Below are 144,179 nucleotides of genomic sequence, written 5' to 3'. Positions count from 1 at the left end.
GGTATTAGAAACAATTGTAATATGATTGGAAAAAGATTGTGATTTCCATCAGTGACAAAGTCATGGTTATTGCTTATCTTACTGTGGTTTGTTGTCAACAAAGAAATGCTGCATTTCAGTTAAAATTTGGTGAACATGGCAAGGGCATTTGGGCCCGGCCAAATTCACAGGCACTGAATTTTCACCATGAACTTGCAGAGGTGTGGACCTCAGATTAAATCCCCTGTTTAGACGCAGACAGAAATAAAGCTGGGACCAGAGACCCTTGCAGTCATTGACCCACATGGACATAAAGTACGACCCACTTCCCTCTACTGAAATATTTACTTCAGGGAATGAAAAAAGACAAAGAACATGTATTAGGCCCCTCTGGTTGCCGCAACAGACTAGCACAGACTGAGTGGCTTAAGCAACCAAATGTACTTTTCTCATAATTCTGGAGACTGGAAATCCCACGTGAAGGTGCCAGCAGCCTTGATTTTGGGGAGACCCTCTCTTCCTGGCCTGCAGACACTCAATTTCTTGCTGGGTCCTCAAATGGCCTTTCCTCTGCACTCCTGCACCTCTGGTAGCTCTTCCACTTCTTAAACGGCCACCACTGAGGCCCCACCACTGAGACCTCATTTAGTCATGATCACCTCCTTAAAGGATTCATGCATAAACGTGCATATGCTCACCTGTTGCCCACAGCATCTCGGTTCTCTGTGACCTCACTGCTCCACTGCTCCTGGCATTACTTAAGTTTGCAATCCTGATGTTCAGAACTTCCCCAAGAGACAGTCTAGTAAATGTAGATTTTTATTTTTTCCATGCCTTTACTTTTCCAGTGATAGTTTATCACTTCCTTGAAACTGACACCTCAGTCAAGTGCCCAGATTGGCTATTAATTGTGGTTTGGTTAAACCTAGCAAATTCTCTAAAACATACAGATTGTAAAGATGTGTATTCACAGCACAACAGTGGTTAGGGCAGAGGGACAGGGGGAGTAGACAGAGATTGGGACATCATGGGTGGCCTTTACAACCTTGTCAAAATTATGCCAGAGGCAGGCTGTACAAATGTAGCCTAGTGATTATGCAGGCTAGTTAAATAAAACTTAGCATGCTAATTTCTCTCCTTTTCTAGATCATCACAGGGGTATCTTTGTATTCATAATATACCTCCTGTTAGAGCAATTCAAACAATTGATGGGGGAGGCAGCCATAAGAATCAGTCTAAATTCTAGGGTCCTGTCAAAAATACAACTCTCTATTTTTGTCACTTGATCAGATAATTTTTAACTAAGCAGGAATCTGTCAACTGACCCTCAATTTTATGTCCCATAGACCTGGTGGAAAGAGTTTTTTCCCCCTTTCCCATTGCTTCCTACTGTGTTAAATTGGCAATTTTCAGAGAAGCATCTCCTGTCAGTTAATGAGAATCAGCCTTGACTTTTGGGGACTGAATTTTGTAAATTGGTTTTATTGAAAGTGAGAAATGGCGTAAAGAACTACAGAAGGGAGAAAAATTAAGAATATGCCCAAAGAACAGAGGCCTTGTCATAATCTTGCTTTAGAAAAGTGATCATGAGCTTTGGGGGCTTCCCACCAGGGAATCCACCTGCAATACTGGACACCCAAGTTCGATCCCTGGGTCGAGAAGATCCCTTGGAGAAGTCAATGGCAACCCACTCCAGTATTCTTGCCTGGGAAATCCCATGGGCAAGGAGCCTGAAGGGCTACAGTCCATGGATCACAAAGAGTCGGACATAAATGACTTAGTGACTAAATGACCACAAGCTTCGGATCTGGCACCATATGAGATAGCTTAGGGGTCTCTTCCAGGTTCAGATGCTGACCTTTTCCCTACTGATCTGTGCACATGGAGCAGTAAATTATAGTCACTCTCCACCTCTGAGGTATTGCAAGGGTTAATGACTTTACAGTGCATCTTCCGCACTAGGATTTGAAAGGTCTCTTTGCAGAGGAAATTATTGCTGTAGTCCTTTGACATTGTACTGTTCATCCAAAGAGATGATGTTGAATGGTCTCCCTGAATTTGAAATCTGACAGTTTTCAGACTGTGAGTTTCTCTCTGTGCTCTCCAGAATTGTCTCAAATGCCTTAATATACACTTGATTTCATAGAAAGGGTTTTTTTTTTTTTTTCATCTTTCATTGTTTACTGTTGTGATTATGTTGAAGTATATTTTTTAAACATTTTGTAATATTTAAAAAATTTTCTCTGGGTAAACAGGTTGAATGTGGGGGGAGGGGGAGCTGATACACTGCAGTTTTCATTGGTCTGTCATATCTGATATGTAGCTAGCGTTGCCTGTTTCTCTTCAAAGAAGAAAGAATGATTTATGGTGCAGAATTTGATACAGAGTATCAAACCCCAGTGATCTACTTTGATGAGAATAGTTCATCTCATCCAGATCTATAAATCTACTTTCTTTAAGTATTTTGTTATTTCAGGATAATGTGAAATGAAAAAGAATGACAAATATTTATTGAATACTTTAGTGCACTATGAACTGTGCCAAGCAGGCACTTTAACTGCATTAACTAACTTCATACATAAAACCCAGTAAAGATTAATACTATCCTTTTTCTATAAGAAAGAGCTCAGTGAACTTTATATCTTTTGTGTTATCCTGCTTGGGAATATGTTATCATATTCACAAGGTTCTTCAGGTTAGAAGCCTGTCCAATTTCTTTTGCCTGGTATTTCCCAAAGTTACCAAACCATGGAAATTATTCTTTCATGGAACACTGATTAATACTAAAATTCCCCATAATATAGTTGGGAAAGCCCTGCCTTGTACGTTCTCAAGTATGCACAGTTCCTGAGCACCTCTGGTCACACCGCATACATATTCTTGCTTATACAGTGCTTTTTGCCTGAAGTGCCCTATCTCAGTCTACTCAAATACCACTCACCATTTAAAGCTTAGAATATTTTTTATCTCCGTTGGGAAATCTCTCCCACTGACCCATGTTATCTCCCTTTGCTTAATAAAAACCAAATGAAATCAGTTTTCTAGCACTTGGACAGTCTCTTGCTACTGCTTATTTCCAAGTCTCCCCTCTGCATTTGACTATGAACTCCTTAAGGATCCACTTTAATTACTGTATACCTAACTGCTACCTTAGAACTTGACACAAAGTAGATATTCAGTGAACACTGAAGGAATAAGTTGTTGATCCTTTTGTATTCGAAGAAATAAAAGTAAGTAAAAATGTTTAATGGCTTCCCTCGTGGCTCAGATGGTAAAGAATCTGCCTCCAATGCAGGAAACCCAGGTTCGATCCCTGGGTCAGGAAGATCCCCTTGAGAAGGGACTGGCAAGCCGCTCCAGTATTCTTGCCTGGAGAATTCCATGGACAGAGGAGCCTGGTGGGTTACAGTTCTTTGGGTCTCAAAGAGTTGGACATGACTGAGCAACTAACACACAGACAGCACACTGTTCAAGAAAACAGAAGTGATCCTAAATGGAGAGAAGTTAAGTAGGAGGACAGAGGCAAGAAAATGCAAGCTAACTGTGAAAAATACAAGTGTGGCCTTGGCTGTTGAGTTTGGTCACTTTATTTTTTGGGGGCTTTCCAGGTGGTGCTAGTGGTAAAGAACCCGCCTGCCAATGCTGGTGACTTTATTTTTGCCAGTGCCAAAATATGGATGTGCCGTAATTCATGGCAGGAACAGCAATCACAGTTTTTGGAGGTTTCTCATGTGCCTGTTACTATTCTCCTCTTTCCACATTAGCTTATGAAAGAACATCTTCACAAAGTAATTGCAGTTCTTACACACAGTCTCCACCAATAAGGTATTTTAAAAAAGTAGAAATTTAATCCCAGACTGTAGAATGTTCCAGTGACTTCCAAAACAGCAGGCAAAACAGATGTTGCCCTGACTTCCACTCACTGGGTTGTGACAGCCACCTTGATTGCCCTTTTCCAGCCATTTAATTTGGTTATTTAGGGAGGCAGTGACTTTGATGCATCGGTAAGAGGTAGCCTGACATAAATCAGATCCTCTTACATTTCTCTAAGAAAAAAACTCTCCACCCTTTTCATCCGAGAATTGCATTATTTCTACAGTGAGGCTGGAAAAGAAAAGAGATGAGTCGTGTCTCCCAGGATTCTAGAACAAATGAAAAATCTGCCAGCCTGGCAAGTAGGTAACGCTGCTATTCAGAAGACACGTGCATATGACCAAATCGCCAACAGATGCTCATAAAATGTTCTTTCCCTTCTTTTGTCACCTAAGAATGAATTTTACATCTTTTTTTTCCCCCCTTCAATTTCCGCAAATTTCCAGAGCTCCGAATTCTGCCTGACATTAGTGAGGCCTGGCATGCAAACACAAATAAGGAAAGGGCCCTGTGTCAGATGGTTCACTATTGGTTAGAAAAAGCAGATACATAAATAACTAACTGTCTTCCATACAGATAATGGCAAAACTTCAACTGGCTTCTACCCAACAGAGACCAGCATTTTTCCAGGCTCAATGATTAACAATCCTATAATGAGAACACCAGCTGTCAGCCATGAGAAATATTAAAACAGGGAACAGAACATTTTCAACAATTCAGTTAATGATTTCTAGCACGTGCTTGCCCATGTCCACTCAGCATCCTTGCATCTTCTTACGCGCGTGCTTTAAAACCTTCTGTGACTCCTCAGTGCCTCCTGGAGAAAACTGTGCTTCGTTTTCAGCATTGCATGGTGCTACGGTTGAGTAATTTAGAGTTTACTTCCTAGAATCATACATGCTGTAACTCAACAGCTCTGTGACCTTGAGTAAGTTCCTTAGACTCTGTTTCCTCTCCTGTTGGATGAAGTAATAATAGTGCCTAAGTCATAGGGTTTCAGTTCAGTTCAGTTGTTCAGTCGTATCCAACTCTTTGCAACCCCATGAATCGCAGCACGCCAGGCCTCTCTGTCCATCACCAACTCCTGGAGTTCACTCAGACTCACGTCCATCGAGTCAGTGATGCCATCCAGCCATCTCATCCTCTGTCGTCCCCTTCTTCTCCTGCCCCCCAATCCCTCCCAGCATCAGAGTCTTTTCCAGTGAGTCAACTCTTCACATGAGGTGGCCAAAGTACTGGAGTTTCAGCCTCAGCATCATTCCTTCCAAAGAACACCCAGGGCTGATCTCCTTCAGAATGGACTGGTTGGATCTCCTTGCAGTCCAAGGGACTCTCAAGAGTCTTCTCCAACACCACAGTTCAAAAGCATCAGTTCTTCACAGCTCAGCTTTCTTCACAGTCCAACTCTCACATCCATGACCACTGGAAAAACCATAGCCTTGACTAGACGGACCTTTGTTGGCAAAGTAATGTCTCTGCTTTTGAATATGCTACCTAGGTTGGTCATAACTTTCCTTCCAAGGAGTAAGCGTCTTTTAATTTCATGGCTGCAGTCACCATCTGCAGTGATTTTGGAGCCCCCAAAAATAAAGTCTGACACTGTTTCCATAAGTCATAGGGTTTAGAGACATTTAAATGATATAGTCTATGTCAAGTGTGTGCATATAATAAAAGTAGAAACAATGATGGTGGGAAAAGTTGTGGAGGTGATGAAGGTACAATAGGAAAGAGGTACAGATTCTAGATTTTGGTTTTCCACAACCAAACACGTTGTTACATTAATATATTTGTGTACATATATGTAAGTGTATAGATATGTGTGTATGTTTATATATATCTATTCATACGTGAATCCCAGGGACGGGGGAGTCTGGTGGGCTGCCGTCTATGGGGTCGCACAGAGTTGGACATGCCTGAAGTGACTCAGCAGCAGCAGCAGCATACGTATATGTGTGTGTGTAATTTTAATTAACCTATCTTAGTTTGAAATAACATTTATTCCATTTACTTGATATGGGACAGCTGACTTTAACTTGGCCTCAGTTTTCCATCTATAAAATGGGAATAGTGATAGTGCCTACTTCTAAGAAGTAGGTTTGTCATAAAGATGAAATGATATAAAGCATTTTTAAATATATTTATTTTAATTGGAGGCTAATTACTTTACAATAGTGTAGTGGTTTTGCCATATATTGACATGAATCAGCCATGGGTGTACACGAGTTCCCCATCCTGAACCCCCCTCCCACCTCCCTCCCTATCCCATCCCTCTGGGTCATCCCAGTGGACCAGCCCTGAGCACCCTGTCTCATGCATCAAACCTGGACTGGCGATCTGTTTCACATATGGTAACAGACTTGTTTCAGTGCTGTTCTCTCAAATCATCCCACCCTCGCCTTCTCCGACAGAGTTCAAAAGTCTGTACTTAACATCAGTATCTCCTTTGCTGTCTCGGATATATGGTCATCATTACCATCTTTCTAAATTCCATATCTATGCATTAATATACTGTATTGGTGTTTTTCTCTCTGACTTACTTCACTCTGTATAATAGGCTCCAGTTTCATTCAGCTTATTAGAACTGATTCAAACACATTCTTTTAAACAGCTGAGTAATATTCCATTGTGTATATGTACCACAGCTTTCTTATTCATTCATCTGCTGGTGGACATCTAGGTTGCTTCCATGTCCTGGCTATTGTAAACAGTGCTTCCATGAACATTAGGGTACATGTGTCTCTTTGAATTTTGGTTTCTCGATGTGCATGCCAGAAGTGTTATTGCTGGGTTTATGGCAGTTCTATTTCCAATTTTTTAAGGAATCTCCACACTATTCTCCATAGTGGCTGTACTAGTTTGCATTGCCACCAACAGCGTAAGAGAGTTCTCTTTTCTCCGCACCCTCTCCAGCATTTATTTTTTGTAGACTTTTTGATAGCAGCCATTCTGACCAGCATGAGATGGTAACTCATTGTGGTTTTGATTTGCATTTCTCTGATAATGAGTGATGTTGAGCATCTTTTCATGTGTTTGTTAGCCATCTGTATGTCTTCTTTGGAGAAATGTCTGTTTGGTTCTTTGGCCCATTTTTTGATTGGGTCGTTTATTTTTCTGGAATTGAGCTGCAGGAGCTGCTTGTATATTTTTGAGATTAATTCTTTGTAGTTGCTTCATTTGCTATTATTTTCTCCCATTCTGAAGGCTGTCTTTTCACCTTGCTTAGAGTATCCTTCGTGGTGCAAAAGCTTTTAAGTCTAATTAGGTCCCATTTGTTTATTTTTGTTTTTATTTCCATAACTCTGGGAGGTGGGTCATAGAGGATCCTGCTATGATTTATGTCAGAGAGTGTTTTGCCTATGTTCTCCTCTAGGAATTTTATAGTTTCTGGTCTTACATTTAGATCTTTAATCCATTTTGAGTTTATTTTTGTGTATGGTGTTAGAAAGTGTTCTAGTTTCATTCTTTTACAAGTGGTTGACCAGTTTTCCCAGCACCACTTGTTAAAGAGATTGTATTTTCTCCATTGTATATTCTTGCCTCCTTTGTCAAAGATAAGGTGTCCATAGGTGTGTAGATTTATCTCTGGGCTTTCTATTTTGTTCCATTGATCTATATTTCTGTCTTTGTGCCAGTACCATACTGTCTTGATGACTGTGGCTTTATAGTATAGTCTGAAGTCAGGCAGGTTGATTCCTCCAGTTCCATTCTTCTTTCTCAAAATTGGCTATTTGAGGTTTTTTGTATTTCCATACAAATTGTGAAATTATTTGTTCTAGTTCTCTGAAAAATACCGTTGGTAGCTTGATAGGGATTGCATTGAATCTATAGATTGCTTTGAGTAGTATACTCATTTTCACTATATCGATTCTTCTGATCCATGAACATGGTATATTTCTCCATCTATTTGTGTCATCTTTGATTTCTTTCATCAGTGTTTTATAGTTTTCTATATATATATATATATAGACATATATATATATATATATATATATGTCTTTTGTTTCTTTAGGTAGATTTATTCCTAAGTATTTTATTCTTTTCATTGCATGGTGAATGGAATTATTTCCTTAATTTCTCTTTCTGTTTTCTCATTATTAGTGTATAGGAATGCAAGGGATTTCTGTGTGTTAATTTTATATCCTGCAACTTTACTATATTCATTGATTAGCTCCAGTAATTTTCTGGTGGAGTCTTTAGGGTTTTCTATGTAGAGGATCATGTCATCTGCAAACAGTGAGAGGTTTCACTTCTTCTTTTCAAATCTGGATTCTTTTTATTTCTTTTTCTTCTCTGATTGCTGTGGCTAGAACTTCCAAAACCATGTTGAATAGTAGTGGTGAAAGTGGGCACCCTTGTCTTGTTCCTGACTTTAGGGGAAATGCTTTCAATTTTTCTGCATTGAAGATGATGTTTGCTGTGGGTTTATCATATATAGTTTTTAATTTGTTGAGGTATGTTCCTTCTATGCCTGCTTTCTGAAGGGTTTTTTTTTTTTTATCATAAATGATGTTGAATTTTGTCAAAGGCTTTCTCTGCATCTATTGTGATAATCATTTGGCTTTTATCTTTCAGTTTGTTAATGTGATATATCACATTGATTGATTTGCAGATATTGAAGAATCCTTGTATCCCTGGGATAAAGCCCACTTGGTCATGATGTATGATCTTTTTAATATGTTGTTGGATTCTGTTTGCTAGAATTTTGTTAAGAATTTTTGCATCTATGTTCATCAGTGATATTGGCCTGTAGTTTTCTTTTTTTGTGGCTTCTTTGTCAGGTTTTGGTATTAGGGTGATGGTGGCCTCATAGAATGAGTTTGGAAGTTTACCATCCTCTGCAATTTTATGGAGGAGTTTGAGTAGGATAGCTGTTAGCTCTTCTATAAATTTTTGGTAGAATTCAGTTGTGAAGCCATCTGGTCTTGGGCTTTTGTTTACTGGAAGATTTCTGATTACAGTTTCGATTTCTGTGCTTGTGATGGGTCTGTAAAGATTTTTCTATTTCTTCCTGGTTCAGTTTTGGAAAGTTATACTTTTCTAAGGATTTGTCCATTTCTTTCAAGTTGTCCACTTTTATGGGCATATAGTTGCTGATAGTAGTCTCTTATGATCCTTTGTATTTCTGTGTAGTCTGTTGTGATTTCTCCATTTTCATTTCTAATTTTGTTTACTTGGTTCTTCTCCTTTTTTTTATTGATGAGTCTGGCTAATGGTTTGTCTATTTTATTTATCTTCTCAAAGAACCAGCTTTTAGTTCTATTGACTTTTGCTATGGTCTCCTTTGTTTCTTTTTAATTTATTTCTGCTCTAATTTTTTATGATTTCTTTCCTTCTACTAATCCTAGGGTTCTTCATTTCCTCTTTTTCTAGTTGCTTTCGGTGTAGAGTTAGGTTATTTATTTGATTTTTCTCTTGTTTCTTGAGGTAAGCTTGTATTGCTATGAATCTCCCTCTTAGCACTGCTTTTACTGAACCCATAGGTTTCGGGTTGTTGTGTTTTCATGTTCATTCATTTCTATGCATTTTTTAAAATTTCTTTTTTGATTTCTTCTGTGATTTGTTGGTTATTCAGAAGTGTGTTGTTTAGCCTCCATATGTTTGTATTTTTAACAGTTTTTTCCTGTAGTTGGCATCTAATCTTACCACATTATAATCAGAAAAGATGCTTGAAATGATTTCAATTTTTTTGAATTTACCAAGGCTATATTTTTGGCCCAGGATGTGATCTATCCTGAAGAAGGTTCCATGTGCACTTGAGAAAAAGGTGAAATTCATTGTTTTGTGGTGAAATGTCCTATAGATATCAATTAGGTCTAACTGGTCCATTGCATCATTTAAAGTTTGTGTTTCCTTGCTAATTTTCTGTTTAGTTGATCTATCCATAGGTGTGAGTTGGGTATTAAAGTCCCCCACTATTATTGTGTTACTGTTAATTTCCCCTTTCGTATTTGTTAGCATTCCCTTACATATTGCAGTGCTCCTATGTTGAGTGCATATATATTTATAATTGGTGTATCTTCTTGGATTGATCCTTTGATCATTATGTAGTATCCTTCTTTGTCTCTTTTCATAGCCTTTATTTCAAAGTCTGTTTTATCTGATATGAGTATTTCTCCTCCTGCTTTATTTTGGTCTCGATTTGCATGAAATATCTTTTTCCAGCCTTTCACTTTCAGTCTGTACGTGTCCCTTGTTTTAAGGTGAGTCTCTTGTAGACAACATATATAGGGGTCTTGTTTTTGTATCCATTCAGCCCGTGTTTGTCTTTTGGTTGGGGCATTCAACCCATTTACATTTAAGGTAATTATTGAAGTATGATCCTGTTGCCATTTACTTTGTTGTCTTGAGTTCAAGTTTATAAATCTTTTCTGTGTTTCCTGTCTAGAGAAGATCCTTTAGCATTTGTTGGAGAGCTGGTTTGGTGGTGCTGAATTCCGTCAGCTTTTGCTTGTCTGTAAAGCTTTTGATTTCTCCTTCATATTTGAATGAGATCCTTGCTGGGTATCGTAATCTGGGTTGTAGGTTTTTCTCTTTCATCACTTTAAGTATGTCCTGCCATGCTGGGGACCAGCCCCAGCTGATCCAGGGTATTCGAAGGAGAGACGGCCTAGGCGACTATTTATATGCTAATTAGAGATATAAAGAATGATAGAATGAGGATAGGTCAGTAGGAAAATTCAGTGGAGAAAAGAGGCTGAGTAGCTTGGTTTACGCAGGAGACCAATAAAACTTCAAGACAAGAAGTTTGCACCACTTACGTAGGCCGCAGGCGCCCTCTCGAATAGCGGAAGGTGCCTCACCCTAGACACCTTCTCGAGTGGGTCTTAGAAGCCCAGGCATAATTAGTAAGCGTGGTCGGTTCTGCGCTCCAGATGGAGACTCAGCTGGAAGTTAAAGGGAAGAATGACATGGGGAGACCAAGCGTTGGTGAACAAGGCCCGTAGCTTTATTTTTAACAGGGGCTTTTATACCCTAAGTTACACATAGTGGATAATAGGGGATGCAAAGTCAGCAGTCTTTGATTCTTATCTAAAACCAGGGTTTCTTTCCTGCAAATTTATCGTATACAAATGGTTTAGGTGATTTACATCATCTTCTGGCCAGAAGGCCTACTAACATTTTATGACTCTTGACAAGGACTTATCAACAAAGACTTATTTTCTCTAAGAATAATTATTTTAAGGTTTGGCACCATCTTCCAAAGATAAAATTGCATTCCTATAGGGCGGATGTGTAATGGGCTTACAACAAAGAAAAGAATTTATTACCTTAAGGGTCTAAAGTTACTAACACCAAGGCCACTACTTATTTTTTCTATATACCAACTATTAATTAATACACATTCAAGGATACAATTCAGGGGATGTGAAAACTTGGCAACAAACATTGACTCATCAATGAAATCCTTTACTAGTCTTATTCTGACAGTTTCTAACTCTCTGAGAGGCTCTAAGCTATTTGAATATCTTAAGCTTCCCGTGCCTCTGGAGGCTGGGAAACTGTAAACAATCGTATGCATAGCTGCAGGAGTCCGGGTAAACTTGTCAGGCAAGTTAGAGAGCCATCTGAAGGGTTTGGATTTAAACACTCCTAATTGCCCAGGAACTTTATTAATTGGAGCTGTAAGTTAACTCTTTGACAGAGAGAGCAAGATAGTGGTAGGGGACAGCCCCCAGTAGAGTCAGAGGTGAGAGCACAAAGCAATAAAGTAGGCAGACTCTGGTTTTTTGGGGGAAAATGCTCGAGAATATCCGGGCGGACTCCTGAGGCTCAATCCCGCTTTTGCGTATGCCGAGCCTCCTTCCTCATGACCTTTGTCACGAGTGGAATGCCTCACCGGCTCCCGGCACTGCCATTCCTTTCTGGCCTGGAGAGTTTCTATTGAAAGATCAGCTGTTATCCTTATGGGAATCCCCTTGTGTGTTATTTGTTGTTTTTCCCTTGCTGCTTTTAATATTTGCTCTTTGTGTTTGATCTTTGTTAATTTGATTAATATGTGTCTTGGGGTGTTTTGCCTTGGGTTTATCCTGTTTGGGACTCTCTGGGTTTATTGGACTTGGGAGGCTATTTCCTTCCCCATTTTAGGGAAGTTTTCAACTATTATCTCTTCAAGTATTTTCTCATGGCCTTTCTTTTTGTCTTCATCTTCTGGGATTCCTATGATTCAAATGTTGGGGCGTTTAACAGTGTCCCAGAGGTATCTGAGGTTGTCCTTATTTCTTTTAATTCTTTTTTCTTTTATCCTCTCTGCTTCATATATTTCTACCATTCTATCTTCCATCTCACTTATCCTATCTTCTGCCTCAGTTATTCTACTGTTGGTTCCTTCCAGAGTGCTTTTGATCTCAGTTATTGCATTATTCATTATTGATTGACTCTTTTTATTTCTTCTAGGTCCTTGTTAAACATTTCTTGCATCTTCTCAATCCTTGTCTCCAGTCTATTTATCTGTAACTCCATTTTGTTTTCAAGATTTTGGATCATTTTTACTGTCATTATTCTGAATTCTTTTTCAGGTAGACTCCCTACCTCCTCCTCTTTTGCTTGGTGTGGTGTGCATTTATCATGTTCCTTTACCTGCTGAATATTTCTCTGCCTTTTCATTTTTTTTCGATTTCTCTGTTTAGGGTGGCCTTTCTGTACGCTGGAAGTTTGTGGTTCTTCTTTATTGTGGAGGTTCCTCCCTGTGGGTGGGATTCGATGAGTGTCTTGTCAAGGTTTCCTGGTTAGGGAAGCTTGCATCAGTGTTCTGGTGGCTGGAGCTGGATCTCTCCTCTCTGGAGTGCAATAAAGTGTCCAGTAGTGAGTTTTGATGTCTATAGTGTTTATGGATTTGGTGTGACTTTTGGCCACCTGTATTTTAATGCTCAGGGTTATGTTCCTGCATTGTTGGAGAATTAGCTTGGTATGTCTTACTTTGAAACTTGTTGGCTCTTGGGTGGAGCTTGGTTTCAGTGTAGGTATGGAGGCTTTTGGAAAAGGCAATAGCATGCCACTCCAGTATTCTTGCCTGGAAAATCCCATGGATAGAGGAGCCTGGTAGGCTGCAGTCCATGGGGTCGCTGAGGGTCGGACACGACTGAGCACTTCACTTTCACTTTTCACTTTCATGCATTGGAGAAGGAAATGGCAACCCACTCCAGTGTTCTTGCCTGGAGAATCCCAGGGACAGGGGAGCCTGGTGGGCTGCCGTCTATGGGGTCACACAGAGTCAGACACGACTGAAGTGACTCAGCAGCAGCAGCAGCATGGAGGCTTTTGGATGAGCTCTTATTGACTAATGTTTCCTGGAGTCAGGAGTTTTCTGGTGTTCTCAGGTTTTGGATTTAAGCCTCCTGCCTCTGGCTTTCAGTCTTATTTTGAAATAAGACTTCTCCATCCATATAGCACTGATGATAAAACATCTAGGTTAATGGTGCAAAGATTCTCCACAGTGAGGGACACCCAGAGAAGTTCACAGAGTTATATGGAGAGAAGAGGGAGGAGGGAGATAGAGGTGACCAGGAGGAGAAGAAGGGGGATCAAAAGGGGAGAGAGCAATCTAGCCAGTACTCAACTCCCTATATGTTCTCCACAGTCTGGAACACTCAGAGAGGTTCATGGATTTACATAGGGAAGAGAAGAGGGAGGAGGGAGATACAGATGATCAGGAGGAGAAAAGGGGGAGTAAAAAGGGGAGAGACCAATCTAGCCAGTAATCAGTTCCCTAAGTGTTCTCCACAGCCTGAAACACCCAGAGAGATTCACAGAGTTAAGTAGAGAAAAGAAGAGGGAGGGAGGAGATAGAGGTGACCTGGGGGAGAAAAGGGAGATTCAAAAGGCGAGAGAGAACAATCAAGCCAGTAATCAGACTCCTACATAAAAATGGGTACTGAAGATTAGATTCTTAAATTTTATAAATACTAAAAAAGCAAAGATTAAAAATCTGGAGTAGAGGTTAGACTCTCTCAAAAATACAATATTAAAAAAATCACAAAAATTATAAAAGATATATATATGAAATTTGCTTTAAAAATAGGAGTTTTTTTGCAAGGTAATGCTGCTGCTGCTAAGTCACTTCAGTTGTGTCCAACTCTGTGCGACCCCGTAGACAGCAGCCCACCAGGCTCCCCCATCCCTGGGATTCTCCAGGCAAGAACACTGGAGTGGGTTGCCATTTCCTTCTCCAATGCATGAAAGTGAAAAGTGAAAGTGAAAGTGAAGTCGTGTCTGACTCTTCGCAACCCCATGGTCTGCAGCCTACCAGGCTCCTCTATCCATGGGATTTTCCAGGCAAGAGTACTGGAGTGGAGTTCCATTGCCTTCTCTGAAGGTAATAGTAGATTATAAAAATGAAAATTAAAGGTAATAAAGAACTTAAAATTTTTTAAAAATTAATTAAAAAATGATAACAGTAAAATATATCTAGGAATTTCTCTGGAGCTGTTAAGGGCAGTGTGGGGTCAGTTCAGTTTCAGATAGTTCCTTGTTCCAGCTTATACTTCTTCTCAAGGTCTACAGGCCCCTTCCAATATAGTCAATGCTAATTACAGGGTTTTAATCTGTTGCACCTGTCACTTCCAAAGTGGTTCTCTCTGTTTATTTTGGCTTCCTCTGTTTGCAAGTCTCTTCAATGCCTAATTTCTGCCTTGACACAAGGGGGCAAAAGTTGTCACTTATTTAGGCTCCCTTGTTCAGGTGTGTTGTAGGGAGGGGGAAAACTGCAAACAAATATCACTGGCATGTGTGGGGAGTGCTCGCAGTGTCTGGACCACACTGGATTTGCCCCATCTCACGGAGGTGTGTGCTTTCCCAGTCTACACTGCTCAGGCTCCAGGTTGCTCCGCAGGGGACCTGTCCTAAAGCGGGCCCTGAGTGGCATGCGTTTCCCAGGTCTAAGCCGCTCAGGTTCAGGTTCTGGGGTACTCCACAAAGGCACAGACTCAGTTGGGCCTGAGTTTTGTGCCCTTTCCAGCTCTGAGCAACTCAGGCAATCAGGTGTTTGAGGAGTGCACTGTCCCAGGTGCGCGGTGCGGCTTATCACCTCCCTGGTCCCGGCCGCTAGGTTTCTGGGTGTGCCACGAGAGCACCGTCTCAGGTGTGCTGGTGTGTCTCCTCTGGGAAGCTCATCTCAGGCTGCGACTCTCCTGGCAGATGTCAACCGTCCAGGATCCCAGGAAGACTTGGTTAGCAGTGGGAGCCTGCTCACAGTTTGGTGGAGGATGCCGTCTCTGGGGCCAAGACTGCCCCTCGCCTTCTGGCTCTGGCTGTCGCCTGCCTGCCTCTCTGCCTCCAGGTGGGGATGGTCTGGTCTGCAGCCAGCTAGCTCTCCTCTGGTATTCTCTCAGTCCTTTGTTCTATGAGCAGGCCCAGCTGTGCCTTAGGTTAGAGCTTTTTGCGAGAAAGTTCTCTCTCTCTCTTTTTTTCTTTTTTTTTTTGCTCTCTCTGGCTATCTCACAGTTTGGGTTGCTATTTCACGTTAGCTCCCTCTGATTGTCCTCAGGGCATTCAGGCCCTGTCCTTACCCTAAGAATGCAGTGTGCACCTCCCTGTTCAGCCTCTGCTCGCTGGTGGCAGACATGAGCATCTGGGCTACTTCTCCGCTGGGAGTTGCAGTTAGGCGCGTATTCTATGGGTTTAGTTTCTTTTTTCCCTCCCAGTTATGTTGCCCTCTGAGATTCCAAAATTCACCACAGACCCACGGGTGAGAGGATTTCCTGGTGTTTGGAAACTTCTCCTCCTTCACAACTCCCTCCCTGGGACGGGTCTCTGGCCCTAACTCTTTTGTCTCTCTTTTTATCTTTTATATTTTGTCCAACCTCCTTTCAAAGAGAATGGGCTTCCTTTCTGGGTGCCTGGTGTCCTCTGGTAGCTGTCAGAAGTTGTTTTGTGGCAGTTGCTCAGCATTCAAATGATCTTTTGATGAATTTGTGGGGGAGAAAGTGGTCTACCTGTCCTATTCCTCTGCCATCTTAGCCGATATAAAACATTTTAAGTAGCTGTCGCATGGTAAGTTCCCAATAAACATTAATTTTCAAAAACACCTTTTGGAAAATAATACAGTATCGTGTTTTTTAAATCGGAATATACTTGATTTACAGTATCATGTTATTTTAAAGAATAACACAGTGTCTTTATGCCTATCAGTTCAGTTCAGTCACTCAGTCATGTTTGAGTCTTCGTGACCCCAGGGACTACAGCACACCAGGCTTCCCTGTCCATCACCAAATCCCAGAGCTTACCCAAACTCATGCCCATCAAGTCGGTGATGCCATCCAACCATCTCATCCTGTGTCATCCCCTTCTCCTCTTGTCTTCAGTCTTTCTTAGCATCAGGGTCTTTTCCGATGAGTCAGTTCTTCCCACCAGGTAGCCAAAGTATTTGAGCTTCAGCATCAGTTCTTCCAATGAATATTCAGGCCTGATTTCCTTGAGGATTGACTGGTTTGATCTCCTTGCAGTCCAAGGGACTCTCAAGAGTCTTCTCCAACACCACAGTTCAAAAGCATCAATTCTTCAGCACTCAGCTTTCTTTATGGTCCAACTCTCACATCTATACATGACTACTGGAAAAACCATAGCTTTGACTAGACACACCTTTGTTGGCAAAGTAATGTCTCTGCTTTTCAGTATGCTATCTAGGTTGGTCATATCTTTTCTTCTAAGGAGCAAGTGTCTTTTAGTTTCATGGCTGCAGTCACCATCTTCAGTGGTTTTGGAGCCCCCCAAAATACAGTCTGTCACTGTTTCCATAGTTTCCCCATCTATTTGCCATGAAGTGATGGGACTGGATGCCTATACAAGAAAAAATTATTATTATTATTACTCATTCTTATCCATAAAAAAAAATATTTGTTTCCTGTCCCCTGAAATTTGCTCAGTTCTACTGAATTTGAGAAGCAGAAATGAAAAGACACCCTGACTGTTCTACCCATAGGACTGATACACAATTTCTCTGGTGTGGGTACTTTCTGGTTTAAAGCCTGAAAACCCTGAGTTATTGTAATTGAATTTGAGAGTATAGAAATCTACTCTGTCACAGTCACTTTCGATGAAAACGACAATTTATGATGAGTTTCATAAAACCTGCTTAATTCAACATTTATGAGAGACACTGAAGATAAATGGAAGGTGTAGAAATGGAAAAATTTCTAATCAGTCATTTTGTCAAGAAAAAGGGACTAGAGTGATAGGCATAAAAAGGAGCTGGATGTGCATATAAATAATCTACTAGAGATAAATGATTAAATATTTTTATAAATTTTACCAAAATATTCTTAGTTCTATAATAAAAAGCTTAGTTTGTGTGCACCCTTGAAAGATTAAGTGCATTTGCCTACATCATGCACCTGAGCCAAGGCCCAGGTTAGGTTTGGGGAAACAAGTTCTACAAACGTATATTCCAACAAGCGTAAAAGAAGCTACAAGAAAGCTGATTTCACAAGCCTGGTGCAAATTGCCTGTCTCTCCCTTCCCTCTAATTGCTGTGATAAGGTGCAACATCTAATTAAACCCCTGGAGGAAGTTTATAGCTGTGTCATGTTGTTGGAAATGAGTGAATATAGAAGAACTAAAATAGCCCTCAAAAAGGAAGAGAACAGATGTATAGTGTGAGTGAAGAGGATGCCATGCATGGACCCCTTTTGGAACATCCCTGTCTCAACAGAAGAGGCAGAAACAGGAGGCTGGCCCATTTTCTGGCCTAGCCAGGTGGCTGGAGCTCAGGGAGGGATGGAAGTGTGGTCTACCCTCTACGGTGGCCCATAGTCCTGGCTAGGGAGCTTCAGCAAAGCACCAGGGACTGAGCTTTCTTTATATTGTATCCATTTCCCCAGGCCCTTGGTGAATAATAAATACGTTGAAGTGAATGAAGTCTCCCAAGTCAAATTATTTTCCTCCATAGAACTTCTGGTTTTTCACACCCTCCAGCCCTGGTTATGTCCAGTGAGTGCTGAGTGCTCTGTTTGATGGATTGCATGGAGTTACCCAGCTCTAACCAAGCAGATTTCTGCTAGCCTGGGGTGCTCGAGCACATAAGGATCTCTACACATGGGTCCTCATCCATATTTGTAAACCCCAGATGACTATAACTTATGTAACAAGTGGAGGAACACTGTCTAGCCCTTTCATGACTTAAGGCTTCAGTCTCATGCTGCTCAACTATCTCTTAGCTCCGTTCACCTAAGTAATAGTCCTTAAGAACTTTATCACTTCATGTGCCAGTAAGCCTAGAAAACCTTCCAACTGTTCTAGTCCTCTTGGCAAAAAATGAGCTTAACTTGCCTTGCCTGGGTTTAAGAACTCATTTTCCAGCTGTTGTAATTTAAAATTTTTAATTGCACTTTGGGGCTCCAGGATGAATATCACAGAAAGATTATATTTACTTTTAAATTGATCTAGGTTAGTGATTCTCAAAGTGTGATTCCCAGAGCAGCAGCATTAGTATCATCTCTGAACGCATGAGAAATGCAAATTATTTTGCCCCATCCATGTCCCAGTGAATCAGAAATATTGGGGAAAGAGTCAAGAAATCTATATTTTAACAGCCCAATTAGTTGTTGCTCATACTTAAATCAAACTTGAGAACCAATAGTCCATATGCAGTGTACCAGTAGTGCACCCCAGGGTGTATACTTCCTAAAGGTTCTTAGATGGTAGATCAGGAGGGCATAAGAAAATATGTATGTGCTGGCTTTTCTAAAGAATTTTAAAATGTCCATAAGAAACCTGGAAAAATCAGTTTTAATCACAGTCCCAAAGACGTGCAATGCCAAAGACTGTTCAAACTACCATGTAATTGCACTCATTTCACATGGCAGTGAAAGGTTGTTGCTCAACCACGAAAAGACGCAGGGATTCTTGGCCTCTGGAAGAGAAGAATTCAATCCGGGGCCAGAGACGAGGCTTGATCGCTCAGAGCTTCTGTACAATAGAGTTTTATTAAAGTATAAAAGGGGTAGAGAAAGCTTCTGACATAGACATCAGAGGGGGGCATAAAGCATACCCCCCTGCTAATGTTAGCAATGGAGTTATATACTCTCCAATTAGTTATTACAATGAATCAAAAGAATGCTTGGAGGTTGTACAGACCTCAGTAGACCTACTCCCATAATTTACAGTTTTAAGATAACAGGATTAGCCAGAAGGTTTTTTCCAGAGACTGTCCTCAAGCAGGGTACATTATTGTTATATAATCCTAAGGAATGTAGAAGGGAAAAAAAAGTTTGTCCTTTCTTCCTCCTTGAGAATTCCAGACTCCTCTCTCCTTGGGGACCCCTGGACTTCTTATCAACCTGCCTAGGAAACGACTCTCTCAGTAGCAAGATAATGCTCAAAATTCTTCAAGTTAAGCTTCAACAGTATGTGAACCAAGAACTTCCAGATATACAAGTTGAATTGAGAAGGCAGAGGAACCAGATATCAAATTGCCAACATCTGTTAGATCATAGAAAAAGCAAGCGGATTCCAGAAAAACATCTATTTCTGCTTCATTGACTACACTAAAGCCTTTGTGTAGAGCACAACAAACTCTGGAAAATTCTTCAAGAGATGGGAATACCAGACCACCTTACCTGCCTCCTGAGAAATCTATGTGTACATCAAGAAGCAACAGTTAGAACCAGACATGGAACAACAAACTGGTTCAAAATTGAGAAAGGAGTATGTCGAGGCTATACATTGTCACCCTGTTTATTTAACTTATATGCAAAGTACATCATGCCAAATGCTGGGCTGGATGAATCACAAGCTGGAATCAAGATTGCCAGGAGAAATAACAGCAACCTCAGCTATGCAGATGATACCATCCTGATGGCAGAAAGCAAAGAGGAACTAGAGCCCCTTGATGAATGTGAAAGAGGAGAGTGAAAAGGCTGGCTTAAGACTCACTGGGACGACCCAGAGGGATGGTATGGGGAGGGAGGAGGGAGGAGGGTTCAGGATGGGGAACACATGTATACCTGTGGCAGATTCATTTTGATATTTGGCAAAACTAATACAATTATGTAAAGTTTAAAAATAAAATAAAATTTAAAAAAAAAGAAGATAAACACATGGCCAATAAACATTAAAAAAAAAAAAAGACTCAGTGTTCAAAAAATGAAGATCATGGCATCCAGTCCCATCACTTTATTGCAAATAGATGGGGAAAAAATGGAAGCAGTGACAGATTTTATTTTCTTAGGCTCTAAAATCACTGTGGATGGTGACTGTAGCCATGAAATTAAAAGACACTTGCTTCTTAGAAGAAAACCTGTGACAAAACTAGACAGCATATTAGGAAGTAAAAACTTCACTTTCCCAACAAAGGTCTGAATAATCAAAGCTATCTTTTTTCCAGTAGTCATATATAGATGTTGAGAGTTGGACCACAAATAAAACTGAGCCAAAGAATTGATGCTTTCAAATTGTGGTGCTGGAGAAGACTCTTGAGAGTCCTTGGACAGCAAGGAGATTAAACCAATCATCCTAAAGGCAATCAACCCTGAATATTCACTGGAAGAACAGATGCTAAAGCTGAAGCTCCAATACTTTGGCCACCTGATGCAAAGAACTGACTCATTGGAACAGACCCTGATGTTGGGAAAGATTGAGCACAGGAGGAGAAGGGAATGACAGAGGATACGATGGGCGGATGGCATTATTGACTCAATTGACATGAATTTGAGCAAACTCTGGGAGATAGTGAAGGACAGGGAAGCCTATGCTGCAGTCCATGGGGTCGCAAACAGTTGGACACTACTTAGAGACTGAACAACAGAAGAAACCTGAACTTTAGCATGGTTTTTCCCTTATATTTATTTATTTTTAAAATTAGGGTGTAGTTGCTTTACAATATTTTCTTAGTTTCTGCTGTACAACAAAGTGAATCAGATACACACACACACACACACACACACATATATCCCCTGCCCCTTGAGCATGCCTCCGACTCCTCCTCATCCCACCCCTCTAGGTCACCACAGAGCACTCATCTCCCTGTGATGTACAGCAGGCTCCCACTATCTATTTTACACATGGTAGTGTTTATAGGTCAATCTCAATCTCTCAGTTCATCCCTCTCCTCCTAATCCCCCCACAGTGTCCATACATCTGTTCTCTACATCCATGTCTCTATTTCTGCCCTGCAAATAGGTTCGTTAGCACCATTAGCCTAGATTCCACATATATGTATTAATATACAGTACTTTTTTTTTCTCTTTCTAACTTGCTTCACTCTGTATGACAGACTCTAGCTCCATTCACATCTCTACAAGTGACCCAATTTTATTCCTGTTAATGGCTGGGTAACATTCCATTGTGTATACGTACCACATCCTCTTTACCTATTCATCTGTCAGTGGACACTTAGGTTGCTTTCATGTCCTGGCTATTGTAAATACTGCTTCAATGAACATTGGGGTGCTTGTGTCTTTTTGAATTATGATTTTCTCATGGTTTATGACCAGTAGCAAAACCACTGGTGATCACAAACTGAAATGCTTATAGAGACCAATAAAGTAAATAAAGAAGTAGGCCAAGCATGAGATTAAACCATAGGAATGTGGTGGAATCATGAAGAAGTATGGAATCTATATTCTACCTAAGATATTGAAAAAATCATTCAAAAACCATTGTGCAAATCCAGCAAAACATTTCTTTGGGGTCCCAATTTGTCCTTCAGGCAGACTAGTTGTGGTTTTGATTATATATCATCTCTCTGGCTGTAAAATAGGCAGTAAGCATGCCTGCCCTCTTGACTAAGTTTTCTGATTCATACAAAATGGATTGGTTATTTAAAAATGGGTTTACCACTAATACACTGAAGAATTTTGCCTCAATACTCACATGTTCTTACAACCAAGATGAATGCTACCTTTGACTTTAGATCTGAATTCTGATGGTGAATTCAGAGTGATGAATGAACGAATTCCTATAACACCTGAGAGGAGACTTATATTAGAAGGAATACTTCTTTTTCGGGAATAACGCATGTACTGGCTTCCCTGTTGTCTCAGCAGTAAAGAATCCACCTGCCAATACAGGAGACACAAGTTCAATCCTTAAGTCAGGAAGATTCCCTGGAGAAAGAGATGGCAACCCACTCCAGTATTCTTGCCTGGAAAATCCCATGGACAGAGAGAGGAGCCTAGAGGGCTACAGTCCATGGGGTTGCAAAGATTCAGACATGACTTGGCAACAAAACAACCACAAAACTTATCAATTACTTGGTAATCAAAAGATGTTTCATTTTTCTTTGCCTTTTTCTCAACAAAATCTGCTTCCAGTTTGTCAGCCTCCGAAGAAGTAACTACCTTCTGTGAAAGGGTTAAAATTTAGTGACACTTAATCTGTTATCCAGGCTTCCCTCATAGCCCAGTTAGTAAAGAATCTGCCTGCAATGCAGGAGCCCTGAGTTCGATTCCTGGGTTGGGAAGATCCCCAGGAGAAGGAGATGGCACTCTGCTAAGTATTCTTGCCTGGAAAATCCCATGGACAGAGTGGCCTGGCAGGCTACAGTCCAAAGGGTTGCAAGAGTCGGACATGACTTAGTGACTAAACCACCACCAATCTGTTATCCAGAGTAGGGCTACTTGTATTTTGACAGAATTGACTCCTGTGATGGAAATTAAGCATTCTCTAATCCTGGGTGTTGGCAACAGCTTATAGTGAAGGTATGATCAAGTCTGTTAATTCTGTAACCATGTAGTCAGAATTTCTGGTATTGCTAACCTTATTATTATTTTTTAACTTTTTTTTTTTTTGCGATCCCAGCCCTGACCCTGGGGGCGAGGGACCGGGAGGGGTCCCTCCACAGAGAGGGCCCCAGTTCTCAGAACCAACTAGGTGGGGCCGGACAGCCGAATGTATTCGCCGCGTTTTGTCTTAGGCTCTCTGAAGACATTTTTTCAAATAATGCATCGAATTTGGGCATTTAAAACCAAACTAACTTCCAGAACTGCCTTTATTGAGTGGTTCTGAAATCTGTTTCCAATAAGCTGCTTCGTTTGATGCTATAAAAACATTGACCTCGTCTCGTAAATAAAATGGGAGTTGATGACAGTTGATTTTATTTACCTATTCTGTCAAATTAGATTTAAAGTCATATAATGTAAACATATTATTTGAACCATATTTTTCTGTACATTTCAGTGGCATTCAGTACATTCACATCACTATGCAACTCTCACCATCATCTATCTCCCAAGTTTTTCACCTTCCTCAACTGAAACTGTTCCTGGCATCTAGCAATAAACTTTCTGACTCTGTGAATTTGAATCTTCTAGGTAGCTTGTATAAATGAAATCAAACAGCATTTTCTGTACCTAATGTATATTGGAATGAATTTTTAAGGTTAACTTAATATATGTCCTACAAACAAATTGTACCTTCTTTTTTTCACCTCTGCTACACACTAGTTCTCATCTGTTTTATACACAGGAGCATATGTATGTCAAGCCCATTTTTTTTAATGTACAGTGAAATGACTGAGTATATACACAGAGATGTGTAATGGACATCACAATCAATTTCAGAACATTTTAGTCATTTCAGAAAGAAACCACATACCCATTAGCTGTCATGCCTAAACACCCCCAGCCAACCATTCTTCCCAATAGATTGGGTTATTCTGGGCATATCATGTGGGTAGAATCACACTATATGAGGTCCTTTCTGACTGGCTCTTTTCACTGATGACTTCACTATACTTATTGCGATGTTTTTTGATGTTAATTCCTGTTGTAGCATGTACCACTATATTATTCCATTTCCATTGCTGAATAATACTCCATTGTCTAGCTATAAAATATATTATTTATCCATCCATCAGGTGATGCAAATTTGGGTTGTCCAGTTTCTTCATGTTATCTTTTAAATTAAAATCATCCTAATAGGTATGAAGTGATATTTGTGATTTTGATTTGCATTTTCTGGAGTCAAGATTGCCGGGAGAGATATCAATAACCTCAGATATGCAGATGACACCACCCTTATGGCAGAAAGTGAAGAGGAACTCAAAAGCCTCTTGATGAAAGTGAAAGTGGAGAGTGAAAAAGTTGGCTTAAAGCTCAACATTCAGAAAACGAAGATCATGGCATCCGGTCCCACCCCTTCATGGGAAATAGATGGGGAAACAGTGGAAACAGTGTCAGACTTTATTTTTCTGGGCTCCAAAATAACTACAGATGGTGACTGCAGCCATGAAATTAAAAGACGCTTACTCCTTGGAAGGAAAGTTATGTCCAACCTAGATAGCATATTCAAAAGCAGAGACATTACTTTGCCAACAAAGGTTCATCTAGTCAAGGCTATGGTTTTTCCTGTGGTCATGTATGGATGTGAGAGTTGGACTGTGAAGAAGGCTGAGCGCCGAAGAATTGATGCTTTTGAACTGTGGTGTTGGAGAAGACTCTTGAGAGTCCCTTGGACTGCAAGGAGATCCAACCAGTCCATTCTGAAGGAGATCAGCCCTGGGATTTCTTTGGAAGGACTGATGCCAAAGCTGAAACTCCAGTACTTTGGCCACCTCATGTGAAGAGTTGACTCATTGGAAAAGACTCTGATGCTGGGAGGGATTGGGGGCAGGAGGAGAAGGGGACGACAGAGGATGAGATGGCTGGATGGCATCACTGACTCGATGGACGTGAGTCTGAGTGAACTCCGGGAGTTGGTGATGGCCAGGGAGGCCTGGCGTGCTGCGATTCGTGGGGTCGCAAAGAGTCGGACACGATTGAGCGACTGATCTGATCTGATCTGATCTGTTGGAAATTCTGTGCAGAATTTACTCTAGATGAGACTGGTAATACCACAGTCACATCTATAGTGTTAAAAACTTGAATGCCTTGTGTACATGTCATATCCTATTGCTTTTTAACTAGGTATGTCTCAAAAAAAAAAGGCAACAATTTTGATGGTATAGTAGAGCAGCTAAAATTTATTGGTTACTTATTATTTGCTACAAACTATGCTTAATGTTTCATAGGCATGATCCCATTATCTCCCATAAAGTGTTATTTGTAGGTAGTGTTGTTATTCCCACTGTACAGATAAGGACTCTGAGGCATGGAAAGATCCTGAGATTGCTCCAGATCAATGACACAGATGTTGATATTGCCCAGAGAGAAACTTGAGTCAGCTTGCCTTCAAATTATATGCATTCACTTCTGAGAACTGTTCATTGTGTATTTTCAACTGAAATTTTTCAGGTGGAAAAAAATGAAAACAAGTATAATTTGCTGATTTCTTTGCATTTGGTCATTCATTTCATGAGAACAAAGCAGAGATTAAAGCCATGAGTTTGGTTACTTGGGGAAAAAGACCTGACCCCAAAATTCAAGAACGTCCCAGCCCCAGTTCTGGATCTAATTGAAAATGAGTAGATTTGCTTGTTTACCTCCCTCTACACACAGTTAGTTACAATGAATCCAAATTTCCAAGTCTGAAATATGAAGTATTCTGATATTATTTAATGGAAACTCTTTGGATTTTAAATGGGTTTTCTTGGGTTTGTTTGCTATAATTTGAATTTAAATGATTTCTGTGACAGTAACCAAAGCACCATGAAATTTCATTTCATATCAGTTTTATTCTTAAATTGACAATGTTACATATGTATTTACAGGCTCATCTTCTGACAGTTTTCACTTGTCCACCATTTGCAACCACTTTACTGACACAGAATGGATAATAGATTAATTCTAGTTACCAATATGAATACCCCTTTTTGAACTTCCCATGGATTTGTTTTTGTCAGCTAACATACTGTAAATGTCAATGCTCCTTTTGGTTCTTGCAAAAGTCTATGTGGATAAAAGGTGACAATTTACTAAAAATACTGATTATTCCCCACTGATCAATAAGACAGGAGGATTTATTATGTTAAAATAACTAAACTAATAAATAAAATAAAATGAAGAAAGTGCTGATGATAGTATATTTTCTCTCCATTTTCACATTGTTACTAGATTTAGCTCTCAGAATAATTCTCTTTTGTGCTTATTGCATTGATAATTTCTCCTTCTAATAGGAACAGACTTTTTGTTTATCATATTTTTCCAGCAGCTTTCATTGTGTGTGCCATTTAAATTCCCAGGTTCCCTCATCTAATTTCTTCTTGAGTGTCAATTCAGTATCTTTGCTTGTTCAGTGAATGCACTGCTTAGTTAGGCTTAATTCTCTCAGTCACTGTAAGAAAGATGATATATTGAAAACTTAAAAACCATTTTTAAGGCCAATTTTTAAAACAACCTGAAAACACCTTTCAGGAGGTCAAGCATATTTTGTGACTTAAAAAAAAACAACCTGGCATATAGAATATCTAGTAGTAACTGAGACTTGTATATTATTTCTGTATTTTCATTCAGCAGCTCTCTATTACTGTTTGTCATATTATTTTTATTTCCCTATATAAACTGATTTCCCAGCTCACTTCTATTGACAGAGAAATTCAAATTGGGTTAATAAAAATGTCAAAATTATACAAATGTTCCACAATAGTTTGTTGCCTTCAGCAACATATATTCTATTCCTTCTAGTTAAACCTATATTGCATGCTCTAGGATTCTATATGCTTGAAAAGCATACCTGAACTCTCCTCTGCTGTAACCATGACAGACGTTGTTAATCAATCATGGAACTCTTTCCCATGCATTTGAATCTTTCTCAGAAGTATATGTGAGGCAGACATTACAAAAGATTGGATTCCATTGCAGGTCAGCTGGAAATGTCCTTTTCAATTTTGGAGAAATATCTGTAATTAACATAAAGATGCAAGTAGAGGTGAATCTCAATAATTAAGTCTTTAAAGAGATTTAGAACTCCTCCTTGCAAACCTCTAGAGTGAGAATCTGAGCATGACTTCTCTCACTGGTCTGGAATTATAGATTAAGACCCAAAGCTGGGACAAAAAAAGGCATAATACTGAATCTTGCAGTCAGAAGTAAGAATGGATGCCACCTCCAGGGCTAATAAAACAGCAGCCACATAGTCTCTGGCAGCCCCTAAAAAATCCAGCCACCCTTCCCTCCAGTGGTCCATATAAGTATTCAATTTGACAAGGAATGGCGAAACTTTCACCAAATGGCAGATGCTGCCCATCAGCCCCTCCATATCTGTGGGAGAATGGGGCTGCAAGGGACCCATGCATAGACATCAAGAGGGCAGCAAGAAGAGGAAAAGCTCCCTTGAGCTTCTTCTTAGGCCAAGGATTTGCTAACCTGCCCGGGACTTTTGTAGACATGAAAGAACAGAATCAAAGGGAGATGACAAAATAGAGAAAAGGGATCCCAGTGCATGAGATGAACCAATGGAGGAGAAAGGAAGGGGATGGGGAAAGGGTTCTAGAAGGAATTTAGTCTTCTAAATCAGTGAGTTAAAACCTGAGCAAAATCTGCAGGGCCCCCAGCTGTCTGATACATGTGCTCCAGGGACAAGCCAGCACTGGGCAAGCCCCAATTCTGCTCAGTTCAGTTCATTTCAGTCATTTAGTCGTGTCTGACTCTTTGCGACCCCATGGACTGCAGCGTGCCAGGCTTCCCTGTCCCTCACCAACTCCTGGAGCCTGCTCAAACTCATGTCCATCGAGTCAGTGATGACCTCCAACCTTCTCATCCTCTGTCATCTTCTTCTGTTGCTTTAAATCTTTCCCAGTATCAGGGTCTTTCCCAGTGAGTCAGCTATTCACATCAGGTGGCCAAACTATTGGAGTTTCAGCTTCAGCATCAGTCCTTCCAATGAATATTCAGGACTGATTTCCTTTAGGATGGACTGATTGGATCTCCTTGCAATCCAAGGGACTCTCAAGAGTCTTCTCCAACACCACAGTTCAAAAGCATCCATTCTTTGGTGTTCAGCTTTCTTTATGGTCCAACTCTCACATCCATACATGACTACTGGCAAAACCATAGCCTTGACTAGACAGACCTTTGTTGACAAAGGTTATCTGGGTCATGAAGATATTTTTTGTATAGTTTTTCTGTGTATTCTCTCCACCTCTTCATATCTTCTGTTTCTGTTAGGTCCATACTGTTTCCATCCTTTATTGTGCTCATCTTTGCATGAAATGTTCCCTTGGTATCTCTTAATTTCCTTGAAGAGATCTCTAGTCTTTCCCATTCTATTGTTTTCCTCTATTTCTTTGCATTGATCACTTAGGAAGGCTTCCTTATCTCTCCTTGCTCTGCATTCACATGGGTATATCTTTCCTTTTCTCCTTTGCCTTTTGCTTCTCTTCTTTTCCCAGCTATTTCTAAGGCCTCATCAGACAACGTTTCTGCCTTTTTGCTTTTCTTTTTCTTGGAGATGGTTTTGATCACCACCTCCTGTACAGTGTTACAAACCTTCATCCATGGTTCTCCAGGCACTCTATCAGCTCTAATCCCTTGAATCTCTTTTTCACTTCCACTGTATAATCTTAAGGGATTTGGAGGTCCTTAAATGACACATCACACTTGAGCTCGAAAGGGAAGGAGATACATTGTACAGACTAGAGCTGATAGTAACTAAAGGAGATGGATGAGAAAGAGAGATACATTTGTTGACGGCCAAGAGCTGGCCTCATTTTACCAGCTAGGCTGGGTGCTACTAGGAGCTGCACTGTCCTCACAAACTGGGCTTGGCTTTCTCCTCATGCAGGTATACAATTTCATAGACCGCCGACATCTGACAAGGCCCTGCTACACTGTGAAGGCAGACAAAAAAACCACTTCATAATTTTGTCTAAGCAGAGACAAAGGCAAGGTCACTGTGCAAACCACAGAGTTCCAGACAACCTCTCTGCTGGCTGACAGGAGTGACCACTGCTACTCTAGCTGTGACAGCTTTCGCCCAGCCTGGGTCTGTACTCCCTCTAGAGAGACTCAGATTGCCTTCGTAGAATCACCCATCTCCTGATAAAATCCTGTCCAGAGAAAGCCCCACTTCTTGAAACCCTTCCCCAAACCTTAAACCCTTTTCAAATTGACCTAACACAAGCCCACGTCTTGTAAACAGTCCATTCTAACACTGTCCAGTGGAGATGCCTCACAGTTGCCCACAGCCCGGGGTTTTCCTCACTTAACCCAGTAATGACCCCCATTCATTGACCATAGGTATGTTCTGGTGGTACTTGGGCAGAAGTCATTGACAGGGAGGTGTTATATATTCTGTTGAAGATGTCCCTAAAGGACAGGAAATATTTAGCAGCATAGGGTAGAAGGCACTTACTGGAAAAAATTAGACAGTTTTATGATGCTGCTCTTTCTGGTTCAGTGTTCAATAAACCGATTCCACTTAGTATCCTCTTTCTTTGCCAAAACTGAAGATAAAAGAACAAAGTTCAGTCCAAATCCTGTATACACATTTCAGATCGGCCATGTACAAATTAATCGGATACAGCTCTGTGTTGCTCATGTATGTGCTTGAACGGCTACAGAATATTTTTGAAAATGAAATGTAGTCTTGGAACAGTTTAAAAGCACTGAACACATCTAATCCTCACAGGCAGGGATGATGACTTTTGTTTCTTCTGCTTCCAATCCAAATCAGCCTTAGTCCTCATTTTCCTAACATGTGCTTAGTAAATATTTCTTGACTTACTTTGAGATGCATAAACGTACAAGATTCCCTAAGTGTTAAGATTGCAATAGCGCTTGTGAGAAATGAAAAAAAATTAAAATGTAATGGTCATGCTGGCTTGAAACTGTGGCCAATTTGATCCAACTTAACCCTTATTTATGTCCAAGTAACCTTAAAATTTCTCACTCCACATTCCACTTAGCTTCGTTCCTTATTTCCTAATAAATGGATAAGTAAATTAAAATTAATTTAAGCTTCTCATTAAGTTAGAAGCTTTATCTTTTCTTAAAAATAATTTTTAAAAAGGTTTACAACAGTGCTCTCTGATACTCAGTTATGTTTTCTCCCCATTATCAGTTCCACCCCAAAGCTTCAATCTAAAATTGTCCTGAATTTCTATTTGAAAAACAACAAAAATCTTAGTACTGTCACCCCCAAGGAGGCCATTCCCACTTACTTTCATTTTGCATTGTCTTTAGAAATGTGCATGCATAATCCAGTCTCTAAACTATAAATAGACATAGCCAAGTTCTTCCTTCAGGTGGTTTTATCCTTAGTTTTTTAAGAATAGAGATGGTGAAATCTGCCAGACTTTAGTTTAACTTGATGGTTTCCATAATCATTTCTGTAAAGCAGGAGCTACTAAAGATATGATGAATTTCTGTTGAGAATGTCTTTTCTTTCAGTTGTCAGTATACTGTCCTCATTAACACTGCCAAGTCATTTGAAACCAATCTCAAATCTTTCTTGAAACAGCACTAGATATAAATGAAATAATAAAGATGTCGAATACTAAATGACAGAAATGGTATTCAAGAAGCAAACTTTCACTTCTCATCATCACTTCTTGACCTTAAAATTCAGTACAGTCTGAAATGTTGGGGTCCTTTATTGATAATATTATTTTCCTTTGTAGAGGACTGAAAAGTGTGTAAACAGTTAATCCTAGAGAGTCAGTATGCATTTAAATAAGTTATTTTTATCTACCCCAGAGTTGCAGAGTATTTCAAAACCTCAGAGAAAAGTAGACTATTGACAACTGAAACCCTTATAATCATACTGCTCTTTCATGTATCAAGGTCCACCTGAGTATGATATGGAAAGGCATAATGCTAATGGGCAAAATCATGATTGCTTTCCCTCAGTGGAGCTCACACTGTATTAGCATGAGTTGATAGAGATGTGAACATGCTGTCAAATGAACCTCCTCCTTCCTTTTGGCTGAGGCCTTGAAGCCAAGAATACCATAAGAAGTGCCCAGCCACCATAGCAGGCTGTGATAAAATGTTTGTGGAACTAGTTTTGTAAACTCTTAGCTTATCACCCACTATGAAGATATCAGAAAAGAAGGGCTTGCAGACACAAAAAGGATAAATATATTGTATGATTCCATCTATATTCAGAACTCAGAATAGGTAAATGTATAAAGACAGAAAAAAGAATAGAGATTACTACAGGCTGATGCAGAAAGGCGGGGAGGAGGCATAGGGAGTTATTGTTTAATGGGTGTAGAATTCTGTTTGGGATGATTAAAAAGTCTGGAAATGGATATTGGTGATGATTGTACAACATTAGGAATGTACTCAGTGCCACTAAATTGTATACCTAAAAATGGTTAGAATGGTGAATTTCATGTTATGCTTATTGTATCATAATATAAATACATAGGTACATGCATACATATGTATTGTACATACATATGAGATTTTAAAATAAAAAATAATTGGTAATAGAAGAAACAAATGGCTTCCTCCTCCCCTCCAGTTGAGCTGACCCAGCAAATTCCAAAGGCCAGTGTTCAGAACTTTACCTAAGGCCTTCTTTAGCCCCCTGAACTCACTAGGTCTGTGTACAAGTCAGGCAGAGAGTCAGGAACTCTAATATACCCTAGGAACAACCCTCAGTGAAAGGCCAAAAGAAATTGGTAGTTTATTGCCCCAGATCATCTTTGTGCAAAGGGGATGACTCTAAAGCGTGTTCAGCAATATCTCCCAGGGCTCCCAATGAGAATGAGGCCCAGTCGCCTGCCATGTTCTAAATGCTTGAGAATATCCCTGTTATTGGCTTCCCTCATCCCCTGTCTCAGTTCCCTATTGATGCTTTCTGGGATCACCTCTCTTACAAATTACTTGCCCTGAAATCTTGGTCTCAGAGTCTGCTCCTAAGGAAACTACTCTGCAAGCTTGCAGTGTGGAGCTGAGATTTGAGGATGGAGGGATGGTTCCTAACACACACCAGGGAGATCTGCTTACCAGGATAACAGAGCCTGGGTTGCCTGGAGAAAAGCTTGCTCTGCTGAAGCTTGGAGGGGATGAAGCACTCACCGATGTAGACTGGAGAGATGGGATTGTTTGAGAGCTATCCTTCTAAGAGAAGTTCCTGGAGGGGAGAGGTGAGCCCTAAAGAATGGTAGTCTTCCAGAAGTAGGTACTAAGGTGGTAGCCATATCTACAATTGATACTTTCTTGGGGGGAATTTGCATCTCTGAAGGACTCACAAACAGGAGATACAGAATGCATTTGGAACATCGGACATACCAAATGGACACCAAAACCAGATGGTAACGGTACCAGCCTGGTGAGAGATTTATAGACCCTTCCTTTTCTCTTCCTGTCTGCTCCTGTCCTGAGGTAACTAGGAAAAACATAGGAAATTTGAAGTTGGAAATAAAACATAAGGTGTACAAACTGTGATGGAACTGGCTGGGACTTCCCCCAAATCCCTGTTCCATCCCCATGTCAGGCTTGTAAGCCCAAAGCAGGTCTGAGCCAGAGGAGGAAAACAAGATTTAAGCTGCTGGAAATCTGGTCTATTTAGATGATACTGCCATCAAATCTGTGAGACTGGCCTGGTATCTTATCCAAGAGCCAGAAAGGCACACTCCTGTGAGAATGGGTTAGCTGAGATACTACCTTCTGCTCAGATTCTACAGATTATGGCTTGTTCAACAAACTGTTCAAATAGATATTTTCTCCATCTAAATTTTTAAACATAACAAAATAATGTCTATGAAGGATAATATCTAACAGAAATGATTAAAAAAGAATGATGTCAAAGTTGATTAACACAATCCCATCCATCGGGCACAGGAAACATCTGTGGTACTCTCAAGTCTCATAGTACCAACACGAGGCTTTTTGCCACAGTCGTATTGAAATAAAATGACCTCGTTTTCCTTGTGTGTTTTGAGCACTTACTCATTTTTCTACAGTATCTTCAATGAGCATATGTTGTTTGTATGATTAGAAAATAAATATTCTAAGAAGAAAGATGTCCTAAATCAACGAATAGGAGATTGAAAACATTGAATTAATAGAAGTATATCTGATTTTCATCCTGTTATTAACCAGAGCAATAATGACCAACAGATTGTGCTCCATTATTGGAAGGAATAATTCCTGTTTATAATGAAAACCCTAAGGTCAACAGAAGGTCTGAAAGCACATTTGTGTTGTTGAATATAGATTGATTCACAAAGCTAATTCTTAAATTAGTCCACTTCTCATACCCAAGATAGAAACAAGACTGATTCACTAGAGTTTCCATGCCCTTTGTAATCAAGTTTTTTACCATGTGTCTTCTTCTGGGGTCCTAGTATCCATAGTGAACATGCTACTGATCAGCAAACAAACTGGTATTATTCAAAGTGCTCAACAGCTTCTTTTCTCAGAAATCCCATTGATCTTTTTGGCCTGCCAGGTCTCCTTAGTCAGATATCCCTTTTGTCCAAAGACATCCATGAATGTCCAGCTGAGAATTTCTGCTAATTAATGTTCTTCTTCTGTAATAATTAAGGTCCTTTAAAAGTCATGATTTTTTTTCCTTTTAATTAGATGCAATGATTAGAAAGTATTTTATATTACACAGCACTGTAGCTCTAATTGATTCCATTCTTCACTTGCTTTAATTAATTTTTGTGAGATGATAAAGCATTTTTTGCCTTTGGGCATTTGTCAGAGTTGGTGTGTGAATGTGTGTGTATATATATACACAGCCATTGTGTATCTATAACTGCTACTATTCCACTGACTTTGCCTACAAACTGTCTTGAAAAGAGAAGTGAAGAAAATATATGTTGTACATGATATGAATATTTCCACCATGTGGTATTCATCTTCTGTTTTGAAGTATGTGTTTAGCCATTTTTTTTGGAAGAAGCACAAGCTGGAATCAAGATTGCCGGGAGAAATATCAATAACCTCAGATATGCAGATGACACCACGCTTATGGCAGAAAGTGAATAGGAACTAAAAAGCCTCTTGATGAAAGTGAAAGAGGAGAGTCAAAAAGTTGGCTTAAAGCTCAACATTCAGAAAACGAAGATCATGGCATCTGGTCCCATCACTTCATGGGAAATAGATGGGGAAACAGTGGAAACAGTGTCAGACTTTATTTTTTTGGGTTCAAAATCACTGCAGTTGGTGATTGCAGCCATGAAATTAAAAGACACTTACTCCTTGGAAGGAAAGTTATGTCCAACCTAGATAGCATATTCAAAAGCAGAGACATTACTTTGCCAACAAAGTTCCATCTAGTCAAGGCTATGGTTTTTCCAGTGATCATGTATAGATGTGAGAGTTGGACTGTGAAGAAAGCTGAGTGCCAAAGAATTGATGCTTTTGAACTGTGGTATTGGAGAAGACTGTTAAGAGTCCCTTGGACTGCAAGGAGATCCAACCGGTCTATCTCAAAGGAGATCAGTCCTAGGTGTTCTTTGGAAGGAATGATGCTAAAGCTCAAACTCCAGTACTTTGGCCACCTCATGAGAAGAGTTGACTTATTGGAAAAGACTCTGACGCTGGGAGGAATTGAGGGCAGGAGGAAAAGGGGACGACAGAGGATGAGATGGCTGGATGACATCACCAACTCAATGGACGTGAGTTTGAGTGAACTCCGGGAGTTGGTGATGGACAGGGAGGCCTGGTGTGCTGCAATTCATGGGGTCGCAAAGAGTCAGACACGACTGAGTGACTGAACTGAACTGAACTGAACTGATACTTGCTTTACAATGTTGCGTTCGATTCTGCTGTACAGCAATGTGAATCAGCCACATGTGTATATATATCTCCTCTTCCATGGACTTCCTTCCCATTTAGGTCACCACAGAGTATTGAGTAGAATTTCCTGTGCTATGACCAACCTAGACAGCATATTAAAAAGCAGAGACATAACTTTGCCAACAAAGGTCCTTCTAGTCAAAGCTATGATTTTTCCAACAGTCAGGTATGGATGTGAGAGTTGGACCATAAAGAAAGCTGAGCACCAAAGAATTGATGCTTTTGAACTGTGTGTTGGAGAAGACTCTTGAGAGTCCCTTGGACTGCAAGGAGATCCAACCAGTCCATCCTAAAGGAAATCAGTCCCGAATATTCATTGGAAGGACTGATGCTGAAGCTGAAATTCCAATACTTTGAGCAAAGAACTGACTCATTTGAAAAGACCCTGATGCTGGGAAAGATTGAAGGCGGGAGGAGAAGGGGGCGACAGAGGATGAGATGGTTGGATGGCATCACCGACTTGATGCACATGAGTTTGGGTGAACTCCGGGAGTTGGTGATGGACAGGGAGGCCTGGAGTACTGCAGTCCATGGGGTTGCAGACTTGGACACGACTGAGTTACTGAACTGAATTGAACTGACAGTCAGGTCTCATCATTCATTTTACACATAGGCTAATTTCAGTGTCCCAATCCATTCCATATTACATGCCACCTTCCCCGCCTTGGTGTCCATATATTTGTTCTTTACATATGTGTTTCTATTTTTGCTTTGCAAATAAGATCATCCATATCATTTTTATAGTTTCCACCTATATGTGTTAATACATGATATTTGTTTCTCTTTCTGACTTAATTCACTCTGTGTGATAGTCTCTAGTCCATCCATGTTTCCGCAGATGGCACAGTTTGTTCCTTTTTACAGGTGAATAATATTCCATTTTATATATGTACCATATCTTCTTTATCCATTACTCTGTTGATGGACATTTAGGTTGTTTCTATGTCCTGGCTATTGTAAACAGTGCTTCAATGAACATTGGGGTGCATGTGTCTTTTTGAATTATGGTTTTCTCCTGGTTAGCTGTTTTTGGTCTTAACTTTTCTTAAAACCCTAAGCATTTGAGGAGTTAGAATTTCCAAGACACTTTGTAACTTCTTCCACCATCAGATCATCCCCAAACTATGAAGAACAGTTCACTATTTGGGGTCTGGATAGACCTACAATTTTGAACTTTGAAATACCCTAGGATCCAGTTCATATTTTGATAACCACAGATAGCAGCTCTCCTACACTACAGAGAGATGCTGAGTGTGGGGTGCCTGTCTGTGAAAATATTTTTTAAAAACTCTTTGAAATGACCAGCACAGGGGACTGAAAGCAGCTTCTCCCCCGTTTCCTTCCTATGCTGCTGCTGCTGCTGCTAAGTCACTTGTCGTGTCCGACTCTGTGCGACCCCATAGACGGCAGCCCGCCAGGCTCCCCCGTCCCTGGGATTCTCCAGGCAAGAACACTGGAGTGGGTTGCCATTTCCTTCTCCAATGCATGAAAGTGAAAAGTGAAAGTGAAGTCGCTCAGTCGTGTCCGACTCTTAGCGACCCCATGGACTGCAGCCTACCAGGCTCCTCCATCCATGCGATTTTCCAGGCAAGAGTACAGGAGTGGGTTGCCATTGCCTTCCTATAGAAGCATCAATTTCTCATTCTGTGCATTTTTGTGCTTTATTTTATTCTTCTTTATATTTCCATCTAAATGTGGAACACATCTTATTCATGTGAGTCCTATCATTGCAGGTAAATTGTAAATTCCCCACAAGAAGGACCCACATCTGATTGCCTGTTCTCTACTGTGGAGGTCAGCAAGTAACTGCTCCAAAGACCTTACTGAACTAAATTTAGCAGCCTGATGGTCAAAGCATAAGACTGGAAAGCAAAAATCATTGTCAAAGAATATTATTACTACAGAAGTCCCTACCCTCTCTTTACTGCATGGGGGGAATGATCTTAATGGGATTTTCTATTATTTTTATAAGTATGATCTACATACAATGCCCGTGACCTAGACCTTTACTTCAGGTATGATCCTCAGACCAACAGTATCAGCATCACCTCAGAATGTGAGAGAAAATATCTAATTCAGTATTATCTGGCTCTACCTGTAGATATGGGGCTTCCCTGATGGCTCAGAGGTTAAAGCATCTGCCTGGAATGCAGGAGACCTGGGTTTGATCCCAGGGTCGGGAAGATCCCCTGGAGAAGGAAATGGCACCCCACTCCAGTACTCTTGCCTGGAGAATCCCATGGATGGGGGAGCCTGGTAGGCTACAGTCCATGGGGTCGCAGAGTTGGACATGACTGAGCAACTTCACTTCACTTCACCCGTAGATATACTGAATTAGAATCTGTATTTTAACAAAATCTCCAGGTGACTTGTAAACATATTACAGTTTGCAAAGGTCTCCTCTAAAAGGTGGCTTCCCTAGTGGCTCAGTGGTAAAGAATTCACCTGCCAATGCAGAAAACATGAGTTTGATCCCTGGGTTGGGAAGATCCACTGGAGAAGGAAATGGCAACCCACTCCAGTATTCTTGCCTGGGAAATCTCACGGACAGAGGAGCCTGGCGGGCTACAGTCCATGGGGCTGCAGAGTCAGACACGACTGAGTGACTAAACAACGATGCTAAAAGAGACATCTAGTGTTTTCCCTCAATACCATCCCTAACACTACCACCGTCTTTTATTGTTTTTGGAGTATTATCATATGCCAGAAACTGTGCCATGCACTTCATATGCCTTATCCTATTAAAAACTCACAATTACTCTATTTGGTAGATACGACTTTATTTCAGTTTTGAGTAACAAAATCCAATAGCTGGTAAGTGGTAGATCTGAGTCTCAAATACAGTTTTCTTTTGGTCCCCAAATATTTACTCTTCACATTTTACTGTGAATGCATTCTACTGCCTTTCATTCTGAGAGAGACATTATGCAGTTGTGGATTCTTTTCAGTAGAAATACTGTCCTACTGGGGGCTTCCCAGGTGGTGCTAGTGGTAAAGACCCAGCCTGCCAGTACAGCAGATATAAGAGTTGCAGGTTTGATATCTGGTCGGAAAGATCCCCTAGAGGAGATCGTGACAACCCGCTCCATTATTCTTACCTAGAGAATCCCATGGACAGAAGAGCCATCCTATTGACAAAAGTTACACCCGAAAATAAAGTTCTTTCTGCCATACAGAAGTCTGACTCACTTCTGTTAACGCATAACTTACTTTTTTAAATCTTTTTTTTTTAGTTTTTTTCCCAAGAAACCCTTTATAATTAGCCCCCTTAAATACCTATCATTTGTTATTTCTCCCCAGAGAGAAAAGGAAACACTAAAGAATTTAGAAATGATCATGATTTAGTCTTGTTGAACTCAGCTTTCAGTTTTTCCATTTACTTATGAAATTCACACACATAGAAAAAGTGTAGGTTAAAGAAAATCCAAGATTTCAACCAGCGCCACTTTCTGTAACTGAATATAAGGCAGTATTTCTGCATAGGGCAGAAAATTCTTCAGTCAAAATACATGTTTGTAGGGGGACTTCCATGCAGTCCAGTGGTTAAGACTCTGCTCTTTCAGGGCAAGGGGTGAAGTTTCAATTCCTGGTCAGGTAACTAAGATCCTACATGTTGCACAGTGCAGCTAAAAAAAAATTAAATACATGTTTTTATTCAAATGTTTTATTTCTGAATCTTAAGTAAATGCTGCAGAGATACTTGAGGGAAGAGGGAATATGGAGTAATGATGAAGAGCACTGGCCCTGAAGTTCAACTGAGAGGGTTTTCATTCTCTGTGCCACCACCTATTGGCTTTGTGGTCTTGGCCAACTTCTCTTTTATCACTGGTTTCTTCTCTATAGCATAGAGATGACAATCCTCACCTCTTGTGGGCACCATGAAGATTAAATAAGATAGTACATGTGAGAAATACAGTTCTCAGCAAAAAAGCAAAGCTAGCATTTAATAAATAGTAACAACCAGTAAAATTGTTTTCTTATAAAAGTTTACAATTTTCCTAAGAAAATATTAGGTTTCTCTTCTGCTTTCCTTCATCTTGCTTTAAAAGAATTTTCCTTTTTCCTTTAATCACCTCAGTAGGTAAAGGTTTTGAGGGAAGTAAGATGTTTTTGAGGGGCTGATTGATTTCAGGCCTTGCTTTTGAAGTCTCCTCTTTCTCTTTCAATTAGTCAAGCCCCCTCTCTTTGACCCAAGAGTAGCCAATACCCATAAAGTCATGAATACCAATCCAAACTTTATTGGATCTCAGACTGATTATTGCAATGCTAGCTTAATTGCATTGTACCTTGCTATGATCAAAGGTACAACCAAAGCAGGGTTGTTTCATAGTAACATGTGAAACTCGGTCCTGGCCCATGTGCTCTCATAACCCCCAGGTTTCATTCTTAGTTATTTTTACGTTCCATCACATCTAAGTTATTTATTAATTTAATCTATGCCTTTTTTAGGACACTAAAATATGCATACTGATAACCTTGAGTGGATAAAGCAATATTTTTAAATACAGGAAATAGCATGAAACCTGTTATTACAGCAGATGAAATTTTTCATTTAAAGAAACCCTGAATTTTACATAATGTTTTAATGGGAAAGTTTATATATTAGTAGACACTTCAATTTAAACTTGTTTCAACAGGCAAACATTTTACAATCCAGAGTGGCTGTTGACCTCATCCAAGGTCTCATGACTCTGTTATGGTTCACACTAATCTTGATATTAGAAGTCATTCAATATCTGCCTAGACATCCCAGTATTTATTTTTTGTTTCTTCTGAAGATTGGCAGTATAACCTGCTGAGTTTAAAAGTCCATCTTTAGATAAGCAGGTTGATCAGAAGTGAGGTTATCTCAGTTGAGCATGCTTGCTAGACAAAGGCTCACTTGAATTAATGGAAGTCCTCAGAGTGGTCTAATTTTATTAATTTTACTCTAAATATGTAAATATGTGTTTTGTTATCCCTTTGTTATAAAAGAAAAAACTTAGATGGTTAAGAATTTTTGTCATCTTCACTGAAACTTGTCCATTTTCTTGGGCATATACCAAATCAATGTAATGTAACTAAACATCATTTTAATTGTAGTATTCTAGAATATGGCCATTAATTCCATTGAGAGTGGAATAATTGCACTCTCAATCTACTTTGTTGGTTTTTAAAAGGGTCAGTATACATTTTTGTGCCTTCTTTGTTGATGTCCTTTTGTCCATCCTAACAATGAAGAGTTGAAAACTTTCCAGGTTGTCTCAAGACTAGCCAAATTCATAATCTTTTTCCAGACATTATCACCAACAACTGATCTTGCCCCCTGTCACTCTAGATCTTCAAAGTCTCCCTCAGTCATCTCTCAAATGAACTTCTGGTCATTAATACTAACATATACCAAATCCACACTTCCTTCAACTCCCTTCTATATATGGCTGCTGCTGCTGCTAAGTCGCTTCAGTTGTGTCCGACTCTGTGTGACCCCATAGACGGCAGCCCACCAGGCTCCACCGCCCCTGGGATTCTCCAAGCAAGAACACTGGAGTGGGTTGCCATTTCCTTCTCCAATGCATGAAAGTGAAAAGTGAAAGTGAAGTTGTCAGTCGTGTCCGACCCTCAGCGACCCCATGGACTGCAGCCCACCAGGTGCCTCCATCCATCCCCCAATTCAAAAGCTTCAGATCCCATTGCCCTTAATAGTCATACCAAACACCTTTCCAACACTGACTGATTCCTGGAGCAGTGCTAAATGTTTACATGCCTTTGGTTATTTGCCCCTCTCAGCGTTCAAATGAGGTAAGAACTATTGATATACCAACATTGCCAATCACTCTCAGAGAGAAACCTGATAAACTGCTTAAGGCCACACAGCTACTGGATGTTGGCACCCGGTCTTGAACTTATTTTTGCCAGATTTCCAGCTCCCATACCAATAGCCCCTATGCTTTATTACTTGTGGAATTGACATTAGGCTTCTTCATCTGTCGCCCAGTATTCTCTATGCTAGGACTCATACTGTCTTCCCAGCTATATCTTCCACAGTATGATTGCAGGGCAGAGCCATGCTGTCCATGGTCTGTGAACATGCCCTATATTTTAGTACTTCAGTGTTTCGCTTATGCTACACCCTCACTTCTAAAGTATTTTTTCCTTTTTATGCATGCTCAAGCATCCTTATCTTTTGGATGCTGTTGTCTGTGATTTCTAAATTAAGTCTCTCCTCTTCCACATTCTAATAGTGCTGTCTTTTCTTGCCACATTCAGAGTTTGATTTACTAGTGGATTTGTCCTGTAAGCTTCTTGAGGCACACTGCTTAATAAACACCTCTTGAGTAGAATTAAATGTATACCTACAATTGACTCTTGAACAGTGCAGGATTTAGGGGTGTTGACTCTCCTTACAGTCAAAAATCTGAGTATCCTTAGAGGAAAACATAGGCAGAACACTCGATGACATAAATCAAAGCAAGATCCTCTATGACCCACCTCCTAGAATAACAGAAATAAAAAGAAAAGTAAACAAATGGGACCTGATTAAACTTAAAAGTGTTTGCACAGCAAAGGAAACTATAAGCAAGGTGAAAAGACAGCCCTCAGAATGGGAGAAAATAAGAGCAAATGAAACAACTGACAAAGGATTAATTTCCAAAATATACAAGCAGCTCATACAACTCAATGCCAGAAAAACAAACAACCCAATCAAAAAGTGGGGAAAAGACCTAAACAGACATTTCTCCAAAGAAGACATACAGATGGCTAACAAACACATGAAAAGATGCTCAACATCATGCATTATTGGAGAAATACGAATCAAAACTACAATGAAATATCACCTCACACCAGTCAGAATGGACATCACCAAAGAGTCTGCAAATAATAAATGCTGGAGAGGGTGTGGAGAAAAGGGGATGCTCTTGCACTGTTGATGGGAATGTAAATTGATACAGCCACTATGGAAGATGGTATGGAGATTCCTTTAAAAACTAGGAATAAAACCACCATATGACCCAGCAATCCCACTCCTAGGCATAAACCCTGAGGAAACCAAAATTGAAAAAGAGACATGTATCCCATTGTTCATTGCACCACTGTTTACAATAGCTAAAACATGGAAGCAACCTGGATGTCCATTGACAGATGAATGGATAAAGAAGTTGTGGTACATATAGAGAATGGAATATTACTCAGCCACAAAAAGGAACACATTTGAGTCAGTTTGAATGAGGTAGATGAACCTAGAACCTATTATACAGAGTGAGGTGAGTCAGAAAGAGAAAGATAAATACCATATTCTAATGTATATACATGGAATCTAGAAAACTGGTACTGAAGAATTTATTTACAGGGCAGCAATGGAGAAATAGACATAGAGAACAGACTTAAGGACATGGGGAGAGGGGAGGAGAGGGTGAGATGTATGGAAAGAGTAACAGGGAAACTTACATTACCATGTGTAAAATAAGTAGCCAACAGGGTTGAGGGGGTGGAAATATGAGTATCACTTTACAGTGGGCTTTCCATATCTGCAGTTCTGCCTCTGCAAATTCAGTCAACCCCAGGTCATGCAGTATGTATTTATTGAAAATTTTCCACATGTAAGCGCACCCACACAGTTCAAACCCATGTTTTCAGGGTCACCTATATTCTCTTCCACCTTTAATTTCTGCCCTTAAAATAGAAACATACAATTAAAAGTTAGAAAGTAAAATCTTAAGATGTTGTTCACCTTGCTTGTTTAAATTAGAAAATAGAAATTAAATCTGTTTTTTTCCCTTTGCTTTTGAGATCCTTGTTCCATTACTACAAAATAAAAATCAATGTTTGATTGAGCTATTACTACTGCTTTTTGTTTTTGTGTTTTACAGGCATGAAATATTCCTAAAACAATTGCTCTCTCCCAATGGAGTCATGTAGTTTACGGGTCCCCTCTCTTTAACCAGGAGGCTGAAGAGTAAGTCTCAAAACACAAAACCTAAAGGACATATCTATGAAGCCTCCCAGATGGGGTCCACAGTCACAGCCCAGTGCCATGGACACATTTTGTCCCTTGTAACTTTGTAGAAGCCACAAAAGCCTAGTTACTTTTGATTTATAATAGACGGAAGGTCATTCTTATAATGAAAAAAGATAAAAGAAGGAAAACAAGGTCTATATTTTCAGACCCCGAGATTCAATTTGTCATAAAGATCAATGACAGTTTTATTCTCTAGAGAGATGAACTATCCTTTTGCTGTAAAAATCATCACCCTTTTTCAGACCTTATTTTGTTGCTAAAGAGTTGTGAGCTGGAGATCTAATAAGATGCTTTAACAACAGGAAAATACTACATTTGAGCTATTTTTTACAAAAATACAGTACTATTTTGTATAAAGTGCTTCTCCTCCAAACAAAAGATATATGAGTCTACTACTTGAATTGTGGGGACTAAATGAGATGTGACCTCATTAGATTGTTAATGGAACTAGAAGACTGGGTATTTTCTGAGAGATGCTAGACAATGAGAAGTCAAGAGATATGATTAAAAATATTTGGAAGTCAGCTCAAAGGAAAAAAAGAGTAGTTGAAAAGTAAAAGAGAAATTCTTATTGACCTCAAAATACTATAGGAAAAAAAAAAGAAGAAAGAGAAAACAATTGAGGTTTCAAAGGGGAAATGTGCTACCTCCACCAAGCTATCCAGGGTGCCTTTATTGAGAGTCTACCATCTACTCAACTTTGTGCCAAGTGCCAAGGGAAATAACGCATCACAAAAGCATCAGCCATTGTCTCTGAATCTGAGACCTCAAAGTCTAATTGTAAAATCAGGCATACAGTCATTTTGCCATGTATGCATTCCCCAGAAGTTTATCCAGTGCCTTTGTACTGCCTACCTAGAGCTAGAATGACTGCTGGGGAATTAGAAAAATACAGCCCCTGCCCTCACACAGCTTTCAGTTTAAAGAGATGGACATGCACTATAAATACCTTCTCAATGAACAAACATAACCAGAGTATCCCTTTCCAATAACCTGAGATGGCTCACATTGACATCCCCTACATGATCGGATGAGCAGGAGTTCATTCTTTTCCTTTGACTTTTTTTCCCTAAGGGTCATGTCAAAAAATATAAATGTGGCTTATTCTTATTCAAACATCAGTTTTACTGTTCTATGCTCTTAACCAAGTCGATCAGAAATGAGACACAACCCTCTTTTTGGACATTTTTCCAACTTTATTGAGGTGTAATTAACAAAAATCATATATATCTAAGATTTATAATGTGATGTTTTGGTATTACATTGTGAAATGATCACCACAATCAAACTAATTAACATATCCATCATGTCACAGAAGGTTATCTATTTTTGTGTGTGGTGAGCACATTTAAGATTTACTCTCTTAGCACATTTCAAGAATACATTACGGTGTAATTAACGTAGTCACCACACTATACATTAGATCTCTAGACTTGTTTATCCTGCATAATGGAAGCTTTGTACTGTTTGATCAATATCTCCCCTAGCTCCTGGTAACCACCATTCTACTCTCTACAAGTATGAGTTAGACTCTTCTAGATGCCACATATAAGTGAGATCATGCAGCACTTATCTTTCTTGCCTTGCTTACTTCACTTAGCATAAAGTTCTCCAAGTTCATCCATGTTGTCACAAATGCCATGATTTACTTCTTTGTTAAGGTAGAATAATATTCCATTATATATGTATCACATTTTCTTTATACATTCATTCATGGACTGACATTTGGGTTGCTTCCACATCTTGGCTCTTGTGGATAACACTGCAGTGAATGTGGAAGTGCTGATGTCTCTTTGAGATACCATTTCATTTTCTTTGGATATATATCCAGAAGTGAGATTTCTGGATGACATGATAGTTCTATTTTTTTTTTAATTTTTGATGAATCTCTATACTGGTTTTCATAAACTTATACCAGTTCACATTCCCAACAGTATACAAGGCTCTTCTTTCCATTATGTCCTCACTGACAATTCTTGCCGTTTATCTTTTTGATAACAGTCATTCTAATAGGTGTCAGGTGACATCTAATTGTTGCTTTGACTTGGATTTCCCTGATGACTGGTAACATTCAGCATATTTTCACATACCTGTTGGTCCCCTGTATGTCTTCTTTTGAGAAATGTTTATTCAAGTCATTTGCCCATTTTAAAACTGGGTTATTTGTTTTCTTGCTATTGAGTTGTTTGTTTTCCTTATAGATTTCAGACATTAATCCATTATCAGATTATGCTTTGAAATTACTTCCTCTCATGTCAAAGGTTTCCTCTTTACTCTGAAGCTTTGTGATGTGATGTAATTCCATTTGCCTGTTTGTTTTTTTTTTCTTTTGTTGGCTGTACTTTTAGTCATATCCAAAAAAATTGTTGCCCAGACCAATGCGAGGAAGTTTTTCTCTATGTTTTCTTCTAGTAGTTTTACAGCTAAGTTCTTATACTTAAGTCCTTAATGTATTTGGAATAGATTTTTGTATATGGTGTGAGATAAGGTTTCAGTTTTATTCTTCCGCATGCATCTAGTTTTCCCAATACCCTTTAATGAATAAACTGTTCTCTCCCCATTGTATGCCCTTAGCACCTTTATAGATGGTTCAGTTCAGTTCAGTTCAGTCGCTCAGTGGTGTCCGACTCTTTGCGACCCCATGAATCGCAGCACGCCAGGCCTCCCTGTCCATCACCAACTCCCGGAGTTCACTCAAACTCACATCCATCGAGTCGGTGATGCCATTCAGCCATCTCATCCTCTGTCGTCCCCTTCTCCTCCTGCCCCCAATCCCTCCCAGCATCAGAGTCTTTTCCAATGAGTCAACTCTTCGCATGAGGTGGCCAAAGTACTGGAGTTTCAGCTTTAGCATCATTCCTTCCAAAGAAATCCCAGGGCTGATCTCCTTCAGAATGGACTGGTTGGATCTCCTTGCAGTCCAAGGGACTCTCAAGAGTCTTCTCCAACACTACAGTTCAAAGGCATCAATTCTTCGGCGCTCAGCCTTCTTCACAGTCCAACTCGCACATCCATACATGACCACAGGAAAAACCATAGCCTTGACTAGACAAATGGTTATTTGACTATAAATGAATGGATTTGTTTTGGTGTTCTCTCTGCTGTTCCATTGTCTATATATTTGATTTTATTTCAGTACCATATTGTCATTACTACTATAGCTTTTCAGTGTATTTTGAAATCAGGTGGTGTGATGCCTCCAACTTTATTCTTCTTTCTCAAGATTGCTTTAGATATTTAGGAGTTTTGTGATTCGTTATGAACTATAGAATTGTTTTGTTTTTTCTATCTCAGTGAAAACTGTCACTGGAATTTTGATAGGGATTGCAATGAATCTGTTGATCACTTTTGGTAGTATGGCCATCTTAACGATTCATGAATACAGTGTTTGTTTCCTGTCTCAAAGGAAAAGCTTTTAGGTTTTAACATTGAGTGTGATGCTCAATGTAGATTTCATTCTGTTGAGGTATGGTCCTTCTGTACCTCACTTGTTAGGAGTTTTCTTTTTTATTATTACTATGAAATTGTATTTCATATATTATTATGAAAGGATATTGAATTCAGAAAAAAATGCTTTTCATGAATCTATTGAGATGATCATATGATTTTTATCTTCCATTCTGTTAATGTGGTTTATTATGCTTATTAACTTGTATATGATGAAACATCTTTAAATCTCAGGGATAAATCTCAATTGATCATGGTGTATGCTCCTTTTAATGTCATGTTAAATCTCATCTGCTAGTATTTTGTTGAGAATTTTGCATGTATATACATCAGAGATATTAGTCTAATTTTTTTGGTAGTATCTTACCTGGCTTTGGTAAAATGGATTTGGAATTATTTCCTCCTCTTCAATTTCTTGGAAGAATTTGCAATGGATTGGCATTAATTCTCTGAGTGTTTGTAGTATTCACTAGTGCTCAACTAAAGAAATCAAGGTCTTTTTTAGTGATGGAAGAAAGGGGGCTGTGTTGAACTTGTTGAGAAATCCTTTTCAGTTTTCAGTGTGTTGCATAAACGTAGCCACAGCAAATCTTGCATCTATGCTACCAAGAACATATGGAACAGAAAAAAAGCCACAGTACCATGCATTTCACTGGGTACAGTGTTGGAAAGTCAACCACAAGATAATGGCAATTTGACCACTACTGTTAAATGATCATTAAATGATAATTTCATCTTGCCTAATGTCTTTATGTTATAACATCCAAGGGAGATGCAGCTCTATCATATTTATGGTATTATTCTAAATCTAAGCTTAGAACATTTGTACTTATTGACACATACCTTCTTATCCTCATCTTAATTGAATTTGAAACACACATAGCATAGCTGTATAACCTTGAACCAGTCACATAAATTCTGTTTCATCATCTATAAAACCAGTGGGTGGGACTTTTAATCACTAGTGCACCTTCCAGTAGTCTCATTCTCATTGTAAATACATTAAATCCCATTCTGTATGCAGAATAATCTAACTGGGAGATGACTTGGTTAAAGCTTTATTATGAAAATCAGACCAAGAAAGTCATTTTGTGACATGGACAAGAGTCAGGCAGAATTGGACATAGGAGCTTGCTGAGTGAATTATTAAGATTAGTAGTAATGAGATTCTATTTTTATGAGTTGTCCCTTGACAGCAATTCTTAAATAAAAAGATAGAACTAACATCACAGGCAAAATTCACTGCATCGTTGGCAAATCGAGCAATACCTTTATTAAATTACCCTTGAGTCAAAAGCCTGTTGTCTGTGAGATTAACCCTTATAATCATTTTTCATTAAAAAAGAAAAAATAAAACAATTCCCATTTATGGCCAAGGGTCTAATTTGAGGATGTGTTAGGAAAATGACTATTTACAACATTTTTATATATTTGAAGAATTTGTTGTGTGCATTTGAAATTTTGTTCACAATGAATACAAGAGGAATATAAAAAAAAAAGTATGAATCCTGATTATTTTCTGCAAGCTTAAATTCTGCAAGGTTAAATTTTCAAAATTTAACCCTGCCAGGCCCATAGTGTAGTGATAAACCCATACTTCAGTCACATATAATACTATGCATATTCTGTCTACTCTAGGTTAATTGCTGAGATGTGTGTAAGAAAAATTTCTCTGGGACATTGTTAATATATAAACTATTAGAGATATTTCAAATTATATACGTATTATGAAAGTTTAAGTTTTAATTCAGAGATCAGCATTGCCTATACTCTGAAGAAAAGACTGTTGGTCCACGGGGGAAAATGTCTCTCACAGTTAGCTCTTTGCAAGAAATATATTTTCTGTACTTTGTTATATAAAACATAGTTAGCCATTTTTAAAAAACATTCCTCATGCCCTTTGTGTATATAGACAGTTATCTAAGAAAATAGTGAAACTCAGAATTTTGTCAAAATTAATTGAAGACAACAGGAGCAAAAATTAAAAGCCAGGTTATTTTAGAGTCCAGGTTATTCACATTAAAAAACTAATTTTATTGATTTATCTACTTATTTTTGGCTGTGTGTGGTCTTCGTTGTGCGTAGGCTTTTTTCTAGTTGCGGCGAGGGCAGCTGTTCTCTAGTCGCAGTGGGCAGGGTTCTCACTGCAGTAGCTTTTCTTGCTGTGGAGCAAAGGCTCTAGGGCGCGTGGGCTTAAGTACTCACAGCACGTGGACTCATCAATTGTGGCTTGGAGTCTCTAGAGCATAGGCTCAATAGTTGTGCATGTGGACTTACTTGCTCCACAGCATGTGGGATCTCCCCAGATCAGCGATCAAACCCGTGTCTCCTGCATTGGCAGGTGAATACTTTAACCACTCAGTCACCAGGGGAGCCCCACGTTTTGCACATTTAATCAAATAATGTCTTAATATCTCAACCAGTGCATCTTTAGTTCCAAGAATTTAGCATTACTTCATGACCCTCCCCCATTAAGGCACTCACTTATATGTTTTATGCTCATAGCCTCAGAAAAATGATGACTGAGAACAACACAAACAATCCATTTTTTGGCTTTTGATTTTTAAGAAGCTTGATTGTTGCTCTGCAAATGGTGATTGCTTCAGGAGAGAAGGCTTCCTGACTGCCTCTATCCCTCTCCCGAACTTCCATCACAATAATAATACCCTGTGCTGCTGAAAGGAAGGAGGACTAGAGCAGAAAAAAAGAACTTAGACATGAGTGGACAGAAAGAGCCCTGAACCCTTAGATTTAGGCTCAAGGTGGTGTGTGCGTGTGTCAGTCTCTCAGTTGTGGCCAACTCTTAGCGACCCCCCTGGACTGCAGTCCACCAGGTTCCTCTGTCCATGGGATTTTTCAGGCAAAAAACTGGTGTGAGTTGCTGTTTTCCTCCTCCAGGGGATCTTCCCAAGCCAGGAATTGAACCCACGTCTTGTATGTCTCCTGCATTGCAGGTGGATTCTTTACCTGCTGAGCCAAAATGGAAAACCTAGAACAGGTTGACGGAAAGCTGTCCCCCAAATAGCAGATTTTCCTTGTTACCCCACCTATTGTTGTTTAGTTACTCAGTCACGCCTGACTCTTTGCAACCCCATGGACTGTAGCCCACCAGGCACCTCTGCCCATGGGATTTCCCAGGCAAGAATACTGGAGTGGGTTGCCATTTCTTTCTCTACCCCACAAACCAAATTTACTTCCTCTTTTCTTCAGTCAGAGAACTTGCAAGATTTAATTGCCACCTGGCCTCCCAAGCAAAAGGCTATTTTTCTTGGTCTTCTGTGCAGCTAAATTTGATCATGTGACCAAGTATACCCTCATTTCCTTCTTTCTCTTGACTATAATGAAAAGAAATAGTGAAAACTGGACCATAGGTTGAAGTAGAGCAATGAGGTGAAAGAAACCTGGATAATGACACATTTAAAGCATTGTATCAGCACAGGACCACTTTCCAATATTTTTCTGTGAGGAAGAAATAAACTTCTATTTTATTTAAGTGACATTATTTGCTGTCTCAAAATAAAAGAGCTCAGTTACTATCCTAATATACTGGATAAAGCCCTGAAAATGACCAGATATTGATTTCTCCACCCAGCATGGTGGGGAATATAGCAGAAATTTCTGCAAGATGTGTGTAGGCAGATAAGACTGTGACCTCCTCAGAGAGTTCCCATGGCTACAGCAGAGTTTGGGAAGCACAGGAAGTGGGCAGTAGGTCCCATTCAGCATAGTGCAGGAGTGGGAGATGATTTACCATGTGCCTGCACGTGACAGAGAGCAGAAGGATCTGAAGATGTTGAGAGCTGGAATCAAGGCTGAATTCAACAGCCACATGGACCAGTGACCACATCCAGATACAAATGAGAACTTATCAGCAAATGCCAATGTTAATAGACGGTGTTGACCCAAATAAGCTTGTGTTCACCCCCACTCTAAGCTAATATGCCCTGATATTACATAAACTCACTAGATTATAGACCCAAATGTAGAGAGAAAGACAAGGAAAAGCAGATCCCTGAATTCACTGAAATTAATTTTTTAGCTTTTAGAAAAACAGAATCTTATAATAGACATTAAGTTCTAAAAACTAAAAATATTCCCAATTCTTACATTTCTTAGTTTGTGGTCTGGGACTTATACTTGCTGCCCAAAATAATTGGTGGATGGTGGAGAACGGTAGAATTAAAAATGCTTAAGCAACCACTAGTCGCTGAGTTATTCACTGCAGTCATCTATCTGCCATTCTGTCTTCAGTCTACATAATGTCTGGCACATAGGGAGTGCTCAAATATGTGTAAATATTTCTTGACTTACTCTAGTTCATTGACTGTGCTCCATGAGTAATTGTATCATTGGTAAATTTTTTAACTATCCCCTCTGTTTTAAGAAATTACTTAAAGTCGTAGGAGAAACTACTTAAAATTCCTACACACGTCCCCTAACTAATATACTAACACAATGACTTGAATATATGCATTTCTTATTAGAATCTGTTTTGTAATATTCTATTAAATTTGGTGCCAGAATTGGGTGACACTCTTCTTTTCAAAGCTATTTGAGTGGTATTTTGCAGTTGACAAATTGTTATGTAAGTTTTAGATATACAGCATTATAAGCTGGCATCTGTACACAGTGACAAGTGATCACTACCCATATGTTCTAGCTGCCATTCATCACATGCGATAGACTCACCCATTTCACTCACCCCCAAATACCATTGCCCTCTGGCAAGCACTAACCTGGTAAGCACTGTTCTCTGTATCTCTGGGGGTTTTTTGTTTAATTTTGATGATTTGTTTCTTTTGTTAGTGAAATCATACAGTATTAGTCTTTCTCCATATGACTTATTTCACTTAGCATAGGTTCAGTCATGTTGTTGCAAATGGCAGGATTTCATTCTTTTTTAAGGCTGAGTAGTATTCCATTGTGTGCATGTGTGTTTGTGTGTGCACATGCATGTGTGTGTGTGTGTATGCACACTCATGTCTTGAAATCTTAGATAGAAGGAACTGTGTCTGAGGAATTCCAAATTCTGAATGGCTATTTCAATGAAGGAGAAAGGGGAAGTGGAGGAGAAATAAAACTGGAAAGCTGTACATACACTAATGCAGATTTCAGGACTCATAAAATCCCTAGAAGGAATCCAGGAATAAAACCCATTTTCCTAAAAATTATCATTAAAAATTAGAGCCCTGATATTGTAAGTGAGATGCTTTCAAACCTGAAGCCCCCTTGAGGTGATCAACTATTTTTCTTTCCACCTCTAGAAGATATAAAGAGTAAGGGGAGAGTGAACAGCAGACTTAGCTACTTCTATAACTGTGTTTTAACAATTATTTAGAAACTTGACATATACTTTAGATTAATTTCATGGATTTTTCACAAACATTTACAGTTTATAGATTTATTTAAAGAAATTTTTTTCCACTCCCATTGCCCATCTTCAATATTAGCCTGGAAATCTTTTCAGAAAAGAGATACCAGTTGAGATAAGCAGGGAAGAAAATTGCTTTGCCCTCAGCCCCTTATACTGTTTTACTCTAGGAATAGAAACAGATAATGCCTCTTGACTAAGAGTTGATGGTTAAGTGTAAAATTCTTAAATTAGAAAATCTTATTCAGTTAATTAACAGATTTTTTTTTAACTGACAGAATTTGAGGGAATTCAAGCTTGCCAAGAGATAGATAATTTATGAATGTTCAAGGGAATAAGAGTATACTTTGGGGGAAAATATTACTGATCGTCACATCCTAGATACTAACTTACCATGGAAGGATTGCAGTGAGTTAAATGCTACTGAGGACTCTAGAAGCAATACCCAACCTAACAATCCATAATAGAAGAAAGAATCTGCACTTTAAAAAAGCTGACACATTGTACAGTACTCCCTTAAAATTGCTAAACCAGAATGTAGATCTGAATCAGAAGAATTTAAACCCCAGTTCAGAGCTGAGTTAAGGGTCATGATTACCGTGCTTCAGGAAGACAGAACAGAAAGTTATGGAATTCCAGATCTTGTAAGAAATTGTTTACTATCCTGAACTACTGTATTTTAACAAACCCATTCACTAAATTGTAAGCACCCAAATTAGGGAAAATGTTTGAAAATTGCAGGAGGAGAAAGACCAGGAGAATATTTAAATACTCCAAATATACACAGTTTGAAAATTAACCTTAAAATGGAAAGAGAAAAAGGCACTATGTAAACTCTGAAAGCCTTTCTCTTAAGAGTAGATTGGTCAAATATTCTAAATTGTAAACAAGTTAAAGATGAATAAATAGGAGACTTTAAAAATAGACTTTGGGTTATAAGATTCAGGGGTAAAAGAAATCAAAGAAGTTGTGTTTTCTCTTTTGCTATGGATTGAATATGGGGACATGGTAAAAAAATAACTAGAGTGGAAATTACCAATTTAGAAGATCTCCAAGATGTGGCTAAATATTTTTAAAATATCCAAACAAGTAAACAAGCTAGAAATAAAAACAAACATTTGACTCTACAGATAAAATAACTGGCCCCCAATAAAAATATGAGCAGAGGGTTCTATGTTCTTTAAGAACAAAAAATCTATAAATAAGGGTACTTGTAGATATTGCAAACAAAAGAGTCATCAGAAGAGTCAATATCACTTATTGGCTGAAAAACAAAAGGACAGCTGTCCAAAATCTGTTCAGTGATGCTGCCCCGAGAGAAACATTAGAACACAGTTACTCCAGTCCGTTCTTTAAACTCTTGAGGTGAATTATTTACAAGTGAAAATCAAACAGCAGTACACTTTACTTGTTGATACAATGCAACTCTGTACACCTTCAACTCCACTGCTACTGCTACTGCTGCTAAGTCGCTTCAGTCGTGTCTGACTCTGTGCAACCCCATAGATGGCAGCCCACCAGGCTCCCCCGTCCCTGGGATTCTCCAGGCAAGAACACTGGAGTGGGTTGCCATTTCCTTCTCCAATGCATGAAAGGGACAAGTGAAAGTGAAGCCGCTCAGTCGTGTCCAACTCTTAGTGACCCCATGGACTGCAGCCCACCGGGCTCCTCCGTCCATGGGATTTTCCAGGCAAGAGTACTGGAGTGGGTTATTCAGAGCGCTATGCTATGCTAAGTCACTTCAGTTGTGTCCGACTCTGTGTGACCCCATAGACGGCAGCCCACCAGGCTCCTCCGTCCCTGGGATTCTCCAGGCAAGAATACTGGAGTGGGTTGCCATTTCCTTCTCCAATGCATGAAAGAGAAAAGTGAGAGTGAAGTCGCTCAGTCGGGTCTGACTCTTAGCGACCCCATGGACTGCAGCCTACCAGGCTCCTCTGTCCATGGATTTTCCAGGCAAGAGTACTGGAGTGGGGTGCCATTGCCTTCTCCGTTCAGAGCGCTAACAGCCTTCAAAAAATGGTAAAATTCCTAAACCCCTTCCAGTGTCCCAACTTCAGATTTTTACTTTGGGATTACTTTTAGAAACACACTCCTTTCTCTTCTAGGACACAGCCTCTGTAGATTTTATAGGTAAAAATATACTTAGCTGAATGAACTGCCAAATAAAACCTACTACACAAAGATTATTTTTAAAAGTTGCAGAAAATTCTACACACAGTGAGATTATAACTGATACGGATAGTAACAGACCTACATTGTATACAATTTCAAAAATACCCAGGGTGTTAGCGGTGGGTTCAGAAACATGGGCAAAAGACTTTACGATTTGGCAGAAGTTACTTGAGGAGAACCTGTCAGATTGCACACTGATTTTCCTAAAACTTTGCCTGACTTTCCTCACTGCCCTTTTACTGATAGCTGAGACCATGAAAGTTAAGCCAGTTCTGTATCTGGGACATTCCAACTTGCCTATCAACTGACGAAAAGCACAGTCTGGTAGGACATGTTAGTTGTGAATTAAGCAAGGCCTTCTCCTGAACCCCCAGACTTCACTGTCTTCATCACTCTCAGTATACTACTGCTGCTGCTGCTAATTCGCTTCAGTCATGTCCGACTCTGTGAGACCCCATAGACGGCAGCCCACCAGGCTCCCCCGTCCCTGGGATTCTCCAGGCAGTATACTGGAAGAGTGTAAAAAACTAGTAAGAAATAAAAACTTACTTTACCTAAATAATCGAATACCCCTGAGGACCCACAGTCTTAGATTCTCCCCAAGCTCTTATGTTCTTGTATTCTTCCCCTGCAGGATCTCATAGATTCCTCATGACCCAGTCACTTCTGGACATCTGTTTTAAGGCATAACCACACCAGCTACCTGATTCCAATCTTATATAAGTCAACGAGACTAAATATAAAAAGGAACAAATCCAATATATTCTGTCCTATCATTAACAGGTACCAATCACCTAATCTGTATTCTATAACCTAAAAGTAAGTGATCTGGTGTACTGGAAAACATCAGAGTGCAAAAGGTGTGCATTTATTGTCTCAGATAGTACAGCAATGCTTTGAACTAGGTATTTTAATACCATTACCTCCATTTCACAAAGAAGAACACTCTTGGTTAATTTATTTCCCCAAGGTCAGATGTCTAATAAGTGGTAGATCTAAGATTTGGACCCGGATTGTCCAAGGAATTTAACCACTTGCAAAAAATAATGTATGCAAAGAACTTTTTAATTAATTGGTCTCAAATTTTGTCAATACTGGGTAACAATTTAAAAATGAAATAACATTTGGTGTCTTACCCCATAGAATTTTGGCCTAATTTATTTACCAAAACTGTCCAGTGATGTCTTGGTTACTTTTCTCTCCTTCATGGATTTTGTTACATTGATTCCTTAGAAATTGTTACTCAGAGTGTTTATTTTTCATGTGTGGAATGAACAGGCCAGAGTCTTAATGATTAAACACACAGTCTGGATGTCATAGGAAGACCTTACCAAAAACAATGTTGGTTTTTGAGAGTAGAGTGATTAGTAAGAGAATGAACAGGTTTTCAGAGTCCCAGCCAGTTCCATCATTGTGTGGTAGTAATTATCATGAAAAATGACCTGACTTCTTGAGTATTCACAATGATGGGGTAAAATTTCCTCCTCTAGAACTTTCTTCCAGCTCTTTAGATATGTGAAGCTGACAGAAACGAAGCTGGCAAATTAATGCACAGAGCATCATCTCACATATGTAGCTGTGCCCAGATTATGCATATGCATATCGCTGGCTCATTAGCATTTACTGAAAGGAAAAGAGCATAAAATAATAGAGGCACATTGGCAATCTGTAGAGAAATGGAAATAATGAGGACCTCATCGCTTTTAAATTCCTCTAGAAATATTTTTAGAAGGCAATTTCTGTTGATCTTTATTTTCACTGGTGTATGTTAAATAGCTCTCTTGGATTTGTTTTTGTTTGGCAATAGACATGACATGCATTTTCCTAAAGCCTGGGAAATTAGATGCAGGCCCCACGTGCTTTTCTCATTCTGAAATTCATGTTATAAGCACTTGATTTATTGGTCTTTTAAAAGTCCAGAACACCCACAGATCTGCCAACTGACTTTTATTTATTATCAGTTTTCTCTAGTGTAGAATGAAGTAACTCCATCCGTTATTCCTCACCATTACCATATTCACGATCATCTACCTATATTCTTTTTCATTATGTGAAGTATTAATGTTCCTTTCAAATCCTTCTCTGCCCACTGCTTCTCTTCATTTTATTTCCCCATCTTTGCCTTTCATTTCCTATGCTAAATTTCTACTTATCTGGTGATTGCTTTCAAACCCTTTTGTATTAACCTTAGATTTTGAACTTTGTCATAAATGCTTTATAGACCATTTTCATTAAACAAAACAAACAAAAAAATGCATACTTGGACTCCAAAACCCATTTGATATAGAATCCAACCATTTGATTTCAAAGTAGATGTATATAATAAAGGATACATTTTAAATATACAGAATTCCACACCAATACCTCAATTTTCTAGGATCAATTTTTTTTCATTATTCATTAGGTCCTGACAGCTGAGTAAATTCTAACTGAATTCATCAAAGGAATATTCTTGAATGACAAATGCAAAGTGCATCCTTTGCAAGAAAGACCTTGTACCCCATTATGAATTTATGCAACCCATGAATAACCAAAATCATGTTCATCTAAAAGCCTTGTTAATCTGCAATGAATTATTTAAATATAACCACCAGCCATTTTGTAGATCCGAGGTGCCACATTGATTTCATAAATGAATGTGTAAAGGATTGATAGAGCTAGGGAAAAATTTTTTTAATACAGACATCTAAGAAAAAGTACGTTTCTAAAGCTGTTTTCAAAACACACAATTAATATTTCTCTGGACATCCTCAAATTATGGTCCCACTGTTTCTCCTACCCAGTTAAGTATAACTTGCTCATTATAAAGTTAATCACAGTGTTGTAGTATATTGGTTTTCTTCAATTCTGACACCAAAATTGCCCTTAAAAGTCCCTGTGTTTTGAAGTGACTGAATTTATTTTCCGGTAATCTGATGAATCAAATAATTCAAAATATAATCATAGTAATTTTATTCAGGAAAACATTTTGCTGCAAGCCACAGAAAAACACACTTTAGTAGCTTAAAAACTTACTTTGGTGTAGCCGTTAGTTGGCGATTCAGGAGTGACATAGCAGTTCAGTGGTATCGACAGGGATACAGGCTCTTCTGTTTTTCCACCTTTGATCTGTGGGCCTTCATCTTCACGTTGTTTTACCACATGGTCACAGATGGCTGCAGTACTGCTCGGCTTCACATCTTTGTTCAGACAGGAATGAAGAGTGCAAAGAAACATAGGTTTCTTTTTTTTTTTCCCTTTCCCTCCACATTTTGCCTTTATTTCAAGGAAGAAAATCCTGCCAGGAATTTTGACCTTGTTAGCAAAGTTTATATAACCTGGCCATTTCAAAACTCCAAAACAGAATATTTTGGCTTGCTTTTCTGTATATTGTGCAAACATAGGTGAATAGGAGTATGAATGACTTTGGGGCAAATGGTTTTATTTTTAGTTTGTTACTATTTCCAAATATAAAAAGAAGCCATGCGACTTAGGACATTATTGGGAATAACAAAGGGATTTTTTAAAAAAATAGCAATTGAAGATAAGATAAACAGGGTAAGGTTGATGGCACATGGTTAGTTCTGAAGCTAGATTGAGTTGAGTGTATTAGGAAAAGCAAGGAATACCATGCTGAGGAGATTAAACTTGATCCTATGGACCCCTGTTCTCTACTGGACTACAGATTAGAATCACTTGAGGGACTTGTCAAAAATATTAATGGCCAGTTAAATCAGAATTTCTAGAGGTAGGATTAAATATCTGTTGCTAAATTTTCCTTCAGGTGATTCTAAAGTGCAGTGAGGGTTCAGAGACGTGCATCTGCACTTTATGGGAGGGCATTGGAGATTTTAGAGCAATGCATTAAAATAACATACCATTCATGGATTTATTCACAATATAAATATGGAAGAAAATTACCTTGTCAAATAAATAACTTTTATAGATGACTCGTGTAAATATGTCCTTAATGTTTGGAACCTGAACCCATGAAAATCTGGAACTTGAACATCTCTAGAGAAATTATTTGCAAAAGTGTAACAGTATATTGTTATTTGTCGCCTTACTGTCATTAACCTTGAAGACCTTAAAAGCCCAAAATATGTACATGCCAATTTTGTAATACATATGTTAAAGAATTTTGATTTAAAACACTTTGTTTTAAGTCCTGCAATACAATTGCAAGCTTGATAAATTATTAAACTTGCTGTCCATAGAGTATTCTTGAATTGGCCAGGAGAAACTAACTTTTGTAACAAACAATCCCAAATCTCAGGGGCTTAGGAAATACTTTATTTCTTTAAAACAAGGGAAAAGAAGGAGCATGGAAAAGAAGTGAGAAGTTTTAGGGAGTAGGTCTGGACTTGACCCACTATCCAGAGCTAAGTTACATGACTGAGTGAAGAAATACAGTCATCTTCTGTGCCCAGAAAGAAACGTAAGCAAATTTTGGTAAACACATATCATCATTTCTACCACAACTACTTAAACAATTGGAACTGAAATTTTAAATAAACTGGGAAAAGCCATGTAACTTTTCTCTAGAAAAAATGCACACAGTCATATCTTTTATGTGTAAAGATTTTATGGATTTAGCTTTAAAAATTCTGATCCAGAGAGGGTTGAGTATCTGGATTTGTTATTAGTAGTTTTCATAATATTAACAGAAAGTAAATTATTATTTGACAGTTTCAATAATTATAAAATTATACTTTAGTCTACCCGTAACTTCAACCATTCATCCTTTTTCATCTTGAAGTATGTTAGTTGCTCAGTTGTGTCCAACTCTTTGAGACCCCATGGACTGTAGGTAGCCCACCAGGCTCCTCTGTCCTTAGAATTCTCCAGTCAAGAATATTGGAGTAGGTTGCCATTTCCTTTGCCAGTGGATCTTCCCAATCCAGTGATGGAACTATATTCTCCTGCATTTCAGGCAGATTCTTTATTGTCTGAGCCACTATGGAAGCCCGTCTCTTCTTGAAAGAGCTACATAATAATCATTCTTTCATATGTCCACACTTCAATTATTTGAAGAATGTTTTATGACTCCATATGTCAGAGAGAACACAACTACTTAAGGACTAGCTTTGGTCTGCAGATGGCTGTTATTTAGGCTGAACAGTCAAGTTGTTGTTATTGTTTAATTTCGAGCTTGCATGCTTTCAGACTAAGCATCTCTGTCCCAGTTTCTGCCATACTGTAGCTTTTTCATTTGATTACCTGTCTGGCATCCAAAGGAATTTTAGTTTGCAACCCACTGCTGAAGTCATGTGTTTTCTAGGAAAATTAGGTGTGGTAAATAAGTTTTATCTTGTAAACCAACTTGGATTCTGTTTGAGACTTTATGCCTAGGGAGCTGCCTTATAAAAAGGGGTTCTTTCCCTTATGAGCCCTCCAGTACAGCAGGAAAAAACCTTGTGATTGAACATTAATGTCTGCCATGAATGCAAAGAAGGGGAGGAGTTGCATGTGTAAACCATTGTTTATAATAACTGTGCTTCTCAGTTCTAGTCCCTTCAAGAATTTCATTCCTAGACCCGCCTTTTCTCTACTTCCCCAGGGTATCATTGAACCTTTACAAATATTGTTCCAAGGATGTGGAGTCTTTATGAAGTATAAGCATCTCATGCAAAAATATGGGACTATGACTTTTAGAAATTATTACTCTAATTCAACCTCAGTTGGAATCCATATGATACACTTAATTATCAAATGTTGTTTTACAACATCCCTAGAGATTCTTCACATATATCATAGCATCTGCATTTCCTCCATTCCATTGTTTTGTATGATTAAAAAATATATCATTTATTTATTATTATTTTATATTTATATTATTGATATATATTATATATAATCACCAAATTTTATACTTATTCATATTAAATCTCCTCTTGTTTACCCAAGCCCCCATCACCACCCCAGTAATAACCCACCAAATCCTCTTATGTTCATCTAAGTTATTTGCTATCTCTCCTACTCTTGCATTATCTGTCAATATGATTATCAGTAATTATTATTTAAGGATTTTCAGCTGCAAACAGAAGTCTATAATCCATTTTTAGGTTTTTTTTTTAATATGTTGTGAGGAGCTGTCTAGTTTTACTGGCACCACTTGTTGACGAGACTCATTCATTGTATATTCTTGCCTCCACTGACACAGATTAATTTACCATAGGTGCGTGGGGTTTTTTCCCCTAGACTCTGTATTATATTCTGTTGATCTTTGTGTCTATTTTTATGCCCGTATCACACTGTTTTGATTACTGTACCTTTGTAGTATAGTTAGAAGACAGAACAGGTGATACCTGTAGCGTAGTTCTTTTTCTTCAAGATAACTTTGGCTATTCAGAGCCTTCTGTGGTTCCATATAAACTTGAGGATTGCTTCTTGTAGTTCTGTGCAAAATGTCATGAGTATTTTGATAGAGGTTGCATTAAATCTATAGATTCTTTGGGGTACTGTGGTCATTTTAGCAATAGTAATTATTTCAAATCAAGAACATGGGATATTTTTCCACTTCTTTGTATCATCTTTAATTTCCTTCATCAGTGTTTTTAATTTTCAGGCTATAAGTCTTTCACCTCCTTGGTTAAGTTTATTCCTAGGTATTTTATTATTTCTGATGGGATTTTTAATGGGACTAATTTTTGTACTTTATCTTTCTGATAGTGCATTTTTATTGAAAAGCTACAAATTAAAGATCTAAATATAAGACCTGAAACCACAAAACTCCTAGAAGAGAACATAGGCAGAACACTCTTTGACATAAATCACATTATATTTTGGATCTATTTAGATGGTGGAATTTTATTCAGCCATTAAAAATAATGAAATTCTGCCATTTGAAGCAATACAGATAGACCTAGAGAGTATTATGCTTATGAAGTAAGTCAGACCGAGAAAGAAAAATACTGGGTCATCTAAAAAATATAACAAATGAATTTATATAGCAAAATGGAAACAGACTCACAGATATAGAAAGTAAATGAACAGTTACCAATGAACAGAGGAAAAGGAAGAAGGACAAGATAGAAGTATGGAATTAAGAGATGCGAAGTACCGTGTATGAAAAAGGCAACCAGAATGTGTTATACAGCATGGGAAACTATAGCTATTATTTGGTTATTTGTTTTAATGGAATCTGTAAAAGTACTGGATCACTGTGTTATACACCTGAAACTAATATAATATTATAAATAAATTATACATCAATTAAAATCACAAGTCTAAGTCAGACTTGTTTAATTAACAGGAGACTTTGGCTCATATAACAAAAGTGCAGGGGTAAGCCAGGCTCTGGAGCTGGATGTTTCAGTCATGTTATGTTACCAAGGACTCACGGCCTTTCCATGCTTCATTCGACAGCAGTGTCATCTTCATCCCAAGGCTTAATGTCCGTCCTTGTAATCATAGGATGCCTGCCAGAGCATTCTAGGCTTCATGCCATCACAGTCACATATCAGACAGGATACATCTTCTTCTCCACTGGCAGTCTCCCAGAAGCCCCCCAGAAAATGTCCTACTGGACCACACCAGCCCACCTTCTTCTCACATCACTGTGACTGAGTGTCTTAAGCCAGGACTGTGAACTAATCATTGGCAAAGAATATGGCAAGGATTGATTTCACCAATCAAGTCCAACTCCTCAAAATGTGGTCAGAGTATAAGTCCCTAAGCCTTTCACAAAGTTGCTGGTATACAATGAATATTAGGAAGACAACACCATTGACCGTTATACTGGCCTCTTTAATCCTTATGCGAGTCATTGATGAGACAAAAGACTTTTGTATATGTTTTTCCTTCTCCCTGAAACATCTTTCCCTGAGGATGATCTCCCACACCCACCTTGCATTTTACCAGGTTCAGTTTTAGTGACCTTTCAGCTCCCATTCAAGATGGCATTTTCCCCATAACGCTTTCCCTAAGATTCTGTTACACTCTCTTTCTCTTTTAGGCACAGCTTTATCACCATATAGAACTCCAAACCTGCCACAGTATTCATAATATGTACAGGATGTATCACTCCCTACTGTTAGTGCTCTCATCTCCCTTGGTCTCCCCCAAAATTGCAAGTGTCTTGAATGCCCAACCATGTCTGGCATTGTGACATCTACACAGTGACACCCCCAATGTGTAGCCCAAACACCTGCTACAGAGAACAGTATCACTAAATAATATTGAATGAAAATATGTTGAATAAGAATTGCTTTTGAATTTTGTCCCCACCCCACCACCACTAGAATTCTTCTACAATGACTTTAATTCATCAATCAACTTTAAACATAATCGTCCAAACAGATGTCAGTCTACTTAACTGTCCTATCACCTAATCCAAATTTTTGCAAAAAGGTATCCTAGAAGCCTAAGGCTGAACTTCCACTGAAATAGTTTCTTGTTTGCCCACATCTCAAATTTAGCAAATATCAGAAAATGAGATTCGTTTCTGGGACTGGTGCTCAGTAAATCGATACTGGTTTCCTGAAATTACTGATGTGTTTCTTTTCTTCTGTTCCTATAGGTCTGCAATGTATCTGTTCACTAATAAAATAAATAGGGGGATTGAATGTGGTATCATGAATCTAAGTCAAATATTCTTAGCCTTTGGAGGAGTGGAAGGTCAGATTAGCTCAGATAAATAGTAGAAGCAACATTTTGTCATGTTGCCAACTGTGTCTGGATTGTGGTTTGTCCTTTTCATTAGTGTTCCTTTCCAGGTATTGATTATCAGCCCCACTCCCCTCAGATTCTTGACATTCCAACTTTGGTTACACTGGGGGAAATTCAAAAGCATATGAGTAATGTATGTTTTTCTTTTGTTATAAAAGTCTTCTTGAATTTTTCTCAGAAAGACTAATTTCTTATGGTATAAATTGAAATTATATATTTCTACAAGACAATGCAGAAGGAAAGAAAAGAAACCAGGAAAAGCAATGTTTTACACGAAGCCAATAAAAAGGAGACAGATTAGCTCTAAATCAACTTGCAGTGTGTCAGAGAAGTAAATTTAACTGCTCAGACTCACAGAGGGGGAATTCATCTTTGTCTTTGTGGTTTAGGAAGATTTTGACAAGAAATTTAATAACATGAAAGAATAAGGGTGATACTACACAGTGGTTTATTTCGTGAAAAAAAAGAATGAGAAAGTCACTAGATATTAAGTCATTGTTCTCAGTTCATTGTTTCTAATTCATTGCATCTATTCATAAAAACAATCTTCACTGAGTCTCCATGACTTTGGCATTTGGAACAGAAATAGAAGGAGAGAAAGAGTTCCCCCAGAGCTCTGCACTGAACATTTGAGGTCATAAATGGAAAAGCAGGACATTAAAAATGCTACACCATGAACACAAAGCCTTCCTATATGTTGAAATGAAAAATAAATTAATTCCAGATTTTCTTATTGTAATATTGTAAAATTTTTGATAGGCTTGTCAAATATTTACCTTTCCTCAGGTACTCCTGTTATGAGGTCTTACAACATACACCTGTCATGTTGCCAGTCCTGTACTCTGTACAGGAACAAACACAGGGAGGAGATGGCCATCTACAAGCCAAGAGAGAAGACAGTAACACATCCTTCTCTCACAGCCTTCAGAAGGATCAACCTCTGTCAGTACCTTAATCTTGGGAAGATCCCCCAGAGAAGGAAATGGCCACCCACTCCAGTATTCTTGCCTGGGAAATCCCACAGACAGAGGAGTCTGGTGGGCTACAGTCCATGGGGTCACAAAGAGCTGGACATGACTTAGTGACTAAACAGCAACAATGATAGACTCCAGAACGGTGAGGTTTTAAATTTCTGTTGTTTAAGCCATGAAATTAAAAGATGCTTACTCCTTGGAAGGAAAGTTATGACCAACCTAGATAGCATATTCAAAAGCAGAGACATTACTTTGCCAACAAAGGTCCGTCTAGTCAAGGCTATGGTTTTTCCTGTGGTCATGTATGGATGTGAGAGTTAGACTGTGAAGAAGGCTGAGCGCCAAAGAATTGATGCTTTTGAACTGTGGTGTTGGAGAAGACTCTTGAGAGTCCCTTGGACTGCAAGGAGATCCAACCAGTCCATTCTGAAGGAGATCAGCCCTGGGATTTCTTTGGAGGGAATGATGCTAAAGCTGAAACTCCAGTACTTTGGCCACCTCATGCGAAGAGTTGACTCATTGGAAACTGATGCTGGGAGGGATTGGGGGCAGGAGGAGAAGGGGACGACAGAGGATGAGATGGCTGAATGGCATCACCGACTCGATGGATGTGAGTTTGAGTGAACTCCGGGAGTTGGTGATGGACAGGGAGGCCTGGCGTGCTGCAATTCATGGGGTCGCAAAGAGTTGGACAGGACTGAGCAACTGAACTGAACTGAAGCCATTCACTCAGTGGTACACTGTTACAGAAGCCCTAGCAGACTCATCTAGCAGGTCAAGAAAATTGGTTTCCCACATGTTCACCTTCGGTCTCCCTCTTTTACTAAGTCATTCCCCTTCATTGTAATCCCAACATTTTCTTTTTGCCATGAGGGTGGGCATCCTCTAGGAAATGGTTCAGAGTTACCAAAACCTTGCTCTAGTCCACCCGGACTCATGGCCAGTCAAATGCACTATGATGATCACTTTTTGTGGCCAGGTGAAGCCTGTCTTTACCCAATAAAATGGCTTTAATCCAGGCAAGAAGGACAATTAATTAAATTAATTTCATTGGTCCTTGTGGATAGAAATAAGCAAAAGTTTGACATAATTTTTCATGATGTAATTAATTTATAGTAGTATAGTGTCTAAATCTTTTAAAATTCTCTTCATGTGAAAGAATTAAAATTAAGAATTGAAGAATAGTTTTCATTCTCCTGGATTTAGCTGGGTTGATTTAGGTAGAACCAGGTAGTAAACCTGTTCACTTCTTAGTATAGGAGAAAAACTATCTCCAGGGCCCTACCTTGAATGGAAGAAACAGATGAACCAACACTACGGATTCTGATCTTGAATTAAAATTCCATTTTGTGTACATCAAATGGACTAAGGATTCAGTAGCCCTGAATTCGTGATTTTTCAGCTGTTCAGATTTGACACAAATGGGCAGGTACCTGGGTATTTGGTTAACACATAAGGATGAGTAATTTTCCAGCAAAGCAGCAGTTTCCTAGTAGAAATTAACTAAAAGGTGTCTGTTTCCATTAATATGTGTATTTGCTTCTTTGGCTGAATGCATTTCATTTTCCCTCAGGTATTACTTCTTTCAATATTTCTTGACTGAGTTCAGTTTGATTTCTGACACTTTGGCAGCATTAGTTCAAGAGATGAATGCAGCTAATTTGGTAGATAAAATTGTAATCTCTCCAGTGTTGTCAATTTTTGAAAGGTAATCTAAGATGATGTCTTTATCCCGTAAGTTATTTTGTCTAGATTTGACTAAAGCCAGCTTTGAGCAGTTGATTATATTCTCTCATCTCATCTACTCTAGGCTCAGACCAATGACATAGGCTCTAAGTGTGGGAAAGAATATACTTCTAAAATTTTTGTGGTATGTCATTAGCTATTAATTTGCCAGTCCAACAGAGTGTTCATGAAGTTGCTAATGAGTGAACTTAGCTTTCTTCTTTGACGTTTGCCTTACTTTGTTCTCCTTGGTCCAGCAGAAAACTCTGTGGCCATGATTTTTGAAGCACTGGGAAATACAATCTTTGAGAGTGAACTCTTTTGACTCCAAACCAAATTCCATTCCCCAAAGTAAACTTGATATCAGCCTAAGCAGGTGCCAGCCACTGGAATTTGACTCTAATAAATGTATTTATTAAATTGTAGGTTTGGTGCAGAAGCCATTAGAAAATAATCTAAATTAGTTGTCTATCACTTTTAAGAAATTATATAAATACACACATACTCCACTCCTTTGGAGCTCACTAATGCTTAAATTGTTTATTCTCTTCATCTTGAAAGATTCTGTTTACACAAATGAGTTTAAATATTTTCACTTCAACCCTGGGCTTTTTTAATTTGAATCAGTAATGAACTTACTCATCCTTACATGTTACCAAAAGGAAAATCTCCCCCGCGTCTGTGGACATGACCTCCTCATACTAGTCCGGGGCAGAACTGCCTAGACTTTCTCAGCTTTAACCTTTAATGTGGCACAGGCACCCTGAGCCCTGCATGCATGATGAATGGGATCTCTGGCCCCGTCTAAAAACGAGTTTGTGTCGGCAGGAAGATTTAGTACCCGCTGTGCACTCTCAAGATAAAAAATCATCTGGGCTTGTGGGAGCAATTTGTCTAAGAAGAGTAATTTTAGAAATTCTTGCAATGACTTTAGAGGGGCTGAATTCATAGTGGTTTCCCCTTGATTTTATTTCCAACACCTGTTCTTCATGAACAAGCATAATTTGAAGCTGAGGTAATGGGAACCCACGGATGCAAGGAACACACAGAGCTGACTCTTGTCCTTTCTGTGGCTCCTCTCCCCAGACTGCGTGTGAGCCCGGGTGTGTATTAGGAACAGTTGCTAACTGTATTTTCAAAATCGCAGTCCCTATTATGAAGCGCTCTCAGTGTGATAAGTCTAACTGATAAATTACTAAAACAAAAATAGAAAATTGATAGTTGCAGTAACTTTCTTTAGTGCACAGCTGGTGCGAGCATCTTGTTCTCACATCTGTGTGTTAGCGGTCTGCCCCCGCCCCCACCACTGCAGGCACCTCTTTTCTTCTTGGAAGTAAATCTCTTTGCCAAAAATCTGTTTGTTCTGCTCAACAAATGGCACATGCTCTTATTAATGAGCTCTCTTCCAGTTTTTATAGGAAGATTTTCAGACATCTCTTCCTTTTACATAGCCTTTTGGCCAGTCTTAACGGCATAACTGTACGTTTTCTCCAGATGAGCGGTGTTGTGGGGAGAGTTTGTCTCTGGTCTCCTTGCCATTTTTCTCAATAGCAAACACTGTAAACATTTAGTCTGTTCAGTTTGTCCTGGCCAGTCTTAGGCCAAGTGGAAGAGTGTTTGAGAACGCAAAATCTGCACTCACGGAGATCTGATTTATGTCTGTTGCATGTATGGTCTCAGGACCACTCCGTCTCTCTTGGGGCTCAGGGTTCCCATCTCCAACAGAGCAATGGTGACACTTGGTAAATACAGAATGTGGGAGAATATTCATTTAGCCTGAGTCTAGGCCACTATAACAAAGATATCTGACACTAACCCAGTGGCTTAAGTATAGTAGAAGTTTCTATCTTCCACACATCTGAGTCTAAAAGGAACATTCCAGATTGGTGGGTAACACCACCCTATACAACAAAATCACTCAGAGCTCTTTTTTAAAATTTGTATTGGAATAGAGCTGATTTACAATGTTACGTTAGTTTCAGATGTGCAGTAAAGTGAGTCTTTCATATGTATATGTATATCTACTCTTTTTTAGATGTTCTCCCCATATATGCTATTACAAAGTATTGTGTAGAGTTCCCTGGGCTATACAGTAGGTCCTTATTAGATATCTATTTTATATGTAGTTTTATATACAGTAATGGGTATATGTCAATCCCAATCTTCCAATTTATGCCTTCCCCCTTTATCTCCTGGTAACCGTAGGTTTATTTTCTACATCGTAATTCTATTTTTGTTTTGTAGATAAGTTCATTTGTACCTTTTCTTTTAGATTCCACATGTAAACAACATCATATGTTATTTGTTTTTCTCTGTCTGACTTACTTCACTTTGTATGATAATTTCTAGGTCCATTGATGTTGTCTCAAATGACATTATTTTGTTCTTACATCTGAGTGATATTCTATTCTGTATATGTGCAACGTCATCTTTATCTCTTCCTCTGATGATGGACATTTAGATTGCTTCCATGTCCTGGCTATTGTAAATAGTGCTACAGTGAACATTAGGATGCAAGTATCTTTTCAAAGTATGTATTCCTTCTGATATATGTGTGCCAAAGGGTGGGATGGTTGCATCATATGGTAGCTCTGTTTCCAGCTTTTTAAGGAATGTCCATACTGTTCTCCATAATGGCTGTACCAGTTTCTATTCTCACCAATAGTTTAGGAGGGTCTGCTTTTCTCCACACCCTTTCCAGCTTTTATTGTTTGTAGATTTGTTGATGATTGCTATTCTGATCATGTGAGGTGATACCTCATTGTAGTTTGACTCGCATTTCTCTAATAATTAGTGATGCTGAGTGTCTTTTCACATGTTTCTTAACCATCTGTATGGCTTTGAAAAATGTATATCTAGGTCTTCCACCCACTTTTTAATTGGGATGTTTGCTTTTCTTGATATTGAGCTGCATGTGCCATGCATATATTTTGGAGATTAAACCCTTGTTGGTTGCTTCATTTGCAAATATCTTATCCCATCCTGACAGCTGTTGTTTTTTTTTTTTTTTTTTTCATTTTGTTTATGGTTTCCTTGGTCTTCATTGGGCTTCCCTGGTAGCTCAGTTGGTAAAGAATCTGCCTGCAATGCAAGAGACCTCAGTTCAATTCCTGGGTCAGGAAGCTCCCCTGGAGAAGGGATAGGCTATCCACTTCAGTATTCCTGGGTTTCCCTTGTAGCTCAGCTGATAAAGAATCTGCCCGCAATGAGGGAGACCTGGGTTTGATCCCTGGGTTGGGAAGATCCCCTGGAGAAGGGAAAGGTTACCCACTCCAGTATTCTGGCCTAGAGAATTCCATGGACTGTATTCCTGTTGATCTGCTATTCCCTAGAACTTTGTTTTTATCACTAGAGTCCAGGCTGGGTTTTGATGGGTCTAGCTTTCACTTTTCCCTTTCATGCATTGGAGAAGGAAATGGCAACCCACTCCAGTGTTCTTGCCTGGAGAATCCCAGGGATGGGGGAGCCTGGTGGGCTGTCCTCTATGGGGTCGCACAGAGTTGGACTCAACCGACGCAAATTAGCAGCAGCAGCTTACTGAAAGGAATACAGAACATCAAGGAAACTTGACTGTGGTCTTACAGCACATATTGCTTCTACTCACATTCCACTAGAGTAGATACAGTCACATGACCACAATTAACTGCAACGCAAGTTGGAAAATGTAGTCTTGCATGGGCCCAGGAATATGGAAGACACGGTAAGATGGAGAATTAGAACATTCCACCCCAACTGCAATAGACTCTATCTCAAAACACATGAAAAGATGCTCAACATCACTCATTATCAGAGAAATGCAAATCAAAACCACTATGAGGTACCATTTCATGCCAGTCAGAATGGCTGCAATCCAAAAGTCTACAAGCAATAAATGCTGGAGAGGGTGTGGAGAAAAGGGAACCCTCTTACACTGTTGGTGGGAATGCAAACTAGTACAACCACTATGGAGAACAGTGTGGAGATTACTTAAAAAACTGGAACTAGAACTGCCTTATGATCCAGCAACCCCACTGCTGGGCATACACACTGAGGAAACCAGAAGGGAAAGAGACACGTGTACCCCAATGTTCATCGCAGCACTGTTTATAATAGCCAGGACATGGAAGCAACCTAGATGTCCATCAGCTGATGAATGGATAAGAAAGCAGTGGTACATATACACAATGGAGTATTACTCAGCCATTAAAAAGAATACATTTGAATCAGTTCTAATGAGGTGGATGAAACTGGAGCCGATTATACAGAGAGTAAGCCAGAAAGAAAAACACCAATACAGTATACTACTGCATATATATGGAATTTAGAAAGATGGTAACAATAACACTGTATGCGAGACAGCAAAAGAGACACTGATGTATAGAACGGTCTTTTGGACTCTGTGGGAGAGGGAGAGGGTGGGAAGATTTGGGAGAATGGCATTGAAATATGTATAATATCATATATGAAACGAGTCACCAGTCCAGGTTCGATGCAGGATACTGGATGCTTGGGGCTGGTGCACTGGGATGACCCAGAGGGATGGTATGGGGAGGGAGGAGGGAGGAGGGCTCAGGATGGGGAGCACGTGTATACCTGTGGCAGATTCATTTCGATATTTGGCAAAACCAATACAATATTGTAAAGTTTAAAAATAAAATTAAATTTAAAAAAATCCTTAGAAGATTAAATTAAATCACACATATTTGTGCCTGGCAAATACATACAAGTCCATATTTTCATAATAGCAGTATCTGATAAAATCAAATGCCAGGATGAAGACAGACTACTGGTTGACTTGATTTCACTTAACCCCAGCACTAATAAGACCCACTTCTCACAGGAAACTAGTCTGTGTCACAGTGTCCACTGGTCTGGATCCTTGGGAGGTAGCTCTCTGCTTGGTTTTCCAATATGGTTTGGAATCCTACTTCCAGTATGGCTTGGAATCTATTTCATTTCTCTGCTAGGTTAAGACACTTCCCTCTCTCTGTAGTTCTTGATAGTTTTCTTCAGGATATGGACCCTGCTTTCTCAACCCTGAGCATCTAATTGGGCTCCCACCTCCCTGTGGACCACCAAGTATGGATTAGGATGAAAACTAGCAGAGCACCTTCTTTGCTCTCTTATCCTGTCACCTCATATAGTTCATCTTACTGCAGTTGTTTGCTTACCTGTCTGCCTTCTGCCCCAAACTATGAATGTTCCAAGAACTTTGAAATTAGATATGCCTTATTTATCATTATACCCTCAATTGACATTAGAAAGCACTCAATAATTATCTGAATGAATGAAGAAAAAAAAACTGAAAAATACCTCTAGAAAGTCAATATATCAGTTAGATTTCTTGGACATAAGTAACTGAAGCTGACAGTGGACAGATTGAAATAGGGGGAAAAAATGATTGTAAAAGGTTAATATGTAGGAAGTCCCAGGATTATTGAGCACATGTAAAAAGGTGGGCCTGAGGCCAAGTGACCAGGGCAGCACCCAGATCCACACTGGAAATGGGTTAGAGGTGAGAAATGGTACCACCACTGACTATGATACTACATTTGCATCGCTGCCACTTCTGTGCTCAGAAATAGCATGTTGGTCTTGAAATAGCCATCAGACCATGCATGGTTGTTTTTGGTTGAGGCTTTATCTTGTGCCAGTACCCTAGCTGCAAGGGGCTTTGTAGTATCTTGGTGTGATTCAGTATCTGCTGCCCCCCCAGGATTCATAGAAGAAAAGTTCACCAACAAATACAAGAAGCACCATTTGGCAAATGTCAGTTGGCCAAAAAGGAAGATAATCAGTTAGTATATGCAGATTACCTATTGCTGTTTTAATGCTCTGATTCCATCCAGAGAAATTTGACCTAAGACAGAAAGGATTAAAGCATACCATACCTTATCATACCAAAAATTTTTTTTTCCAAATCCTGTCTTGCTTTCTCTTAATCTGTCACCACTGTGTGCAGGCACATTTCTGAATGGTTTCTTCATCATTTTATTTATCATGTTTTCAGCCATATTTTACACTTCTCTAGACACAGAAAAGAATTGCACAAAAATTTCTCAAACTGTACTGCTTTATTAAGACAAGAGCTTGTTTAAATAAACGAGATTAAGGAGGGTACTAAGCCTTAGGGCTGTGGTACATTTCCTCTGTGAAAGGACAAGAGCCATATTCTGTATTTGTATATTTATACCCTTGTTTAGTGTCTTTTTTCCCCACAGAATGCAAATTTTGTAAAGGTAAGGTCAGAGGTGTTTGGGTTTTGTTTTCTTGTTTGTTTGTTTTTTACTATTGTATCCCTGGAACACTTTATAATGAATGGTAAACATCCAATAAATACTTGTTGAATGAATGAGTATATGAGTAGAGGCTTAGCCCATAAGTTAACATTCTGACCTGTTTTTTCCTCTTCTTCATGCATCGTTGGTCTTTTTGTATTATCTTTCTATAGAGTAGGATAAGGAGACTATAGGAATCCATGAAGAACCTAAGTCCTTGTACTCTCTATCTTTAACTAAATGCCTAACGCCCGATGTCTCCAATTATAAAATTTCCTTCAGTCAATAAAACCCTCATCCTCTTACTTCTGTTAATCTTAACCTCAGACTCCTCTTTGGTCCCATAACCACACTGAGTCGTTTTATTTCGTCATCACCTTTGTCAGTTCTTGACTGTTCAGTCTCTTCTACAGCCATCATTTCACAGCTTTCTTATGAGTTTGCTGTATTGAATAATAGCCCCCTAAAATTTATGTCCTCTTAGAATCTCAGAATGTGACCTTATTTGGAAATACAGTCTTTATATATGTTATCGAGTTAAGATGGGGTTCGTATTGGATTAGGGTGGACCATAAGTCCAATGACTGATGTCCTAATAAGAGAGAAATCTAGAAACACAGACTTACAGTAAAGAAGGCCATGTGAACAGAGATTGGAGTTATTCTGCCACTAACCAAGGGATTCTAAGGATTGCTGGCCACCACCAGAAGATAGGAAGAGGCAAGGAAGGATTCTTTTCTAGGATCTTGGGAGGGAGCCCTGCCAACACCTTGATTTCAGACTTCAGCCTCCTGTACTGTGAGAGTATAAATTTCTATTGTTTTATAGCAACGATTCATGGAACTTTGTTAAGACGACCCTAGGAAATAAATACCCTAGCCCTGAAGTCCCTTACCACTTTCTCAGTCATGACAGCCATCCTCAATCCCAAGTCTTTTCCAATTTTTGCCCCTGGTTCTTGTTAGCTATAAAATTTGCTTTAAAAAGTCACAAAGAAGGCCATCCTTGGCCTTCACCCCATTTTCCCACCTAACATACCATCTTACTCCACTAAAATACCTGCCTCCCCAAAACTGATTCCTTACATCTAGAACCACTCCCTTTTCACTAACTCCTTTTTGTAAACTTACCCTTAAAAATCTTCCCAATGGCCCTATTACTTCTAAGGCAATAGAGGTAATAGGGCCATTGCTGTCTCCCTCATGAAAGACTTAAAAGAATAAACAAACATGCTTTCCCTACATTCAGTGACCTCTCATCCCTCAAAAACAGGTCTGTATATACTTCTTATATTAATTGACATCTCAAGGTGATGGCACCCCACTCCAGTACTCTTGCCTGGGGAATCCCATGGACGGAGGAACCTGGTAGGCTGCAGTCCACGGAGTAGCTAAGAGTCAGACACGACTGAATGACTTCACTTTCACTTTTCACTTTCATGCATTGGAGAAGGAAATGGCAACCCACTCCAGTGTTCTTGCCTGGAGAATCCCAGGGACGGGGGAGCCCGGTGGGCTGCCATCTATGGGGTTGCACAGAGTCGGACACAACTGAAGCGACTTAGCAGCAGCAGCTGTGGGATTTGGCCATATTGAGCTCTTATGAATTTCTTCCTAAACCCTTTCTCATACATCACATTCTGGGACTTTATGTTGTTCTGCTCTCTTTTCTCATTTACTATCACTTCTTTTCAAATTTCTCTGCCTCCTGCTTATACCTCTTAAAATAGACACTCCCTGAAGTCTGGCATTTCACCTTCTCTTACCATTTCCCTTGATGATCATGTTTGTTTTCCCAAATTCCTCTATCCCCTCTGTTTTGTATATCACATGCTTTGGAACACCCCGAATACACGTTTTAATGAATAAACAAATAAACACCAAATCTATATCTTTCAGACCCATGCATTTCTAAGCACTAGTTTTATCTATTGTATTTTTATTTATAAAGCTAGTTTTATTGTGTATCTCTAATGCTTAATATAGATCTGTGTTCTTTATGTGCTGAGTTAATAAATGAATGAATAATTCACTGTTTCTACACAAATAGCCACTTTGTACAGAAAATTCAGCAATGAATGTATTTCCCCTTCTGTACCCACAGCCAATATTGTCCTTTCAATATTTCCCCAACCATAAAGTGCCATACCAGTATTTGGGATCCTTTTCATTTCCTCTCTTTTTCTTATACTCTGTCAGTTTCCATAGTCTTTTGAGTTCCACATCTATGGAATGTTTCAAATCCCTTTTTTTCCAATCCCAAATCTCATATTCTGGAATGGCATTCATTTCTCTAGTGTTTTCCACATTCATTTTCATCCATCCTGAACCTCATAATTATAACCCAAATGTTCATTCCTTCTTTCTTCCTATCCAGCCCCTCTAGTAGAATAGCAGTTCTGTTAAGAATATCAGCTGGACTCAAGTTGAACCCCTTCTCTGCTGTTTCTCATCTGTAAAATGAGAGGAAACATATAGTATTGGGTTAGCCAAAAAGTTCATTCAGGTTTTTCTGTAACATCTAACAGAAAATTCAAATGAACTTCTTGACCAACCCAATGCCTGTCTTACAGGTGTGAAGCACAGCATCTGGCATATAGAGTGTTCAGTAAATATGAGGAATCATGCAAATGACAATGTGATCCTGGTGGCAGCACCAATAGCAGCTCTAAGGCCTGTCTCCATCCACTGTGGCTCATCTCATAATCTTTCAGAAACTCCTGAAAGCATACATCTAATGAGCAAATATTGACAGTCAGTGCTATGTATCCTGTGAGTAAGAAAACAAATGACAGGAATTCACCAGACAGAAAGATGCTAAAACCAACATCAGAGAAATTTTTTTGGAATACAGAAAGTTCCTATTAAAAAGGTCAGCCCTGTACCTGACATTCCAGTTGAGCTCTTTCGAATCCTAAAAGATGATGCTGTGAAAGTGCTGCACTCAATATGCCAGATTTGGAAAACTCAGCAGTGGCCACAGGACTGGAAAAGGTCAGTTTTCATTCCAGTCCCAAAGAAAGGCAATGCCAAAGAATGCTCAAACTACCACACAATTGCACTCATCTCACACAGTAGCAAAGTAATGCACAAAATTCTCCAAGACAGGCTTCAGCAATACGTGAACTGTGAACTTCCAGATGTTCAAGCTGGATTTGGAAAAGGCAGAGGAATCAGAGATCAAATTGCCAACATCCCTTGGATCATAAAAAAAGCAAGAGAGTTCCAGAAAACATCTACTTCTGCTTTATTGACTATGCCAAATTTGACTGTGTGGATCACAAGAAACTGTGAAAAATTCTTAAAGAGATGGGACTACCAGACTACCTGACCTGCCTTTTAAGAAATCTGTATGCAGATCAGGAAGCAACAGTTAGAACTGGACATGGAACAACAGACTGGTTCCGAATAGGAAAAGGAGTACGTCAAGGCTGTATATTGTCACCCTGCTTATTTAACTTATATGCAGAGTACATCATGAGAAATTCTGGGCTGGATGAAGTACAAGGTGAAATCAAGATTGCCAGGAGAAATATCAATAACCTCAGGTATGCAGATGACACCACCCTTACAGCAGAAAGCAAAGAAGAATTAAAGAGCCTCTTGATGAAAGTGAAAGAGAGGAGTAAAAAGTTGGCTTAAAATTCAACATTCAGAAAACAAAGATCGTGGCATCTGGTCCCATCACATCATGGCAAATAGATGAGGAAACAGTGACAGACTTTATTTTTCTGGGCTCCAAAATCACTGCAGATGGTAACTGAAGCCATGAAATTAAAAGACGCTTACTCCTTGGAAGAAAAGTTATTACCAACCTAGGCAACATATTAAAAAGTAGAGACATTACTTTGTCAACAAAGGTCCATCTAGTCAAGGCTATGGTTTTTCCAGTAGTCATGTATGGATGTGAAAGTTGGGCCATAAAGAAAGCTGAGCACTGAAGAATTGAAGCTTTTGAACTGTGGTGTTGGACAAGACTCTTGAGAGTCCCTTGGACTGCAAGGAGATCCAACCAGTCCATCCTAAAGAGATCAGTCCTGAATATTCATTGGAAGAACTGATGCTGAAGCTGAAACTCCAGTACTTTGGCCACCTGATGTGAAGAACTGACCCATTGTAAAAGACCCTGATGCTGGGAAAGATTGAAGGTGGGAGGTGAAGGGGACGACAGGGGATGAGATGGTTGGATGGCACCACCAATTCGATGGACATGAATTTGAGTGAACTCCAGGAGTTGGTGATGGACAGGGAGGCCTGGCGTGCTGCAGTCCATGGGGTCACAAAGAGTCAGACACAACTGAGCAACTGAACTTAACAGAACTGTACTTGACATAGATAAATATTCAATAAATGAAAAAATCTGAGAATATTTAGAGACATGTGAGTTGCAGTACTAAAATGAGGATGTATTCTTGTGGTAACAACACATGGAAATTGGAACAGACATTAAAACCATTCTCCCTTACTTAAACCTGCAACAGAATCATATTTTCCTGCACTCTTAAAGTGAGGCGAGTGTAAAAAGTGTTTTCTGACCAGGGAAGTGTGAGCCAAAATGACCGCTTGTAGACAGAAACATTTAACCGCCAATGTTCAGTTTTCTGAAATCCCTCTGCCAAGCAGAATCTCTCTCTTTACTTTCAGTAGAGATCTAATGAGAATTAGAAATAAATGTTTGTTTTCTTAAGCCACTGAGATTTGGAGTTCCTTTTATCACAGCATGGGCTTCCCTGGTGGCGCAGTGGTAAAGAATCTGCCTGACAATGCAGGAAACACAAGAGACACAGGTTCGATCCCTTGGTTGGGAAGATCCCCTAAAGAAGGGAATGGCAACCCATTCCAGTATTCTTGCCTGGAAAATCCCATGAACAGAGGACTCTGAGGGGCTACAGTCAGACATGACTGAGTGACTAAACCACCATTACCACAGCATAACTCAGCCTATTCTTACTGTTAGGGGCCAATAGCCAGGGTCAGGGAGGAATTCTATATATATCCAGAGAACTATCTAAACTTCCTTCCCACATTTGAGTACTTTTTTAAGTTTTTTCCTTAATTATTTTTTATTGGAGTATAGTTGATTTACAGTGTTGAGTGACTTTCTGCTTTACAGCAAAGTGAATCAGTTATTCCTACACATACCCTCTTGTTTAGATTCTGTTCCCATATAGTTCATTACAGAGTATTTAATGGAGTTCCCTGTGCTAGTCCATAGATTCTTAGTAGCTCTGTATTCTCTCTATAGTAGTGTGTATATGTCGATTCCAATCTGCCTATTTATCCCTCCCCTCTCCTTTCCCCACTGGTGACCAGAGTTTGTTTTCTATCTCTGTGACAGAAATAGATTTTGTAAATAAGTTCACTTGTACCATTTTGTTCTGTGAATAGGCTCATTTGTACCATTTCTTTAGATTCTACATAGAAGTGATGTCATATGATGTTTGCCTTTGTCTGACTTACTCACTCAGTATGACAGTCTCTAGGTCCATCCATGTAATTGCAAATGGCATTATTTCATTCTTCTTATGGCTGAGTAATATTTCGTCATATATATGTACCACATCTTCTTTTTCCATTCCTCTATCAGTGGAGATTTAGGTGAACAGCAATTGTTAATATGAATTATTTAGCAAAATACTGCTGGTTTTCCCTTTCATTTCTTCCTTCACATACACATTTTCACTATTCCCTCTACCTCAAAAGGAATTCTAAAACAATCATCATTCCTTTATCTGTGTATCTGAATTGTATCCATCATTCGGGGTCCAACCATAAATTCTCTCTCTCTCTAAAAAAAACTTCTAACCCTTCCCACCTGGAAGTTACATCCACTTTTCTGATGTCCCCATGGCATTTTATGTATACCTCCCTAATTTACTCTTTATTTTTTAAATTTTGCACTCTTTATACACACACACACACACACACACACACACACACATATATGTATATATATATATATTAATCCTTAGTAGATTGAAGCTTCTTGACTGTTTGATCCATGACTTTGATGTCTTATCCTGGGTGATTTAACAGATTGTCCTGGCCTTGGTAAGTCCTTATAGATAATTATGATACCTGATAATGATGATGAAATAAAGTTTTTATTTTTAACTGCATGACAAGACTTGGCAGTTTGTAGTACAAGAAATAAACTGTGCTAAGATTTTTAAAAGATATTCTGATTTGTAGGAAACCTAACTACTTATTACCATTCTCTTTCAAATTTTGAGACAATTGAGAAATTGCCCCAGAAATGAGTGGTAGTGGTAAAACTGGATTGGATAATGTCATTTGGATCGAAGGTCAAAATGGAACTTCCTGCAACAAGATCTCTGCTGCTGCTGCTGCTGCTGCTGCTGCTAAGTCGCTTCGGTCGTGTCCGACTCTGTGCGACCCCATAGACGGCAGCCCACCAGGCTCCCCTGTCCCTGGGATTCTCCAGGCAAGAATGCTGGAGTGGGTTGCCATTTCCTTCTCCAATGCATGAAAGTGGAAAGTGAAAGTGATCTCTAGAACTGATTAATTGTACCCACCTAGTCACAGACGTGGCATCTGGGGCCACCCAGGCCTCCCCTGGCTGGGTGGAGATCTTGACCCTGGGGAAATTCCAACACAGTGGCCAGAAACACAGGGGAAAAGGGAGAAGGGTCCTCCCTCCCAGAAGACACTCAGAAACCTGAGCCATAAGAACTGAACTAAATCATTAAGCAAAATAGATGAGAGTACAAAAGGAAGAACACAGAATTCTTCCATCTTTCCGTAGTTTTAAGGTCAGATTTTTAAGAAACAGTACACATGCTCAGAAAAATCGACTTTATATCATATTTAGAGATCTTACATCCTGGAGTCTCCAAAGATGAATTTTTAAAATATGCCAATTTTGTACTGTTTACTCGTTTACTCAAGTGCAATGTGTGTATTTTGATTAAATAATAGTATGGGGTGGACAACATCATATTGTCTGGAGGTCTTCTGGAAAGCAGAAGCCTTAACTAGGCATCACTGCTTACTGACTGTCCATCCTATCCCGGTAGCCATGGTGGCATATGTGCAAAAGTGAGGGCATATGCTCACACTTGAAATATGTAACATTTTCATGTCTGATAGTACAATCTTTCCATCTGAACCAGAAATCTAAACATCCAGTTTTTCAAAAGAAGAATGTCAACTCTGTAGAGATTTAGCAATCCAGCAAGTAAATAAATGACTTCTCAGATGGGAAAAAAAAGTATCCTGGCTCTCAATAACATACACTCCATTAAAACTTAGAAGCAGGATGAAAATGTGTTATTGCTTTTATTGTTTGAATTGTGTCTCCTATGGGGGTTTGTAATGCAGTATTTCATATTAGGTCACTTACAAAGAGTTTTCAAATTATTAAAAGTCCACCATTAATAGAGTGGAGGGAAAAGAAGAAGAAAGTGCCCCCTCCCCCTCCAAAGCCCTCCTCCCTCCCCAAAGACCAGCATCTGGAATAAGCCATGCTGTGCTTTCATAAAAAGCTGCTGGAAGCCAGAGAAAAACAAGCCTGATAGAATTAAGAAAAATGGATGTATCCCACTGACCCTGAGTATAGAAGAGAAATGTGGAGAATGTGTGAATTATTAGCACAGTAGAAAAATATTTTATTTAAGACCCACATCTTCACAGCTCTGCCTGAAGGGTTTCACTCAAGCAACAAAAAAAAGTATGGATTCAAAACTCAGGATACTCAAGAATCCATCATGTTGTGTGTAGAAGAATCATAAAATCACCAGCAAAAAAAGACACAGTGGGAGTCCCAACTTGTAAACCATTAAGCTCCCGGGCATGCATCATACTTCATCCTAAGGGACAAAAGAGGAATTTCAAATGAATTTCCCAGCTCTGTCTATGAAGTGGCTCTGACAGTAGTAGAGTTTTCTCTTAAGAAATCAAGCTCAGGGTTTTATTTTATTTTGTTTTGCATTCACCTTCAATGAGACATGAAATGAGTTTATATTTTAGTTTTAGGTCCTCAAAGTAAAAGGTTGCAAATAAGTCATTGCAATTTGTTACTTATGAAAGAAAGATGGGAAGGAAGGAAAGGAAAAAAGAAGGGAGGGAAGGAAGGAGGAAGGAAAACAAAATCTGTCTTTGCCCTTAATATAATGAGTGCTTGGACAATTCATGGGCTTCCCTGGTGGCTCAGATGGTAAAGAATCCACCTGCAACGCCAGAGACCCCAGTTCGATCCCTGGGTTGGGAAGATCCCCTGGAGGAGGGCATGGCAACCCACTCCAGTATTCTTGCCTGGATAATTAATGGGCCACCAGGATAAGAGCCATAGCTAAAACTATAATAATATCTGCACTTAATTGAACTCTTTTTTTCTTTTATAAAGAGTCAATCTACTTAACACTGCTGTGTGCTATATGCGACAGTTGTTAAGAGTAAATCCTAAGAGTTCTCACTAGGAAAGAAAATATTTCTTTTTCTTTTATTTTGAATATATAGAAGATGATTGGTGTTCACTAAACTCATTGTGATAATCATATCATAATGTAGAAAGTCACATCATTATGCCTTATGCCTTAAACTTACATAGTGCCATATGGCAGTTATATCTCAGTAAAACTGGGGGGTGGAGGGAAGCAGTAAAGAGCAGCCTACATTTGCTCACCTTATTTGCAAACAACCACACCAGTTTAAAACTTGGCAGTAGAGGACACTGGTGATTACAGTGACAAAACATTTTGCTCGTAGTCAAGGAGAAAAACTTCTCCACTGGAGAAGGGAATGGCAAACCACTTCAGTATTCTTGCCTTGAGAACCCCATCAACAGTATGAAAAGGCAAAATGATAGGATACTGAAAGAGGAACTCCCCAGGTCGGTAGGGGCCCAATATGCTACTGGAGATCAGTGGAGAAATAACTCCAGAAACAATGAAGGGATGGAGCCAAAGCAAAAACAATACCCAGCTGTGGATGTGACTGGTGATAGAAGCAAGGTCCAATGCTGTAAAGAGCAATATTGCATAGGAACCTGGAATGTCAGGTCCATGAATCAAGGCAAATTGGAAGTGGTCAAACAGGACATGGCAGAGTGAACGTCAACATTCTGGGAATCAGCGAACTAAAATGGACTGGAATGGGTGAATTTAACTCAGATGACCATTATATCTACTATTGTGGGCAGGAATCCCTCAGAAGAAATGGAGTAGCCATCATGGTCAACAAAAGAGTCCGAAATGCAGTACTTGGATGCAATCTCAAAAACCACAGAATTATCTCTGTTCGTTTCCAAGGCAAACCATTCAATATCACAGTAATCCAAGCCTTTGCTCCAACTAGTAATGTTTAAGAAGCTGAAGTTGAACGGTTCTATGAAGATCTACAAGATCTTTTAGAACTAACACCCAAAAAAGATGTCCTTTTCATTATAGGGGACTGGAATGCAAAAGTAGGAAATTAAGAAACACCTGGAGTAAAAGGCATATTTGGTCTTAGAATACGGAATGAAGCAGGGCAAAGGCTAATAGAGTTTTGCCAAGACAACTCACTGGTCATAGCAAACACCCTCTTCCAACAACACAAGAGAAGACTCTACATATGGACATCACCAGATGGTCAACACCGAAATCAGACTGATTATATTCTTTGCAGCAAAAGATGGAGAAGCACTATACAGTCAGCAAAAACAAGACCAGGAGCTGACTGTGGCTCAGATCATGAACTCCTTATTGCCAAATTCAGACTTAAATTGAAGAAAGTAGGGAAAACTACTAGACCATTCAGGTATGACCTAAATCAAATCCCTTAGATTATACAGGGGAACTGAGAAATAGATTTAAGGGACTAGATTTGATAGAGTGACTAATGAACTATGGACAGAAGTTCATGACATTGTACAGGAGACAGGGATCAAGACCATCCCCATGGAAAAGAAATGCAAAAAAGCAAAATGGGTGTCTGAAGAGCCCTTACAAATAGCTGTGAAAAGAAGAGAAGTGAAAAGCAAAGGAGAAAAGGAAAGATATTCCCATTTCAATGCAGAGTTCCAAAGAATAGCAAGGAGAGATAAGAAACCCTTCCTCAGTGATCAATGCAAAGATATAGAGAGAAACAACAGAATGGGGATGGCTAGAGATCTCTTCAAGAAAATTAGAGATACCAAGGGAAGATTTCATGCAAAGATGGGCTCAATGCAGGACAGAAATGTATGGACCTAACAGAAGCAGAAGATATTAAGAAGAGGTGGCAAGAATACACAGAAGAACTATACTAAAAAGATCTTCACGACCCAGATAATCACGATGGCGTGATCACTGACCGAGAGCCAGACATCCTGGAATGTGAAGTCAAGTGGGCCTTAGAAAGCATCACTATGAACAAAGCTAGTAGAGGTGATGGAATTCCAGTTGAGCTATTTCAAATCCTGAAAGATGATGCTGTGAAAGTGCTGCACTCAATATGCCAGCAAATTTGGAAAACTCAGCAGTGGACACAGAACTGGAAAAGGTCAATTTTCATTCCAATCCCAAAGAAAGGCAATGCCAAAGAATGCTCAACTACCGCACAATTGTACTCATCTCACGCTAGTAAAGTAATGCTCAAAATTCTTCAAGCCAGGCTTCAGCAATACGTGAACCGTGAACTTCGAGATGTTCAAGCTGGATTTGGAAAAGGCAGAGGAACCAGAAATCAAATTGCTAACATCCGCTGGATCATGGAAAAAGCAAGAGAGTTCCAGAAAAACATCTATTTCTGCTTTATTGACTATGCCAAAGCCTTTGACTGTGTGGATCACAAGAAACTGGAAAATGCTGAAAGAGATGGGAATACCAGATCACCTGACCTGCCTCTTGAGAAACCTATATGCAAGTCAGGAAACAGCAGTTAGAACTTGACATGGAACAACAGACTGGTTCCAAATAGGAAAAGGAGTATGTCTAGGCTATATATTGTCACCCTGCTTATTTAATTTATATGCAGAGTACATCATGAGAAATGCTGGGTTGGAAGAAGTACAAGCTGGAATCAAGATTGCCAGGAGAAATATCAATAACCTCAGGTATGCAGATGACCCCACCCTTATGTCAGAAAGTGAAGAAGAACTAAAAAGCCTCTTGATGAAAGTGAAAGAAGAGAGTGAAAAAGTTGGCTTAAAGCTCAACATTCAGAAAATGAAGATCATGGCATCTGGTCCCATCACTTCATGGGAAATAGATGGAGAAACAATAGAAACAGTGTCAGACTTTATTTTTGAGGGCTCCAAAATCACTGCAGATGGTGACTGCAGCCATGAAATTAAAAGACACTTACTCCTTGGAAGGAAAGTTATGACCAAGCTAGATAGTATATTAAAAAGCAGAGACATGACTTTGCCAACAAAGGTCCATCTAGTCAAGGCTATGGTTTTTCCAGTGGTCATGTATGGATGTGAGAGTTGGACTATGAAGAAAGCTGAGCACTGAAGAATTGATGCTTTTGAAGTGTGGTGTTGGAGAAGACTCTTGAAAGTCCCTTGGACTGCAAGGAGATCCAACCAGTGCATCCTAAAGGAGATCAGTCCTGGGTGTTCATTGGAAGGACTGATGCTAAAGCTGAAACTCCAATACTTTGGCCACCTCATGAGAAGAGTTGACTCATTGGAAAAGACTCTGATGCTGGGAGGGATTGGGGGCAGGAGGAAAAGGGGACGACAGCGGATGAGATGGCTGGATGGCATCACCAACTCAATGGACATGAGTTTGGGTGAACTCCAGGAGTTGGTGATGGACAGGGAGGCCTGGTATGCTGTGATTCATGGGGTCACAAAGAATCGTATACAACTGAGTAAGTGAACTGAAGTCAAGGAGAAAACATTGTTAAGTGGCAGAGCAGGTGTTTGACTCCCACGTCTGTCTGATTCTAAAGCCATGTTCTGCAGGTTTCTTGATCTGGGCACTACTGTCATCTGCGTCTGCATAATTCTGTGTTTTGGGGACTGTGTTGTACACCTTGGAATGTTTAGCAGCCTCCCTGCTTTCTACCCACTAGATGCCAAAAGCAACGTGCCAACTCAGTTGTGACCAGCAAAGCAGTTTCCAGACAGAACTAACGATCCCTGGGAGGCAAAACTTCCCCCAGTTAAGAAGAACTACTCTAAACTAGTCTTACTCTACTTGTAAAACAGAAATAGTCTCAGACATGGAGAATAAATATTTGGATGCCAAAAGGAAAAGGGAAGTGGGGGAGGGCAATGGGAGGAATTGGGAGATTGAAATGGACACATATACATATACACTATTGATACTATGTATAAAATAGGTAGCTACTGAGAACATACTCTACTCGCTGCTCTGTAGTGACCTATATGGGAAGGCAATCCAGGAAGGAGGGGATATGTATACATGTATAGTTGATCCACTTTGCTGTACAGCAGAAAGTAATACAAGTCAACTATACCCCAGTGAAAATTATTTTAAAAAAAGAAAAAAAAAAAAAAAACTAGTCTTACTCAAAAATGTGGACTATGCACTAGTTACCAGAGAACCAACATAAGAGACCTGGGCCAAAATGCAAATTAACTATGTCACTAGAGCATACTCTTTCTGTCCAGTGACTTTTTTCCCTTTGGGATGATTTTTTTTTTTTCAATGAAGAAAGCAATATGTACCTTTTCCTTCTGGGCCAAGCTCTTTATCTCTTCAGAGACCAGCCCTATGTGACAGGAAGGCTCTGGATGATGGTGCTCCATGGCCTCCGTGAAATGATGATGTTCAGTGAGGATTTGATAAATCAATAGTTTCAGAGTTGTTTTTCCTCTTAAGCCTGTATTAAGTACTGTTTATTCTGGCAAAACATCACTCATCAGTGACAAGAGGATGGTAAAGCAGGGCTTCAGAAATGGCTTTCAGGTTTATTTTAAGGGAGAATTGTTTTGCTTGCTTCTTGACCTTCAAGTTCCAAGATAATATTCCCAAGTGGAAAAGTTCTATGCCCAGCTGGACAAGCTGTCCTGTGCCACAGTATTATGATATCTGACACAACTCAACTCAATCACCACTGCTCCCCACAGGTTACTTGGGACTCCGTGGTCCCCAGCAGCCTCACAGCTGCTATTCTCCTTCAGGCCCACCTACTCCTGTACCAACTCAGTAGTCTCTTGTCACACCCTCCTCCTCCATCTCATCAACCAGTGCCACCAATATCAGTGCATAATGAAGGGTAACAGTAGCAGCAATACTGTTGGCAATAACTGAATGCTTCATTATGTGCAAGGCATCCATTAAGTTCTGGATAGGCATTAGATTCCTCCACAGTCAGTCCCTCTCATCAGCCAGGCCCTCCACAAGCCTCTTAACCTTATCCATCAGAAGGCAGACAGAATGAAAACTATAATCACAGAAAACTAACAAACTGATTACATGAATCACAGCTTTGTCTAACTCAGTGAAACTGTGAGCCATGCTGTGTTGGGCCACCCAAGACAGGTCATGGTGGAGAGTTCTGACAAAACATGGTCAACTAGAAAAGGAAATGGCAAACCACTTCAGTATTCTTGCCTTGAGAACCCCATGAACAGTATGAAAAGGCAAAAAGATATGACACTGAAAGATGAACTCCATAGGTTGGTAGGTGCTCAATATTCTACTGGAGATGAGTGGAGAAATAGCGAATGAAGAGACTGAACCAAAGCAAAAACAATGTCCAGTTGTGGATGTGACTGGTGATGGAAGTAAAGTCTAATGTTGTAAAAAACAATATTGCATAGGAACCTGGAATGTTAGGTCCATGAATCAAGATAAATTGGAAGTGGTCAAATAGGAGACGGCAAGAGTGAACATTGACATTTTAGGAATCAGTGAACTAAAATGGACTGGAATGGGTGAATTTAATTCAGATGACCATTATATCTACTACTGTGGGCAAGAATCCCTTAGAAGAAATGGAATGGCCCTCATAATCAACAAAAGAGTCTGAAATGCAGTACTTGGGTGCAATCTCAAAAATGACAGAATGATCTCTGCTCCTTTCCAAGGCAAACCATTCAGTATCACAGTAATTCAAGTCTATACCCCAACCACTAATGCTGAAGAAGTTGAACTTGAATGATTCTATGATGACCTACAAGATCTTCTAGAACTAACACCAAAAAATGACGTCCTTTTCATTATAAGTGACTGGAATGCAATAGTAGGAAGTCAAGAAATCCCTGGAGTAATAGGCAAGTTTGGCCTTGGAATACAAAATGAAGCAGGGCAAAGACTACAGAATTTTGCCAAGAGACAGCACTGGTCATAGCAAACACCCTCTTCCAACAACACAGGAGATGACTCAACACATGGACATCACCAGATGGTCAATGCTAAAGTCAGATTGATAATGTATTCTTTACAGCCAATGATGGAAAAGTTCTATACAGTCAGCAAAATAAGGTCGAGAGCTGACTGTGGCTCAGATCATGAACTTATTGCAAAATCCAGACTTAAATTGAAGAAAGTAAGGAAAACTATTAGACCATTCAGGTATGACCTAGATAAAATCCCTTACAATTATACAGTGAAAGTGACAAAGAGATTCAAGGGATTAAATCTGGTAGACAGATTGCCTGAAGAACTATGGACAGAGCTTTGTGACATTGTACAAGAGGCCATGATCAAAACTAACCCCAAGAAAAAGAAATGCAAAAAGGCAAAATGGTTGTCTGAGCCGACCTCACAATAGCTGAGAAAAGAAGGGAAGAGAAAGGCACAGGAGTAAAGAAAAGATATATTCATCTGAATGTAGAGTTCCAAGGAATAGTAAAGAGAGTTAAAAAGCCTTCCTAAGTGATCAAGGCAAAGAGATAGAGGATACTAATAGAATGGGAAAGACGAGAGATCTCTTCAAGAAAATTAGAGATACCAAGGGAACATTTCATGCAAAGATGGCCACAAAAAAAGGACAGAAATGGTATGGACCTAACAGAAGCAGAAGATATTAAGAAGAGATGGCAAGAATACACAAAATTACTATACAAAAGACCTTAATGACCCACAAAACTATGATGATGTGATTTTCGCTCACCTAGAGCCAGACATCCTGAGGTATGAAGTCAAGTGGGCCTTAGGAAGCATCACTATGAACAAAGCTAGCAGAGGTGATGAAATTCCAGCTGAGCTATTTCAAATCCTAAAGGATGATGCTGTTAAAATGTTGCACTTAATATGCCAGCAAATTTGGAAAACCTGGGAGTGGCCACAGCATTGGAAAAGGTCAGTTTTCATTCCAATCCCAAAGAAAGGCAATGCCAAAGAATGCTCAAACTACCGCACAATTGAACTCATCACACTAGCAAAGTGATGCTCAAAATTCTCCAACCTAGGATTAAACAAGACATGAACCAAGAACTTCTAGATGTTCAAGCTGGATTTAGGAAAGGCAGAGGAACCAGAAATAAAATTGCCAGCAATCTTTGGATCATATAAAAAGCAAGAGAATCCAGAAAACATCTACTTTGGCTTCATTGACTACATTAAAGCCTTTAACTGTGTGGACCACAACAAACTCTGGAAAATTCTTTAAGAGATGAGAATATCAGACCACCTTTCCTGCCTCCTGAGAATCTGTATGCAGGTCAGGAAGCAACGGTTAGAACTGGACATGGAACAATAGACTGGTTCCAAACTGGGAAAGGAGTATGTCAAGGCTGTATATTGTCACCACGCTTATTTAACTTATATGCAGAGTACATCATGAGAAATGCCAGGCTGGATAAAGCACAAGCTGGAGTCAAGACTGCCGAGAGAAATATTAGTAACTTCAGATATGCAGATGACACCACCCTATGGCAGAAAGTGAAGAAGAACTAAAGAGCCTCTTGGTGAAAGTGAAAAAGGAGAGTAAAAAAGCTGGTTTAAAACTCAACATTCAGAAAACTAAGATCATGGCATCTGGTCCCATCACTTCATGGCAAATAGATGGAGAAACAATGGAAGCAGTGACAGACTTTATTTTCTTGGGCTCCAAAATCACTGCACATGGTGTAGCTCCTCTGTCCATGGGGTCACAAAGAGTCGGACACGACTGAGCGACTTCACTTTCTTTTCTTTCTTTCTAATCTCTTATTAAACTTGTCAAATGTATAGGAATATTCAGAAATATCACAACCCAAGAGGAACTACTGCTTTCCTTCCTCAAACACTCATTTCTGCTCCAAATCATTTAGATAACTTATTTTAAAAAATGTTAGGTCCACTTCATTTTCAAAAAAGGCATTTGAGAAGAAAGAAATATCCTGGCACACCTCTGAGATATTATGGATTAGTTCCAGTGATGGTGGTGGTTTAGTCTCTAAGTTGTGTCCAACTCTTGCAACTCCATGGACTGTAGCCTGCCAGGCTCCTCTGCCCATGGGATTTTCCAGGCAAGAATACTGGAGTGGGTTGACATTTTCTTCTCCCGGGGATCTTTCTGACTTGGATCGAATCTGGGTCTCCTCCTTGGCAGCTGTCTCCTGCATCATAGGTGGATTTTTACCACTGAGTCACCTGGGAAGATCATTGCTAAAAAATGCTATCCATCATCTGAGACTTCATGAGTCATAAACTTTTCGCTGGTGGAGAATGTTGCTGCCATATTGATGGCTGCTGAGTGATTGAGGTGGTGGCTGCTGAAGATTGGGGTGATTGTGGTAATTTCTTAAAGTAAGGCAAAAATGAAGTTTGCCACATCAATTGACCTTTCCTTTAACTTGAGCATATAGATGCCATTGCTGGACGATTTACTGACTTAATTTCGGAACAACAGACTGGTTCCAAATAGAAAAAGGAGTATGTCAAGGCTGTATATTGTCATCCTGCTTATTTAATTTATATGCAGAGTACATCATGAGAAGCGCTGAGCTGGAAGAAGCACAAGCTGGAATCAAGACTGCCCGGAGAAATATCAATAACCTCAGATATGCAGATGACACCACCCTTATAAGAAAGTTAAGAGGAACTAAAAAGCCTCTCGATGAAAGTGAAAGAGGAGAGTGAAAAAGTTGGCTTAAAGCTCAACATTCAGAAAACGAAGATCATGGCATCCAGTCCCATCACTTCATGGGAAATAGATGGGGAAACAGTGGAAACAGTGTCAGACTTTTTTTTGGGGGGGGGGCCTCCAAAATCACTGCAGATAGTGACTGCAGCCATGAAATTAAAGGACGCTTAATCCTTGGAAGGAAAGTTATGAACAACCTTAGATAGCACATTGAAAAGCAGAGATATTACTTTGCCAACAAAGGTGTATCTAGTCAAGGCTATGGTTTTTCCAGTGGTCATGTATGGATGTGAGAGTTGGACTGTGAAGAAGGCTGAGCGCCGAAGAATTGATGCTTTTGAACTGTGGTGTTGGAGAAGACTCTTGAGAGTCCCATGGACTTCAAGGAGATCCAACAAGTGCATTCTAAAGGAGATCAGTCCTAGGTGTTCTTTGGAAGGACCGATGCTGAGGCTGAAACTCCAGTACTTTGGCCACCTCATGTGAAGAGTTGACTCATTGGAAAAGACTCTGATGCTGGGAGGGACTGGGGCCAGGAGGAGAAGGGGACGACAGAGGATGAGATGGCTGGATGGCATCACCGACTCGATGGATGTGAGTTTGAGTGAACTCTGGGAGTTGGTGATGGACAGAGAAGCCTGGCATGCTGCAATTCATAGGGTCGCAAAGAGTTGGACATGACTGAGCGACTGAACTGAACTGAACTGTGTCTCAGGAAATAGGCCCACGGAGAGGGAGACAAGGAAACAGCTGGTTATTGGCATAGTCAGAGTGCCAACATTCATTAAGTTCACCATTTTCTATGGATGAGGTTTGTGAGAGGCCCTAAAACAATTACAGTATAACATCAAAGGTCACAGATCACAGATCACTATTGCAAAACATTATAATGAAAATATGGAAAAATAATGCAAAAGTTTAAAATATTGTGAAAATCACCAAAATGTGACATGGAGACATGAAGTGAGCAAAAGCTATTAGAAAATATGGCACCAATAAGCTTGCTCAATGCAGGGTTGCCACCAACCTTCAGTACAATAAAACATATGTGTCTATAGTAAAACAGCAAACTTGATCAAAGAGGAGGAAAGTAAATCAATTACCAAATTAGTCAATCCAGTGCTCTGATTGATATAAAATGTGGCTGGAGACTCGAAGAGAAAAAGGAAATGGAAGTAGTATTACAGGGAAGAACTGACTCCATGTTTGATCTGTTTCTTTGACTTTAAACTTTGCTTCCCATTGCTTTTCTTCACTGAAAGGGTACTCTCCATATGTAATGGCCTACTACCTCAAGGAACCCTGCCCCTCTGCCTGAATGTTAAACCAAATTACCTTTGTTTAGGATACTGTCTACCTGTGGTTGGCTATAGGAAAGAAGAAATTAACACATCTCCTCCATGGAGCTGGCCATTTCAGGAGATTCTGCAAGATTAACGGCCTTTTTACTTTACTTTCTCACCTCCCCCATCTCTGTTCTATAAAAGAACCTGGGATCCAGACCCGGATAAGATGGTTATTTTGAGACATTACTCTGCCATCTTCTTGGTCAGCCAGCTTTCCGAATAAAGTTGTACTCCTTGCCTCAACACCACATCTCTAGATTAGTTGCAGTGAGCAGAGCGAGCTTGGACTTGGTAACAGTAGGAAAGCAGGGTGACAATGCCTATTTATTAAGCCTCTCTGCATCTGGTACTGTGCTGCCAGTGATTATTTAACATAATTCAGTTAGTATCAAATATGTCTACGAGGTATTTGAGAGATGATAAAATTTTTTCTTTGAAGACAAAGTTCTTGAATGTCAGTCCAAAGAAATATTTCACATAGGAGGAAATTATGTGGAAGCCAAAGTTATCAGAAAAGCTTCAGAAACAGCATATGCCATGGAACGCTCTGCCAATAACACCCAAATCCTTGTCTTCAGCCACTTTTGCCAGTTAATACCCAAATGTTGCCAAACTCATGACAATGAATTTATCTCAGTGTGCAGTTTCAATATGTCCAGACTCTGACAAGTAGCGAAAACTAGCATTAGTCAAGATTAGTAAATGGAAATAATAATGATTATGATTAATAAAGCAGAACAGCGATGCTTATGATAAAAGCAGACAAGCAGATGAGTATCTGACAAATAGGATTGCAGGGAATAAGATAAGGATAAAATCAAATCTATATAACTTGAACTTCAAAAGGGGGTTGGTAAGGCCATCTTCTCTATAACAGATGGTCTCAAGATAATAGATTCTTCTGGTTCGAATTAGGATTCCTAAAGACAGCTTTCTCCACGAAAGTAATTTTTCCTTGATTCACACATGTTAGCCTTGGTAGCATTTGTTGGTAAGAGAGAAACTTGGGGTGTGCTGTAGAGACAGATTAATTAATTAAATTGATGATTATTCCTGTGAGAACATTAATGCACATGAATGAAGCAATAAGGTGCTAAGATTGAGGGGGGATCTTCTATTCAAATATCTAGTTCAAAGTATTTCTGAAATAAGCTGAAAATAATATTTTTACATGAACTTAAATATTTATACTGGATGTGGTTATTCTTTAAATGTTACTAAGCTGAACATTTCAGTGCTTAGAGCATGCGGACCTACTCTTATGATAAACAGCAATTTCTAAATGATTCTGAGTAAGTATTTCCCTGTCATTTCCTTAGAGTGACCCTCCTGGGTTACTGTGAATTAGCTAAAAATATTGATTCCAGAAATGAGTATGAAATGTTGTGATTTCCAGTTATTCTAAGAAATTGGTCTTTGAAATCTGAATGATGAAGGATAAAGCGGCTCCAATTTATTCTGTGAAACAGGACTTTTATTTAGAGTCTTTGGTCAAGTTAGCAAGGCAAATATGACAAAAATACTAGTGGGATAGTAATATTGTCAACTGGTGCCCTCCAGTGGTGGAATTTGAAGCAGTTTGCAGTCAGGTAAAATTCGTAATGTCTTCTGCTGTTCAAATCTCAGATTTTTTTTTTTTTTTTAAACAGAAATGAACCCAAATCTTTCGAGAGCCTAATAGTTAAGAATAAAACCACAAAGATGTTAGATCAGACTTTGTTTGACTTTGTACAGTCATTGTAAGATGCTGGTGAAGGAGGCTGTTTGTTTGCCTTTAAAGTCAAGTCCTCTCTGGAGGGTAAAAGGCTAAGAGCCACAGGTGCTCAGTGTCAATTTCAATTTCAATTGAGCAGGAAGCAGTTGGGAAGGCATTTTTGAGTCCTCAGGCTAATCTAATCTGATGTCCCTTTTATCACATTCCTTTGTGATACCCTCTTTTGCTTGAAGGAATTACCCTTCTGGAATGAGCAGGTCCTCACTTGGGGATACAAACCCTTTGCTTCCTGTTGGAGGCACAACCATCCTGCCTGCCCATATGGGTGTTTGATGGAGAGACGGATGACCACGCATTCATGTGACAAATGTCTAGGTGTAGGTATCCCCACCCTGGGTCATTATTTCCCTTCTTATTTTAAAGTCTTTCCCTCGACCACCTCAGGATGTCTCTGGGTCCTGTCCCCACTATAGTCTAGTGCAGGGTTTTCCTTTTAGGTTTGGATCTGAGGGATCAGGTGCCTGTCAGACGTCAAGGGGGGGCCCGGAGCATGGATATTCTTAAGCATCTTCTTATATTAAAACATTTAAAAAAATGTCAAGACAGATTTAGCAGAATTGTAGTATATTTTTTCCTTCCCAAATTGGAATACTTTATTCCACTAATAATTTTAACACCAATTCAATATTATTACCAAACCCAGGTTCAGCTGCTCACCACACAGAAGCCAATAATTTGAGAGGCAAGCGTCAGTATAAAGGAAAGATGCTTTAATCAGAAAAACTGGCTATCTGGGGAGATAGTAGACTCCTGTGCAGAGACCAACTCCAGAGTCTGCTCAGCCGTGACAGTTTTTAAGAGAAAATGAGGTAGTGGTGGGAAGAATCTCAGTGAATCATTGTTGAGAATGTTGGGTTCTGCCTCATTCTCTGTTGCTTGCAGACTAGCTGACTGTTACTTCAGATATTATCTTGCTCAAATGATCTGCCTGCAGGATTGCTTAGGGGGCTGTTGAAAGTAGAGAGCTAGACACTTTTTTTAACTGCTTAAATCTTTATTCTTATTTCCTTTTATCTAGGAAAAGTATCAACAGGTTCAGTTCAGTCACGTCTTACTCTTTGTGACCCCATAAACTGCAGCACTCTAGGCTTCCCTGTCCATCACCAACTCCTGGAGTTAACTCAATTTCGTGTCCATGGGGTCGGTGATGCCATCCAACCATTTCATCCTCTGTCTTCCCCTTCTCCTCCCACCTTCAATCTTTCCCAACATCAGGGTCTTTTCAAATGAGTCAGTTCTTCACATCAGGTGGCCAACGTATTGGAGTTTCAGGTTCAGCTCAGTTCCTCCAATGAATATTCAGGACTGATCTCCTTTAGGATGGACTGGTTGGATCTCCTTGCAGTCCAAGGGACTCTCAAGAGTCTTCTCCAACACCACAGTTCAAAAGCATCAATTCTTCAGCACTCAGCTTTCTTTATGGTCCAATTCTCACATCCATACACGACTATGGGAAAAACCATAACCTTGACTAGACGGACCTTTGTCGGCAAAGTAATGTCTGTGCCTTTTAATATGCTGTCTAGGTTGGTCATAGCGTTTATTTCAGGGAGCAAGCTTCTTTTAATTTCAGGGCTACAGTCACCATCTGCAGTGATTTTGGAGCCCCCCAAAAATAAAGTCTGTCTCTGTTTACGTTGTTTCCCCATCTATTAAACATTTGACATTCAGGATATTAGTTACAACTCTTGGTTACCTGGAAGAGAAACTCGATTTCAACTATTAATAGCTAAGCAGAGAAAGTGAAAGAGGAGAGTAAAAAGTTGGCTTAAAGCTCAGTATTCAGAAAACTAAGATCATGGCATCTGGTCCCATCACTTCATGGCAAATAGATAGGGAAACAATGGAAACAGTGAGAGATTTTATTTTGGGGGGGCTCCAAAATCACTGCAGATGGTGACTGCAGCCATGAAATTAAAAGATGCTTACTCCTTGGAAGAAAAGCTATGACCAACCTAGACAGCATATTAAAAAGCAGAGATATTACTTTGTGGACAAAGGTCTCTCTATTCAAGGCTATGGTTTTTCCAGTAGTCATGTATGGATGTGAGAGTTAGACCATAAAGAAAACTGAGCACTGAAGAATGGATGCTTTTGTACTGTGGTGTTGGAGAAGACTCTTGAGAATCCCTTGGACTGCAAGGAGATCCAACCAGTCCATTCTGAAGGAGATCAGTCCTGAATATTCATTGGAAAGACTGATGCTAAAGCTGAAACTCTAATACTTTGGCCACCTGATGCAAAAAACTGATTCATTTGAAAAGACCCTGCTGCTGGGAAAGATTGAAGGCAAGAGGAGAAGGGGACGACAGAGGATGCAATGGTTGGATGGCATCACCAACTTGATGGACATGAATTTGAGCAAGCTCTAAGTGTTGGTAATGGACACAGAAGCCTGGCGTGTACTGTAGTCCATGGGGTCGCAAAGAGTCAGACACAGCTGAGAGACTAAACTGAACTGAGTACCAGCCATGTGGTTCGAGTCCCAGACTGGTAAATGGTTTCAATCTCATTCTTAGAGGTAGGTTCTTTTAAGGTTAGAGGGGAACAGAAATAGGCATAGGAAAGGGTCAGAAGAGTTGCCTTCAGTATAATTGCATTACCTATAAGATGATTGCAGATAATACTTACAAAAATTTGGTTCCAAGTGAACTATGAAAAATGTGATCTAGTATAGGCTCATAATTTTAAAGGTGCTTCCCTGGTGGCTCAGACAGTAAAGAATCTGCCTGCAATGCGGGAGACCTGGGTTCGATTCCTGGGTTGGAAAGATCCCTTGGAGGAGGGCGTGGCAACCCACTCCAGTATTCTTGCCTGGAGAATCCCATGGACAGAGGAGCCTGGCAAGCTAGAGTTCATGGGGTCACAAAGAGTTGGACACAACTGAGTAACTAAGCACAGCACAAAGAACACCACCCTTCTTCAGTCCTGTCAGTACACCTCTCTAACAATAAGTATACATTCATTGAAAGAAAATATGGTAGCATCAAAAGTCTAAAAGGATGCGACATCAAAAATATAAGCCCTTCCTAAGTGGGAAACGTGGGCCAAATAAATGGCTTAGCCTTTTTTTTTTTGAGAGAATGTGTGAAAAGTAGACTGTTTCTATGTAACTAAATACAGAAGTGCATTTAGGCTCAAAAACAAGCAGGAATTGAGAATATTTCATTTAGAGACGAGCTAAAGGACCTCTTAGTAACAACCTCCCAGACAAACCTCAGTCAATTCATATTCAAATCACACAGATTTTAAGGGCAGGAGATCCGCTTTATGGGGGGCTTGGAGAGGGAGTATATCTTTACAGGGATAATTATTGACTCAGAATGAAAGCAGATGGTTGAGGAGCTCTTTTTGGATGCTCATGTCCAGTAGAGATAGTTCATATTCTAATGCTTTTATCAGCCCATCCTAATATTTTATAGCATCTGGAGGAAATAGGGAAAGCTCATTACCATTTACCTTCATTACCCTTGTCATCACAGTCAGACTTCTCCACTCCGTGTCTGCAGGTAGTTGCAAGCAGTCAAGCAGAGTTTTGAGTGTAAATCAGAGTGACTGGTAAAGGAGACAATAACCTTAATACCCCCTACATGAGTTATCTCATTTTCTTCTCATTCAGTCTAAGAAAGCTTGTGCCCCAGTCCCACTCAGCCTCAACAGATCCCATAGCTGTTTAGAGCATATAAATTTCACCTCTAATCTCTCCACCTTTCCATTTAGCTAATTTGAAGTTTCAATAATAATGATTCTCTGGTTACTAAAATGCTGCATTATAATCCCTTTCTATTGTTGTAGTATTTTGACCAGCATCTACTTCTTCATGGATTTCCTTGCTATTTAATGCTAGAAACGAAGTGTTCAAAATCAGTATTGCAACACTAAAGGATCAAGAGGGCAAAGCAATAGCATAGTCTAAGGAGACTGAAATATTTAGGTTTATCATGGGAATTGATTTCATTTTGAAAGCAGATGTTTGGACTTGTAGTATGAATTTATTGGTGGCATGCACCTCGTTGTATAATTTAACATCTCTTTCCACTAAATCAGTGCTTTAAAATCTCTTGGATCACAGATACCTTCGGGAAACTGTGGAAAGCTAAAGACCCTCTCCTTGCCCCTTTATGATTTGTACCCCAAAATGCACCTAAGCACGTGGACACTAATGCCATGTGCAGCTCCGGGTGGTTCACCGACTTCATTTTAGAATGCTTACTCTATATTGGTGATTTTCAGCTGGAGTGATGTTATCCTTCCAGGAACATTTAGAGATGTCTGGAGATATTTTTGATTGTCACAGTTTGAAAAAGCACTGCTAGAGTCTGGAGGCAAGGGATGATATCTTATCATGTATTGTTACAATTCCCCGGAGCCAAGTACATTCCTGCTCAAAATGGCCATAGTGCCAAGGTGCTCTGGATCTGCACTGTCCGGCACAGGATCATGAGCCAGTGTGGCTCCTGAGCTCTTGCAGTGTGGCTGGAGCGAATTGACATGTGCTGTCAGTGTCCAAGACACACCAGACTCCCCAAAACTTCAAGTAAGAATGTAAACTATCACGTCAATACATCTACATTTTGAAACAGTATTTTGAATATATTTGGCTACATAAAATACATTCTTAAAATTAATTTCACCTCTTTGTTTTTATTTTTTTGTTATGGGGCTGCTAGGAAATTTTAAATTACATATTTGGCTCACATCTGCGGCTCACAATACATTTTAATTGGCAAGAGCTTGACTCTGTATTACATGCAATCAGTGAGAACTAAGAGTTTGATTCTAAAATAGGGGACAACAAGCTAGAGCCTGGGCGCCAAACCCAGCTGCCACCTGTTTTTATAAATCAAGTGTTACCGGGACACAGTCCGACTTATGTGTTTACCTATTTGTTTATCTATGACTGTTTTCATGCTCCAACCAGAGTTGAGTGTTGTGACAAAGATCATATGGCCCCAAGAAAGCTTCAGATATTTATTATCTGCCTCTCTACAAAAAAGTTTGCCAATGCTGGATCAAAGGGTATTTCCACTAGATGGGTGGGATAAAAATGTTGTCATTCTGACAGTAATAATATTTTCATAGTTGAAGTAAGCAAATCTGGGACTTTTGAAGAAGAGCTGACTGAACAGATGGGAGCAGGTACAGCAGAACACACTAATTGGCTAAGCTACCCTCATATGACTGTACTTTTCCTGTTCAACTGGAAGATGGCTCTTTACAAAGGAGAATAAAAGATACTATTAATATCTCATGTTAGAAGCAGATCATTACTCAAAAAAAAAAAAAATTATTGAGCACCTACTGTCTGCTAGGCACTCTTCTAAGAGCAGGAGTTACGACAGTGAACAAAAGAGCAAAGTCCCTTCTCTTGTGGGGCGTAGAGTTCAGTTGGAGAGAGAATATAAACAAACAAATATATAATATGCCAAGTGGTGATAAGCACAGTGAAGAAGGTAATAGGATAAAGAGCACTGAAGTGGAAGTGATGCAGTTTTATTTAGAATTATACCATCATAGAAGTCTTCTCTAAGTAGCCAACATTTTGAGGGTGTGGAAGACACACAACTGTAAGCTTTCCCAGAAGAAAGTTGTATAGTATGTGTTTAAATCTTAACTGTGACCCAGTGTTCGCACTAGTAATAACATAGCATAAGCAGTTATTAAAGCAGTTGTGCTGAAATATGTGCACAGGAATATTCCTTGGAGCAGGTTTCTCATAATAAAAAAAAATGACAACTATGTATTCAACTAAATTTATTAAGTTAAACAATGTTCATGACATAGTAAGTTTCTTTAAAGAAGCAGAAAAAGTATTATAGCATAATCCAAGTTTTGTAAAATTTGTAGTTGCAGAGAAAAAAGTCTCAAAGTCTTAGCACAAATGTTAAGATAACTAAATGGCAGAATTTTAGGTGTTTCTTACATGCTTCTTTACACTTCTCTGTAAAAAAAAAAAAAAAGTCAATGAACAAATTTATTTAAAAATAGAAGGGAAATTCTATTCCTCCAAAAATGCCAATGGAAAAAAAAAATTGCCATTAAAGATCTCCCACAGTGTGGCTATCTTCCACTGAAGCATCAGAAGTGAGTTGGCAAGGTGTGAGATAATTAGTAGAAGGACAAAGTGAATAGCTTTTCTAGACAAATCCTGTAGATTCTGGGACCCTGATCTCACATAATCTACCAGAGAATTATGGTAAACCCAATTAATTCCTTAACCTGTGGCCATGTTGAAATGTTTAGAGATGTCAGGAAAAGGAAACTCCAGAGAAAACAAAGATTACCTACAAGTAGCAGGTGGCAATTCTAGACTCTATACCACCGGAGAAAACTCAGAGTTTTCAGTGTTTCTCAAAGTGTGGTCCTGGGACCACTACACAGGCATCGTTTGATAACGGTAGTAATAGTTGGGGATAACAGGGGAGATGCTCATTTAACATTTGGAGTCTTGGGTCCTACTTCACAACCATACCTGGGTGAGTCCATTATTTTCATTCATAAGAGATTCCCTGATAGATTCTTGTGCAAAGCAAAGTTTGAGAGAAAGTACTTGTAGGAGAGGAAAATGATTACTTTCAGTTTTGTTATCTCTTTAGCTTAGAAGTGCTTATACTACAGGAGAAGCCCTTTGGAAAAAGAAAGGCAATTGGGACTTACCTAGTCATCACGTATTATTGAAAAAGGGACTCCTGCTTATGTTGGCCCTGTAAGGAGGACCCTGGCTAATACAGGCCAATCATAGCCATGGCCTGCTTTTGAACAATCCTGGTACTCTTTGAGAACTGAAACCAGCCTTATCTCCTGTCCCTGGGTAAACAGTACTAGGGTTGGGCATATTGTCCCATGCATGTATTAATACTGAGAACAGGTAAAAGTAAGTCCCTACCTGTTCCTGGAAGGAAATCCTCCCTCATATAAGATTGGAATGCCTACCAATTAAAGTATCTTATTTATAAAGACTTAGTGCTTGCAAGAGAGTTCCAGAAAAACATCTATTTCTGCTTTATTGACTATGCCAAAGCCTTTGACTGTGTGGATCACAATAAACTGTGGGAAATTCTGAAAGAGATAGGAATACCAGACCACCTGACCTGCCTCTTGAGAAACCTGTATGCATGTCAGGAAGCAACAGTTAGAACTGGAAATGGAACAACAGACTGGTTCCAAATAGGAAAAGGAGTACGTTAAGGCTGTATATTGTCACCCTGCTTATTTAACTTATATGCAGAGTACATCATGAGAAACACTGGGCTAGAAGAAGCACAAGCTGGAATCAGATTGCTGAGAGAGACATCAATAACCTCAGATATGCAAATGACACCACCCTTATGGCAGAAAGTGCAGAGGAACTAAAAAGCCTCTTGATAAAAGTGAAAGAGAAGAGTGAAAAAGTTGGCTTACAGCTCAACATTCAGAAAACTAAGATCATGGCATCTGGTCCCATCACTTCATAGTAAATAGATGGAGAAACAGTGGAAACAGTGTCAACTTTATTTTGGGGGCTCCAAAATCACTGCAGATGGTGACTGCAGCCATGAAATTAAAAGACGCTTACTCCTTGGAAGGAAAGTTATGACCAATCTAGACAGCATATTAAAAAGCAGAGACATGACTTTGCCAACAAAGGTCCATCTAGTCAAGGCTATGGTTTTTCCAGGAGTCATGTATGGATGTGAGAGTTGGACTGTGAAGAAAGCTGAGCGTGGAAGAATTGATGCTTTTGAACTGTGGTGTTGGAGAAGACTCTTGAGAGTCCCTTGGACTGCAAGGAAAGCCAACCAGTCCATCCTAAAGGAGATCAGTCCTGAATATTCATTGGAAGGACTGATGCTGAAGCTGAAACTCCAGTACTTTGGCCACCTGATGCAAAGAGTTGACTCACTGGAAAAGACCCTGATTCTGGGAGGGATTGGGGGCAGGAGGAGAAGGGGATGACAGAGGAGGAGATGGCTGGATGGCATCACCGACTCAATGGACATGAGTTTGGGTAAACTCCGAGAGTTGGTGATGGACAGGGAGGCCTGGCATGCTGCGATTCATGGGGTTGCAAAGAGTCGGACATGACTGAGCGACTGAACTGAACTGAACTGAACTGGAGTGCTTGTTCACTAAGGTTAAATTTCAGATCTTTTCCTCTTTGTGTCTACCACTGACAGCTAATATGTCATAAAATATGCCCAATTCCAACCATTCACCATCCTGTAAGACAAACCTTAGAAACATCCGTACTGGGCCCTAAAATCTCAGAAATGCCTTTCCTAACTTCCCCGTTTTAAACACTACTCGATTCTGCCATGGTGGTGTCTGCCTTAGGGCTGGAGGACTAAGATGCATTGCATTGCCTAATCAACAGTCTATTCTGAAGATCCATAAGATATTTACTTTCAAGATGCCACTATTTCGGTTGCTGTGGGTTGGCACACTTCAGCTTCCCTGGGATATCTGTGATGTGTGACTCATACACATTCTGTTTCTAGGCTTCACTGTTCCCCTTTCAAGAATGGTAATGTTTCTTATTCCCAAGTAAGGCTCTTGGCAAACATCCCCATACAAAGTTGCACTTACCAAAGAGACACCCAGATGAAAAGTATAAAAGGAAAAAAAAAAAAAACAGCTCTGTAAAAGTGTGTGTAAGATTCTCTCCTAATTTAAAATCTAGAGGTGCTTGTAAGCAGTGGCAGCTGAATTCCACCTTTTATTAACTTCCTTAGTGCAGCAGCTGTCTCACTGATATAGGATTTAAAGTGTAAGTTCCAAGCTCAACAGAGAACCAAGGAGAACACACAGGAAAAAGTCTGAAGCAAAAATAAACAGAATAAGAACTTGGGCATACCTGGAAAACAGGATCAAACATACCTGAATGGGTATTTGGTTCTTCCCTTTGTGGCCTGTGAGACCTTTGGCATCTCAATGTTCCTAACCGTAGTGAACTGAAGTAAAGTGAAAGTCGCTCAGTCGTGTCCAACTCTTTGCGATCCCATGGACTGTCCATGGAATTCTCCAGGCTAGAATACTGGAGTGAGTAGCCTTTCCCTTTTCTAGGGGATCTTCCCAACCCAGGGATCAAACCCAGGTCTCTCGCATTGCAGGCAGATTCTTTACCAACTGAGTCACACGGGAAGCCTTTCTAACCATAAGTTGCCCTAACTAAAATAGAAATTTAAATTGTGCAGTGGTACAGATTAAGTACTAAAGCTAAAACATGAGCTTTCTAAATGAAAACCAATTGTTTTGTTTTTTTTTACTTTCTGCAAATTGTATCTGAAAGCTCTCAGATGAAAGTTGAAATAAGATTTAAATGTAGATTTATTTTTGAATCCTGGTTTTTTCTCTTGTAACCTTGTGTCCTTGGGTAATTAATCTCTTTAAGTCTTAGTTCTCTTATCCACAAATCTTAAAATATTATATTCCCATGGATAATAAATAATATATTTAAAGTACTAAACATCATTCCATTCGATCAGCTCACACCTTGGTCAAGGTATGTAACCTTCTATGCCTAATTCAGAACATTACATATGCCAGATATCCTACAGAAGCAGAGAATTTCCCATTCCAGTGAAACCCACCATCGTAGTAAGCCAATATTTCTCTCCTTTTTGCTTCCAGGAGATCTCTGCTACATATCAGCTTGAACTCTAACCTAAGAAACTCTAACAAAGAAACTCATGTAGTTCTAACCTTTAACTTTCAACACAAGTCCAAGCTACATTATCGGGTTTCTCTTTCTTTGTTTTCCTGTTTCTTCTCCATTTTGTGCTTCTGTACTCATGTTTTAACCAGCGATGTATTGTTCTGAGATATACCCACCAAGCAGTTAAAGAATGTTAGGACCCATGAGTGACCTGATGCCTGCTGTGAGCCTCTTTAAGGGCTGAAAATTATAAAATTGGAGGTATATTAGGAAAGTATTTCCATGGTCTATTCAGATATTTGGTCCATCACTTCATGCCAAATAGATGGGGAAACAGTGGAAACAGTGGCTGACTTTATTTTTGGGGCTCCAAAATCACTGCAGATGGTGAATGCAGCCATGAAATTAAAAGACACTTACTCCTTGGAAGGAAAGTTATGACCAACCTAGATAGCATATTAAAAAGCAGAGACATCACTTTGCCAACAAAGGTCCATCTAGTCAAGGCTATGGTTTTTCCAGTAGTCATGTATGGATGTGAGAGTTGGACTATAAAGAAAGCTGAGTGCTAAAGAATTGATGCTTTTGAACTGTAGTGTTGGAAAAGACTCTTGAGAGTCCCTTGGACCGCAAAGAGATTCAACCAGTCCATCCTAAAGGAGATCAGCCCTGGGTGTTTATTGGAAGGACTGATGTTGAAGCTGAAACTCCAATACTTTGGCCACCTGATGTGAAGAGCTGACTCATTTGAAAAGACTCAGATGCTGGGAAAGATTAAGGGCAGGAGGAGAAGGGGATGACAGAGAATGAGATTATTGGATGGTATCACCGATTCACTGGACATGAATTTGAGTAATCTCTGGGAGTTGTTGATGAACAGGGAGGCCTGGTGTGCTGCAGTTCATGGGGTCACAAAGAGTCGGACACGACTGAGCAACTGAACTGAACTGAATTCAGATATTCAGAGACTTTCACTAGTATAAGTTTGCATTATTTTATTTCTCTAGAAACAAGCAAGAAAAATACCAAGAGTCTGCCTTTGGGGAGATGCCATTTCATGAGCAATCAAGCAGTAATAAATGATAATTCTGGGTTTTGAGGGAAAAATATGAAGCTATAAAGCCATTCATTTCATGAGACTGCCATGGGATATTCTTCCTTTTCAATAATCTGCCCATGCAGTTGATAAATGTTTATTTAGTGACCACAGCATCTTGAGTACTGTAACATCAAAAAGGAATTCCCACACTCACTGAGACCTGCAGTGATGGAATACTTTATGACTTGCATTATGGGAATGCTTTTATGCAGAAATAAGCTAGAAAGTAGGGGGTCAGAAGCTCAGTAGACAGCCCAGGAATCTGAGGGTGGGAATAATATTGTGTGTTTGAGAAAATGGTGGGAGGAAGGAACCAAAGGGAAACTGGACTCAAAATATACACTCAGGCAGATGGAGCACAAGGATGTGCGCGTGTGTGCTCAGTCGCTCAGTCACTCAGTCGTGTCCAACTCTCTGAGATCCCATGGACTGTAGCCCACAAGGCTCCTCTGTCCATGGGCTTCTCCAGGCAAGCGTACTGGAATGGGTAGCCATTCCCTACTCCAGGGGATCTTCCAAACCCAGGGATTGAACCTACACCTCCTGCATCTCCTGCATTGCAGGCAGATTCTTTACCACTGAGCCTCCTGGAAAGCCCTGGAGCACAAGGATAAGGTGGTCCTATTACAAACTGCAAAATGGACTTAGATGCACGATCCAGTCGCAGTGTGAGGTTTCACCCGTTTAGACCCAAGATCTGAATTCACTTCAGATGCCAAGGCTTTGCTTTTGACCACTATACTAGTGTGTCTTTCAAAGTTTCTTGTAGATGGCTGAACTCAAATGAGGCTCCTCCTACTCCCAGGTAGGCATCATTCCTCCTCAAAGCCTTTCCTGGGTGCCCCCTCCTATCTTAGCTCCCCTGTTTCCTTCTCCCATCGCATCCACTTCCTTCTCTTAATGACAATTCCAGTCCCTCTGCACAATAGTTGCTGCCTTGTCTTTCTCCCATCCTTGGACTATAGTTTTCTTAAAGCCAAAGGCTGTCTCCTATTTTCTGTAATCTCTCCAGTGCCTGGTTTACTCTTCATACTTTACACGGTCTGTTGAATGTGGGGGTAAATGGAAGAATGGATGTCAGTGAAGCCACAGGGGGATGGACCTGTAAATGGTGAGAGTTACGCATGAAGACTTGTTTACCTGAGAGGGATCTTGTTTATCTGAGAGGGGTCTAGGATAATCAAAGTAAAAGTAAATAGACAAGTTGGCTGTTGTTCATCAATTTAGATATTGGTCTGGTAACTGATCTAACTGGAATTCAGAATCTAAAATACAATGGCAGATTTAGTTTAAATTTTCTCTGTCTCCACTAAAGTGAGAAGCAGCAGAGGCATGGTAATCACTGCTCCATTCTATGCTGTGTCAAGAGCCGAGGGGCCCTGTTCCCCCATCACCCCACCTCTACTATGGTCTGCATGCATGGTGCCTTGAGTATTTATATCTCTATCCTGAAAAAATGGCTACTAGTCCAACCTCTTCCTTATGAATCAGCCACAGACATTCCTCTGCTTTTCATTTCTTTACACTGTGCTAATGGAGAATAAAGTATATTCTGAAGCCCGGTTCACTGTATGACCTTACTTGCATTAAAAAAGAAGGCCAGTTATATGTGTATGAAAAAATATAGAAGAGACACCCCAGTTGATAATGGTGGGTACTTCTGAAGTGGAGGGATGCTGGAGAATCTTGGAGCTTTTTTCTCTATTGTTTAGGTTTTTTCCTACAACTAAACCATGTACCTGGAGAACTGAAAATAATTTAAATTTAGGATAGCAATTCTGAACTCACAGCAATCATTGTGGCCACTATGGCTGTACTACTCGATGTATACCTCCACTCAACACCCCTACCCCCACCCGACCCCACTCCCATTCACCGGGAGTCCTTGGAGTCTGATCATGCCCTTAGGGGTCAAATCCTTACCCTTGAGCACAGGGCTCTGCAGAGAAAGGACTAGACTGAATGAACTCTCAGTTTCTGTTTTTAATTCGAACACCTGTGCTTTGAAGTGAACATGATGAATTTTTTATTCCTCATCTAAAATTTGGAGAAAAGTCTGAAGGATATTTGTGCACTCTGGGATTGTCAGTTGTTGAAATAATGTTAGCCTGAGGTCAAAAAGAATAGCAATAGATGCTGAGTCAGTTATGCAAATATGCTCATTGATTCTGACTAGCATTGAATGGTAAACGGTCTTCATCTATCTTCCACATTCTTCTTAAAAGCATTTTTTCCATTGCAAAACAGTCCTGTCCTTATGGTGCCTTTCAAGGGAAGCCTTTGTCTGCGTTTGCAGTCTGACTGAGAGTCCAGGGAGGGACACAGAGGCCAGCGTTCAATTTATTCCATCTCTTCTGAAACAGGCAAATTGTGCATAACCACAGCCAGCCTGACAGGGTCTCACTGAGTGCATTTCATTAGGGTTGTCATTTTTCATGGGCTTCCAGCAGACCTGGTGAAAAGCTGACCTCATACTTCGAGAAGGGTCAACTTTAATAATAAACAACAAAGACGGACCAAGGAAGAGCATCTCTGGGCCGGACCTGGATTTATTCCCAAGAACTAGAGCTATAAGCATTTTTTCCAAATGGAATTGAGAGAGACTCCTTAAACAATATGGAAAATGAGCCAGGAAAGCAGAGCAACCAAGGGTTAACAGCACAGGATTTGCTGTTAGGTAACGTGTGAGTCAGTGACTCTCAGCCTCACTTTCCCCATCTGTAAAATGGGGAAAATATTCATCTCTACTCCCTGATTCCCAAAAGGTTTAAAAAAGACAGTCTGTATGTTTCACTATACATAGCACAGTGCCCGGTACGTTATTGGTACTTAATAAATGGTCTCATCATCATGAACAGTTGGAGCACAGCATTGTGGGATAATTAGAAAAATCTAATACTGCAGTTGGAGCCAGACTCTGAATCCAATCTCCATTCTACCACTAGTTATGTCAACCGGGGCAGCTGTATAATTTCTGGTTCTCCATTTCCTCATTGGTGAAATAAACAATTGGACTGGATTTAGGGTTGCAAGCTGGCAGCCTACAAAAGTGCTTCATTTGGCTCCTTAACAATGTTCAAAAAATTAGAGAAATTTAAATTTCTCTAAAGTACCTAGATATCTGGTTTCTAATGAAAATCAGGGCAGCATTTCCACATGGCCATAACTGAGCAGCAGAAGGTTTTTAGACAGGTTTTTAGTCCAGTGTTCTGTTCACCACAGTCCCCACCAGGCCCTACTGTCTTACACTGAGACCACCTAATTAATTTGCATTAAGTTCCTGGTCCCTGAAACCATTTAGGCTTGCAAAACAAGGATTAGATCAGTGGTTCTTAACTTTAGCATCACCTGAAAAGTGAAAGTGAAGTCGCTCAGTCATGTCTGACTCTGCGACCCCGTGGACTGTTGCCTACCAGGCTCCTCCATCCATGGGATTCTCCAGGCAAGAATACTGGAATGGGGTGCCATTTCCTTCTCCAGAGGATCTTCCCAACCCAGGGATTGAACCCGGGTCTCCCACATTGCAGGCAGATGCTTTAACCTCTGAGCCACCAGGGAAGCCATTGTCTGGGGAGTGTTTAAAAATAATAGTGAAGCCTCCTCCCATACTAATTAAGTCAGAATATCTGTCCATAGGGCCTGGACACACACACACACACACACACACACACACACAGTTTTTCAAAACTCCTCAGGTGTTTGAAATCTACAACTAGAGATAAGACCTGCTGAATGAAGTATTCCCTAAAGTTCTCTCAGTGTGATGGTTCCCTGATTCTGAATTCATTAACTTTTATACCACTCTAGCTTCCCTGGTGGCCTAGCTGGTAAAGAATCTGCCAGCCGTGGGGGAGACCTGGATTCTATCCCTGGGTTGGGAAGATCCCCTGGAGAAGGGACTAGCTACCCACTCCAGTATTCTGGCCTGGATAATTCCATGGACTATATAGTCCATGGGATTGCAAAGAATTGAACAGGACAGAGCGACTTTCACTTTCTTTCACAGCCTGAATGCGTAGACAGCTACTGTATGAAAATTGCATGTTCAAACTACAACTGCTACACATTAAAACATGATGAAATAGAGCAAATGAAAGCCTAAACGATTCCTTTCTGTGCCTTCTCTTTAATAGCCTGGGAAGACTTGGGGATAAATTTTGCTTACTCCAAAAAGAATCATTGTAAAAGAAAAGATATACATAGTCTTTGTCACTTTTCTATTTTCTTTTTGCATCTTATTAGTTTCTAGTTCCTACATCAGGTTTTGAAACCTCTTCTGGATCTATGTTTGGATGTCTCATTGTAATTACCCTAGTAAGGAAGAAAAGATGTACTATTACTCACACACCCCTCCTATCGTATTAATACCAAAGTCATTGAAAAATAAGCATTCATTTCTTTAGACAGGGAGTTTCCAAGTTTTAAAATATTTTCATTAGCCTGCTCTTTTCCTTTCAGCTCCTCTGATTTTATAAGGATCTTTTGGATAAACTTCATCTATGTACAACTTTTGGTCAGTTTATCTTAATGGTCTTTAATTTTAGAAGATTAAAATGTACTTGATTTTATAATTTTAATTCTCCTATTGCCAAATTTAGTATTTGTGTTAACTGTGCTGTCTAGAGCGTTTGCAGGGAGACTTTTCCCACCCAGGGGGACATTTGGCAGTGACTAGAGACGACTGAAGGGAGTTAGCAGCAGCAGCAGCAGCAGCAGAGACATTTCTCTCGACCGCTGCCCCCAGCCTCGGGCCTGGAGTAGCTCCTTTCGGCAGCACTTGTATGCCGTCGCAGTAAAGTGATGCTTAAAATTCTCCAAGCCAGGCTTCAGCAGTACGTGAACCGTGAACTTCCAGATGTTCAAGCTGGTTTTAGAAAAGGCAGAGGAACCAGAGATCAAATTGCCAACGTCTGCTGGATCATCAAAAAAGCAAGAGAGTTCCAGAAAAACATCTATTTCTGCTTTATTGACTATGCCAAAGCCTTTGACTATGTGGATCACAATGAACTGTGGAAAATTCTGAAAGAGATGGGAATACCAGACCACCTGACCTGCCTCTTGAAAAACGTGTATGCAGGTCAGGAAGCAACAGTTAGAACTGGACATGTAACAACAGACTGGATCCAAATAGGAAAAGGAGTATGTCAAGGCTGTATGTTGTCACCCTGCTTATTTAACTTATACGCAGAGTACATCATGAGAAACGCTGGGCTGGAAGAAGCACAAGCTGGAATCAAGATTGCCGGGAGAAATAGCAATAACCTCAGATATGCAGATGACACCACCCTTATGGCAGAAAGTGAAGAAGAACTAAAGAGCCTCTTGATGAAAGTGAAAGAGAAGAGTGAAAAAGTTGGCTTACAGCTCAACATTCAGAAAACAAAGATAATGGCATCTGGTCCCATCACTTCATGCAAATAGATGGGGAAACAGTGGAAACAGTGGCTGACTTTATCTTTTGGGGGCTTCAAAATCACTGCAGATGGTGACTGCTGCCATGAAATTAAAAGACGCTTACTCCTTGGAAGGAAAGTTATGTCCAACCTAGACAGCATATTGAAAAGCAGAGACATTACTTTGTCAACAAAGGTCCGTCTAGTCAAGGCTATGGTTTTTCCAGTAGTCATGTATGGGTGTGAGAATTGGACTATAAAGAAAGCTGAGTGCAAAAGAATTGATGCTTTGAACTGTGGTGTTGGAGAAGACTCTTGAGAGTCCCTTGGACTGCAAGGAGATCCAACCAGTCCATCTTAAGCAAGATCAGTCCTGGGTGTTCATTGGAAGGACTGATGCTGAAGCTGAAACTCTGATACTTTGGCCACCTGATGCGAAGAGCTGATTCATCTGAAAAGACCCTGATGCTGGGAGGGATTGAGAGCAGGAGGAGAAGGAGATGACAGAGGATGGGATGGTTGGATGGCATCACTGACTCAATGGACATGGGTTTGGGTGGACTCCGAGAGTTGGTGATGGACAGGGAGGCCTGGCGTGCTGTGGTTCACGTGGTCGCAGAGTCGAACATGACTGAGCAACTGAACTGAACTGAAGTGAAGAGACATTTCTGGGTGTCAGGAGTCGGAGTGATGTAGCCACCGGTGCCAGAGGCTAGAGACCCTTACGTCCCATTGCACAAGATAGTGTTCACCACTGAGTTACCTGCTGGCCCAAAATGACAATTGTGCAGAGGCTGAGAAACCTTATATAAAGTTTTATTCTAAGAAAAAATGTGTTCCGCATGCATAAATTGTGGGATTTCAATCCCTGACCATGGAAAAATCATTAAGACGGTGTTTCAGTTTAAAAATGTGAACCTTTAATTTTCCCCCTTCCAAGTACTTTGTACTCTGAAATGAACAGTTACATGCAAATACTGGCCAATTAGTCTGTGGTTCAGTTAAGAACAGAAAGCAGACAAGGTGTGGCAAGGACTCAAGAAAGGAGTCAAGGAAAAAAATGTATTTTTATTATATTTAGGCCAATTCTTCTATTTGCATCTTCATAAACAGAGGAAATTCTCCTGGGAAAGTCAGCCCCTTCTTGGGGAATAAGAACTTGCCAATATTAATCAATGGGCATCATTAACAAGTGGTCTGGGAATCTACATCTCCTGTTAAAAGTGCATTGTCGGCAAAGAGTGGTCGGTTATAAATAGCCAAAATCTGGCTCAAAGACACACTGTCTATTTCCAAGAGTCGAACCCTCTGGTTTTGAGGATGGTTCTTGGTTGGTATGCTTGTTCTCAGAGTTCTCAGTGACCACAATTATGCAAGATTCATGGCAGTTTAAAAAAGAAAAAGCCACCTTTGAAATAAGACTAGGAATGAGATGAAACACACCCAATAACATTCTTGGGTTGGTTAGAATTTTATTTCGCTACGGATTCTTTCCTCCTATCTCCACCTGGCCATTCTACAAAGTTCAACTGACCCACCATGAGAAGAATCTATGAATCAGAGGGTGCATGTTCTAGCTAAAAACTAAAAGAAAAAAAAACAGTAAGACACACTCTGGGGACCAAACTAAAGAAAATATACTTTGGGACCGTGGGGCTGACTCTGGTTCATGGGTCAGCAGCTTGAAACTGATGGAAAAATTATCTAGAGGCTCAAAAATTCTATGGTTGGAATTTTTAGTAAGAAAACTGTCCATTGCTAAGACATGCTTCTAAAAGCAGCCATTTCCCTGATTGTGTTGTTTTCCTGTTCAAGAATCCACCATGGCTCTCCACTATTCTTCAAACTCAGTCCAAGCTTCAACAAATGCAAAACTCTGAAATTTGACTTGAGCATCCATTTTCATCCTGATTTCCCAGCATCTTCTGACATTAGCGCTAGCTCTTAGCCCCCTAACATTCCTTCCTGTTGCCAAGATAGGCTCCTTCCAAGGGCTGCATCTTTGCCTCCAAGCAAACTGCTCTGTCCTACCACTTCTTGTCCCAAGCCAGACATCCTCCACTCTCAAATGTCTTCTCTTTTAGACCTTCCTGATTACCCCGGGGAAAGATGTCCATCCATTAAAACAGTCTCTGCCACAATCTACCTGATAAAAATTCAGACCTGCAAGTCAGCTATACTGTTAACCAGTGCTTCACACTTGGCTGTCTCTTTAACTTGTTAAACCTGAGCTTCCTCACCTCTCCTGAGTCCTGTCGTCTATAGTCCACATAACTAGTTCACAAACTAGTTTCTGCAAGTGATCCACTACATTTTCCATTCATACTTTTTGTTGAACACCTATTTTACTTGAACTTGAGTGTGTGTGTGTGTGTGTGTGTATACACATACACTCTCTTCAAAGTTCTTCCCCTTGCTAAAGTCATCCTCCCCTCCCCACTTCCTTTTTCACCCACTCAGCCCTTCAGTCCTTTATTTCCAACGTCTTCTTTCTTGGTCTCTTCAGACATTTTAAATGCCCTAGACTCAATTATACAGAGAAGCTTACTTTGTAATTCCTGTCCCCATTCACAAAATTCTGAACTTATCTTCCATTTCTGTGAAATAAGGGACTCTTCTACATCATAGGAAGTAATGGTGAAATTAACATTTTTGTACCAGAGGTAATACAGTCCCCACTTTGTGGTGTTACCATAAAGAGAAGGGACATCTAACCTCTAGTTAAGTACTGAAGTCAGATGTTTGTCTCATTTATGAGATCATCGAGACATTAAGAGGACTCCTCCTTTATCCATCTTTCAATAAATACTGTTCCATTCTGTTCTCCACCTGGGCTCCACATTACAGTCACTGAGAGAATTTGAAAAAAAACAAAGGTCAGGTGCCTAAACCAGGAGTAGGTCAGAAAGTTTGCAGCAGGGCCTGGGGTCATCGTTTTCCAGGTGAGTTTAATGTGCTCCCTGGTGTGCAGCCCCACAGAGAGTAATGCCTCACAGGCGGCAGCAATCTCTGCTAATGAGGATCATGTTGTCCTCATAAAGCAGGCTTTCGGCTAAGCACTTACCTAATAACACAGATCTCCAGGTGATGCCATTGCACCACCAAGGTGGAGAACCAGTGCCAGTCGCGGCTTTAGTTCGAGAAGCTTCACTACCTCCTCATGAGGTAGGTTGGCTGTTGCAGCATTTTACAGATGAGGCAACAGGGTAAGGGAGGTTGAGTGTGCTCGAGTCCCTCTGTGAGCAAGTCCCGTGGCGAGGCGGCCAGTCCAGCCTGAGCGGTCTGACCCTGGAGCCCTGCTGTCCTCTCCTGCCTTCTTTAGGAGGAAGCAAGTCAGTGTCACTGAACTGCGTTCTGTCGCCCTTCACCCCACAGGACTCGGTTCGAGGTAAGGGAAGTGTCCCTGGGATGCTCCGTTTTCTTTCACTATCATGAGGCTTTCTGTTGCTTTTGGTAGCTCTGTGTATATGCTTATAGCCTTTTTACCCTCTCTGTGATGCTTTTTAGCTCAAAACACTTGAAGCCCCAATATATTAGTTTGTATTATGAAAAAATCCTGAGACCTTAATATAATTAAAAGAGGACATGACTTGATTTCAAATGCACATTTGCAAATAACAATATTCTCCCATCCTAGGATATTTGATAATGATGGCTTTCTTTTATTATTATTTTTTGATGATTTTAAATGAAGCAAGGTGGAATAGTATGTCTTTGCTCTAAAGGATTTGCAGTTTGGGTTTTCACTGTGTGTGCGAATAAAACTTTAGTTACTTAAGGGATTTAGTTTAATCTCATAAATGATTTTAGCATAAGACCAAACAGAAAACCTAAGCCAACATTTCCTTTATTTTCAAGCCTTGGTGGAAAAAAATCAAATTCCTTTGTTAGAAAAAGGAAACGTTGCCAATACCTGAGTTCTATTTTTATCAAAAATAAATATTCTCTGAAGACATGCAGGTGGTCTGAGCTGTTCTCACTGCTCCCCTCTTCTCTTCTGTAGGCACTGACCTCAAAATATTGCCCATTCTGCCCATTCAGTAGGAACCCCCATTTCCAAGCTTTCAGATTCCTGGTTCTCAAACTTTAGCATGCATCAAAACACTCCGGCTACCCTGGTAGAACATCGATTTTTCAACCCCTCCTGCAGAGTTGCTGATGATAATTTTGGGGGAGAGGGGAATCTAGGCATTTGCATTTCTAAAAAGATCCCGGGTAGCACTGCTGCTCCAGGAATAATACTTTGGAAACTACTGATTTGCAATGAGGATCCTGTGAAGAGCTGAACTCATGCATATTTTATAAAGTTCAAAATTTGGGGGCACGGTAGTAAAGCACAAGTATCTTTTCATGTATTAACCTAAAGGAGTGTTTTTCTGACTAACAGCAGCTAACAATAATGTATTAACAAGAAAGCTACAAGAATGTATTGAGGCTTCCCAGATTCTGAGCAAGCGCCCTGCCTCAAAAGGCATTTAATTAGTATTAACAGATGCAGCTCATTTTCCTGAGCGTTGTAGCATCCCTTGGTTACCTGCAGATGGCAGAATATTCTAGCATAAATGCCAGCTTCTATTTATCTTGTGAAATGATTGATAACTTTCAGAAAGTTTTCTGAAAATCAATGTGTGTGTTAAAGGAAAATATTTTAAAGTGTAATGCACAGGGAAATGAATATTATTAACAATTTGGGTAATTAATTTGGCAGATCTTGAAACAGCAACATTTAATCATAATTACTATACATAGGTTTTCAATACTGTATAACAGGCTGTGTATTACTTGCTTTATATGAAGTCTGTCTGTTTATGCTCAGAGCACACCTGTAAATGTTAATGATTTTTGCTGTTACATACAAAACAAATCTAAGTTTCAAAATTCTTCAAGTTCTGTTTAGGCTTGTTCCATGAAGCATCTCTCTGTATCCCCGTATATGAAGCAATCTGTACTGTATCTTCCTCCACCTCTCCACTTCTCTCATAGTCATTTCATAGTTTTGGATTTCTGGCATTTTGTTCTCATATTCCTCATCCACAGAGATGTTGTGATAATTACAATTTTAAATGAGAATATGTTATTGAAAGTGGGGTCTGGCTGCTTGCCGCTCTAAAGCCAGGAAAGAAACAAGCTTGCTGGAAAGAAAAGTTTGCTGTTTCCTGGAGGCTGGCAGCAGAGTTGAGGGGGGCTACACCTGTCCAAAGCATCATTGATAATCACTGGGCAAGACCTTTTATAGAGGGAGGAAGGGGGCTTCATGTAGAAACAACACAGTCAGCTCTGATGGTCGTCTTGAAGTTGGGTTATGCGGTGGTCTGATCAGCATCATTTTGTTGTTCCAGGGTAGGTTTGTTCCCATTTCTTTGAGGCCACTTTTTTGTGGCAGCTTATGTCATGACTAGTCCGGTCACTATATAGTTTTCTTCCAGCTGATGGGGGTTTCAGTATCTATAGACAGCTCAAAGGATATAGCTCAGAATCTTAAGGAGAAACCAAAAGTCCTTGACTTTGTTTAACTAATAGTATTTAGTCTTGTTTGTGTTTGCTCCTGCATTTTCTCACTTCTCTGATTAAACTTATTCTTCGACTAAAGGTTTTCTATAGATAAAAGTCAGACAGAGGACATGAGTCGGGGAGAAGGACCATGGGGTCCTCCTCCATTTCACATATACATGAAAGTTAATTATTTTTTAAAAAGGAAAGGCCATACAAATATACACTATGTAGTGAGTTGAAAGGTGTCCTCCCCCCAAATCCAGAACTCATGAATATGACTCTATTTGAAAACAAAGATTTTTACATATGTAATTATGTTAAGGATCTCCAACTGAGCTCATTCTGGATTATCTCAATAAACGCTAACTCCAACAGCAAGTAACCTTGCTAGAGGCAGCCACAGGGGAGAGGAGAGGCCATTTAAGACAGAGGCAAAGATTGGACTGATATAGCCAGAAATGTAAAGAGAGGTTGAGTAAGTTCTCCAGGTCACACAGCAAGTGGAGAGCAGTTCAGAGACACTACATTGCATCGCCTGCCTCCAAATTCCAACCTGTCCAACATCGTGGACAGAGTCAGTCCTGTCTGACTCTTTGTGACCCCATGTCCTGTAGCCTACCAGTCAGTGGGATTTCCCAGACAAGAGTACTGGGGTGAGTAGCCATTCCCTTCTCCATGGGATCTTCCTGACCCAGGGATCAAACCTGTGTCTCCTACATCTCCTCTATTGGCAGGCAGATTCTTTACCACTTTACCAAGTAAGTGACAGTGTTGCAAAATTATAATTTTACTAGATAAATAGAAATTTTAATTTTAGGTCTACTCAGAAAAAGACTACAGAACAAAAATTCTGACCAGACCTTGCCCCCAGAGTTTTGGGGGAAAATGAGACTCTTCCTGGAGTATGGTACAAATCCAGTTTAAAAGAACATATTCAATATTGTAATTTCATATTTCTCAGATGAGTTACTTTTTGTTTAAGAAACTCAAGTCTTTATTTAATTGTGTTCCTCAAAGTGTCATTACAATCATTTTATCCCATGCACTAGCTTTACCTGAGCACTTACAAAGATGCCCTTTCACCCCCACCTCCCAGGTATATTTTTCCTTAATATGTATCCAACCTGTGCACAGAGTTGGAGAATCACTACCCTCCTGTTGCCCTTGGCTATGACACCACCAAAGTAGGACCTCATATTACAGATGTGATGTGTGGTACAAGCGGGGTTTGAAGTCAGTGGATTTGGGCTAGAATATCAATGCAACCACTTAGCAACTTTCTCCACTTGGACATTTAAGCTCAGTCCAGTGAATGAAGTAGTATCTTCACACTGGGAGAGTAGTGGCAGGTTGGGGGTGGGGTGATGGTGAAGGGGAAGTTTAAAAGTAAGGACTTAAAACACATCAACCAGTAGTATTTAAAATTAATCTTGAAAAGGAGCATTTCAATTGCCTAGCACTGATGGATTTCTGCTGCTTTAGTTGGAAATTAAGACCTTTTTTTGTTTTTTAGTGATGATATGTATAGGGGGAAAAAACTGCATCTTTAAACACCTGACTTATCCTCACCCCAGTATGATTCCCACCCATTGAGAAAGACAAGAAAGCAGCCTGCACCTCCCTATTCACACCAACTTCTGAACATCATATCACTTTGTAGAATTCAGAGCAAACTCACCCAGCACTGGAACGTCATCCCCACCCTCCTGCCCTTGGCTTCTGTGTCTTCCTCTAACTTTGCCAAGGGACTCTGGTCTAATTCATGACAGTTAAATACATTCATGATGAAATTCAATATATTCTCCTCTGAAAAACAGATATCGCACCTTGAGAGTATATTGAATTGCAGCCTCAGTGCAGTGCCTGGCAAACCATAAACATGAGGCATGGGAAGCACTTACTGCCCCTGATCCTGTCATTAGTTTCAGGCTTATTTGAGAATTAGGTGAAACCTATATATTGTTGTTGTCCAGCTGCGTAGTCGTGTCTGACTCTTTGCGACCCCATGGACAGCAGCACACCAGGCTTCCCTGTCCTTTACTATCTCTCTGACTTTGCTCAAACTCATGTCCATTGAGTCAGTGATGTATCTCTCTCTCTCTCTCTCTCTCTGTGTATGTATGTGTATATATATACACATACATACATACATACCTATATAGATATATATAGGGTTGGCCAAAAAGTTCATTCAGGTTTTCCTGTAAGATCTTATGGAAAAAACCCTTCTTGGCCAATGCAATATAAAGAACCTGAACTTTTAAAAATAGCTAGTATAATACCCTCATGGCATCACCATCTGTCTGGACCTTGAAAACTCTGAATGCATCCCTGTATATTACAATCCTGAGTATCAAAGCCACATGAGATACTGGCTACCTGAAGGACTTAGTTACTGACTGCTTAAAAAAAAAAAAAAAAAACTTTAGCACACGTTTCTGTTTAGTTGGAAGTTTTATCTTTTTTTCCCCTCTCATATAATAATTCCTGTCCAAAAGGAAGTCATTACTTTAAAATGTTGGCCAGACCAGCAGACTCCTGCAATACCACTTTGCTTCTTATGAACCATTTACCCCTTCTAGATATTTCTAATTGGCTACTACAAAATATTAGTTTGAATGACCAGCCTATGTGCCACTTGCTCACAGCCAAAGATGTTGCATAAGGAAGAAGAGATGATTTGAGATGTCTATGAATCAGCACGATCAGTTTCTCCACATGGCTAAATTTGGTCATTTTGGGAAATATAATATTATTTATTCATTTTGGCAAGCCTCAGATCCCTGTCTGCAGTTTGTTATTATATGTTGAATTAGAAGTCATTGGCCCTCTCCACTGGATGGAATTATCCACTGCATAATTGCATTCTCAGACTCCTCAGCACTTAGACCCTTGATGTGATGGGCCATGATGGCTCCTGTGGTACCTCTTGGTATATTGACACAAGCCAATAATTAATTCAGCTAATCATCAAGGAGAGTATCTGGTTTTAGGCACTACCTCTGGGATATAGGACATCATCCTTAAAAACTGCAAAGAAATCCAAAATGTGGTGAGATCCATTCATCTCTTTCTACTTGCTTGGTAATTTTTTGTTTTCTGATATTCCCCAGCTTATGAAGTCATCTTAAATGGAGTCAAATATTTCCTTGAAACGAGAAAGATATATTAGGCAAAAAGTAAGTAGGATGGAAAGCTGACAGATACTGAAATGAGCTCCCAGTAAGCAAAAGGCAAGAATGAGAACATCTATTAGATCCCATTGTAGAAAAATTCAACAGGAAGAATTCAGAGGAGAAGCATTTCTCTGCCTTTTTCAGGAGATGCATTTTCTTTCTTTGAATTAATTTATCCTAATATGGAAGCTATCTCATCTACTCTTTAAAGATTAACAAAGCATTAGTTTGTGGAAGCAATATTTCAGGGTAACATTTCAATGTCTTACACCCAATTCTTAAAAGAAAAATTATGTAGGGATATAAAGAATCTACCTGCAATGTAGGAAACCTGGGTTTGGTCCCTGTGTTGGAAAGATCCTCCGGAGAAGGGCATAGCAACCCACTCTAGTATTCTTCCCCAGAGAATCCCCATGGACAGAGGAGCCTGGCAGGCTATACAGTCCATGGGGTCTCAAAGTGCTGGACATGATTGAGTGACTGAGCACATAGCATACATAGCTTCCCAGGTGGCTCAGTGGTAAGGAATTTGCCTGCCAATGCAGGAGACACAGGTTTGTTCCCTGAGTTGGGAAGATCCCCTGGAGGAGGAAATGACAACACACTCCGATATTCTTACCTGGAAAATCTAATGGACAGAGGAGCCTGGCAGGCTATACAGTTCATGGGGCTGCAAAGTACTGGACTAAGTGACTGAGCACACACACACAGCATACATACCAGAAAAGTGCGCATAGCATACGTATAGGGCTCTTTCTGTTTTTTCAAACACAGTAGGTATGACCGTGTAACCAGTGCAGAGATCAAAAGGTATTACCAGTAGCAGACTTTGACGACCTTTGACTACGTGGATCACAACGAACTGTGGAAAATTCTTCAAGAGATGGGAATACCAGACCACCTGACCTGCCTCTTGAGAAACCTGTATGCAGGTTAAGAAGCAACAGTTAAAACTGGACATGGAATAACAGACTGTTTCTGAATTGGGAAAGGAGTACATCAAGGCTGTATATTGTTACCCTGCTTATTTATCTTGTATGCAGAGTACATCATGCGAAATGCCAGGCTGGATGAATCACAAGCTGGTATCAAGATTGCCAGGAGAAATATTAATAACCTCAGATATGCAGATGACACCACCCTTGTGGCAGAAAGCAAAGAGGAACTGAAGAGCCTCTTGAGAAAAGTGAAAGAGGAGAGTGAAAAAGTTGGATTAAAGCTCAACAATCAGAAAACTAAGATCATGGCATCTGGTCCCATCACTTCATGGCAAATAGATGGGGAAACAGTGGAAACAGTGTCAGACTTTATTTTTGGGAGCTCCCAAATCACTGCAGATGGTGACTGCAGCCATGAAATTAAAAGATGCTTACTCCTTGGAAGTAAAGTTATGACCAACCTAGACAGCATATTAAAGAGCAGAGACATCACTTTGCCGACAAAGGTTCATCTAGTCAAGGCTGTGGTTTTGGCAGTAGTCATGTGTGGATGTGAGAATTGGACCATAAAGAAAGCTGAGTGCCAAAGAATTTATGCTTTTGAACTGTGGTGTTGGAGAAGACTCTTGAGAGTCCCTTAGACAGCAAGGAGATCCAACCAGTGCATCCTAAAGGAGATTAGTCCTGAATATTCATTGGAAGGACTGATGTTGAAGCTGAAACTCCAATACTTAGGCCACCTGATGCGAAGAACTGACTCATTGGAAAAGACCCTGATGCTGGGAAAGATTGAAGGAAGGAGGAGAAAGGGATGGTTGGATGGCATCACTGACTCAATGGACAAGAGTTTGAGCCAGCTCCGGGAGTTGGTGATGGACAGGGAAGCCTGGTGTGCTGCAGTCCTTGGGGTTGCAAAGAGTCAGACAAGACTGAGCAACTAAACTGAGTGGCAGACATAGCCTGATCAAGGTCCTTCAAGGCTGAAAGTGAAGTGAAAGTGTAAGTCACTCAGTCGTGTCCAACTCTTTGCTATACAGTCCATGGAATTCTCCAGGCCAGAATACTGCAGTGCGTAGCCATTCCCTTCTTCAGGGGATCTTCCCAACCCAGGGATTGAACCCAGGTCTCCCACATTGCAGGTGGATTCTTTACCAGCTGGGCCACAAGGGATGCCCTGTTCAAGGCTGCTGTCCTCTAAAAGGTAAGCAGTGACTTGTAACCCCAGAGGTGTGTTTCACCTGTTTCTGAACTCTTCATAAACAGACCCATACAATCTGTGTTCTTTTAGGCCTGTCCATAGCCCACCAGGATCCTTTGTTCATGGGATTCTCCAAGGAAGAATACTGGAGTGGGTTGCCGTTTCCTTCTGCAGGGGATCTTTCTGACCCAGGGATTGAACCTGCATCTCCTGAAGCTCCTGCACCGTGGGCAGATTCTTTACTGCTAAACCACCAGGGAAGCCTAACATTAAGTTTCTTTTATGCAACAAGTTTTTGCCCAATTTTCTCTTAGGTCATCTGCTTTTTCCCTTATTGATTTGTTGAGTACCTTTGTAAGCTCTGATTCCTAGTTCTTTCTCTTATTTATCTTCTGTGAATATCTTCCTGCACTTTTTGAGTTGCATTTTCACCCTCTAAATGATATTTTTGAGAAACAAAGGTTCTTTAAATGTAATGCACATTACGTCTTCTAACAGCCTTTTCTGCTTAATAAATCTTTACCCCAGATCAAGAAGATATGCTATTTTATTTTTCTAAATGCTTAATTGTTTTATCTTTACCATTTAGATTCACAGTCAATCTAGAAGTGATCTTTTTTTGTAGTTGATGAGACTGTCCTCTAAAGTATTTAAGTCAAGTCATTCTTCCCATCAGAGGATAAATATTTAACAAAATACAATTATATTTTTCTTGTTTTCATGCTTTATATTTGGTAACTAGTTTTGTACACTTCAGTTCAGTCGCTCAGTCGTGTCCGACTCTTTGCGACCCCATGAATCACGCCAGGCCAGCACGCCAGGCCTCCCTGTCCATCACCAACTCCCGGAGTTCACTCAGACTCACATCCATTGAGTCAGTGATGCCATCCAGCCATCTCATCCTCTGTCGTCCCCTTCTCCTCCTGCCCCCAATCCCTCCCAGCATCAGAGTCTTTTCCAATGAGTCAACTCTTCACATGAGGTGGCCAAAATACTGGAGTTTCAGCTTTAGCATCATTCCTTCCAAAGAAATCCCAGGGCTGATCTCCTTCAGAATGGACTGGTTGGATCTCCTTGCAGTCCAAGGGACTCAAGAGTCTTCTCCAACACCACAGTTCAAAAGCATCAACTCTTCGGCGCTCAGCCTTCTTCACAGTCCAACTCTCATATCCATACATGACCACTGGAAAAACCATAGCCTTGACGAGACGGACCTTTGTTGGCAAAGTAATGTCTCTGCTTTTGAATATGCTATCTAGGTTGGTCATAACTTTCCTTCCAAGGAGTAAGCGTCTTTTAATGTCATGGCTGCAGTCACCATCTGCAGTGATTTTGGAGCTCAGAAAAATAAAGTCTGACACTGTTTCCACTGTTTCCCATCTATTTCCTATGAAGTGATGGGACCAGATGTCATGATCTTCGTTTTCTGAATGTTGAGCTTTAAGCCAACTTTTTCACTCTCCTCTTTCACTTTCATCAAGAGGCTTTTTAGTTCCTCTTCACCTTCTGCCATAAGGGTGATGTCATCTGCATATCTGAGGTTATTGATATTTCTCCCGGCAATCTTGATTCCAACTTGTGCTTCTTCCAGCCCAACGTTTCTCATGATGTACTCTGCATATAAGTTAAATAAGCAGGATGACAATATACAGCCTTAACACACTCCTTTTCCTATTTGGAACCAGTCTGTTGTTCCATGTCCAGTTCTACCTGTTGCTTCCTGACTTGCACATAGGTTTCTCAAGAGGCAGGTCAGGTGCTCTGGTATTCCCATCTCTTTCAGAATTTTCCACAGTTCATTGTGATCCACACAGTCAAAGGCTTTGGCATAGTCAATAAAGCAGAAATAGATCTTTTTCTGGAACTCTCTTGCTTTTTTGATGATCCAGTGGATGTTGGCAATTTGGTCTCTGGTTCCTCTGCCTTTCCTAAAACCAGCTTGAACATCTGGAAGTTCACCGTTCACGTATTGCTGAAGCCTGGCTTGGAGAATTAGCAGTTTTTGTGCACTTAGCAGTTAATAATGTACTTTGTTAAAATATAGATACACTTTATTATCTTTATAACTCTGATAGTCTCTTGAATGGCTGTGGAATTATTTAAGTCACTTCCTGTTGGTAAATATTGAGGTTGGTCCAAATCTTTCCAAATAATCAATGCTATGAAACCAATCTTTAAGTGGATTTGTTGTTTAGTTTCTAAATTACATCTGACTTCTTTGCAACCCTGTGTACTATAGCCTGCCAGGCTCCTCTGTCCATAGGATTTCCAAGGCAAGAATACTGGAGTGGGTTGTCGTTTCCTTATCCTGGGGATCTTCCTGACCCAGGGATTAAACCCATTGTCTCCTGCTTGGCAGGTGGATTCTTTACCACTGAGCCACCTGGGAAGCCCAAGTGAATGTATAGCTTTAAATATTTATTAAAACAGTTATTTTTAATATAATCAAGAATTAGGTTGCTGGGTCGAAGGGTATCCACATTTTAGAGTTTTGAGCAAAAGTGGATGTACCATGGAACTTAAATTTCAGAGCCCTCTACCTTCCACAAGCATCTTTGATGTCCCTGTAGCAAATTTTTTATTTGTAATTTTGTATCTTATAGCAGTGATGGCAAAAACTTTTTCTTTCATCTTGGCCCTTAGGGTATCATCAATTGAAGGTATCATTTAAAGGGCCCATTCTTGCTTTGATACAGTGTACCTTTGGTTTGATAAAGTCCACGGGGCCTTTTGTCTGTGTTTATTGTCCAACTAGTTGTTAGTGGGAAGAAATGCTTGGCTGACCCACAGGGTAAAGAGTGCCTCTCTAATACATTTCCGGTTACATTTTGTGTTGATCTTTACATGATAACAAAGAATGCCATCCACGTGGATTCCAGATCAAGAAAGAAACAACACATACTTGCCCTTGTGTGCTAAGGAAATGATAGTATTTCAAGATGTATCTGTGACTTGGTGCAAAGAGGAAAAAACAAAAATGCAATTTACTATTTTTTGGAATTCAAGTGATTTGAACCTGATTTAAAATGAAAGCTAAGGTCAGACTACCACACTACCTGCTTAGGTTGCAGCTTTATGTCTTTATCCTTAAACTTTCACTATGAAATTTTCTTCCCTGGAGAGTAAGTGCCTCCAGTTTGTTTTTGCTATGAGGTGTGATAAATTCAGCAGCATCTAATCTGAGCCTCTTGTTTAAATCATTAAAATCTTTATCTAATCTCAGTCACTGCCTAAAAACACATGAGTGATCAAACTTCTCTGTGTCCATTTAAAACAGGGCATCTAGCTACCCTCTTACTTAAAACTGGTAAGTAATCCTTTAAACTTAGGAACGCTTCTTAATAAAAGGAACATGTAGAAGTCATTAGCATGGAATGTAAATTTAAAGCTGCTTGATTCAGAAAGTATTTCAGTTCTTGCTCCTCCCTCATATTTAAATTTTTTAGCTGGTGGCTTTTTTTTTTTTTTCCAAGTGATTTTTTTTCTGCTTGATGAGTGAATACACCAACCGTCTAACAGCTTGTCAGCCATTTGCACAAGAAGTGAAAGCACTTTCATGAATACAAGTTACTCAATTTTTGGCGTGGAGTTTGATTTGGACCGTAACCGTCAGTAATCATTGCTGCCTGCAGATGTTAGTGGTTGCTGTCCATCATGCTGAGTGGTCCCAGGCCATCAGATTAAGCTGAGGCATCCGGAAACACCACATCTGAACATCGGTTTTATGACACCCAGCAAGGAGCCTTCTTTTATCGTAATACCTAAAAGTTTCTGAGCCAAGAGGCCACTGCCTGATAAACTTTGCAGAAACATTACCTGGAATTAAGAGAAGAAATTTCCTTCCAGAACAAAGACCCCAAAGGAAAAAGCAACTGAATTCATGAAGGATGTAAATAAACACACCCTAAGTTTTCAGGGAGCATCTTTGGGTAGATTTTTTTTTTCTCTTGTCACCTAAGCATTTTACAAGTTCTGCTGACTTTCTAGATCAAGTGGAAACAAAAAATACCATTCTTCATTTTTACAGTCAAATCTACTTATATGGATAGCACCATGGGATGGGCAGAACTCTGAGCTTAGGACACTGTTGTTTGTGTGTTAGTTGCTCAGTCGTGTCCGACTATTTGTGACCCTATGGAATATAGCCTGCCAGGCTCCTCTTTCCATGGAATTCTCCAGGCAAAAATACTGGAATAGGTTGCCATTTCCTTCTCTAGGGGATCTTCCCAACCCAGGGATCGAACCCTGGTCTCCTGCATTGCAGGCAGATTCTTTACCACTGAGCCACCAGGGAAGCCAAGATGCATTGAGAATAACCCAAAATGCCCTTGGGCTTCCTAGGTGGCTCAGTGGTGAAGAACCCGCTTGCCAAGCAGGAGACGTGGGTTTGGTCCCCGGGTCAGGAAGATTACCTGGAGAAGGAAATGGCAACCTACTCCAGTATTCTTGCCTGGGAAATCCCATGGACAGAGGAGCCTGGCAGGCTACAGTCCATGGGGTCACAGAGTTGGACATGACTTAGCAACTAAATAGTACAGTAGCAGAAATGCCCTAAATTACACTGTTCCCTTCCGCTGCCAGAAATTAAAAATTAAAAAAAAAAAGAGAAGAAAAAAAAAAAAAGAAACCTGGAAACCCTACATACTTAATTTCCTCCTTGTGTTAAGGACTTTTGGTTATTTTTCAATTTTTTCTTTCAGTTTTATTGAGATATAATTGCCATACAGCACTGTATAAGTTTACTGTGTATAGCATAAAGATTTGACTTACATTAAGAAACAAACATCTTCAAGTTATTGCATTTCTTCATTATTTTAATGAACTAAGCAAGGTAAAATTGAGTTATCTCTATGAAACCCTCTCTGATCCATGTCTGTTTTTATAATTGTACTGAGTATTTTTATTAATAAATGTTCTAAACTATTCTGATATGTTAAAATATATTTATTCATTTCACTTGCATGTATGAGATTAGACTTCTCAGGGAAAAGGTATGAACATCTTTAACTTGAGAAATGTGGCCAGATTGGAAATACTGCAGATAATGGGGTTGTACCATTTTCTCCCACTTATTTCTGTACTTTCTATTTCTTAAAGATTCCATACTTTATATTAAAAAGTATATTTCTTAGCCTTATTGTTTGCCTTTTGAAAGTACTGTTATGAGGTTTTTGGGTATTTTGAAATTTTCTCTTTTCCCTTGATTTTCAATAATATGATGATAATGGGTCTCAGGGTGTTCTTTGTACTTCATGAGAATCGCTGCTCACAGAATCTGTGATATGGGGTTTTTCACTTTAGAAAATTCTTGGCCATTGTCTCTTCAGCTGTTGTTTGTGACTCTTTGTTTTCTCTCCTTCCAGTACTCCAAATAAATGTACAATATGTTTAGACTTTTGGCTGTGTCCCTCATGTCTCTTATACGTTTAAAATTTTGTCTTTTTCAGTTTACGCAATTTATTGAGTCGTCATCAGGTTCACTTACTCATATTGTTTGCTGTCTCCAGTATGCTGTTAAACCTATTCAATTTATGAGTAATTTCCAGTGTTTTAATTTCTAGGATATTTGCTGCTTTTTATAAGTTCACATTTTCTATTGAAATTCTCAATCTTCTCATCCATTTTATCCATCTTCTCTGTATTCATCATGGTCATGTTTAAGTTGTGATTTGTTAACTCCCACATCTGGACCATCTGTGGACCCACTTTTACCGTGTGTTTCTTTTTGGATTGCCAATCACAATTGTATTATACATTGCATGTCTCATACTTCTTGAATGTGTGTCAGACACTATATTGAGAGAATCCAGGAAGTTAAAAGTAATGCTTTTCCTAGAGACAGTTCCACTTTCTTCTGCTTGGAAGTAAAGAGAGAAGCCTATTTTCTCAATCCAAGCAGAGACTGAGCCAGCCCAGGACAGAAGTTTTCTCTCAGTAAGATAAGATTCTTCTCTGCATCATCCTTGTTGCTTAGGCATGGCGCTTCTGATGTTGTTTGCAAGCCTGACTCTTTAGACCTAAAAAATGACAGATTCAGTGCAGCTCTTGGGAGGTTTTCTCTTGAACATTTCATTTCCAAAGATTCAAAACTGAGCAATGTTTTTAAAGAAAAATAAAACAAGTGGTTTGTTTGAAGAGAGCCCCACTTCTCCACTTTGTCTTGCAACCATGTCAAGATTACTGGGAAATTCACTCTGGCTTTAAGGATCCTTTTGTCTCCTCTTCCAGCTTCACTATTAAATGTCATGTGGATAAAACCAGTTGCATTTGGGCCTCCTTAAATTTCAGTCCATCAGCCAGCATCAATATCCACAAAAAAATTTCCAGTTTCTCTTTCCTTAAGTAGAGTTTCCCTGTTTGGATCAGGCCTTAGCCTTTATGCAGCCCAAATCAGTAAATATCCCAGGATTAAAAAAAAAAAAAAAACAAAAACTGGTGATTCTCAGCTCACATTTGAAATCCCCTCCATTCTGCTCTGAGGTCCAGCTTATCTAATCCTTGTCACTTCTGTAGCTTTCCAGTGTCTTCAAATATATGTCTTTGGTAATTTGTCTGGCTTTTCTAGTGCTTGCAATAAAGGTGTTGCCCTGTTTTGAGTTTCTATGGCCAGACTAGAAGTAAAAAGCATTCACTTCATTGACTAAAATGTGAGGCTGAAGGAGTCTTTGTGACTTTAGGGGGAAACCTGAAAGCTTAGAGTTTTGATGCTAATCCCTGCTGCTTCCTTGGGATCACTTGACTTTCTCTGCATTTGGAACATCCCCTTTTCTTTACAAATAATCCCGAACTAAGTATGGGGTGTTTAAGAATCTCTAGTCTGGTATTACCACTCACCTCATGTTTTTGGCTCTAGTAACATCAGCTGGCTTATAGTCCTTTCTCCTGGGAAATCCATCAGCTTGTTCAGTCCTCTGTGATTTTGCTTGTTCCCTTCTGTGCACTGCATATGCTTTTCTCAGACCTTCTTTATCTGCTTAAGTATCCTTCATAACACTTGGTGCAGGTATCATCTCATTACTATGGCTTCCAAATTAAAAAGGGTGCCATTCCTGTCTACCTCTACATGCCTCTCCATACTCAATTGTATTCTATCATTCTATAGAGTCCGTTGAAAACAGGCATTAATCTCTCCACAACTAAGGAGAGCTACCAAACAGTTGGGGCCAACAGCTTGCACCTCAGGCTTTCTGATAGTTGGTTGAAAAGTCCCTACCACCATCAGTCAACTCCATCTATTCATCCCCATTCACATAAACTGATTACTAAAGAGAAGAAATATTGACTTGAGCTACTCAAGTCAATAAGCTACTTAAGCTACTCTATGATACTGCTGCCTTGGCATCTGTTTTGTTTGGCAAAATGACCAGCAGAGACCTTAAACAAACACTAGTCCCTTCATGCAGACACACATCCTAGTTGTCAGCCTGCAGAGCAACAAGCAAATGTAAGTTTCTGGTAAGACTTCCCCAGCAGCACTTAATCAGCTGTCTCCCTGGCCTTTCTGCGTCTTAACGTCTTTTTGTTTTATGCACCTCTTAGGTAAGACTCTCATAAGGTTTACCAAAATTCTGTTCTTTTGGTTTGAATGGACAAATCTGGCCTTAGCCTGGGAAACCTAAAGCACTCCATCCATGGATCCTAATAAAGGAATGTGCCCAGGGTCCTGCCTGTCCTCTCCATCTCTCTCTGAACTCTGCCTTGACCTCCCCATGTAACCCCTGGAGGCAGGCTTTGCACTTCCTCCAGGACCTGTGAGTCATAAACTTTCTATTTCACTTTCTCCTGTGACCTGTTGTTGAACCACAGCTCACCATCTGGCATCATGCGCTCCACTTAACAAATGTTCATTGAACTAGTCCTACCAGAAAGGAGAGAGAAAGGAAAGTCAAGACTCAGGTGCCACAGACTTTCTCCAACAGTCCGATCCTTTTCTGTGTTCTCCCTAGAAACTTCTTCACAGTTCATTTCCATGCAAGTGAGAAAGAAGCTTTGAAGTATCTGTTCATAGACAGGACAGGAATTTCTTATTTCTTTATTTTTATAGAAGTATGATTGATTTACAATGTTGTTAATTCCTATTGTACAGTAAAGTGATTTGGTTATACATATATATATATATACATTATTTTTTAAAATATTCTTTTCCGTTATAGTTTATCATGGGGTATCTTTTGTAAGTTGGAGAATGACTGCTTTACAATGCTGTGTTGGTTTCTGGTGTACAACAATGTGAATCAGTCATAAGCATATGTATAGCCCCTCCCTCGTGAGCCTCCCTGTTATCCCGTCTCACCTCTCTAGGTCATCACACAGCACCAAGCTGAGCTATCTGTTTTATACATGGCAATGTGCGTGTGTCAATGCTTACTCTCCATTTGTCCCACCGTCCGCTGCTGTATCCTTAAGTCTGTTCCCTACATCTGCCTTTCTATGCATGATCTGCAAATAGTTTCATCAGTACCATTTTATAGATTACATATGTATGCATTAATACACAATATTGGTCTTTCTCTTTCTTACTTCAGTCAGTATGATAGACTCTAGACTCATCTGCTGCTGCTAAGTCACTTCAGTCGTGTCCGACTCTGTGCGACCCCAGAGATGGCAGCCCACCAGGCTCCCCCATCCCTGGGATTCTCTAGGCAAGAACACTGGAGTGGGTTGCCATTTCCTCCTCCAACGCATGAAAGTGAAAAGTGAAAATGAAGTCGCTCAGCCGCGCCCAAGTCCCAGTGACCCCCTTGGACTGCAGCCCACCAGGCTCCTCCGTCCATGGGATTCTCCAGGCAAGAGCACTGAGGTGGGGTGCCATTGCCTTCTCCGCTAGACTCATCTATATCACTACAAATGACTGAGTGAAACTTTTTACGCTGGTTAGATATTTGCTTAGACAATGTACTTGAAATCCCCTTCCCCCCTTTTTTTCTTTTTCTGCTCAGAAAAGAGAAATTTGGAGGAAAGATGACATATCATTTACTCTTCACAATCTGAGCCACTTAACTGTTGTCATGCAAAAGGGCTGCCTGCCAGCCAAAAGGCTTATGCCTCCCAAAGATGTGGAGGGGAGCCCTGAGTGTAGAAGTGAAGAGGACAGGGAAAGGGGTTGAATTTGAGTCTGACTCTGAAGTGAGCCTGCTGGTCCCAGTATCACTCACTGGCTTCAGGGACTTGGAAAAACTCTTCCTTTTACTAAGCCTTAATTTTCCCATCTGTAGAAAGGGGAAGTCTAAAAACTGACCTTACAATATTTTAATAGGGAAAATACAAAACAGTGAAAAAAGATGTTTAATATAGGCTTAGCGTAAAATAAAGGCATATTTAAGGTTAGCAAATAAATGTAAGCATTGATTTTTTTTTTTCTCTGCTTCTAAGATTAGACTTTATTACAGTTCATTATCAGAGTTGGAGTCCTAAATCTTCTTTCTCTTCCTTCTTCACCCTGGCATGGCCTGGGTCACCCTCTGCCTTGTTTAGTTATACAAAACATATATATAATGAGATTCTTAGCCCCAAATCCTCAGCTACCAGCAAAGGAAATCAACTGACTATTTATGAGTTAGACTTGCAGTAATCAGATTGCTATCACCAGTAACAATCAGGAAGCCAAAAAAATAACCCCTGTAACATTGGTCCCCAAACAGGCAGGACTTGATTATTATCAATAATAATTATTATTGACAGTTTCCCTAATGTTATTCCTGCTTCTAAGTTAGGACCAACCAGAGAAATTCAAATATGCCAATAACAAATCACCCAGGATGCCTTGCTTCTATTAATAGTTTTCCTGGGTACTTCTTCCCATGCCACCAGCCTATAATCCAGGCAAGACTGAAGCCTTCGCTTTGTCCTCTATAAAGCTCCCCCACTCCTCTGCTTGCCTTTCAATCTCTGTCAAAACACAAGTGACGGTGGCCGACTCCTTTGCTCTAGCAGTCTCTGAATGAATTGCCCTCGTTTGTTTTCATTTATGTGGTCTTTGTTTAGTTCCACAATATTTAAGTGCAAAATCTTGCTTCAACTTTATCTTAATGAAATCTGGTCACATATTAAGCTGTGATTGTACAGTATCATGAGAATGCCTGATCCTGCTTCAAGGTACCACAGAGGCTCAATCTCTGGCATCTCAAAAGCACCCAGACTAAAACAGAGCACAGAGAGGAATAAGTTAAAGTCCAGAACACCTGACAGGAAGCAATTAAAATTTAAGAACCACTAAAAGTGAATGAGGGCTCACTCTGCCCTAGCAGAGTAGGTCAGTTCTGAGAGGATGACCTGGTTGATCTGTAAGGTAATTAGAAGTGTCACCCTAAAATTAATTACATAGTCAGATGAACCATTGACCCACTGACATCATCACAAATGGTCAGCTCATTTCCTCTGTTCTCAAATTACCCAGAAACACCAAATGTGTTAGGAATTCCCAAGCTTTCAACAGCAATTTTTGTTAATGCTTTTTCATTAACCTATGCATACATACTTTAAAAGAATAATGTAAAGATACACTGATATATTTTTTAATAAATAGATTATTTTCTCCTGCTAAGGAGTTTTGCTTCCTTTTGTTTGGGGCTTTCTTGGTGACTCAGACAGTGAAGAATCTGACTGGAATGCAGAAATCAAAAGGCATTAGGTTGTCTTAGAAGGCTGAGTGGTGGAGAGTGAGGGCAGGTAGGGAGTGTGGGGAGAATAGAGCACCAAACATACAGCAGAATGTGCAAGAGGATTACTCTTCCATCTTTAAGTGTATTTTGACAATAACATCCTCCAGCTAGAGAGTTAACTTGCTTTGATCATTTATGAGCATCTGTGTCTCCTCAATAAGTCTTTAACTCACACAGGGGAGTGATGAAGCCAGAAATAGTGATCATCATTAATCCAGGAGAACCTCACTATGGTATGAGGTCCAAAATCAGACCTGCTTGTCTGAGACTTTAATTTTCTGTGTTAAAATGTGTTATCTATGGATATAAAGAGAAATTTCAACGTGCTCCGTCTCTAGCTTCTTGGGCCTAATAAGGGACTGTCAGTAAGCTTAGTTTCCAGCTAAGACCATCTCTCCCTCATTCTTCAGGTGTCAACCTGATCATCATTTCCCTGGGAAAGCATTCTGTACCTCCCCACCTCCAACGGTTTCCATCTCCCTATTTACATGATCTCCTTCCCATCTTTCCCCCGTATTTCGTGCAGTTTTCATTTCTCCACATCCTAATCATACTTATATACAGATGCTCATGATAGTTTTAAAAATGATGGCCCCAAGCTGGAAACAACACAAACATCCACAGGTGAATGAATAAATGAGATAGACCATTTTAAAAACAATTATGTTTGATTTTTGATATGCTTTTACTATTAATCACATAGCATCCTTGAGTACTTAGTTTATATCTATAAGAAACCCCCTGACATTTTTCCAAAGTGAGAGTACTACTTTATATTCCCACCAACGATGTATGAGGGTACAAGTGGTTCTATACCATGGCCAACACTGGGTAGTGTTAGACATTTAAATTTTAACCATTCTGGTGAACATGTTGCGGTATCTCATTATGGTTTTAGCTGCATTTCCAGTGATAAATGACACAGAGCACTTGTTAACATGCTTATTAGTCATTTATATATCCATTTAAAATATCTCCTCATTTTAAAATTCAGACTTGTCTCTTCTTACCCTTGAGTTATGTGAGTTGTTTATACATAGCAGATATGAATCCTTTCTCAGGTATATGTATAGGGAATGTTTTAAACCAGCCTGTTTTCCCTGTTCATGTTTTCAAAGTGTCCTTTGAAGAGTAGAAATGTTCAGCTTTTGTTTAACTCTGTTTATCCATTCTTAAAATAATTCTCAATTTTAAAAATTGGGTTATGGTTTTCATGGGAACATTAGTGTTAGAGTCAGTTACAAAGTGTTTATACTGAACTTAAAATAAGACACCAACTCAAAGATTCCATAGCCTCAGTGATTCCCATGCAGGTTAAATAAAGAAAAATCACATGAGGACCTATTATGGTGAAAGTTTTGATAAATGAATGAGGAAGAGAAATCTTAAACACATCCAGAGAAAAAAGACTTACTATTTTCAAAAGAAAAGCAAAAGCTGAATTACGACAAGGAACCGTGGAATTTTGAAGAAAATGGAACTGCATCTTTAAAGTACTTGAAAGAAAGAAAAGTCAGCCTAGAGTTCCAGTTCCTAGAAAAAGATTCTTCAGATACCAATATTAAATCAGGATATTTTTAGACACAGAAAAGATCTAGAATTTGTCACCATAAGGATTTCACTGCAAGGAATTATAAAGGAAGTTTCTGACTGAGGAGAATAGTTCCAGATGAAATCACAGAACTGCAAGAGAAAGAAAGCACACCACACAGAGAAAATAAGAACAAATGTGAAGAATTTTGACTGTTGTAATGTTAACATTAATAGTCTTGTGTTGTTTATAAGGAATGATGATATAAAATACATAACATCTGTAGTAGAAAGGGCAGGAGGAGGATAAAAGGAATTATACTTTTAGATTTTTTACATCATTTGGGAAGTGATAAGAGTACTAATTTAAGGTAGAATGTCAGAAATCAAGTTTGCGTTTTGAAACCTAACCACTAAAAGAATTATATGAGACTATATAATTAAAAGCCAATAAAGAGAAGAATAAAACTATATATATATATAATATATATACACACACACACACCGAAAAAACAAAGCCAACCGAAAATAGCAGGATTAACTACAAATAGACCACAAAAGAATGTAAAATTTTATTCCTTTCTGCCAAAGCATGAATTCACAATCCCTAATCCACCATCCACCTAATGGATTCCATTTGTTTCAGTCTGGTATAGAAATATTTTTATGCTGAACTTGTGAAAGGGGGTTCCTCTTTCCCAGCCACTCAGCTATAAATTTCATGATCAGAGGCATCAAGACCAGCATGATCTTTTGGCCAAACTGTGCTATCAGTATTAATTTATATGTGTTGATTTTAGATACAGCTGGGGAGAAGGGAATAGAATAAACATGATCTGTGAGTTAGGTCTCACTAGGTTATGCTGCAATAACAAATAACCCCCAAATCTTAATGATTCAGAAAATAAAAGTTTATGTCTCACGCATGTGACATGGCAATGGCAGTCAACATCAGCTCTCCTCCGCACCATGAAGTTCCATTGTGATGCCAACTGAAGAACTATCCCTTATGTAAGGCAGGATCCCTTTTATAAGAGTAAGAGTGAACAAGGCAATAACTCTTCTGTTCCAAAATAGTGGAGGTCACTTCTACTCATATTTCTTTGGCCAAAGCAAGTCTTGCAGCCAAGGCTGATATTAACAGGGTCATAAATATCCTCTAGCAGGAGTGGCCTATGAGAAATGGGTCTAAAAGGAGGAACAGTACATATTTTAAACAAATACTATCAATACAATCTACCACATGCATGGTATTTCCTAACCATTACATTTTTCTTAAATCATCTTCTTCCAACCATTATTTGGAAAGTATCATGTTTCCAGGAGATTATCTAATTAAACTGCTTCTTCTCTAAGAATAACTTGGCACTTTTTCTTATTGCTTTTTTACTTTTACATTATAACCTGGTTATAGATATATCACATTTCCTTCTTATTCCCTTTTATTTTTGGTTTAAGTTTTTTGTTTATTTTTTAATTGAGATATAATAGACATATAACATTGAATTAGTTTTAAGGGTACAACACAATGATTTGAGCTATGTACGTATTGTAAAAGGATCACTTTTTCAGATCCCACCTATAAGTAATACTATATGGCCTTTGTCTTTTTTTGTCTGATTTATTTCACTTAGCATAATGTTCTCATGGGCTAGTGCATGTTCTTCCAAAATTATAGAATTTCATTTGTTTTTATGGCAGGCAGGAAGGAAATATATATGATAATTTACATATATATGTATAATATATACATTATACATATATATATTTATAATATCACATTCTTCGTCCATTCTTCCTCTGATGAACTCAGGTTGTTTTCCATTCTTGAATGTCTTAGCTATTGTAAATAACGCTGCAGTGAACATCAGGGTACAAATATCTTTTCAAGAGAGTAATTTCATTTGCTTTGGATCAATACCCTGAATTGAATTGCTGGATCATATGATACTTCAGTTTTTAATTTTTGGAGGAGCCTTCATACTATTTTCCTTAGTGGCTGCACCAGTTTATACTCCCACCAAGAGTCCAGAGTTCCCTTTCCTCCACTACCTTTCCAACACTTGCTATTTCTTCTCTTTGACAATAGCCCAACTAACTAGTGTGAACTGATATCTCCTTGTGGTTTTGATTTGCGTTCCCCTGATGATTAGTGTGTTGAGCTTTTTTTCATGTTCCTATTGGCCATCTATATGTTCTCTCTGGAAAATATTTATTCAGATCTCTGCTTATTTTCCGGTTAGATTGTTTGGGTTTATTCCTACTAAGTTGTATGAGTTTCTAAATATATGTTAGATATTAACCACTTAGCTGATACATAATTTCTAAATATCTCTACCATTCCATAGTTAATGGTTTCCTTGGCTGTGTAGAAAGTTTTTAGTTTGATGTAGTCCCCCATCTTTTTTTTTTTTCTTTTCATGTCAAATCCAAAAACCATTGCCAAGACCAAAGTGAAAGAGAGTATGCCCAATGTTTTCTTCTAGGGATTTTATGATTTCAGGTTATACATGTAAGTCTTTAATCCACTTTGAGTTGATTTTTGTGTTTGATTTAAGACAATAGTCTAGTCTCATTCTTTCACATATGGTTATCCATTTTCCCTGCACCACTTATCGAAGAGGCTCTTTTCCTTGTTGCATCTTTTTGATTCCTTTGTCATAAATTAACTGACAACATATACAGGAGTTTGTTTCTGAATTCTGTATCCCATTCCCTTGATCTATGTCTGTTTTTATGTCAACACCATCCTGTTTTGGTTACTATAGTTTAATAACCTACCTTGAAATCAGGAAGCATGATGCCTCCAACTTTGTTTTCCTTTCTCAAGATTGCTTTGGCTATTTGGAGTATTTTTGGTTCCACTCAAATTGAGGTTTGTCCTGTTTCTGTGAAAATGACATTGGAATTTTGGTATCAATTGCGTTGAATCTGTAGATTGCTTTGGGTATTATGGACATTTAATGATATTAATTCTTCTAGGTCATAATCATGAAATAAATTTCCATTTGTTTATGTCTCCTTCAATTTCTTTTATTCACTATTTTATAGTTTACAATGTACATTGTAAATTGTACATTGTAAATTGTACAATTACAGTGTACAATGTTTCATCTCCTTAGTTAAATTTATTCCTAAGTATTTTACAATTTTTCGCTGCTGTTTTTAATTTTTGTTTATCTATTCATTGATTTTAGGCTGTATTGGATCTTTGTTGCTGCGCTGCTTTTGCTATTTGCAGCCAGTGGGGGCTACTGCAGTGCACAGGCTTCTCACTGAGGCGGTTTCTCTTGTTAAAGAGCGTGGGCGTTAGGGTGTTTGGGCTTTAGGGGTTGTGGTTTGTGGGCTCAAAAGTTGTGGCTTCTAGTCTCTAGTGCACAGGCTCAATAGCTGTGCTGTATGGGCTTAGTTGGTCCACGGTATGTGGAATCTTCCTGCACCCAGAATCAAACTACTGCATTGGCAGGCAGATTCTTTACCACTGAGCCACCAGGGAAGCCCTATTTTACTATATATGATGCAGCTGAAAATGAGAATGTTTTCTTAATTTCTTTCTGATATTTATTTTAAAAATGAAACTGATTTCTGTATATTGATTTTTCAATCCTTCAACTTTACTGATTTCATTAATTAGTTCTAACAGCTTTTTGGTGAAGTCTTTAAGGTTTTCTATATGTAATATGTCATCTGCAAATAGAGACAGTTTTCCTTCTTTTCTGATTTGGATGACCTTTATTTCTTTGTCTCGTCTAATTGCTCTGGCTTGGCATTCAGTACGGTGTTAAATGTAGTAAGACTGGGCATGTTTACAATTTCTGATCTTAGAGTAAAAGTTTTCAGTTTTTTGTTTCTGAGTATGACGTGAGCTGTGGGCTTGTCATATTTGAGATACATTTGCTCTATACCCATTTTGTTGAGAGTTTTAGAATCAAGATACATTGATATAAAATATATATAGTTTTCCATGTATATAGTTTTCCTGATACATTATCGAACCAAATGTGTTTATCAGTCAGTGTTTTAAAATCAATAGGTATCCTGTTTATCAGTTTTAAGCCATGTACATGTGAAGCAGACATATTTTCCTATTTTTAAAAGAGCTATTGCTACTGACTGTAATTCATCATAGCTAGGTGAGAGCAGATAATTTTCGTCTGAAGACTTAAGTTTCATTTTCCACACAGTAGGTAAACAGAGCAGATTCAAAACACAGACTATATCATAAAGAAAAATTTTTATAAATCAACACACATAGAAAGTGTTGAAGACAGATGTGTTTCTTTTAGTAATCTACAAATATGAGCTTAAAACAGACTTACAGCATCAAGATATCAAACACCTCTGCATTCTCTGCCCCGTGTTTCACTCCTAATTGCTGCTACCCCTGGCATCATAAGTCAGCCAAATGGATTAGAAGGAGGGGAGCGACTACACGACAGGCACAGCAATAAAAGCGTTCACACATACCACGCTTTGTCATTTACAAAGCAGTTGCACATCTGTAACCTCATTTCAACTTGTCCACAACTTTGCTGTAAGCAGGACTGGTGTTAATATTTTCACTTTTATACAAAGATGAAATGCGACTTTGAAACATCAGGTGACTTGTCCACTGTCACAGGGCCATTTAGAGGCAAAGCTTGAACTTGAGCACATGTCTTTGCACACTGACCAGTGATTTTCAAACTTTATATGCCTGAAAATCGAGAGAAGATTTTGTTTAAACTGCAGTTTCTTACTCCTATGTTTCAGAGATTTTAGCTCCATTTTTCTGGTGTGGGGCCCTGAAATTTACATTTTCATTAGATTCCCAAGTGATTCTGGTGCAGGGGAAACCCAATTTTACATTGTGGAGGGCAAAGAAGGGCAGGAAAAAAAAAAGAAAAACAAAAGCACTTAAAATTATATTTCTATCACTAGCCCTGTGAGAAAAACTTAACCTACTCTCTTCACTGATATCACTGGTAACTTTAACTGAGATAGTAGTAAGTTAGGATGAAAGAAACCAATAGTGTTGGTAGATTTTTATTTTAGAGTAACATGCTCATAGCATCATTCTGTGTAATTCCAGTGAAGCTTTATGAACAACTAATGTGCTTTAGTTTTGCCTTATTATGATAGTGCTATCTGATAATACTCATGTAGCAGTGTCCAGAATTGGGGTCCTATTTTTACTTTGAGACAACTTTATACTCTCAGTCTTAACAGAATGACAGCTTGCTAGGGGATGTTACCAACTATTACTTCTCTTCATTGTCTACATTATAGACAATTAAATGCTCCTATTTTCTTGACTGCATTTTTTTTTTCATTTGATTCTTTTACTATGACTTTGAACATCAAGACTTGCAAACCTGAATTCTTGGAAGACATGTTTAATGTGAGTGAAGTCTAGAGTTGTGTTTTAGAAAGACTTTTTTTTTTTTTTTTTACATTCTAGGCAGGTCAGTATCAAAGGAGTCTCTTAAAGAATGATGACCTAGTGTTTTTTTTTTCCCCCCACAAATAGAACAAGGATCTTTCTTGTCACCATGAATTTAATACTGTCTCTTGTGTTTTCCTTTGCAATCTCTTTGACTGGATTATATTCAAGGACACAGGAGCCTCTTGTCTTTTAGGTCCATTTAAAAGTTAATTTTCAAGCTTTGACATTAAGCTCAAGAGTTTCAACAGCAATTAATCCAAAATACCCACATCAGAAACATCATTAATCTTTACCAGACAGGAGTGGTTATGTTTGTGACTAAACCTCAGTGGACTCTTTGGAGGTGGGATTTGCCATTTGCAAATGTTTTGAAAGGAAAGACAAGGCTTTGAAGCCAAGTAGGAGAAACAGTTTTAAAGAGTTAGAACCAAAATCCAAGAGTCACTCTGTGAGTCCTGGAGGAAACAGTCATTTCTGTTGTAGGTCGTGAAAAGGGTCACTTCTGGATTGAACACTATCCAAGTGCGAATTAGGGCACCTGGTCATCTTTCCTCCAAATTTCAGTCCTCAGCCCTTCTCTGCCCTCTCCCCTTGGATGAGCTGGTTTCTTCCTGATATCCAATTATCACCTCAGTGCCTCAGTGTAGATAGCTCATGGATTCATTCAGTTACCAATAGGTATTGAATGTCCATTACTATGATAAGCATCATCATCATAGCTTCCATTTATTGAGTTCTCATTATTGCCAGAAACTGCTAGACTTCTCTGTATATTGTGGTAAGAGTTGGGTATTGTGGTTAAGATGGTACGAGATCTGGAAGCCAACTACTTGGGTTTGAATAACTTTATGGAAATTATTCAAGTTTCTGTGGCGTTGCTTCTCTCTCTGTCTCTAAAACAGAATAGAAAAGAGTACCTATCCACAGAACCTTGGTTTTTTTTTTAGATTTAAATAAAATAAATTGTAAAATATTTAACATACTGCCTTACTCATAGTAAATTTAAATTAACATCGGTTGTAATGGTTGATGGTTATATAATAGCACAGTACTCCTAGAATATAGTTACTATTTTTTCTAAATTATAAACATACTTATGTTCTTCATCATCATGATGTGAGCCTCTCTGCATTCTGGCCCGTGAACATAATACATTATTAGAAAAGATATCAGCCCTTGACCTCAAGTTGTACACACACACCAATAAGAAGCCTGAAAGTGAAATGAAAGTGTTAGTCGCTCAGTGGTGTCCAACTCTTTTCAACCTCATGGACTGTAGCCCACCAGGTTCCTCTGTCCATGGAATTCTCTAGGCAAGAATATTGGAGTCAGTTGCCATTCCCTTCTCCAGGGGATCTTCCCAACCCAGGCAACCTGGGTCTCCTGCATTGCAGGCAAATTCTTTACCATCTGAGCCACAGGGAAGCCCATAAGAGACCTGAGATAACATAAAATATTAAAAACTAATATTAAAATATTAAAAACTGAGCTCAGGATCCTCACTGTCTGTTGATAGCTTTATTCCCATCCGATTTCTAGTATTTGCCAAGTCACACAATGTCAGAGATGAAAACACAATGAGTACCAAAATCCTGAGCCGTGATCACTGCAAGGTGTTCCATTTACAACCAAGAGCATTTGTCTCAGTGAGGTTAAGGGATGTGGTGACAGTCACCATTAGTGGCACAGGCAGAACTCTTGACTCTGGTCCATGGCTCATGGCTAATATGTCACCCATTGGTGTCATACCATCAACTCTACTCACCATTTCAAAATATAAACCTACCATTCAACATATTGGTTACTCATATGCTACAGTTTGGAAGGCCCCACGTTTGACAAAATTCTATCAACATGCTTTCATACAGCACATTGCAATTAACCAGAACTATGCATATTGGAGCATTTTTGAGCATTAAGATTTACCAGACAGAAGTGTTTGTTTGTGCAACTAAACTTTGATGGGATTTACCATTTTGCAAATGCTTTGAAAGGGAAGGCAAAGCTCTGAAGCAAAGTGGGGGCATGGGATTTTAAGAGCTCAATGAGGACTAAAACCTCAGAGTTCTTAAACTCATTTTTCAAGGAATCGTTTGTTTGTACTGCAAGATATGAGAACCACGTCCCCTCATCTCTCACCTGTTAGGAAATCTGGTTTGTCTATAACACATTCAGTATCTGAGCACTGCTCCCATATGGTGGATATGGCCACCCTCCTATTCCAGTATGCCATGGCCATCTCTCACTGAATTCACTGTAGGAGACTCCTACCTAGACAGCTTGCCTTTTCGTTTACCCTCTGGAGTATATAGTCTTTGCGAGGAATAAACTCCATGAAGAATTGCCAAAACCATGAATTTTGAGTATGAGCCATATTATGTCCTTCCTATTTAGGATCCCTCAGTGGCGTCCCACTGGACTAAGTGGAGAGCTCAAATCCCTTTCAGTGGCCTAGGGCCGCACCCTCTCCAGCTCCCTTCTCCTTTGCTCCCTGCTGGCATCTCCAATAGCTCTCCCCTCCATCCATTCCCCTTCAGGGCCCTGGCCACTTCACATTCCTTTAAAATCTCAGGGCTCTGGCCCTGGAATGATCTTCACAAAGATACCTGGGAGGCTTGCTCTTTTACTTCTTTGCTCAGAAGACCCCTTCTCAACGAGGCTTACCAAGATACCTCCTTAAATATTGCGGTGTGGCCTTGCCACATGTGTGTACATATATACACACACACTTTGTCTCTTCCTGATTCCCTTTAACTGTGGTTACCAGTTTATATAGTGTCTGACCCAAACTGGGAAGCCTTTTAGAGTTAAGGAGTTACTGTTAATAGTTATGTTGGGACAGTATGAATAAACTGAGGCTGCCTTGGGCAAACAGAGACGTCCACCCAACCAGATCTGATTCTTCTCCCTAGCATCTCCTGACTTTTGGCAGACTATAATATTTACATATTTATTATGTGTAATAGTTACTATCTGTCTCTCCCTCTTGGAACATAACCTCCATAAGCACAAAGACATCAGTCTATTTTATTTATTTATTGTTTTCTAAGTGTTGAGAATAGTGCTTGACAGCCCGGCCCACAGCAGATTGTCAATAAATACTTGTTGAATTGAATGAGTAAGTGATACTGGGGAACCAAAAATGATCTCAAAGTTCTTTCAAACTTTGAGCATGAGGTGAATTTTCCAGTTCAGTTCTATCAAAAATCTTTATAAAAATTAATGAGATGAATGTTATGCATGCATGCGCTCAGTTGTATCCTATTCTTTGCAACCCCATAGACTATATCCTCCAGGCTCCTCTGTCCTTGGAATTTTACAGGCTAGAATACTGGAGTGGGTTGACATTTCCTGCTCCAGGGGATCTTCCCAACCCAGGGATCAAACTTGGATCTCTTGCATTGGCAGGCAGATTCTTTACCACTATATGTAAACCTAAACTCTGAATTAGAGTGATGGAATTCTAGATTTTTAATATTGGACCTGAAAGAAATACTAATGGATGATCTAGATCTATCTCCTTTATTTGAAAAATGCAAATGTTTACATCATTGCTCCCAAATTATCTCCTTCTCTCCACTTTCGAGTGTCTCTGACTTGCTCCTCTTCATCTTTAAAAGCTCAGATAGAAATTGCTCCCTAAAATTTTTCCTTTTTCCCCTCACACCAAGAAAAGGTCATCCCCACAGACTAATGTGACTTCTTTCCTTATATTATTATTTATGTTCCTTGTACATGTCCTGGGATTGTGTACATCTCATTAAATACATTCTGCCACATCACCTTCCAGGTTATTGCTATGTCGTCTTTGTGTCTTCCAGTGAACTGAAAGTCTTCTTAGAGACAAGTACTGTAATGTTTTCATTTTTGACTTCACAGCAACTGGCACAGTTCCTGGCATACAGTGGGCACTATACATGTATTTACTGATGTGAATAAAATTGCTTTTGATTCATTGACCACTAAATCTTTCATCTCATTAACTACTTCACCTACCCCAAATGTACTGTATGATTGCAACATTACAGCCAAACTATAGCATTTTACATTAGTGTGATATCAAAGCCCTTTATAAGATCACATGTTCACTTAGTAATGGTTTGATAGCCTCCAACTGACCCTACTCCCACCTATAAATGATCTTCAAACCCTAGTTGCCATATTAGAGAAGGCTACAGTTTGCAACACTGCAGATGAGCAGTCTAAACTGGGTTCTTTTATTTATTAATGAATAAAGAATTTTAAAAATGAATTTGAAGCTATCAAATAAAATCTATGTATACATGAAACCTTCTGCAGTTATCACTGCAGCTATAAATCAAAACATAAGTTTCCATATGTGTTGAATGCATACACACATACACAGATCTGTCATCTGCACAGTGTATGAGGATACATATTACAGAACCACATCACCTAATTCCTGTAATATTTGGATGACTGTTGGTCAAGTCCTCTTTGACTCGGTTACTGAAAAATGTATCCATTACTGCTTTTATTTTCTGCTTCTGTGCTATCTACTCTGTTTCATCCTGAGATGCTTTTACCATGATTGTGCAACCCATCTATGTTTATCTTTGATTATACTCAAAATTTTTTGTGTTCTTGAGCCAGAAGCCAGTTCTGTTTCATACATGTAAGCCTGCTTTGTAACTGAACCTTTCAACAGCCAAATACCCAGAAATAAAGGAAATACTTGAATACCTTAAATACAAATAATTTATATATAATTTAATCAAGACGCTCCAGATTCACCACTAACTGTCAAATTTCTTTTATTTCGCCCTCTACAAATCTGTCCTCAGAGCCTTCCACCATGAAAGCCATCCTGTATGAATTGGTGATAATCTCCATCATTTAAAAATCCTCCCCCATTTTCTCCATCAGAGAATATAACATATGGCATCTTTTTTACCATCTTTTCCCAGCATGCTTCTTTGGTCCAGTCTAGAATCAGCAACTCATATGACAGTTACACCTGATGTATAGTGTGCTGACTCCTCTCCCTACCAGCATTGCCAGATTCTATCCCCTTAAATCACCATTGCAAGGAGGGAAGGAATAGACAATCAGTACTGAAAATCGAAAAAAAAAAAAAAAAAAACAACGGTTTCTCATGAAGTTGGGTATATCATGGGATGATCCCAAAGCCACCTAGAGTGTGTTGGAAATAGTTGCAAGAGTCAAGCCCTTACAATTACCAGAAATTCAAGCTGCCGAATGTATGTGTGAAAAAGATGTGTACCATACCTGCTGTCTAAAGCACCTTAAGGATAACATCCTGTTCACTTTTCACTCAGATGATATCTGTATTTCAGCAAATGTCAGCAGGTCCACACACTTTGGCAGAACAAATGTTATTTTTCCTTTCATAACTGTCCTAAGAGGAATTGTGCAATCCTATAGATGATCGCAGAGAGCTCTTGTTGGCACACGGCCAAGGCAGGATACTCTGCTCTGGAGGAGGCAAATTGTGTATTAGGTTCACTGCTGGCAAATTGCTTTTTTGTGTTCGGTTTAATTTAGTTTTCATGATTTTTCCTGAGGGCTCATCCGGCCTTGCTCAACTTAACTGGTTTAACAGATCAGCTAAAGTTCAGAAGCCCTCAATCTTTCCAAGATTTCAAAATGTCTTTTTATTCAACCTCTGATTAGGACAAGTGAGAGTAACAAACATTTCACAGATCTTAAAATCTCCAAGACAGACATTTAGAAAAAAGGGCAGGGGAGGAATTAAAATAAATTACACCAGCCATAATTTTACCCAAACTTGGAGGGAAAAAGAAGGAAGAGTAGGAAACAGCTTTTAACTTTAAATGAAAGACTCTCTAAACAATGATGTCTTTAAAAATATGCTGGGCAACCCATGAATAGCGATAGTAATGCACCAAAGAAAATCCAGGATCTGTGTTCAAGAGACCAGGAGCCAAGACCCAAATGTTCTTTGGGAACTCAGATTCTACTTATACAAACTAGCCAGAACATTCAGCCATGAGTAAGCACAAGGTTTCAGGTTGGCTCTATGAGGGAAGCATTACTGGAATAATAATGTTTATAGATTTTATTATTAAACTCAATGGATGTTTTAATTAGAGTTAGGTTCAGCTACATAAAGTATACACACATAAGACAAAATTGAGTCATTCAGATGAGGGAGAAATTTATATCTTTCTGACATAATAGAATTCTGGAGATAAACAGTGTTGAGGTAATTCGTTCCTCACTGGGCACTGTCTTTGTTCTCCACGGTGTTATCACATGGCTTCAATTCACAATGTTGCTTCATGTTCCAAAGCGGCTGCTGGAGCTATGGCCTTTATGTCTGCCTTCCAGGCAGGAGAAGGTGGTGAAAGCAAAAGCCAACACCTCCTGGTTGAGTTCCGCTCTATGTGAAGAACCTTCCTAGGAGAAATACACTACTTGTTATAGTAACCAATAAGCTAGATAAACAGAGGGCGGAAAATTAAGTCTTATAGCTAGGCACCTTTTTGCCATCCTAACCAAAATCCTGACTCAGTTACTAAACATACAAAGAAAATGGATTCTGATTTAATCAGCTTCAATCTGTCATGGAGGTAAAGTATGAAACTGGAGAGCAGACACTTTGAAACCTGTTGGCTTCTTTTAACCATTACATGTGACACTAACGTTAAAGAATCCAGCTGCCAGTGCAGGAGACTAAAAAGACACAGGTTCTATCCCTGGATCAGGAAGATTACTGGAGAAGGAAATGGCAGCCCACTCCAGTATTCTTACCTGGGAAATCCCATGGACAGAGGAGCCTGGTGGGCTCCGGTCCACGGGGTTTCTAACGATGAACATGCCTTACCCAAAACGAGTAACTGTCATGCCATTCAATATCCAAGAATCCATTTATCTGTATTAGTTTATCAAATTAAGAATAGTCATGAAAAATAAAGAGTAAGGCTTTGAGGAAGTAGGTACACTTAGTGGATACAAGTTAGATCCATTTTCAGGAGGGGACAGCATGGACATGAGTGTGTGTGAAAAAGAGGGAGAACTTTGAGAGACTCCACCTAGAGAAAGCGAGTGTGTAGTCAGAGTTCCACAATTATTTTTAAACGAATGAAGAAAAATACATGCACTGCATAATTCTCAGTAATTCTTTTTAGCTGACAACTCAATAAATGGATGAGGAAATGAACAGATGAATAGATCCTCGAGTGAATTTTATCAGTGAAGATTCCTTTCTTTGTTGTTCTTGCTAATATTGGCAAGTTTTATAATAGCAATTGTAGACACAACTGATAAAGGAGAAGATGTGCTCTATTATAGCCAATCTGGAGAGTCAATGATACAGTGAACATTAGGGTAACAAGTAGGAAAGGGACACTCAGAACCATAGGTTACATGATAAACCAGGCCCTGTAAACACCAAGACAGCTGACCAGGGGAGCAGGCCCTGGGCTGTTAGTATGAGCTTGAATGTGTAATTATTTCATCCAGCAATGTAGCAGAGAGAGCGTCAAAAACAGCCAGCATGAGGTAAGAGATAAAGATTTGCCTCATGATCAGACAGGTGGATCCAACTTACCCTTAGTCATGTATGTATTATACCATATCATAACTTGGAGTATGTCTTTTTTTTCCTGGGCTGGAGACAGTATAATATAAACGATTACGAATCTCAGCTCTTCTTTCAGAAACGTTGAAATTGCAGTACTGCCTTTCCACTCAGTAGCTGCATGGCCTTGAGAAAGTTACTTAATGGCCCTAGACCTCAGTTTTCCCATCTTTCTGATGGGAAGAATGCAGCTGCTTACCTCTTAAGTAATTGTAAGGATTGAGTGGGGAATCACTGTTAGGATTTGTTGGAATTTAAGGGGACTGAATTAGTAACACAACCCCGATAGGATGTGTAGAGAGAGACAGGGAAAGGCAGTGAGATAGAGACAATGTCAGAGAGAAGAATAATTATTTTAAGAAATTAGCTCATGCAGTTGTACTGGCTAGGAAATAAAAAATCTGTAGGGCAGACTGAAAATTCAAATAAGATTTCATGTTGCAGTCTTGAGGTAGAATGACTTTTTCTGGAAAACTCAGTCTTTGCTTTTAAGGCCCTTAGCTAAGTAGATGAGGCCCACTTACATTATGGAGGCAAATCTGCTTTACTTAAACTTGCTGATTTAAATATTAATCACATCTAAAGAAAACACCTTCATAGCAACATCTGGTGTTTGACTAATCACCTGGACACCATTGTCTACTCAGGTTGACACATAAAACTGACCAACACAGGTCTCCAATAAATATGACCCCCCTTCTCCACCTGTATTCTGAACAAATAGAGAAAAAGACAAAAGAGTTCCAGGTTGGAAAATCTAACCATAACTCAGATGACAGGCAAAGGCTAGGATGGAAGCTGTGCTTTGTATCTGCATGCAAGTGGGTGCAAGGGAATTAGGAACCCCCGCCCCACCCCTCTCTGACAGGTACCCGAACACAACCAGCCTGAGCAGTGATGTCAGGCAAGATCCACAGCATGGAGGAGCTGGCAGGAACTCAC

The sequence above is a fragment of the Bos indicus x Bos taurus genome, chromosome 22, assembly GCF_003369695.1.
Source record: "Bos indicus x Bos taurus breed Angus x Brahman F1 hybrid chromosome 22, Bos_hybrid_MaternalHap_v2.0, whole genome shotgun sequence".
Classification (NCBI taxonomy): Eukaryota; Metazoa; Chordata; class Mammalia; order Artiodactyla; family Bovidae; genus Bos; species Bos indicus x Bos taurus.
This window is presented reverse-complemented; position numbering follows the sequence as displayed.